The following is a 144,179-nucleotide window of genomic DNA, read 5'->3' on the forward strand; positions in this document are numbered from 1 at the left end:
AAAAAACACAGCTTTCAGGGACGTTATAGATAGGAATTCACATTTAAAAAAACTTAGATATTCACAAAAGAAAACTCTCAGGTTTCAGGGTCATTATAGTTAGGCTGATATTTCACTCATACAAAAGCAGAGAAATTGACCCCTTATAGTTTGCTCAGCTAACTATAACGCTCACCCCTGCAATGCACTGCTGATGGTGTCACATATTAAATCACTCATGACATGGTCAATGACATCACTGATGACATCTCAAATGACTTATAGATAGATAGATAGATAGATAGATAGATAGATAGATAGATAGATAGATAGATAGATAGATAGATAGATAATCTTGATGATGGAGAAGACTCACTTTTGCATTTGGAACATTACCTGCCAACGAGCCTTATAGATAGCATGCAGAAAGGAGTGGCTAGGCTTGTTTTGACCAAGGTCCAGTACTGGATTGATGATATTGATGCTCTCGCCCCTCTACAGGCAGGTTTTAGGGCCCACATTATCACCATAGATCAGGTGTTCCACTTTGTTTTTATTAACTGGCGTACAGTCATCGTCGGCAAGGGCAGCATGTAAGCTTCCTTTGTCGATCTCAAATCTGCCTTCGACATGGTATCTAGGAACAAACTGTGGGAGGCCCTAAAGGAGATGCGGCTGCCTATAGATCTGCTCTCCCTAATTGTCCATCTTCGTGAGAACAATTATGCGCAAATACGGTGGAGGGCAACAGGAAATATGACTGATCCTTTCCCTGTGCACAAGGGCGTTCATCAGGGATGAGTGATATCACTTACTCTGTTTTCTCTTTTTATAATTGGTGTTGCAAATTTCCTTGATGCCATTCACACAGATGCCCCTGTTTTAGCTGAAACGAAAATTCCCATTCTCATGTTTGTGTATGACACAATGATAATCTCTAAAACACCAACTGGATTGCAGCGTGCCTTTAACCGCAACAAAGAATTTTGGGGCATATTATCAAGGGGGTTTATCTCCGCTTTTTTGGCTTTAAAAGCCAAGAAAGCGGAGATAAAATTATCTCCCTATTACCAAGCTGTCGCTAACACCAGTTAGTGACAGCTAATAGGAGATAGCGACCATCTTGGGCCCCGCTTTGCATGTCAGTGATATTTATCACTAATGACATGCAAAGTGGGCGTGCCAAGATGTTAGCGACTGGAAACAGTCCCTAACATCGCTATCTCCTATTACCAACTTTTGGAGATATTCGCACTAAGCGCGAATATCTCCAAAAGCTAACAACTGCCCAGAGCAGTTCTTAGCCATGTTATCCAATGGGAGGTGGATAACATGGCTAAGAGCATTTGCTCGATAATGCATGAATATCGCTGACTTTTCAGCGATATTCATGCATTGCGGCCGTTTTTTATCGCATTTGCGATAAACCTTGCTAATAGCAAGGTTTATCTGCGATAAAAATCGCCGATGTGCGGCGATAAGTTTTGTCTCTAAACAAGTTAGAGACAAAAATTATCGCTAGTTGTTGGTAATATGCCCCTTTGTCTTTTGAGAGGCCTTAAGATCAACGCTGCAAAGACAAAACTTATGGAATTTAACCAGCACAGATCTTTAGGGGGGAAAAATATGATGGATAAGCTCCCCCTGGAGCAGATGGATGCGTTTGTCTATCTGGGCATCAAACTTCATCAGGACATGAGGTGGAAGCCTCACATTGAAGTCACGGCATTAAAGCACCAACAGCTAGCTGGCACCCTTAGAAAGGAAGTTCAAACCTCTATGACGAAGTCCATTATCCCGGCTTTCCGAATTTATGATGGTAAAGTGGTGTGCTCAATCCTTTATGGGGCAGAGCTGTGGGGCCTATGAAACCTGAATCAGCTCTCACTAGCAGAGAACGAGTTCTTACGTGCAATCACTAGCCTCCCACAGAGCACATCCACCGTCGCTTTAAGGAACAACCTAGGTAGGAAAGGTCAAAAGGACCGTTCAAGGCTACGTCCGATTCCATTCGGGCGCCGACTATGGGTCACGCAGGAATTATCAGAATATACCGTGGGTTTAGGGGATGTTATTAATTTGGATCATTTTCATAAAATAAGCCAGCTGCAAGATTTGAGAGACACGTTTTATAAAATGGGTCTATCACACTTGTGTGATCTCCCCTTCACCTTGACATTCCCCCTAAAAACATTCTTAAAGAGATTTACAGGGAAACGATTGCATTAGAAAAATTAAGATCTTATGAACCATCTTCACTCATGGGGCTCTTCTTACAAGTCAAGCCATGCTGAGCCAAGAACTACACTGGGATAAAATCCCAAAGACTTTTGATACGAATCTTTACTTCCAATTTAGATCTGGCACATTTCTGCTGTAGTCCTTCTCATTCAAATGGTCTTGTATCAGGGACAATAAATACCATGTCTGCGTTAAACAAGTAAAATCATATTCCCATGTGCTCTTTACCTGCCCTGCTTATGCATACCAGCGGAAAGTATGGCTGGCCCAGCTCTGTAAGAATCTGGGCACACGATTACATAAAGTGGCCTTGCAAATTTTACACTCTGATTCATCTCCCAGATATGCTATCCCTGTGGCCAAGTTTTTGAGGTGGATGTGGCAGATCAGCTGTAAATTAGCTAGGGCTAGCAATGAAACTACCTACTACCCAACATGAATACGGGGGTAAATTGGGCTAAATGGGTCCATTTAAGCCCAAACCTGGTACACAATGTTGATTCTAATCAATGTGTTATTTCTTAACCTTATTCTAGTATGTAATTCCCAAAAATATGTCACTGTTTGCTTTTTTGCACAAATGTATTGATTTTAGATTTCAACTTAGATCATAACTTTTGTATTGCGGACTGATTTTTTATCTATTTGTTTTACTTGTATTTGCTTTTATGACTTGCTCAGTCGAATAAAGCTATCTTGATGATGATGATGCTATCCTAATCTGATCTGAGGGTCACACACTTAGCATTCATCCCCTGTGCTATTTTGCTGGTATTGAAACACTGGCATGTTTGCAAGTAGGCAATTGGTTTTGTTATAGCAATTTATTTAATAATAGCTTTTCTCAAAACATTTTTAATATACAATTTAGAGATGTCAATGCTAAAAAGTATTTTATGACATTCACAAATGTTTTTTAGTTTGAAAAATACCACCATTGCACTAATAGCCATATCAGTCACCAATGTTCTGCCCTCCTGATGCCCTACTTCCCCCACAAGATGTACCATCTGTTTTTTGTTAAGTACCCCACATTATGTGTTTGGAAAATTCCTGACTCACTCCCCTCAAACCATACTAAGATACACCCCTGCTTCTTGACCTTATGCTAAATTTTATCTGGAGTGTTTGTGTGATTTGCTCGGGAGCCTATAAACCCTTTGACTTTGCAGAGTACTTCATGTGTTGGAGAACCGGGCCTTAGGGCCTGGCGGCGCAGGGCACGCCTTATTCCCGGAGTTCACCTGCCTTGTAAAAAACAGAGACACGAGACACTCTGTTGAGCGTGGAAGCCAGGGTTATTAGCTGCAGCTTAGCACAGTTATCCCAGAGGTTACACACAAGGTGGGTTCTAAGGAGACTGCCACTTCAATCTGTGGCGCACAATCTTTTAAAGCAACATATTTACAGCATCTCACTCCTTACACATACAAAGCGAACCAATGAGAAAAGTTGGAAAACAAGCTATCAGGTGTATCAAATACGCCCCTCTCTCAGACCCCGTTTGTTACCCCTCCCAACAAATTAATCAGTGATGCCGTCAACAATCCCTTCTTGCAGGTGGCAGGACGTATTTGTGTGCCTCAAAGGATAGTTGTGAAATAGGAGAATACAAGGAGAGAATAGCGAAGGCCAGTCGGATAAGATAGTAAAAGAAAAGAATAAAAGAAGGCAAATCTTCGGTCGAGACAGGGATTAATCAAGCCAGACATGGATTAACGAACTCAGCCAGACCCTGACATCGGGTTTCATAAACAAGGGCAATGGAGTTACTTATTAACTGAAAAGCAATAACACATCGTTCGCCGTGCTGCCTGAATGAGGGCAACACAAAATGGCGGCAAGACACAAAATGGCGGCTAGATACGGGACGAAGTCAGAAATCGAAGAACCTCAGGCCCTCCTTTTGCCATTACTCAGGCAAAACACCAGGGACTCAAGTTAATCTGAGTCGATATTAATGGCCAGGAGGTCATCGAGCTGTTGCTGTAGCATCATTCTAATATTCTCTGTTTCCTGTGACACAGGCTTCGGGACACACAAAGTAGCACAAAGACCACAGATGGCAGGTCCACACTGTACACAGAGACAACAGGAGAAAATAACAGCCAACATCATTCCAAGGAAAGTTAGAATCTTCCATCCCCATGTGGACAGTAGTCCCCAAAACCATCCCATCACAGACCAATCTCCCGTGTCCTGATGTATAGACTCTAAGATGATATGTAACTTGGAGATAGCTTGGTATACTATAGGTGCATTATCAGGAATGTAAACACAACAACTAGACCCGATCAATTTACAGACTCCTCTACGATCTGCAAGGATAATATCTAGAACTATCCGATTTTGCAACGTCATAAGACGATCCGCCTGAAGTTCGGCTGTCAGATTACTCAGTGCTCCAGAAGTTACATTTATGGTAGCCTCAACAACGCAAACTAATTGTCTGATGTCTCTGCTATTGGCCATTGGGCCCCAGAAAGTAAGCAACCCTTTAATAAAGTCACCTCCCTATTGTCCTGCTGTGTCTTTTAAATCAATAACTCCCCTGCTATATCTTTTCCTAAAATGACCTGAATGGACAGTATATGTTGGAGGAAGAAGAAAAGCCACATAACAGGTTCCTGAGAAATAAGTAGGAAGCCATGTATAGGCTCTATCATGACAGATAAAATATGTGCCTTGTGATGGCACTAGTGGTTGAGGGTGAATCTGAGGTGTATAGACATAAGTATGGGAGCAGACACTCTTTTCCTGTTGATTTTTAACATTCTGGCCATTAATTTGTAAGCAGGAATGACCTCGAAGGGGATCTCCTTCGCCTAGCCTTATCTGTGAGGCTAGTAACATAATGGGTTATATTCCAGCCATCATATGCTCTTTTCTCATCTACAGGAATCTTATTAATCTCAGCAATTCTAGCTATAGCCACTATTCCCTTTATCAAGGAACTGTGACTGAAGTCTGCTCCATCACCATATGGACAACCAGGAGGATACCGTAGCTGATTCTGATAGACATTAGAGAACATAGCCAAATAGGCCTAAGCGGAACCTTCATAGGAGAATGGAAAGACTAAATATGCCATACCTCTCTCGGTATTATGAGGCATGAGCCCACAGACCCAACAATTAGTAGTATTCATCACCAGTTGGTGCTGATGCAATAACTGAATAAATGAATTATTGAAAAATTTGCTTCTCCGAATCTGTTCGTGTTCTGAGAGTGTATAAAACCGATGTGGAAGGGCGGTAGTAAGCAAAGATAAAGAGACAGAGGTTGGAAAGGTAGCGGCTGTATAGCATAAACAATCCAACTTACACACGCTAATAAAGTACATAAACATATCAGAATACATAGGATTATGCCATTTGCATTGCATTTACTTTTCATGTTTACAGTCTGATCATTAATTTCCACTTTAACATCCATACTCTAAAGCGTTGCTCACAGCAATCTTCCTAGATCACTTAGCTGTGGTTGTTAGCCGTCCTATGACACTGCAAGTCCTGCAGACCTATGTCACTACTCAGGTCACAGCTTAAGACTCCTACTGTGACCCTGCAACTTGATGGATATTGGAAGAAAAAACGTTAATGTCTTTCAAAAAGTATAATCAGAAAAATAGTAAAAGGAAAGTTCAATTGTCTTTAATTACTCTTGGTCGTAAATTATATCGAGTCTTATTAGGGATCGTTTGGTCCTTAAACAAAGCTTCTGGATTCTCCCTGTGTTCAAACGCAAATGTAATGGCACGGCTTCTTGTAACACGTCGTCGTCTTCTTTCTCAAAGTTCGTTTGGTCCAGGCGTGCACTACTGAATGGTACAAATCAAGGTACTCTTTCACCTTCGCTGTCACTCATACCCTTACGAATCCATTGATCAAAAGCTAAAGGCAAAGGTACCCTCTTACAGTGCACGCCATAGATCCAGTTTTTCTTCCCAACGACTTTTACTGCAGTACGTGTTGTCAACAAAACTTGTCGCAGCGGGCCCCAACGATGTTCCAGATTTTTTTTCCGCTGGAAATTCTTCACGCAGACCCAGTCTCCAGGTTGGATGGAGTGATCTGGATCTGCTGAGGCCTCCGGCAAAGCGTTTTGAACCTGTTGATGAAGAACTCGTAATTTAGTGGTGAGGTCATGCAAATAGTCAATCAGCATTGGGTATGGAATGTCAGAATACTTCTTAGGTCGAGGGACTCCCCAGACATTAGCTGAGCACCCAAAAACGACCTCATACGGACTAAGACCTAAACGAGAATGCACAGTAGTTCTCATGGACAGGAGTGCCAATGGCAAGGCATCAGGCTAAGCGAGAACTGTGCTCGCCTGAATCTTTGCCAATTTAAGCTTGAGAGTGCCATTATAGCACTCTACCAAACCTGCTGACTGAGGGTGGTTTGCCGCATGGAATTTCTGCCTAATACCAAGACCTGTACACACTTTCTGCATAATTTGGCCTACGAATTCACTCCCATTGTCAGACCAGACAATGCGCAGCAAACAAAACCTTGGGAAAAACTCCTTCAAAAGAACTTTAGCAGTAGATAAAGCAGTATTGTCCTTTAGGGGGTAGGCCTCTATCCATCTAGAAAAGGCACACACCACCACCAGAACATACTTGAGGTTATTACAACGATCCATATGAATATAATCGATTTGTAATACCTCGAAAGGGTATGTAGGGGGAGCAAAATGACCTGCTGGAATTGGGGTTCCCTTTCCTGGATTATGCATTAAACAAACAATGCAATGCTTCACCACATTTTTTGCACATTTAGGAATTCCTTAATTCAGCCATACTGGAGCCAAAAACTTACATATGCCTTTTGCAGGGATGTGGGCTGGACCATGCGCCATAGTAACTACAGGTAGTACATAGGCGTCTGGTAACAGCCATCGCTGATGTTCTGACAATTCCGTCAAACCCCCAGTCGCGTCCCCGTACTTTCTCTCCACTTACTCAGTTCTTTCTCAGTAGCCTCTTCTTGAATCATTCTCACACTTTCTATTGTGTCCTCACACATTCCTCCTTCTCTGACCCACCTTGCCGGGCCGGCAACACACATGCGACTTGTAACATCTCTCGCTGTCTCCTTCGCTACTTCATCTGCAAAAGCATTCCCACAACCCACGTCATCAGTAATCTTCTTATGAGCTCTACACTTGATTATTGCTATTTGTGTAGGCAAAGCAAGTGATTCGAGAAGGTCAGTCACCAGCTGACCATGCTGTATTTTAATCCCATGGGAATGCATATTGGCTATCAGTGTAAACGTGCACTCTCTTTCCCCTTTGCCACCACACATGCTCTCGTCAAGGCAATTAATTCAGCTGCTTGGGCTGAATTCTGTGCAATGCGTGCTGTCTCTACTACCCTATGCAAGGTAGTACCAGCATAAGCTGCAGTCGTCTCGCCATTTGGAAGCTTGAAGCAAGACCCATCCACCCATAGGATCCCAACCGGATCCACAAGTGGTGTGTCTTTTAAATCTATTCTACCTTTCGTTTCCTCCTCTGTTCGGAGAAAACAATCATGCTGTTCTTGAATGCCTTTCTCATCCAGGATGGGCAATAATGTTGCTGGGTTCAAAGTATTACACCGCTTGATGTGTGTATGACTAGCCAAGAGCGTCAGCTCATATCCAGACAAGCCAGCACTCGTGAGGTGTTATGTTTTTGTCCTATTCAAAAGAGTATCTACTGCATGTGGTACCATAACAACAAGAGTGTTATCCAATACCAATCCAGCAGATTGGCGAATGGAAATTGCTGCCACTGCTGTAGCTCTGAGACAACTAGGCAATGCCTTGGCTACTGGATCCAACGTAGCCGAAAAATAGGCACATGGCCATTGTTTGTCTCCAAATTGCTGTGTTAAAACTGACAACGCGCAACCTTCTCTTGCATGAACGTAAATTTTGAAAGGATTACTGTAATCTGGAGTACCTAACACAGGTGCAGAACACAAAGCAATACGTAAATCAGAAAAACTCTTTTGGCATTCGTCAGTCCAAGGGAGAGGTTGTAGTGTATCTTTCAACGTAAGTGCCAACAAAGGTTTAGTCAGCAAAGAAAAATTCGGAATCCATTGTCTACAATAAGAGGTAATGCCCAGAAAGGCACGTACCTCCCTTTGTGTGGATGGCTCAGACATTTGTGAAATCGCTTTAATTTGTTCTGGGGTCAACCGTATTCCCTCCTTCGACAAGAGATTACCTAAATAGGTAACCTCTTGGTGGCAATATTGCAACTTAGAGGGGGACACCTTATGATGCGGGTCAGACAAATGACGCAAAAAAGAAACAGTCACATCCTTACAGACATCCACCGAATCGGCAGCAACCAACAAATCATCAACGTATTGAATCAAAGTGGCACCCGGAGGTAAAATGAAAGCATCAAGCTGAGATTTCAAAGCCTGACAGTAAAAAGAGGGACTTTCGCAATAACCTTAAGGTGCACGCTTGAACCAAAAACTTCAGCCTCAGAGAGAGAAGCCAAAAATATCCCTACTATCCTCAGCTATAGGAATACTAAAGAAAGCATTCTTTAGATCGATAACAAAAAACCATGCCGCTGAGGCGGGTATCATAGTAAGCAAAGCAGTGATATCTGGGACAACATGAAACTGGGGGACAACAATCTTGCTGACCTCCCGAAGATCAATCACAAAGCGATACACAGGAGGCTGGGAAGGATCGCTGCGTTTAAGAACAGGTAGAACAGGACTGTTACAAACATTACCTCTTGTTTCTTTGACCACACCCTTCTGAACCCGATCATAGATAATAGCCAACAAAGCTTGTTCACCATCATTAGAAATCTTATACTGTGGAATACGTGGCAACTTAACATCAGGCTTAATGGTAACCACATAAGGAGAAATCTGCAGCAAACCAAAATCATTCGGACCATTAGCCCAAAGTGTAGCAGGAAGAGATTGCAAATCAGGCGGAAATCTATCTTTCGATAGGTATGTAGGAGAAACCAATTTCTCACACAAAGTAAGACGCACACCAGAGGGGGAACAATACAACGTTGCATGAAGACGTTTCAACAGATCCAAACCCAACAAGTTTTCTCCACAACCAGTCGTTAGAATAAGAGGAGCTTCCAAATTGTAAGGACCAATCGAAAGAGGCAAAGGACAAGAAACCGGGTTAGTAACGGGGGCGCCAGAAAATCCTACAGAAACGTTCCTTAAGCCAGACAAAGGTGCCCCAGAGAGTTTTTAATGAATGATAGAACTTCTCATTGCACCAGTATCCAAAAGAAATGGCTCTGCAACACCCAAAGCAACTACTTCAACATAAGGTCCATTCTGATCCACTGGAACTGGTACAACTCCCTTACTTTGTCCATGGCTGTCCTAACTAGAATGAAAATCCTGAACCTCACTCTCAACACAATAATCGTCATTGTAATATTGCGTAGACTGAGTATTCTGCTGATCAAAATAATTCAAAGAATTCTGAGGGGGAAAGGAACGCTGTCCTGAGGCAACGCACCTCGCCCTCTTCCCCTAGGTGCTGATTAAAAACCACCATGGCCTCGCGGCCCTTGAAATCCACCATTACGCTGCAATAAAACCGGACAGTTATTCTTAAAATGGCCTTCCTCTTTACAATAGGCACACTGATTAGGACCAAGCAAAGATTGTGGAACAAAGGCTCAGGTTTCTGTATAAACCTCTGAATCAGAGGAGGTTGCTGAAACTGACTCTGGCCAGTGCGAGGGGGATAAGCCTGCTGAAGAAGAACCTTCGTTTTTAATTCCTTAGTCTTCTTATCCATCTTATCTTTCTCCTCCTTATCCCTTTTCTCATAATACTGAGCAGTGGCCAATATTTGTGCAGACGAAGAAACAGCCCAGGAACTTTCAGCAATGATTGTACCAGGCAACTGCGTAATCAAATCATCTGACTTAGCACTACCCACTTGTGCTGCATCTGGGCAATTATAGCATCCCAATTACCCCCTAAAGCTTGGTCGTGGTCCTCTCTACGAATCCGAGCCCACAACGCTTGTGGAACTACATTTCCCATTAGCATATCGATATCGGGCAAATTCATAATACACGCATCAACAGTCTGGGACAGCTCTTTATAATATCCCGCTGGATTTTTACGAGGGTCCGGTAAAGACTGCTGAAGTGCTAAAACTTCAGCTCGTTTCCAAGGGACATGTACCCATATACGCTGGAAATGAGCAGGGACACCTGGACATTCCCTGCCTGTGGAATAGTTTCCCTCCACACTGGAGGAACTTCTCTCATGGGATAATTATTCGTCCTCTGTCAAAATGCAGGATCAGGTTCAGGATTAGTCTGCGAAGAATATAAGGACCTAAAAGTAACAAGTGTCTTTATAGCACCCTCAACTTCAGGACCCACAATGAGTCCTTTATCAAACCTATCCCGTATACCCAATAGACCCTGAGGAGATAAATCCAACTCCATATCCTCCCATCCTTTAACAAGTGTAGTTGTAGTTATGAACAAACTGGCTTTAACCTACCCTAACATACTTTTGCAATCCCACAGACACTAGGGGCCTCATTTATGAGAAATGCCGAATCGCTGCGTGAAAGCAGCGATGCGTCACTTCTCAGTGCGCACTCCTTCCGATATTCCTGATGCATCATATTTAATGTATGACGCATCATGTCGCAAGGAATTACAGATATGTCAGTATTTCTGACGTATCTGTAAGCGCAAAAGGGATGCATTGCTGGAGTGTGTCACAAAAGTGACACAGCTCCAGCAATGCGTCCTTTCACATGGTGCAAGCCCCATCTGAAAGGGCCTGCGTCAGTCTTACGCCTGCTGTGAGGCAGGCGCAAGATTTTGACGCAACGGGGTCCTAAAAGTGACGCAGTGAAATCTCATAGATTTCATTGCATCACTTCTATGACCCTTGCTTGCATCAATACGCCCCCCTTGCATACATTATACCTGGAGCAGGTATAATGTGGCGCAGGGGTTTACAAAGTGACGCATCTACCTAGATGCGTCACTTTGTAAATATGGCGCAACGAGGTGCATTTTTGACGCCACTGGTGCGTCACAAAACATGACGCACCGGCAGCGTAAAAGTGACGCACAGCCTCATAAATGAGGCCCTATGTGGCTAAGTCACCAGATCAGCCTACTGGATGCTGTGACAATCTATACCAGCACATTTATACACAGTCACATTCTCTCCATTCAAGCATTCAATTAAGCAAACACCAGCTTCCCTTAAACAATAAATTCTTAAGCAAATATCCGAAGCTTGGATTTGTGCTGTCACTATTGTATCACAAAAATAGGTAAATACATTAGATGCCTCTGTAAGAAGCTGTACATTAGGTATGTATTAAATTCAGTGTCAATCAATTACAAAAATAACAATCACTGTAATTCCACCAACATGTAAAATAAGGTAACCTATTATTTACACACAGGCAGTAATTATCTGAAAGGTAGTGATTATCCAGCTCCTAGGAAATTAATTAGACAATGTGGCAGATAGTTTCTTTCAGTTTAAGTATCTACACTGTTTCTGTGGCTCCCCAGTGGCTATAACAAGCTATAAAAACTGGAACCAGAAAGAATTTAGCTGAAACAAAAGAAAATCTCTTTGAAGAGTCTTTGTCAGTTCCTACAGTATTATTGACGTGGAGCTTTGTCCAACTGGGAGATATTCAGAGTACTGGGGTGCTTTCTTTTCTGTCACAGCATCTTGACCCACAAAACCCCTAATACCTTACAAGATCTTCTTTCTTATGAACTGCATCTACCTGTGAGATACTCAACTGTTTCCTGCTGAATCTACAGTATAATGGATCCCTTTACCTACGTGGCATGCATTCTGATAACTTTAGCTGATGTAGAGTCCAGGACGCCCAGCTGTAGCCTACAAGGTGCCATTCAGGAATCATTGTCCAGCCAAGGAGACATTCTACTTGGTGGAGTGGTTGTTGTGCATTCGGGATTCATTCCACCTGAAACTGATCTAAAAGAAGTGCCAAAGCAGGTGTCCTGCCAGGGGTAAGAATACCTGTATATAGTTTATTCTGAAGTGTGATAAGATATACAGTGCAGTATTGGAGATGTTTCAATTAATCATTACTGAGATGGTGTCTGATAAGTGGAGAAGTGTAAATGCTGTATGCCTCATGTAGAGAAGTATCAACAGTGATATTGTACAAGCAATTAAAGATGAACATTACATCATGTATTGAAGTTTCATGCTAGCCAGGAACTATTCATAAAAAGATGGGCCACAGTGTAAAGTCTGAGGCACTGATCACTAAGAACAGTTTATTGCAGATTCATATACATGTCACATCTGAAATCCTGTAAAGGTAACAAGGTAACAAATACAGAAATATCACAGTTGGCATCCTATACAAGTAAGATCAGTCTACTGCTGCTTTCTAGGAAGGATATGGATGTGGCAAGGATGATATGATGTTTATTACAGTGTGTATCAAAGTGTCACAGCTGGTATCCTGTGAATAATAACAGTTCATTAGAGACAATATGGAAGTGTCACACCTGATATCCTTTAAGGGGTTAGAACAGTTTATTTCTGTAGCTATAAAAGTGTCCCAGCTTATATCCTGTGAGGGGTAAAAACTGTTTTTCCTTATGTATACAAGTGCAGCAGATGACATCTTGTGAGTGGTTACAACAGTTTATTACAGCATGTAGAGAAGTGTCACAGCTGATGTCCTGTGAGGGGTGAGAACAGTTTATAGCAGTTTGTAATCAAAAGATGCCCATCAAAACATGCTTATGATGCATAACTGCTCAGGGTGGTCAGATGTCCTGGCTGCAAGGAGTGTGGGAGTGATTTGGTCATATATCCTAAAGTCTTTGAGGACTGCTGCAGCATTTAGGAGCTTTTAGGATGGTCCCATTTTGACTTATGATGCCCATGATGTAGGACACTGACATCATCCATTGCGGGAGGTACAAGGGCTTTAACAGCAGTTCTGAAGTTGACATCCTTATTAGAAACAGCTGGTTTCAAGCCCATTTGTTTTTTTTGATAATGTGTTAGATTGGATGCTCTTAACCCACCATCACCTTTAGCCAGATGCAGCACCTCTAGACTAATTCTACTTTGGTTATTTTTCCATATGAACCTGGTTAAAAGACCACCAACTACCTTGAAAAAATGTTCCTGCAGATTACATGGAAGGGTCATAAAGAAACACAGGAAGAATGGATCAGGAGGAGGAGAAGTACAATTACTAATTAAAGAACCTCTTTTCAAAACTGAAAGTAGTAACACCTTCCAACTTTCGAGCATGAACTTCACCTTTTTCAATAAGGTTGCATAATTGAGATAATCTAAACATGAATATTTCTTGCCCACCCTCGTCCTCAGGGATGGAGCAACAATGTGGACCAATCATAAAATAATAGAATGTGTCTGTTTGTCATGTTTGATTTGTAAGCTCTCTACAACACATATTCTTCTAGTTCCTTTCCATTTTTGAAGAAATAGGCTTTATTATTTGGAAAGAGTTTAAAGTTGGAGACAAAGGACATTCATGGTGGGGATTCCAGGATCTTGATGTAATTCGGAGATAAGCCACATGAGCCAGAAATGAATCCCATCAAAACAGAAAAATCTAGTTACTTGTCAGGAGGATGCAGGCATTATCTCTGCATCAAAATTATAGGAGCTGGCACCCCTTATCCGTAGAATGTGGCAATTGCTTTACCAACAAGTGGGAAGATGAAGTTATTGACAAGAGAGAATTAATCATTGTACATCTTGCTGTATTATGTTGGTGACAAAAGCTATATTAACATTTGCTATTACTTTGGCAAGAATGTAGTCATAACTTCAAATGTTTATTCATAAGTATTCATAAAAGAAAATGACTACAATGCCAGAGTATAAGTTTTGTGGAATATGTTCACATATTACTGAAGAGATTAGTTAAGGTCGTTTTTAGTTCCTGAGAGAGAAGTCTTAATCCATTGTGAAGGAAAACCTTCATCTCACAAAGTTTTCTAAAATGGAATAGGTTTTTATAACTTCTTGAATCTCTGCCTACAAAAAAGGCAAAGAGTTAATGGTGGCTGCCTATTTGGTGTTTAAGAATATTGACTTGCAAAGAAATTCCTTATTAATGAAAGTCACAAACCTGGAATAGCATACTAGATATTTTTATAGTGTGATACCCTGTCCATATCTTTAATGTCTAACACAATTACTTCACTCTAGGATTTCTAATATAGTTATATCTAAATCTCTTTTTCTATTCTAATCAATGTCTTGCTAGATCACCCCTCTGCTTCAAGACAGTGAGATCCTTATATGGCTCTGATGATAGATAAGGATAAAACATTGAGGATACTGGTAAGGTCCGTGAAAGACAGGAGTTTGAGTAACATAGGAGGAGGTGTGGCCAGGTGTTAATCCGAAGTCCTCCGTTTGTTCACAGGTCACTAATTAAAGAAAACAGACAATAGGTGATACAACGCGCCTGAGTCGCCCATCAAGAATCGGCGAGCCAGGCTGACACTAAATAATTAGAGGAATTCACAAATGTGAGTTTTAAGAACAACACAACCAGGCTTTGATGAGTGCGAGGCAGATATTGGTCCTGATGAGAACTCCCAAATCACAAGAGTTCGAAACGCGTAGACCTGTTTAAATTCTCAAGCCAAATTTAATGATTCAACAACTAAGAGAAACATAAACTGTATATATATTTCTGCTTAAAAATATTGGCTTGTTGTTATGAATATTGAAATTCCAGCCTTTTGTGATTTATATATATTTCTTTGTGGTTGTTTGTATTGGTCTGAGTGAGAATGAATGTGGATTGAATGGTGAATCAAAATGTCTTTTTTGTAAATACAAGTTGTGAGTTTTGAGAAGTAATCTAATTGTGTTGTGTACACCAGATTTTTTAAATTTGTATAAATAATTCAAAAGTAATCACTAAAATAGAAGTGATCAACTGAAACCCAAAAAGAATAAAAAAGAATAAAAAGTCAGATTAATAAACATATAGTCTTATCCGTATGTTTTGATCAAATAATTGTCTTATTTAGAAATAGCGACATTGGCATTTTTTCTGTTCATTATTAGCTTGTGGCAAGCTGTGTCGTTGGGAGCCCTGACCCAGTGGTATTGCACAATAAACTGGGCATTCTGATAACTGGAACATGAATGGCATATTGCGTCATATGTCTGTTTGTCTGTAGGGCATGCTTGTAGCGTCAGCATGTACCCTCATGCTAATGTACAACAGTTCAGTGGCGCCTCCGGGTATTTGCCCTTGACCTCCTCTCAACGTCCTCCTCCTGATTCTGCCATGAGGCAGCAGAGGGCCTGCTGCTGCGGCGGGGTGCTACAACCGGTGGAAGGGACTGGCTCCTATGGCTTGATGTAGCCTCACTGGTGTCGTCTGCCCCCCGCCTGGCCATGGCCGGTAGCCTGCATGCCCTGTATGGCTGTTGAAATCTGCTCCAGGGCTCTCGTAACGTCCTGGCAGCACTGGACCATTTGGACCTGCATGGCCAGGGAGCGTCGCGAGAGCTGGGAGGTGGCATTCCCCATTATATGGTTGGACCGTGTGTACGCCGACAGGCGGGTCAACAGTTGGCGGTGTCTGCGGCGATTGAGATCCCGCTGGCTGGACATGACCTGTGTGTTGGCCTCCAGAGCTGCTGTCATCCTGTCCATACAGTCAGACATATGTGCCACATTAGGAACGGTCTTGTCCAGTTGGAGGTGGATGGCGGCTAGATGACGGGCCTGGGTTTGCACATGTAGCATCCTGCGCTCAATGGAGAGCCCACCTGCACGCACGTTTCGGCCCCTGCCAGCGCGGGATGTGTTGTTGCGCGGCTCCCTCACCAGTCCGCATGTCTGGCTCCTCACAGCCGCAGGGCAGGGGGTTGGTTGGCGACCTGCCAGGCCCGGACTGGCCGTTGCAGGCACCGGGCAATCCCCCGGTGGGCCGCATGGTTGGGGGCCGGTTTTGGGCCCCTGGGGAACGTTTTTGTTACAGGGCCGTTATGCTTTAAAAACAGCTCTGTAACAAAAACGGCAGAAAACCGGCCCTGGCACAGAGCGCGGTCGCACCACCCCCACCCCCCTCCTCACGGAGGGGGGCAGGGTGGCTGGCTGAGCACTTTGCCAGGGCCGGTTCTGGTTCCCAGTCCGGCTTGGCGACCTGCCGCTGGTGTTGCAGACCCGACTGGTGGTTGTGTGCTGCGTGGTGGTACAGCAGTGCCTGTTGTCACAGGGGTGGCACGGGCCACAGGGGCAGAGGGTGGGATGACCGCTGGTGTGGCAGCTTGCCCTGATGGTCCGGGTTTTGGGGTATGATGTGTGTCTCCCTCTGTGTCCTCTGTGATGTCCTCAATCACAGGGCCTCGCTGTATGTGCTGGGGACATCAGCGCCACCTGTGATGTAAAGTGGACATTGATTAGTGGAGAAGTGTGGCTCACGGTGTAGAGCAGGCAGACCCGGAAGCCGAGGTCAGACCCGGGACCAGGGTTCAATTCCCGACGCGGCAGGGTCTTGAGCTCAAATGTCTACGGACTCGATAATTCTCGCTTCGGTGCCTGCTCTAATCATGGGTTCTCACTCTGCAACTCTGGGCATTAAGCTTGCTTAATCTCCACAATGGCCCCCCTGCGGCGGGATGCCTGTCTTTCACCTTGGGGATGCCCTGTAGGGGCTATCTCGCAGGGAAAAAGCCAGGACGGGTTCCCAAGGCAAGGGCCGGGAAACCTCCGGGTAGCTGTGCGCTCAATAAATGCAATAATAATAATAATAATAATAGTGACATGTTCCGTACACAGTTAAGCTTGATACATGCATGCAGACTACCATTCCCTGACTCGCTGCAGGATTGACTCTCACTGGACATGTCAGGCTTAATGGTACAGGATGGTAATTGTGGTCAGACTACATGTCCCACAATGCAATAGCGCTATAGTGGTGTGCTTTGAATGCATGATTGGGGTTTGACATGGGATGCACTGGAGTCATGGAATTGTTAGGGGACAGGGGGTCACAATCACATGGCACTTACCTAGTGTGTCTTGGGTGGGTCGGGAGGAGTCAAGCTGAGTCACACCCACGCAGACCTGTGGATTGATGGTCTCCTCCACTCGGTCCTCCAGTGGTGTGTTTGGTGGGACAGTGGGCTCCCCTTCACCTGTCGCCACATGCTCCCCGAGCCTCTCAGCAATCTTTTCCTTTGCCCTCCCTCTTAGGTCATACCAACGCTTTTTAAGCTCGTCCACTGAGCGCTGGATCACCCCACGGAGTTCACTTTGGCGTGGATGCGCAGCCATATGCGCCTTTTGTCGGCCTCAGGCACCCTTCGGGAGTCTTTGCCGGTTGTGGTCCTTTGATACTCCTTCTATGAGGTGTTCGAGCTCCTGCTCAGAAAATTTGATTTTACGCTTTCTCCCACTGGTAGAACCTCCTGCTGCATCCTCTGCCATGCCTGCCACTGTGGTGTCTCCTGCTGTACTCCTGTAGGAACACTGGAGGGGAGCTATGGCACTGCTGCCTGTACTTCAGCCTCTCACTGCTGAATGAGGGTGGAACCTGCCTACTTCCTGGTTGTGATGTCATCACTGTGCTCAGGATGCAACTACCCATTTTTGCGATCTCACAGTTAGCGAGATCGCAATTTGCGAATTCGGTACTTGCGAGATCGCTATTTCAACATGGGTATCGGCGGATTCTGCGATTATTTACCGATTTCTGGGGGCTCGCAATTGCCGATTGCGGCAAGGTTGTGAATCGCATTTTTCTTTTGCAAATATTCATGAATGCCGTTCTGCGATTTCTAAATTGCGATTCGCTTTTTCTCGCAATTTAGAAATCACAGAATTTGACATTGATGAATCTGGCTATCTGTTCCTAATCAAATGTGTTATATATTCTGGTTGGCATGTAAAGTGCTATAATAACCTTGGACCAAGTTTATACTATATATTAAACTCCTAAAATGTATAACCATTGCAGCAGTCAGTATGGAGAGAAGGTTGTAGGAGGAGAAGGAGGCTTGGAATTGTTTATATGCCTTCACATCTGCTGTATTTTTCACTCAAGAAATGAATAATGACTTCTCTTATGGAGTATGGGGATGAAGAGTCAGGTAGGGTGTAGACACAATATTTGATAGTCTTGAAAAGTATTATGCCACTACTATCAAAACTGATCATTTTGGGAAACAAGTCTAATATTTTGGAGCCAGATTTCTAATTCTTGGCGTGATCAGAATGGATCTTAGACATTGTTGCAGAGGAGCTTAATACACCTTTGCACTTGGTTCCCCAATACTTTATTGAGTTATCCAGGATGGACACCACCTTAATGGGCCTGCCCCAATGGATTTTGATTGAAAGTGAGGAACACTGCCAGCGAAAAGGAATGAACTACATGCTTAGAAAACTCAGAACTTACAATGAGTGACAATAATTTTCCCAGACTTTCCCCATTTATAAACATTGGAAACAATGGTGTTTCTAATTGAACATGAATGCATGGGCATGTTTGTCTTACTGAATATAGTATCATTGTTAATCTTGCTATGGATCTATCAGCCTAATTCATCATTCTCCCGTTTTGCAAGCCCCTAATAGCGATTCATAGCGAATCGCTATTAAGGACTCGCAAAACGGGATTCATGTAGTAATTGCATAAAGAAATGCGATTCCTACATAATCCTTATTTGCGATTAGCAAATTGCTAATCGCAAATAAGGAATAACTCGCCATTCATTCCTATGGGCCAAAAGGCCCATAGGAATGAATGGGGAGTATTCCTTATTTGCGATTAGCAATTAGCTAATCGCAAATACGATAGCGATTTAAAGGGTGCCAGGGGTGTCCAAAGGACACCCTGCAGCACCCCTTAAATGTAAATTGAAACAGGTGTTGCGCACACACATGTCCACAGGACATGTGTGTGTGCAACATGCAACTTAGAAAAATGGTTTTAAAAGCATTTTTCTAAGTTTTCGCTATTTACCACAAGGTTTGACCTCGCGGTAAATAGCGGCCGAAATTTGCGAATTCGTATTTTTAAATTGTTTCAAGAATAGCATTTAAGGAATCTCTAATAGAGATTCCTTAAATGCTATTCCTCGCAAATTTGCGCGTTTCTAAATAGCGATTTTTGCATTTGGGATGATGAATCCCAAATGCAAAAATTCCACTCGCAAAGGGCCAGATTCTCAGAATCTGGCCCTTTGCGAGCGCAAATATGTTTGATGAATAAGGCTGTATATGTTCTTTATTTCCCTGTATTTCTCAAATGTTTGGGTGCTTGGATATGCTGTTATTGAAAACACCTCTCCGATTTTCTCTGAAGACTGCCTGACTGACATAGTGGCTTAATATGGGCATGGGAACTCTCAGAGAAACAGCCAATTTATATGAATTAGTGTACTTGGCATTTCTACATAGGCCATTTTCTCACAGGTAGTTAGAAAATTGAAAGCAAACATAGGGGGTCGTTACGATGGCGGGTGCTTGGGACCGCCTGCCTGTATGGCGGCCGTCACACACATAAAATCACGATGTGAAAGCCATGTTAGCGGTCGCATCTCGCATCTTTATCATGCCTGCAGCACCCGCCGCAATGTGAAAAATGCATGTAGTGCATTTCCCTCCACTATGTGACAGGTACCACGCGGTACCTGCCACTTTGTGCAAGGAAGTGTACCTCCCCAGTGTACAACCACCTCCCCCTAAATCAAGGGGGGCCTGATAAGGGCCCCCAAATGCATTCTCGGCCAGCATTTCAATGGTGGTTTACCCGCCAGGGAAAGGCTGGTGGTGGCCAGCATTGTAATATGGCCGACGCTGCTAGGCTACACCACCATTTTACACATGCTGATTGCTCCGCCATGCAATCGAAGTGATTACCTGTGGCGGAACAGTGTGGGGCAGTCTTTACGGCCGCCGCAGTACAGGAACGATTCCTCCCGCCGTCGTAATGGCGGGGGAACATTGCTGTCTGGTGGCCTGCCACCGCATGGCTGGTGGCGGCGGGCCCTCCGCCATTGTGATCAAGTCCATAGTCTTTATTGTAAGGGACGGTATTAAAATATCATATAGACTGTTTTTTTGCCTACACGTTTTCAGATGCTGATTCAAGAATCATGCAGACTGCACAGTACATAAAGCCAGATATATTTTTCAAATAATACAGAATAAACAGAATACAAAGAGGTTGTGATTCAATGCACATACAAAGGAAGAGGAAATCAGTGCAAAAACACATAAACAATGTCACCTTGTACAGGTGTGTCATTGCAACACTGTTTCCCATTTATCATCTACTATATTATGACCATCGTTCTGGTCCCATTTCATATGTTATCCAAAGTATCAAAGATGGCCACACATGCCACATCATACACTCTGGTCTCTTTATTGTGCCCTTCCTTATGTACCAGTTGCTTCTTTTTATTTATACATGTTTTCATGATACTAAACAGGGACAGAGCAAGTATATTTCCCTTTGATGTTTTCAGAAGACACTAATAAAAAATATTCTTCAAACAATGTATTGTTTCCAAAAAATGATTTCAATCATTTTAATAGCATGTCTGCTTGTTCTAATATTAACAATGTTTTATAGCTGTCGCTCTCTCTCTGCAAATGAGATTTAGGGGTTTCAACTTTTTTTTATAAAGTGAGTTAGGTTATTCAAAAATTGATAGAGGTTTGGAATGTTCAAGCTGATTATCAATTAAATCAATCTTCTTAAATTATCCTATAACCTCCACAGTTTTCAATGTTGTGGCTTAAGTTCATTACATTTCCTGAATTCCTAAATTTGAAATTCGATTGTATGTTTATATCATTAGTATGCATTGACCATTAACATTATTTTCCTTCAGATATGTAAACTTCATGCTGAAGAACTGTAATTATTATTTACAAATGTAACACTGGTCATCATTTTCATTTTGTAACAGGTTCAGTATTCGGTACTACAGAGGTGTTCTGGCAATGGTTTTTGCCATAGAAGAAATAAATCAAAACCCTAATCTCTTGCCAAACATCACCCTTGGCTACTGGATTTTTGATTGCTGCATGTCTGAGAGCAGGGCCCTCGCAGGGGTTTTAGAACTTCTTTCGGGAAAGGAGAAACTTGTTCCTGGATATCGGTGTCCAAGACACCCGCTACTGGCTGGGGTTATTGAGGGAACAGTGTCTTCAATAAGTGTCCCCTTGGCCAGGATTATGGGACTCTACCATTACCCACAGGTAAGGGGTATAATTTGCTAAGATATACAGGAGAGAGAAAGAGGATGAAAAGTCTGGTACTGGCCAACTAACCCTAAATGTTAAGCCTGTTGCTAATTACAGAGATGTTTATTTTAACAGAATTACCTCTTGAGTACCTTTCTGGATTTTGTGAATACTCACTAAATATGTAAGTGAGTATCATAAAGATCAAATGATTGTAAGTAGATCATACTTCAGTAGCCTGAGACTTACAGTAAGCATTAGGGTACCAGAGCCACTTGCTTCCATAAGTGGTTCAGTGGAAGACTGCAGCGACATCCAACCATACAAGTTAGAAAGTCTTTAATTTCCTGAATATATTTGTTATAGAGGATTTCTTATACAGCTCTGCCCTAACCTAAAGATCACTCACATATGAAACCTATCACTCACAATCAAATGACATGAAGAACCAAACAAAGAACATAGTTTCACCTTCTCAGATATTGATCAACTAGCACGGTTTAATGTGGTCCAATGCTTCAGACAATGCAAGGACCACTATCATTGATGGAACCCTATCTAAAACTGTCACAGCATTCACCAGCAGCTTTCTATAATCAGGAGATGTTCTCAAGAACACAACAAACTACCGGCATCCAGCAAAACCCATTACACCCCTCTCATCGACTTCTGCCATGATATCAGTTCAGATCTGGGATATCACGTGACATCAGGGGCAGTAATACATAACGTGCCCCAGGGGCGCAATGGGTGGTTGCAACCGCTTTGTGCATCCCTGGGGTATTTAGGTATTACAGAAGGGGTACAGACGCTTAGGCGGGCCCTTCAGATAAACCAATAGCGCTTGCACACATAAAATGCCAGCGCTATCTTAAAAGGGGTATTCCCTCATTTGCATGGTGTGCCCCATTCAAATGAGGGAATCCCCATTCCTCTGTGCCCTTGCCGTATTACCGACGTAGGCGCAGAGGTAAAGAAGCCCTCAGGAGGTGCACTGTCAGTGCGCCTCCTGAGGGCAGTCCTCTGCAGGGAATACAGGGGGTCCTATCGACTGCATCAGCCTGCAGGGGGATCTGAATTCCCCTTAAAAGTGCAGGCGGGTCGACGCCTGCACAGTGAAACACTGAGCAGCTTTAAAGCAGCTTCTCATTATTTCACATGAAAGAGCGGCCCCCAGGGCAGCACAAGTTTGCAGCTGCCTTTGTGGAAGCACAATCCTCCTAATGTGCCATTTTCCTTTATTGAACAGGGAACACCTTTAACCCCTTCGATGCTTATGACGGAACGGTTCCGTCATCAGCGTCGGTTGGGGTGTGCTGATGAAGGAACCGTTCCGTCACGACCACGCCCGTTTTTCGAACCTTCAGCACAGCGCGAAAATTCGCGCCGCGCTGAAGGTGTTAAAAAGGTGCACCCAACTCAATGAAAGAAAAAGTGCTGCATGTGTAATGCCTCAGGTGTATCCCATAATAAGACATACAGGTCATGTAGTTTAGTATTATGGGTGTATTTCTTAGGTTTGGGATTTTGCTCTAATCCAACAACATTAACTCATGCTAAGACTTATGACAATGAACCTTCAAATATTTTTGGGTGACACAATGCAATTTTCTTGCTTTGTAATTAGGTGAGTGAGAGAGAGAGCAGCAAGTTCCACTTTCCACCAATGAAGCTTAGCCTTACAAAGCCTTACATTACTGTCCTATTACAACACAATAAGCAATGTACTATGCAAAACTTGGCTCCAACATTCTTCCAGAAAAAAGTGAACAAGACTAAGTAAGACTGGATCGTTAAGCACAGTAGAGGAATGGAAAGCAATTCATGATCTGCTCATATATTGTATAGCTTGTTCTTTTCCCAAGTAAAACTGTGCGTTTGTTGGACAACATTAACATCAGGATTTTGCCAGACTGATTCCGTGCATATCCTCAGGGTATGTTGACCTATATTTTGCTATCTCACAGTGCACCATCTGTGCCCCTAAACCTAATCAGGTTACAGAGAGATTATGCAGCCTCAGACCATGACAATCCTTAAAGTTATAGTGCTAACAGATCTAGATGCTTGCGGCTTGGAATTTCATGCATAGCCAAAGAAATACACAAGAAATAAACAACCTGCAGTTTCAATATTTATTGAAACATTGTGATTCATGAGTAAAATATGTGCATTGCAATGATTGAAATTAAAACTGAATAATGTAATTAGCCTAACTTGAATAGTGAAAAAGATAAACAATTTCACCATTGTGGAACAGTGTACATAAGTTGGCTCCTAACCTAGTCTTGCCTAGGGTGGGTGCTCTGCCAAATCCCTGTTGTTTGGTTGAAATGCCCATTACCTGCGGATAATTGTCATCAGGATGTTCGTCTTGGTGTAGAGCTGGACATCCCTTGTGTCGGTAAATGGGAATGAATTGAGCTGGAATACCAGCTTGTAGTGACCTTGTAGTTTTAGTGGAGTGCTCCTCTGTCTGAGCAAGGAAGTGGTTCTGTATATATCATAAACAGTACACATGCCGCTGTGATTGTTGATCTTGTGTGATAACTTTGTTGCCACTGGACGATAACAACAATGACACTTGTACAGTGACCCTTATACCTTGTACTAAATGTTCAAGGTGTTGAGATAGGGTGACTACAAAGTGAGAATGTTATCCTGAATGGACATGTACACTATGAATGCCAAAAGTCACTGTGTGTTAGAAAAGAAGGTAACGTAAGAACTTTAAGGATGCAAAATTAAGATGTTTTTATTGGGCCTAACCTGACCACATGACACCCACTCTTTGGACATGAGACATGAAAGGCTATCACTGAACAATGCTAAAACATGAAGTCCCATTTGTATAAAATCCCCTAGAATCTTAACAGTATTATTGATACCTTAAAGGCAAAGATCATAAAGTAATTCCTTTAAAATGCTAGAAGCTGAATAAAACCATGTATTAAAAATTAATTTAAAAATCAATCTGACATATGAAAACAAGGCCAAATTAAAAAGTCCCATGACTCGAAACTTCCAGATTGTTTATGTGTTCTGAGAGGTAGACAAAAAATTGCTGTTCTCAGCAACCGAAGACCATGATCCAGAGGAATCCATTGGATCAGATCCATAGAGCAAATATGTTCCCATCCTTCCCCCTCAGCAGCGCCGAAGACAGCAACAGACAGTGCTGAAACTGCAGGAGCCCAACAAGATCCAGATCACTAGGAGTAGAATCATCCCAAGAGGGCTCTTAAAATGCACTCAGGAGCAACAGTAAGCACAAGGCACAACAGTACAAATGGCCAGTAGGTCAATGTCCAGAGACTAAACCAGGAGCATGCATAAGCATATTTGCAAGACACTCAAATGTGTACAGAAGACAATGAAAAATTGGCTGCATGCATTGTAGACTCACAGGACGAAAGGACAAGAACCACTGTTCATTTAATTCCTGAAGCAGAGGCGCGTCAAAAGATCATGCTTTTCATGAGGAGAGGAGTAGGCATGGAAGCTTCAATTCCAAGTGACCTCTTAATAGGACTGTAGGAAACCCACCTCTCTATCTAGTGTCCCACAATGGGGTACACTGTGCAGATAGTTCAGAGAGACCCTTACTGGCATACAGAGGCAAAAGAAGAATACTAGTGCCCTCTTTTGCGGTAGTGTGGGCAAGCAGTTAGGCTTGTCAGAGGGTAGTTATAAGCATTTGTTGCACACATCAAGGCAATAAATGATACTCACACTCAATGAATGATGTTGAGACCAAATTTGAAAATAGTACTGATTTTTATATAAATATTAGACCAAGAACTTCAGGTACAAGGCAAATACTTTTCAGAATATGATAGAATCACAGTAAATGCAATAATACAGTTGTCCACAACTATACACAATACATTTCCTGTTGGAGGACATAGATATTGCAGGGCCATATCTGCTCATGAAAATATGTCCCCTTGGGAGATATAGTGCACATTGCCTTCGGGTTTTAAGGCCTGCTAGAGGGGTGTCTTTTCTATACCTCATGCAGTAACTGTGGGCATGGCACACAAAGATGCCATGTTAACTCTTTAGTTTTGTCTTTATGAAGGCACACAGTCTGTGATGGCAGAGTGCATGGCCTTGGTGAGGGGACCTTAGGTACAATTTGTGCTGCTGCCCTTGTGGTCCCTCCTCAGTGCCAATGCCTTAGGGACTTACAAGGGGTACTGAAATCATGCCAATTGGGAAACAAAAGGTACAGTTTAGCAAATTAAATGGGTACTGGGAACCTAGATAGCATGAATCCAGCACTTTTCAGTCAAAGCGGCAACAAAAACCCAGTTTTCTAGGGACATCCATTGCAGAGCAGAAAAACATAAAAGCACCATCCTGATAACTAGGTGCAAGACAAGCAGAGAACTCCAAAAACACTTCCAAGCACAGAGTATATAAACGATGGAGACATTCTGGAAGGTGCTACCCAAACCCAAAGCCTATACTCTTGAAAAAGTGTGCTATTACTGCGATACTAGATATGTTAAAAATGCGGTGCACAAGTTCTCCGAAATGTAGTGGGAAGCTAATCCAGAGTAGCAACTGTACCACAGAAAAATACCTTGCAACTTAGAGATCAAATGCCTCCCTTTCAGATTGAAAGACTGCGTTCCTCTGGAACAATAAGATTTTCAGTCTTCTTAAACCATCAAAGTTAACATTTGAAAGCTGAATAGAAAGCCACAGTGTTGTCTCCCAAACTGTGCTAGCAGGCGGAAACAGTACTTGTGAACAACAAGTGACGACTGCAGAAACTGTTACCAGATAGGCGATGCCCAGTTTCATGCTAGAGAAGTCCTAATCATTCACTATCAAATAACTCTCATTCGAGAGCAATCTAAAATCCAGATGGATAGCAGCAACAGGGAACCTTTCAGATAGCAGGACAAATTTGTTACTGATGCATTACATGCTCCATGAATCAAAACCTCCCTACACACTAAGGAATGCCCTAAAGGACACTCACAGCCAGGTAAGATGAATGACTCATGTACATATCCTTCTACTAGTGCTTCATGTTTGTCCACTTGATGGTGTATAATAGAGTATTGGACATGGAATGTCAAAAAATGGTAGAGAAATAAACCAGTGGATTATCTGATACAGGGGAGCTGTTTCCGCAACAGTTAAAGGTTAACTTCTCCAGCTTCTCAATGTGTAACATGGTGTATATCACGTCTTTATATGCCATGATGGTTTGCTGTTTTGTAACACTGTAACGAGAAAACACGCCAATGGCATTAAGGTGTTGTCATGGTATGCAACGCACATGAAGTGCCTGAAGAGTCCAGCTTAATAACATGATAGATACAGGCTGTGACTGCTCATGTTGTAAAGAAGACATGTCGCTCTGTACGATTTCTATAGCAGATGACACAAAGGTACCTAGAGAATAAATCATGGAGGAAAAGGTAGTCATACAATTATTCAATACTGTCAATTTTGTTCAGTCTCTCAGCAACCTCCTGCTGGTAAACCTTCCATAGCTCATAATATATTGAAAACAAGAAGAGCTTTAGATGTGGTTTTTGCTTACCTAGTAAAAAGTCCTAAAGTCCCATGTCATCATAAAGAAGAGACGTTGCTTCATCTGGGATAATGTTGACATCAATCAAGGCACAACTTCCCAACACGCTACGTTGTTAGCACTCCCGAGTGTTGTATTTGCATGTCACATTGGTTGGACCTGCTGACCATCAACCCTTTTTTTCACCTAGGAAAAGTGACTCAAATTGGTTAGTGTGCAATAGCCACACTAACCATCCCTCCCAATTGGTCCCCGATGAATTGTATGATCCATTGTGAAGCATGATGTCTAGTGTTTCCTCTGAATAAATCGAGAACCGTAGCCATTTCATAAACCATGCAAATTTAGGAATGCTTGATGTGTTTAAATCTTTTATCTTACCCAGGATAAGACATGATGTTTGCTGCACAGTTTTGATTAGGAAAATCTGTCAACGTGGTGTAAGGCATGATTAAAGTAAAGTCTGCCAATACTTAGTCCCCCAAATTGAGTTTAGATCTACAGTGTCCCTCCAAAGTTCAAACCCTTGTGTGGAAAGCTTGGAAAGAAAAGGTGCAGAATAAATCAGCTTGGTATCAGAGAGCATATTCTTCTTTGCTCATGATGGTATGAGCTTATAAAAATAGGACCTTGGTTCAATATTGTGCGTACGGTAGTCATAGCGTGCACTCATTTTGTCTTTACAGATTTCGACATTCTTAAGTGATCTTGATCATGGCGTACAGCGACATCATTTCCACAGATATCAACATTGTTATGAGGTCATAGAATATGACATATATTGACACCTGTGGCCTGGAACAAGATTTTCTCTAATTGGGTTGACCTGTTAAGTTTTGCCCTTTTTCTGGAAGGGTTGAGAATACTGGGTTGGTTATAGGCTTTCTTGTATGGGTTACTGTAGGCGTTTAGCTATGATTTGGGCTTTGCTAATTTTAAACAAGGTAAACCGAAGGTGGCTGGAGGGTTTTTCGTGGACTCCCATTGTGCTCTGCAAGGAAATAGCTGAAATGGTGTTTATTTCCTGTGCTTTTCGACGAAGGTTGTGGTTCTTGTGTTCTTTGTGTGTTTGGCCTTATGCGGGCAGTGCTAATGACATCAATGGATTTTGCCTATAGACTGGGGTTGGGTGAATTGTTTTTTGTTTTTTTTTGTAATTTTGAGGACATTGTTGCCCTTGGCATGTTTGAGGAAACCAGATCTGATACAGAACCTTTGCCTCATTTTGAAATTAATGTGGGAGAATGGGGTCCTTTTAATCTGGGGCATGCCCTAGTGACTTAGGCAAGGGGACCTGGGTCCTGTTTTTATATACCAGCTGGGGGCCACCCTGCTCCCTTGTCAGACTGTCCTCCCCCGGGTCCTGTTTGGCTAATCTCCCTTGGGTGCCTTGATCCCCTGAACCAGCAGCATGAAGGGGATAGTTTGTTCTGGGGGATGGGTTTGGACTTATGGTGTACTTGATTATGCTAGGGCATTGCCACCCCAGATTGTCATCCCACCCTGCTACGGCTGTGATCCCGGTCCCTGCTGGACTGAGGTCCCTGTGTGTTGCAGCAGTTGCCCTGTATTCAGCTAACCTGTGGTGGTGTGGTGTGGTGTGGTGGCCTCAGGCTGATTACATTTTATCTTTATGATGCATTTGTATTGTTATGAGCTCGGTTTTGGGATGGATGCTCTGTGGGGTTGTCTCTGTATTATTCCATTCTGATTGTGGTACATTTTTAGACGGCACCGGTTAGCCATGTGGCTCATTCTGTGACTATGAGACTGGTTTGGACCCAGTCTCTCTGACCCGAGTCACTAGGACTGGGTGGATACCCTTTGTGGACCGGAGGCAGAGGTCTCCCTGAGACTGGTGCCATCTGGATGTTGACTGACAATGCTGCCTCCTCTAGGGTGGTTTTTTCAACTTTTGTTGGACTTGTTTGGTGGTGTCTCTCTGGGCCTACTCCTGCTTTTCCGTGCCCTTCTTCTGTTTTTGCCAGTAATATTGTGGTATGTGGGTCTGTATTTTCCACCAAGGTTTGGTGTCTAGCCCTACTACACCATCTAACAGTATATGGTTCACAGTGGGTAGTTCCCTTTTGAGGATGTTGTAGAAGAATGCAACCTGAAGACCTGTGTCCGTCAAGGGCTGTCCTGTCTCTTGAACCAATTGTTTTTTCATTCTATCTAGAAACTCAGTCAGGTTCTCTCCAGGCTTCATTCTCTCTGCCAGTAATCGTCTGGGCGGTCATGGAATATATCCCTCAAGGCCATCCATATCTGTTGTTTGAATGAGTTAAATGCAGTCCCATCATGCTTGGTGATTATAAGTATGACCGTGGGTTGTGACCTCAAGAGAATATCATGTTGGTCTGCTACCCAATGAAGCTGCTGAGCAGACCTTTGATGTCACCTGTAGCTAACTTTATGCCCCTGTCTTCTTCTTAAAGCATGACATTCATTTTCCTGGTCTCTGGGGCAGTTTTTTCCTGAGCCCTTTTTTGTTCATCTGTGCACATCTGTGACTACAGAACATAGATGATACCTGCTCCAACAACAGAAGCATAAAAATGTTGGCTCTGACAGCTTCTCCCCAACATAGCACTCCCATCATCTCAGGCATTCCTGGAGTGTAGGGTTAATTCCATCTTTGATCAGGAGATCCAAGAGACCCCCTCCATACCCTCCATGCCAAATGCCAAATGCAGTACTCCGCAACAGCCATGTCCTCAGGTTCGAAGGATCCCTCCTCTGGCCTTTGCTTGGGGTCCAGTTGGCAGTAGATGGCCTATCTCTATCGGGGTCTGTTTGCCTGACTTGCGCATTCAGGGGAAGCATTACTCTCCTAGTGCACAAATAAAGGTGCCATGCTGCTTCTTCTGTGTCATAACTGAGTTCCAATCAGGCTTTCTTCACTACGTATCTCCTGGTCAGCCCCTCTCCTGCGCCAATTATGAGTTGGTGTACGCTTTCCTTTTAGGGGCCTTCCTTCTGACTCTTCCTTGATGCCTTCCTTGTGTAGGGCTAAGGGGCTAGCATCTGTTCCCTCCAGGGGAGTGGGGGTTGGTCCCTCTCTTGGTTGGGTTTCCCAGGTGAGTGTTATCTCTCTCTATAGCCCTTACTCACACATTTCCTCTAACTTCCATCTGGGTTGCCTCTTTCACTCAGTGCTGTGTGATGTTGTTCTAGGCAATGTCTTAGCCTCCAACTCACTCACTGATGCTTCCTCTATACCATAGACATGCCTCGGGGGAGTATAGCCTACAGCTTCCCCTTCAGAGTCGGGATCTTTCCCTTCATTGATGGAATCCTCCCCTCTGATCCTAGGGCACCCTGTGGGGTGGTCAGGAGCATGTACTCCCAATTTGCCTCAGATCTGATGGGTCATGACGGAGGGATGGGGGTTTGAACCCTGAGGGAGCTTGGCGAAAGGACTGAGCTGATACTGCCTGCATCTGGGCTGGTTGGGCCTGTGATCTCCCCCTCCTTCGTCTAGTGGCGTACTGCCGGAGGGAGGTCAACCAGCCTCTTCGACCAGTGGGTTGGTGTATCCCAGTGCAAGGATGACTTGGATGGCAGGAATCATCGATAGCATGCCCCTGCCAGTGTATGATGTGGGAGATGCAGATGCATTCACTTACAGACTTAGGGATAGCCTTGTTGGCCAGGTCCTCCTTGAAGAGGGCCCATAGTTCCATTAGGGCTTCTGGTTAAGCCGTTATATGGCCTGCATACCAGGTCTGTATTTGAGTCTTTGTATGCTCTATGATGTTGGTATTGAGTGTTCCCTACTCAGGCCAGGGAAATTGGTGTGCTAAGGTGTTGGAATGCCACTTACAACAGTGTTTCCCTAGTTTTCTAGCCAGGGTGGGGTGCCTTGCTTGTATGTGGCCTTGTGGAGTCTCCATGAAGGACTGGGCAACCTTTTTTCACAGGTTTTGCAAGATAGTTGTCTCGAGATTGTCTAAATAATTTTAAATTCTACTTGAAACCTGGCAAACGGTGTACATGGGTTAGTACCAAAAACAATCTACTGATTATAAGCTCTTCAAATTTGATGCATCGGGGAAAGGAAAAATTTAACTATCAATAAACAAAGACAAGTGCAAAGACATATTAACCACCTGTAAAAAGTGCAATTGTTAGTTAACAACAGTACAAGTTGATTTGTAGTATTGAACTACAAATTCTGAAGAAATGGTCATTTCATAAAGCATAAACTCACTAACATGATATAACATTTAAACATAAAGCAATATTGCAAAACATTTTACAGCACCACAATATCAAACACATGCATACATTTAAAAATGTAAAAGAGACCAAAAGAGAAAAGGTTGAGAAAAAAATTAATATTTTGTCCAAAAACGTAGTCCCCTCCTAGATCTTACGTGCAGAGCTAAGTGAACCTGATAGTCTGCCTCTATTGGCTTGGTAGACAAAACTTGCAAGGAATTGTACAGAGAAAAAGGAATAACCTGACAGTTATTGGCCCTCTGTGGCCAGACCCAAGCTACACCCTATTCACCAAATGTTTCCCTAATGTTTGAATTACACTGTGTATCACACACAGGGATTGTTTGTGAGTACCAACTGCTTGACTACCTGCGGTCCAATGAAATGAAAAAAAGCCCACCTCTTTTAGACACTGCCATTGCAGATAAACAGGCAGTCCATAAGAAAACCAATTTGACAAAAAAATAAGATCAAGGTGGTAGCCCTATATGATATCCAGGCCCTGCTCGTACCTCTGTACCCCTCCCAGTGGTCCATGCGATCCCTAACTGACACCCTGAGATGGAGCGTACCTCTGTACCATTCCCAAAGGTCCGGGTGGTCCCTAACTGACACCCACAGACTAAGCTTATTCTGTGTCTCCCACAGTGGTCCCAAAATAGTAGTAGCCACCATTGCCCTATCTAGTGTGCTGACTAGGGATAAAAGGCAAAAGTGATCCACACTTGTCCTGGTTTGCCAGCCTCTTCCTAATGGAACTAAGGATCAGATGTACTCTCTTACCCTGTGACGGCACACACCTCCTCCCTATGGATTCAGTATAACTTTTCTTTAATTATGGTATCTGCTCACCAATCTAATTGAGCAGATGTGAATCCGTTTTTGCCAGGGACCTTCCAGAGATGTTGAGCTTTGCCAAATAGCAGGACCTCCGTCTTCTCACTATTTAGTTGAAGACAGTTCCTTCCCATCCAAGTAGCAATGTCGTTCATGCATTTCTTGAAGCTCTGGCTAGAATCCTCAATGTTTTTCTCCATAGCGATGATGGACTGCATATAATCAGCTTATGAGATTATTTCAAAGCCATAAGTTATTACAATGTGTACCAAAGGAGGAACATGAACATTAAACAATGTAGGGCTCAGGGATGAGCCCTCAGGGAGCTCCTTTGGTGAGGAGAGCTTGTTGATAATTGAAGGAAACCAAAAAGATAATTTGGGTGTGATCTTTTAAAATGTCAGGTAGGCACTGCAAAGTGGACCCACTGACACAGGTCTCAAAGCTCCAGCATTGAAAGAGAGGTGAATCGAGTCAGTTTCTGCCATTAATGCAGTCTCCGTACTATCGGCTGCACGGAATCCCGATTGGGAGCGGTCCCAGATCATATGATCATACAGAAATGTCATGAGCTGCTTGTTCACATGGGTCTCAAAAATATTTTTACTAATAGAGGAAGCAAAGAAATTGAGAGATAGTTGTTCGGGTTTGAGGGATCGATATTGGGTATTTTTTTAAGGGGAAAGATCAGCGCTGTTTTCCAGGCTGACAGTTCCATGGTAGATTCCAGACATAAATTAAGTATATTAAGTATTTTATTTATAATGTATTTACTTATCAAGTTTTGCATAGCACAAACTGGACCCGAAGGTATCAGAGCACTTTACAGGTTTACAGCAGTTACACTAGTTTCATAATACAAGGAGTAAATACAAATACATGGTAACAGTATAAACAAGAAGTATACGATAGGCAGTAAATAAGTGAATGTTATAGTTCTGAGGTAATGCAGTAGGATGTTGCAAAGTGCAGCAGTTATGTGAATTACATATGGAGTAAATACATGAGTTGCATATGGAGTAAATACAAATACATGGACTACTTACAAATATGCAGAACCAGTAACACAAGAAGTATACAATAGATAGTAGGATATGTGGGCAATATAGTTCTCAGGCCAGTCAGATAGCTTGAGAGAGGTTAGGCAATTATTGAGAAGAAGAAGGTTATGTTTTGTTCTTGAAATAATAGAATAATTGATTGTCATGGAAGTCCTGAGGCAGCGAGTTCCAGTTTCTGGGAGCATTCCCGGAGAAGTAGAGCCTGAACCTCCAGAGCAAGTTGAGCTGGCAATGTAGCAGCCATTCCGGAGGGACAGACATCCATCGGGGAACCAGGTTTGGCTGTCCTCAAAGTTGTTAAGGCTTGCTCTGCAGTCATAGAACAAAATCTGTATTACAAGGTGGCGATGGAGAAATGAACTTGGACTACTCTGCTCCATAGGAAATTTCCTATAGATCGCTTCCACATTTCCTCAAAGAAATCTGCAAGAGAGTTGCAGAGATATTGTGAGGTGGGTATGGATGAACCACATCACATGCCTGAGGGTGTGTAAAGTACTTAAGTACCTTGAAATGTTCTTTAGCGGACTTAGCCACACGAGCGGGATGGCTTACCCAGATCTTAACCTCCAGGAGAAAGATTCTCCATTTTGGAAGAATATTTCTTTCTAGGAAAAGAATATGCCATACTTTGGAGAAAGTGGTCGTGTATCTGGGAGGCATCCTGCATCCCATTGGTCTGGGGTGCCCCCCTACTTGATGCCTAGGAACACTGAATAAATACAGAAGAGATGCATGGCAACTCAGAACCCTGCCTGCAACTACAAGGAGAAGAAGGACCGCCCTGCTGGGATCCCCTGCCTGTACCCAAGTATTACATTCATAAGGATTGTACTTGCTACACTACAGCTCTAAGGACTTTGCTTTGCTTCAGAAAATGGAAGGAGTGGACTCCCCCGCCAAGCTCACATTTCCGGTCACCTGAGAGACCTCCACTGGCTCCCCGTCAACAAGAGAATTACTTTTCGACTCCTCACCCACGCACACAAAGCCCTCTACGACCTAGGACCCGAATACCTCAACACGCGCCTGTCCTTCTACACTCCCACCCGCCAACTCCAATCATCCAATCAAGCCCTCGCCGCAATTCCACGCATCCAAAGATCCACCATGGGAGGAAGATCCTTCTCCTACTTAGTGGCCAAGACCTGGAATTCCCTCCCCACCCACCTCCACCTCACACAGAACCACCTCTCCTTCAGGAAACAACTTACAACTTGGATATTTGACATGTAAATCTCCCCCCCCCCCCCTCCCTCAAGCGCCTTGAGACCCTCTGGGTGAGTAGTGCGCTATATAATTCAAACTTGAACTTGAACTTGACTCCCTGAAAGAAACAGGTTAAAATAGTTTCACCTGCATTATCTCCACCAAGAGGAATGCAGCTGGAGTGTGCCCAGTGGACCTTTTATTGTGATTGTGGCCTTATTGTTAGTACTAAGTCGTAAGTCCCTACTTATCAAAAATAATAAACCAGGTTCTAGCATCCTTGATAACAGTTCGGGCATATGCTGATCATTGGAACCAAATCAACAGGAATGGAGAATGGGAATCCATTGCAACCAATATGTATTTTTAATCCCCATCTTATTGTAAGGGGTAGCAGTGGTCCAGTGGCTTGTCTTCTGCATTATGAGTCCCTGCAAATTGTCCCTGTAAATAGCTTAAGCATACATACACTGATCGAGAATTACAGTGTGTAATCACTGACTTAGGGCCTTATAGTCAAGTGGACTAATGCCGTTTTTGATACGAAAACTAAACCATTGCAACTTAGACCTTTCCATCTGGACCAGAGGATGCCTACCTATAGAGGTCTCATCTTAAACACTGGACTATCTATTAATAATTGAACTTGTCAGCCAATCTGAGACCTCACACTCATCCCAGCGATTTACCTATTAAATCCAAATAAAGGTGGCAGTTTTTTGTACGTGGCTTCCCGATGAAGGCACAAAGCCAAAACACGCGTAGGATACTGAGGGCACGATTCACAGAACTAACTTAAGATAAAATCCTAAACTTACTACTTTTGGTATTCACAGAAGTTAGGATTTGTCTTAAGACAGACTTAAGACAGACTTAAGACAGACTTAAGTTAGGATTCTGTCTTAAGTCTGTCTTAAGTCTATCTTAAGATAAAATCCTATCCTCTGTGATTACCAAAAGTAGTAAGTTTAGGATGTTGTATTAAATTAGTTCTGTGAATCAGCCCCCTAATTACTAGAGCCATGCCAGAAATGACTGTCCTCTGAAATGTAGTAAAATGATCATCTTTTAATGTATGTTGTTAGGATTTATAGCATTCTGCCAATAATCTCTCATATATCCATGAATGATATTGTAACCATTATATATGTTATTCAATCAATGTAAGAAATTCTGTATTTTGATTGTTTAAACTCAGCGCAAACATGCATACAGATGATGATATGTTACAAGTGTGTTTATGTACTTAATTCAACCTATTTATATTTAACTTAAAAAAATAACAATAAATAAAAAACATTTTTAACACCACTGAACAGAGGTTGCAAGTATATGTCTTTTAACACTGTTTAGGTCCATATTTATTTTCATCGCTCCTGAAATTGTGATATTTACACCCTAGTTATTTTCCCTGATTCAGGAACTGTTGTCAGGGGTACAGTTGTTCTTACACACTTTATTTTACATTATTATCATCAGGCTGCAGATGTCAGGGCCTTATAGTAAGCAGTGCAAAATCGGTGTTATGACCCGGGCTGGGGCACAGATGTGAAAGACTGACACCATGAGGTACTTAACACTTAAATAAAAGTACTTGTCAACTCAGTATTGGAGCGTGAAAACAAAATGATGTTTCTGGCATCTTGCTCCAAGAGGCTGGTAGATACATTGTCATATTTATAACTGAAAAATACAGCCAATATTTAACTGTGCCACATATGGTGCAAGGACATAGGACACAGGTTCTCAGACACCCAAACACACATATCACATTCACACACACGCACATGTTCATGCATTATCCAAAGACCACGCACTCACTGACGCACATGGCATCATTTTATAGTGCCCCTAGTCAAAGTGTTTTGTTCAAACCATAGTATGTGGCTCTATGGACATTAGGGTTAAAGTCAATGAAGGGTGGGAGTGTCTGGAAACAATGCTTGAGTTGATTAGCCTACAGTAGCTCACAATGATTTTCACTGATCAGAAGTAGCTCTCACTACAGAAAGGGTTGGAGATGCCTGTATCAAAAGCCTCATAGGCTGTCTAGTTATCTCGATCATCATCTGCAGTGTAACTGTGAAACAGCTTTTTTCTGTTGTCTGCTTCTGGGAGTTCATTCCATGAATAGAATACCTCTGTTCTAAATGTTTCATGAGCTTCCAACACAAAGTTAACTTCCCCACACGTAAGTGTAAAATCTAGTTGTAGCATCTTCTGAGTAACTGCATGTCTGCAGTTTTCACGAATGTTACATACTGCTGGGTTAACCATAGGAAAATGTGGAATTCAGAGCGGGAATCACTATGGGATAATCCTTTGAAAGCCAATACATAGCAATTCCCTACTCAGCTGAGGGAGATTTTATCTAAAACCTCAGACATCTCCGGTTAAGAGGTGAGTAGAGGTCTTTAGGTATACAAAGAAACTACTCAGGCAATCCATGCAATCCAAGTTAAAACGTTGGTGGCGACATGTTCTACTCCTTGCACTTTTTATCAAGTAAAACAGTGCATTTGTGCCAGACTGATTCCTTGCAAACCTTCAGGAAATGTTGGCCTACGTCCTGCGAGCTTACAGTGCGCTATCTGTACCCCTAAACCTTTATCAGGTGACTGACAGTTTATGCAACCTCAGAACATGACAACCCTGATCCCCAAGTACATTGTGGTAACAGGGCTGCAACCTTTTCGTTTGGATTCTCATGCATACCCAAAAAAATGCACTACCTGCGGTTTCAATATTTATTGAAACATTGTGATTCCTGAGTCAAATAAGTGCTGTGTAATGATCAATGGAAGGAATCAGAATAATGGAATTAGCATTATGAGAATAATTAAAAAGAGGAACAACTCCACCATTGTGCTAGAATGGTATATTTATACTGGCATGTAAGCACTGTGTATTGCATACTCCTATCTAGCCAATCCAATCCAAAACGCTTAATTCAACGTGTTAAGTCATAAAAGCACATACAAAATGCATCCAAAACAATTCCATAAAACATCAGATAAAATATGATACATGCCAAGAGGGATGGGTAAATGGGATCGCCATAGAAACACTATATACAATGTAAAAATACAATACAAATTATATGGTAAAATACTTTGTTATTATAAAATAATGCAAACTACAAAATTACAAGGCATACTTGATTTGGGAAAAGCAATTGATTTAGCATGATATCTACTAAAGCAGAACACTATGGGCCCGATGTAGGTAAATCTACATTTACCACTTCATAAATACCGAATCATACCGAATCGGTATTTATGAAGTGGTAAATTAGAGGGGGGGGAGATGTAGGTATTTCAGATTCGGTAAATACAGAATCTGTAAGATTCGGTATTTACCGAATCTGTAAATACCGATTCAGTATCCCCCATTGCTTCCTATGGGCCTTGAAGCCCATAGGAATCAATGGGCATTACCGAATCGGTAATTACCGATTTGTGCAAGGGTGCAGGGGGTGTCACTTTGACACCCTCTAGCACCCCCAAAACAGGCATGTGAGCCATGTGGCACACAGACATGCCCTAAGGGCATGTCTGTCTGTCACCTGGCATAGGTGTGCATGCACACATGTGCATGCACACCTGGATTCGGTATTTTAACACCCAATTGGATTGGGTGTTAAAATACCGAATCTGAAGGGCCTGTGGGACTGAAAGTAGTCCCACCTACATCACAAATTTAAAAAAGTCGGTAAAATTACCGATTCGGTATTTTTGCGATTCGGTAATTTTACCGAATCGGTAAAATACCGAATCGGACAAAAAAAGGTCCCCTACATCTCAGTTTGCCAAATACCGGTCGGAAACGGCCGAAATCGGCCGTTTCCGACCGGTATTTGGTACCTACATCGGGCCCTATATCTTTTGATCTGACCCTTAATCGAGGAAACATGATCTTATTGCCCACACCCACCCCAGGTATTTTGCCATTGCTATGAAAATCACCACTGTTGTGTTTAGTCATCAATGGAGCGCACACCGCTAGCCCCTCCTCCGGATCGCCCCTCGGGACTCTGGTACTTGTAGTTCTTTAGTGGATCACCCAGGTGGGTGCAAGTCGGTACTTGTAGGACTGATGAATCTCTAGACCCGATACATGTCCCGGGTTTTAGGATATCGCCCGAGACATGTCTCGGGTTTCGGGATAACTTCCCTCATCAGTAGAGAAAGATTGTTAGGGGTGGAAGAGAAGGCCGCCACACAACAGTCAAAGGCCTCGATGCCAGAACCGGCACGCAGGTGCTTCGTCCAAGAGCCCGTCGGCCCAAAGCTCAAGGGAGCCATATTGTGTTTAGTCATCAATGGAGCGCACACCGCTAGCCCCTCCTCATGATCGCCCCTCGGGACCCTGGTACTTGTAGTCTTTAGTGGATCACCCAGGTGGGTGCAAGTCGGTACTTGTAGGACTGATGAATCTCTAGACCCGATACATGTCCCGGGTTTTAGGATATCGTTGTGTCAGATCTTAGGATTCTCTCAGCTCTGCTTGACCTTCTTGTTCCTAAGAGTTTACAAATTGGTGTCAGCCAGACATGGCGTGGGGCATTGTATCCAGTACAGACAAACAGTAAATGGGCCATTGTTTCTTTGCTGTGCTGGCATACACGACACAAGTCATCACTAAATTTGACCCATCTTATAGTAAAAACTCTTAGTGGCAGTGTACCCACCCTAAACTGGAAATATAATTTTCGCTCATGGGGCTTTGTAATAATATCCCAGTATTGTTCCAGCCTGGGAGTAGGTTTACAGTCCAGGAATAACCCTGTTAGAGAGGAAGACTCACAGCTTCTCAGTGTATTATTCTGGACTATTTACCAATACTTGGCTGTTAAAATCTTTTGAGGGGAAAAATAGAATTTGTTGGGTTCACCCAGACCGTGTTCATGCCAATACTTGATAAAATAGCTCTAAGCTCCCTCAGCCATTTTATTCAATGTTATGCAGCTGCCCTTATTATGTCTAGAAAACCAGCTGTATACACTGCAAGCTCTGGGGTAGTTCAGAGTCTACGTCAGTACAAAAGGGGACGCAGTTTAGCTGTGTCTGCAAATGTTTTCCTCCCAAGATCATTCAGTAACAGGCGTATTGGGGTCCTCTGTTTTAACTTGGTAATTTTCCTAAAGAACTTATTTTCTGAAACTGTAAGTTTAGATAAGTTCTCGTACCCCCAAAGCTCTGCACCATATAGGGCTGAGCTAATTACTTTCATGTTGTAGATCTCCATTGCCGGGCTGATTGGCTTACCTACCACTCCCTAGACATATCTGGCCTAGGGAGGGTGATCTGCCAAATCCCTGCTAAGTGGTATAACTCCTCATTGCCGGCGGGTAAGTGTTATCAGGCTGTCTGTCTTTCTGAAGAGCTTGACATCCCTCATGTCTGTAAATGAGAATTAACTGAGCTGGAATCCTGGCTTGCAGTGACATCGCAGTGTGAGCTATCTAAACAAGGAAGTTGTTCAATATATATAATAAACAGTAACCATGCTGCCGTGATCATTGATCCTAGTGTGATAACTTTGTTACCACTGGCCAATAAGAACAGTGATATTCTGCGCAGTGATCCTTATCCCTTGTACTAAATGTTCACAGTAGTGTGATAGAGTACTTATGAAGTCAGAATGCAAGCAATGCATTTTTTGAGAATATTACCATGAACAGACATGCATGCAAATGTATGTCAAAAGTCACTGGACTTATTTATGAGGCCTTGCGTCAATTTTGCGCCACCGGTGCGTCACTTTTTAAAAAAGTGACACATCTAGTTAGATGTGTCACTTTTTAAACCCCTGCGCCATATTATACCTGCGTCAGGTATAATGTATGCAGAGGGGGCGTTCCCCCACAAAAAGCCTCGTAATAGTGACGCAGTGAAATCTATGAGATTTCACTGCGTCACTTTTAGGACGCTGTTGCGTCAAAATCTTGCGCCTGCCTCACAGCAGGCGTAAGACTGACGCAAGCCCTTTCACATGGGGCTTGCCCCATGTGAAAGGACGCATTGCTGGAGTTGCGTCACTTTTGTGACACACTCCAGCAATGCGTAACTTTTGCGCTTGCAGATGCGTCAGAAATACTGACGTATCTGTAAGTCCTTGCAACATGATGCGTCATGCATTAAATATGACGCATCATTGGTGTCGCAAGGAGTGCGCAGTGAAAAGTGACGCATCGCTGTTGTCACGCAGCGATGCGTCACTTTTCATAAATAAGGCCCACTGTATGTTAGAAAAGAAACACCTTAAGAAACATGAGCATGTAAAATAGTGTTTTTTTAACCAGGCCTATCCTCATCACTTAATACATGTTCATACAATTTGTTGTGAAACCTCAAAACATGTATTTAAATACAAATATATATCTTCATTGATGATCATGTTAGTGCGATCTCGCTATGGATCTCTTCTATAATAACATTGGTTCTGTGGTAATATGTATGACATCATGAGCAGTGCTGGCCTGGGTCAAAATGATGGTGTCACAGCTTACCCAAAAATCGAGAATTTCAATTTAACATTCCTCAAATGGAGTTTTAATAGAATTTACCTGTATGTTTTTTAATAACAGGGAACATTTTTGAAAGAGAACTTCTCAATATAAAGAATTTGTTAGTGTTTTGCCATTACTTCTATTTTTTTAATACTAGCCAAAGAAGGCGCCTCAAGGAGGGAGAGTATGTACCAGGCTGTCTTTCTATTCTTGGCATTGATTCTATTTTTTGAAGGAGAGTTCTGACTTTGTACTCAAGGTGAATCCATGTGATTTTCCATTGGCAATTAGCAGAGGGTGAAGATGTCCATGTTAATTTCGGAGATACAGGCTTGACTCTGTGGTTGCTTGCTGCTGTTGGCAAGGAGCAGGAAGGTTGAATTTCAGGTTAAGCTCTGGATAGTTACTTGTCATATGCAATGTCAGGCCAAATGCATGTGCTGTGTACTCGGATGATTTATGTTTATGTGAATCACAATAATTGGTGGATGTGAGTCATTTCATTCATTTTAAACCATTTACCATACTGTCCTGTCAATTGATCATTTTAATTTAGCTTAATATTGTTAATGTAGTCTTCTCATGATATTATTTAGTAAATGTACAAAGTTAACATTATTTTTTTTGTGCTAATAGAGGGCAGCAGTTATTTAAAAGAAAATTTGTCCTGGGCTAGGGGTCAAATTTCCCATGAGTACCAGAGCAGCAAGCGATGTTTGGTTTACTGAGGTTAAGTGGTTTAAAATCCCTTTTTGTGGCATAAGACCAAACTACCATTGAAACGCTTAGGGTTGGATTTGCAAACTTAATTTTGTAGTATGTAAAATAGTACTATAGTCATCCTACTTACTACAAAATGCCATTCACAAACCTACGGGTAGAAATCGCCACCTCTCTTATATTTTCTACGGTGAGAACCTCGCACATGAAAGTTTACTAAAAGTAGTAAATGTGGGAGGGACTGGGGAAGTGGTGGAAACATGGGGAATATCGACTACTAAATGGTAGGGGTTTAGCGAGAGATGAGGATGTTTTTTGGGAAGGTTAAGGAGGTGGCATGCTAATATGAATAGCAACGCACAAAAATAGTAAGCCCCTTGCTATTCACAAACTGCCTGTGCAGTTACAACAGCCAAAACAGATACAAAGCAGTTGTAAATGTACTCTAGCTCAGACCTGGAGTAAGTCAAACACCCTGCATGATCAATTACTGGTACTGCAACTGCAGTGCCCTGGCATAGAAATTATTGGTCTTAAAATACCACAACTAAGGAAACAACAAACAAATGTATTTCTACTTTTTAAAAGTGTGTATACATTTATTTTAATGTGAACAAATATTTATAAATAAAAATACAATTTAGTTTGAAATACTTTATTAATCTTTTACAATTTAAACTTAAATGCAATTGTTTAAAAAAAGAATTAACATATACAGTTACTACAGTTATCTACATTGACATGTAACATTTTTTTAAAAACATTTAACAAATCTTTTACACTATAGAATAGGAATAGCTCTTGCCCTTGGCAGAGACCTCCACCTACATGCAAACAGCCCCTTACATTTATGTATAGATTTACTCATGTGTAATTTTAGCTGCGTAAATGGGTCTCAATATTTCCATTCATGAGTCTGCAAAACTCTTATTAGGCTGAATGGATTAATTCAACATTGTATTCATTTTGGTCAATTCTTATCTATTCCTTTAAAAAAACATTAAATGCACACAATAAAAATAATGACAATACAAATACACATATTAACATTAAATGTAATAAACTAACCTAATCCCAAAATTAAGTCAGTGTTTATTCAAAATGTAGTCTCGCCTATGCTGCCTATTTACCCACATTAAAAGTTCTAGTTATGGCACGCCGCAGTAATAGCGTCAAAGCAATGATATAGATAAAGTAATGGGCACAGGGCAATGGAAAGTTAAAGTAATGATGTCAAAGTAATAGTGGGTCATTCCTAAAAGAATGTTTTATCCTAAATGCTTGGGGTGTACTTAGAAGAGTCAGTAGACACTTTGAGGAGTAAAGGCTGTTTAGGTCAATGTTTTCTTTAAGTTACAGTATGTGTTAAATTAAAGTCTTACCTGATATTTTGTTTTCAACAGATAAGTCATGCTTCTGTGCTCTCCACTCTCAGTGATAAGCTTCAGTTCCCATCCTTTCTTCGCACTGTGCCTAATTACTCATTCCAGAACATTGCCCTCATCAGGCTGGTTGGACACTTCCAATGGAGATGGGTAGGAATGATAATATCCGATGACGAGGTGGGCTTGCAAGGAGGCCAGGAAATTCGTGAAGGAATTGAGGACAACGGTGGTTGCGTGGCATTCATGGAACAAATTAATCTTCACTTTTCCAAACAGAAGATCCAGCAAATAGCTAAAATGATGAAGAAACATTCAGTGAAAGTAATAATTGTTCATGGCGCTGAGATGCATATGAAGGTGTTGCTGGAAACAATCTATGAACAAAACATAACCAGCAAAATATGGATATTTACATCAGCCTTTATCATAACTCCTGGACTTCTAGAAGGCCAGGCACGGAAAATATTTAACGGGTCATTAGGAATTGCACCTTATACGGACCACATTCTGGGTTTTGAAGAGTTTGTGTCTCAACTTCATCCGTCTAAATATCCTGAAGACATACTAATGAAAGTTTTCTGGTATCATGTATTTCATTGCACAGTCCTAGAGGAAAATGAGACTAGAAGTTATGACACCAGGGAGCTAGCCAGAAATCCAAAACTCTGTTCCGGGTACGAGGCACTGAATAATGTGTCCCAATCCTTATTTGAGTTGAGTGATCTAAGCTACACATACCAGAGCTACACTGCAGTCTATGCCTTTGCTCATGCATTAAACACCCTATTATCCTGCAAACCAGGGCATGGACCCTTCAGAAATGAATCGTGTGCCGACATCCAAGAAATTAGCCCTTGGCAGGTAATAGTAAATTTTTATGTTTATTTATTTACATATATCTTGGTAATCCTAGGTCAATGCATGGAGTTTTTTCAGATCTACATTCGGGCACTTTACTTCACCCTGGGCTAAAATGATTTGGTTCCGACTTATAGGGCCAGATTTATGAAGGGCTTGCGCCACGTTTACGCCGCCGTTGCGTGACGCAACGGCACGGAAACGTGGCGCATCCCTGCGCCCTATTTACAACGTGACGCATCTAGGAGATGCGTCACGTTGTACAGCACTGCGCCATGAGGAGGCGTTCCTGCGCAGGGGGGGCGTTCCTGCGCAGGAACGCCTCCTGAAAGTGGCTGAGTGAAATCTATGAGATTTCACTCAGTCACTTTCAGGGCAATGCTGCGTCAAAACCCTGCGCCTGCTTGAAGCAGGCGTAAGGCTTGAGGCAGCATTGAAAGAATAGGCCCCCCCAGAGCATTGCTGGAGCTGCGTCGCGCTTGCGACGCAACTCCAGCAATGCGCCACATTTCCGGCACAGATGCGTCACGCATCTGTGCCGTTTTTGCCCCATGGTGCGCCGCATCATAAATGCGGCGCACCATGGGTGGCGTAGCTGTGGCGCACTGTGGCGCATGTTAACTGGCGCATCCCTCGGGATGCGCCAGTTAACATAAATCTGCCCCATAGTTTGGTGTCAATATATCTGGCAACAATCTCTTTGCATTTCTGCAAGGATAAACGCTCATTAATTGATGTACTGTTAATTTAGAACCACCTCTTGCAAATAATACCTTTAACAAATTAACCATACTGTTAATAAAAGGTTTGGGAAACGTGAAGACATGATCAGGGTGGGAAAGAGGGGGTAAGGAGCTGCTGAATCAAAGGAAACAGAAACAGAAACCAGAGAAAGATTTAATTACCTGAAAGTTTGGAAGGTACCAATGGATCCCTTTGAGTCTTTTTTACTATAGGAGCTAACCCTGCGTCTTCTCTGATGAATCAAGAGAGGGTGATAGTACAAATCAAGCTAAGAATGTTTTATCTATCCAGTGAGGGAAGCACTGTGGTCATCTTTCAAGGATGTCTAGATGGAAGATGCCTGAAGGATGACAGGTCCAGCTGTGTGGAGAGTCCAGTGACTTATGAACACGGTTTGGATTCTGATGCTGGTTGAACATGGAGACAAAGTGACATGAGTTGAATAAGAATGAGCTTTCTTTTTCATTGATTTTCTTTTAAGATTGGGTGCTTACCTTGAGGTTAGTTTTGTTTTCAGTAGTAAGACTGTGGCTAGGGCAGTTCATCAAGCATTACATTGCTGAAGTTTCTCGCTAGATTAAAATGTGTTGAGAATTATACACATTTGCTCATATGCTGACCCCAAAATTAGTAAGCTGAAATCTCCTATTATTGAGTTGCCTCCTTTATGATCACTGACTCTGTATTCTGCAAGAAGAAATACTAAAGATCACGGGTGCCGCCTGTGATTGTCATCAAAGGGGTGCCTAAGAATCAATAACGCTTCTATTACACTTAAACAGAGATGCATGGGTCTCAAAGGCACACACCAAATGTAGGAGATACTCAATAGCAATATAAATGAGAGATACATAAAATAAACAGACATTGGCAAATGCAATAGGTCTAGTTGTTTAATAATAGAAACCATATGTTGACATTTATAAAGACTGACTCACTGTCGGATGCTTAGCATGTGCAAGAATCTCCCCAGTGGCAGAGGTATATGAAGGTTGCATCAAGAGATGTGACACATGAGAGGAGGCTGTTGTTGTATTAGAAGTTGGGTTTTTGTTTGACTGGGGTGTGTGCCCTGGTAGCCAACAACCACAGTCCCTTGCAGATTGAACCACAAAAGTACATTAAATTAACCTTTGCTTAACCCTGGTTAGCTTGGCACACAAAATGCAGCCAGGCTTAACTTAAAGGCAATGCGTAAATTATTTATACACCACACAAACGGTAATAAAGTGAAAACACAACACAGGAAAAAGCCCAAACCAATTTAGAAAAACAATCTTTTGACACCAAATAACAAAAATCCAATCTGTAAAACCGGAGTTAAGAATTATTTTATTTTTTAGTAAAAACTAGCACCTAAGAGATCATAGTGCCAACCCTGGATATCTAGTAGTGCGAGACCAAGTCAAAGTCGAAAAATATAGCTGACCCCAATGGAGTGCGGTTTGGAAACAAAAAGTGGATATGGCCCGTCAGCTCTTACTTTAAGACGTAGAAAAAGTATTGAATTTTTTTTCTGAGAAGGTAAAGTTCAGTGAGGCAAGGCTGCATGAGGTGTGCGATGAGAGAGTGTGGTCTCCAGATAGCCTTGGGTCGAAGCTTCAGTAAAGATTTCTACACTCAGATTTAGCCTCTGAAATGGAAGGTGAAAATCTCCAGCGAGACAAGGCAGAAGGCATTAGCCGATGAAAGTTCCAAATGGTTTGCTGATGCAGAGACAAATGCAGTGGGCGAAGCTGCAAAGTCAATCCAACCAGTGATGCACTTTGGGCAGAAAGCTGGGAAGGTTGGTCCCAGTCTCCTCCTTTTTCTCAGAGCAGTTTTTAACCAAAACATTTCTAATTCTCCACCTTTGGATGTTGGCTATCTGGGCAACCTTAGCACCACTTCCAGGGGTCCAAGGCTGGAGGGGCACCACTTGGAGGGTCAGGACTCACTCGGGTTGGGTTCAGGTATGGGTTTAAGATGGAGGAAGCCTTTTGCCACTCTGAACAGGAGGCCAGCAAACTACATCCTATGAGTCACTCAAGAGGTCCTGGGACAGTTGAAGATCCAATCTGTGTCCCAACATAAGTTAGCGGAGCAGCAGGACAAAAAGGGTAGCAATCCAGCAGGTTGGCAGTCTTTTAGAGCAGCAGTCATGCAAAGTGGCTATTAATGCATCACCACAGCAGTCCATCTTTCTGGTAGAGTATCCACAGATCCAGAAGTGTACTGAAGAGTTAATGTCTGACTTCCTGCTTTTCTACCCGGGTGCCCTGGTTCAGGAAGGTGGGAGACGATTTTAGACACTGGCTTTGAAGTGCATGAAATTTCCTGCCTCCCCTGCCCTGGCTCGAAGCTGGTTGAAATGACAATGTAGGTTTGTTTGGCCCTTTGTGTGAAGGTAGAGCACAGACTAAGCAGTTGTAACTGGAACTGTGCTCAGCTTGGCCCCCACCTGCCAAAAGAAGGACCATTTAGGCACACCTAACAACTCTATTTGTGACCGTCTGGAATGAAGTAGCACAGTCTAACTGTCTGTTCACCCAGTCATGTGACCCAGGACAGACTAGAAGCAAAAAAGCCCATGACTGGTTGAAGAGCTTCTTATCCGATCGCACCCAGAGAGTCACCATGGATGCGTATCGTTCAGCGGAAGTAGAGATCTCAAAAGGGGTGCCACAGGGCTCCTGTTTAAGCCCTACCCTTATCAACATCTATGTGGCACCCCTGGCAAGAGTGATGCACAGGTATGGTTTCATCCCAGTATCATACGCGGATGATACGCAGCTCCTCTTCCCCTTTAAGACTCTCTCCGCTGATGTAAGAAGCTCTTTCTCATCAGGCATGAAGGCAGTGGCAAACTGGATGTCTTCCAATTACCTTCAGTGCAACGTCAGTAAAACTGAGGTAATGCTGTTTTAAGAAGCTAAAATGCTATGGACCCCAGATTGGTGGCCGCACGACCTGGGAGCAGTTCCCGAACCCAAACAGGTCATGAAGAATCTAGGGATCCGATTGGATCAAGATTTGTCACTTAAACAACATATTAACTATATTTCAGGAATATGCTTCCATACCATTAGCCTGTTACGTAAAGTTTTCCCTCTACTACCAGACTCCTTTAGGAAAACTCTTGTTCAGGCATTGGTTTTAAGTCGGATTGACTATTGTAATGGCCTGGTGCTTTCTGCCAACGAAGGCATGTTGGCCAAGCTTCAGGTCATTCAGAACACGGCAGCTCGCCTTGTCCTCAATGTCCCCCCGAGAACTGCATCTAAGCCCCTCCTTGAGCAACTGCATTGGCTCTCAATCCGGCAGAGAACTAAATTTAAAATATGTTGTCAAATTCATAAATGTCTAAATGGACAAGGGCCCGCCTACCTTGAAAACAAATTTGTTCCCTATATCCCAACTTGATCGCTCAGGTCCAGCAACAATCTTCTTTTAGTGGTCCCCCGTGCAAAAAAAGCCAGACATGGGAGCAAAGCACTGTCAATCACAGGACCCACTTTATGGAACAAACTCCCTCTGTCTCTGAGACAATGTAAAGAACATCTCACATTCAGGAGACACCTGAAAACTGTACTGTTCAGAAATGAGATCTAGCTTCCATTCATTCACACCTCTGTTTCGACCGGCTCCAAAAGCGCAGAGATACTCCACTAGGAGTCAATTCAAACGCTATACAAACCAGCAAATAAATAAATAAATAAATAAATAAATAAAAGGGCTAGAGGTAGAACAATGCAAAATGTCTACATGTGGTATTTCTATAATTGTAATAAAACAACCTGACTTTACTATTAAATTGAACTCTTATCCATAATTCCAAACACCAACGATGATATAGCCACCAGCTCCTAATTGGTAATTACAGCTTTTTAAATGTTATAATGAATCCTCAATATTATCCTTGGTGTTTTTATTTTATTTTAAGAACAAGTAAAACTTAAAAGTACAGGTCCAACCTTTCATTTACACAGCACCTTGCACTATGGGCTACCTCTGGCCTACCTTAGGGGTGACATATGTAATAAAAGGGGAGGTTAAGGCTTGGCAGTGGGGTTTAAATGCCATTTCGATATGGCAGCTTAAAGATGCATTCAGGCTGCAATGGCAGTCCAGGAACATGTGTTAATGTGCTACTTAATTGGGTTGCACTATAAGTGCTGCAGACCCTCTGGTTGCATTTAATTTACAGGCCCTGGGTATATGGTACCACTCTATGAGGGACTTATAAGTACATTACATATGCCATTTGAGTTTAAGTGAATGAAATATGCCAATTATTTATAAGGCTATGTAACAATGTTTTCGGGGAGGAGCGCCTGCACCTTAGTACTGGTCATCAATGCCAAGGTGCCAAAGGACAGCAAAAATAAGTGCAGCAAAAATGGAAGAAGTTAGGCAGAACATTTGGGAAGACCACCCTGAGGCTGACTGGGCTAACAGGGTGCTCTTATTTTCCTATTGGTGTGGGTGTTCTATATGTGAAAGGAGCAGGCTAATGGTATCATCATGTGATGCTGAGGAGGCTAGGCCTGGGGGAGGAGCATCAGGGTAGGAAATGGGAATCTACATGGCTTGAACCTGGGTGTTCCACATATGAAAGTAGAAGTCAAGTGGCAGCTTCATGCATGGAGAGAGAGTAGAGCACAAGGGGAGGTGAGCGGTGTTCCAACTTTCTCACCCTTAGCAGTCCTACCTTTGAAAAGAGCAGGCCTGAAGGCAGCATTATGCGATGCAGGGAGAGCTGTGAATGGAGCAGCAAAGTATCAGAAGAGGCAATGGGGGCTCTGGATTTCTCACCACTGGTTATTCTGCACGTTAAAAAAGGCCAGAATCAGCATCTTGTTGGGCAGTGGAAAAGTGGACAGAGAATCAGACATCAGCAGCTGGGGTTCAGCTTGTGAAAGGAGCAGACCTCTGATAGTACCATTTATGGTTGGCTACAGGAGATGGAGTGGAATATTATGAGAGGTGGTGGTGGCTCTGAGTTGCTTGCTATTAGCTGCACTGTGTCATGTGTTATGTACAAGGCCCATTATGGTTTTCCCCATGTTAGCCAAATTGTGCATGACAGGCCACATTAGCTTTGCACATGCCACTATATAAACATGTTTGCTTCCGTGCCTTATTATATTATAACAAAGAACCTGCAGTTGTTTTCTCGTTCTGTTCTTTCCTGGGATTTAGTCTGTACAGCATACATAGTCAAACAACAATGTCCCCTGCTATTTTGCTCTGGTCAGGCACTCCCATGTAGACACAACACAGAAATGCAGCTGTTGTTTATACACATGTAATCCTTGTCATATAAGTGTTCACAGCAATGTAACAGAGAGAGATAGAGAGGGAGATATTTTCTGAGAGAAGATCATGGCTGTATCTGAGATGTAGAACGTCCATTTGTGTATGCTAAGCTTCAGAGTCTCCTGCTAAACATAAAGATCTTAACTGTATAATCAGTTTCCCTCTGTAGAAGGGGAGGGGGTTAGGCTATTCTGTCCAGTAATATGACAGGGCTTTTCATAATATATGAATTATTGACAATGCTGATTGTATTTTTGCTAGGCAAGTGGTTTTCAGATTGTGGCACGTAGACTGCATTCGAGAGCACAATGGTTTAAATAAACATTTGAAACTTCCTTTGTGTCTCTGTCATTTTTATTGTAGGGAAGTACGAGTGTGTGAGCAAAAGGTGGCATCCTGTTACTGCAATCCCCAAGAGGGTCAGGAGTGTTGTGTTCAAGGGTATGAATTCAATAGAATAGAAGGGTTTTTTGTATAGCGCATGGCTACCTGGAAGCATCCCAGCACTGTGTGATCACTAGAGTAGGGCCTCCCTTCAAAGGAAAGAGCCAGGTTTTAAGTTGTTTACGGAAAGCTAAGTGGTTAGGGTGTCTGTGCAGCTGCAGCGGCAGGCTGTTCCACAGCCTGGAGGCATACGAGAAGAGCCTGCCTCCGCTTCTGGCCTTCCTGACCCTAGGTACTGCTGCAAGGTACAACTCATCCGAGTAAAGGCTTTTGTTGGCCTTACAAGGGTGGATCAAAGACTTGATAATGGGAGGCCCATTTCCACTTAGGGATTTATGTGCGATACACAGGGCCGTAAACTTGATTCTTTCCTGCACCGGTAGTGCTGGTTTTACAGAAATTCACTTCTGGGTTCCTGTAAGCAGTAATAAAGGGCATTACCATAGTCTATTCTGGATAGGATGAGCGCTTGAATCAAGATTTTTTTCGCCTGATCTGGTAGAACTTTGCAAATAATTCTTAGCAAGCCAAAACAAAGCACAGTGTTTTTTTTTGGCTTGCACTTTGAATGAAAGATCGTGGTCCAACCAGACACCAAACTAGGAGAGGAAATAAGACACTATAGCTAGTCAGATTTGGGCTCATATTACTGAGGTGGCCCAGTGACTCAGTCCCAATCTACTAATGTTCTACGGTCCTAAGCATAGTTCTGTTCCTGAGCGGAATCCCTACAACAACTGCATGTGAAAGGCGTGACCAGGTGGCATGGTCATGCGACATTTGTGGGAGTGACTTTAGGGGTAATAAATATTGTGTGCTTAGTTAACATGAATGTGTAGTAAATGATATAATTGGCTTTATTTGGCATGAAAAAGCTTTTCAAATTGACACAAGGCCTGAAATATACTTGCTTGTTGCTGTTTTAGATGACATATTTTAAAATTATTATACAGAACAAGGGAATCCAAAGGAAATTTAGACAGGGACCTAAGGCAATTTCATGTTATAGAGAACAGTGGTCCCTATTCAGGGAGAATACAGTGTGATAGATAACCATACACTAGAATAGAAGGTATGTCTTTTGTCCAGCCGGACAGGAATTTATTTTCATAATATTTTCAAAAGTAGTATCAAATAAAACATTCAGATGACAAGTGGGCACAGCCGGGACCCACAGAACACAAGACAGAACAACGAACACAGAATTGGCCAAAAGGCAAGCCAAAATGGGTCTGTACACTTGTACTCAGTATAGACAGACACAAATTAATCATTTAAAACTGTTGCACAATCTGTTATAGCTTGAGTCTGGTGCATAGGGTCTTTGGGTGTCGACGACGTTTCGATGCCAACATTAAATATAGGGCATCATCTTCAGGACAAACAAATAATGCATTGCTGTCTTGATAATAATGTATCACACCTTTTTTACAATTCTAAGGTAGCAGAGAATCAACGGTTCACTATAGGCGCGACAGCGCTCAGCATCTGGACTTTGGGGGTTACTGGCTCCAGCAGGATCAATTCTGTTTGCTTAATGGCAGAAAGTCCTGTTGGGTGCTGTGTGCCAGCTGTAGGAAAATGCACGATCGCATTACTTCAGTGAGTGTGGGGAGTATCGCAGCATCTGCTTTGGAGTTTCAATGGAGACTGCGGACGGTGTGATACATTATTATCAAGACAGCAATGCATTATTTGTTTGTCCTGAAGATGATGCCCTATATTTAATGTTTTACAAAAGGGGGTGGTGATGAACAGAGTGTCTGAGTTAAACAGACCACTCTTACCCAGTCCAAAGATCAGGGCTTGATCCATCACCGTTATTTATCTCACTGCCCCATCCCAGCTCAGAACCTGGCTATATGCAAATCAGTCTGTCCCTGGCCCAGTGCATCATGGGAACAGGGCAGACTAAACTACCAAGCCAATTCTTCACCAGAAAGGAGACAAGCTACCGGGGACCGGTTTCTGGCATTTCAGCCTTCTTCGGCCCGGCTTGCTTGAATCCTGATGGAGCAGTGAGAAAGGGACTCATGTCTGAGTATACCCTGCCACACCTATAGTGGCCAAAAACGATTTACAAAAGGGGGTGGTGATGAACAGAGTGTCTGAGTTAAACAGACCACTCTTACCCAGTCCAAAGATCAGGGCTTGATCCATCACCGTTATTTATCTCACTGCCCCATCCCAGCTCAGAACCTGGCTATATGCAAATCAGTCTGTCCCTGGCCCAGTGCATCATGGGAACAGGGCAGACTAAACTACCAAGCCAATTCTTCACCAGAAAGGAGACAAGCTACCGGGGACCGGTTTCTGGCATTTCAGCCTTCTTCGGCCCGGCTTGCTTGAATCCTGATGGAGCAGTGAGAAAGGGACTCATGTCTGAGTATACCCTGCCACACCTATAGTGGCCAAAAACGATTTACAAAAGGGGGTGGTGATGAACAGAGTGTCTGAGTTAAACAGACCACTCTTACCCAGTCCAAAGATCAGGGCTTGATCCATCACCGTTATTTATCTCACTGCCCCATCCCAGCTCAGAACCTGGCTATATGCAAATCAGTCTGTCCCTGGCCCAGTGCATCATGGGAACAGGGCAGACTAAACTACAGCCAGGTTCTGAAACTGGGATGGTGCAGTGAGCTAAAAAACGGTGTTGGATCTAGCCCTGATCTCTTGACTGGGTGAGAGTATTCTGTTTAATTCAGAGACTCTGTTCCTCACCACCCCTTGTTGTAAATATTTTTGTCCACCCTAAGCGTGGAAGGGTATACTCAGATGTGAGTCCCTTGCTCATTGCACCATCAGGATTCAAGCAAGCCGGGCCGAAGAGGCTGAAATGCCAGAAACCGGTCCCCGGTAGCTTGTTTCCTTCCCAGTGTAAGAATTGGCTTTGGTAGTTTGGTTTGCCTTGTTCCCATCATGCACTGGGACAGGAACAGACTAATTTGCATACAGCCAGGTTCTGAAACTGGGATGGTGCAGTGAGCTAAAAAACGGTGTTGGATCTATCCCTGATCTCTTGACTGGGTGAGAGTATTCTGTTTAATTCAGAGACTCTGTCCCTCACCACCCCTTGTTGTCTATATTTAATGTTGGCATCGAAACGTCGTCGACAACCAAACACCCTATGCACCAGACTCAAGCTATAACACATTGTGCAACGGTGTTAAATGAATAATTTGTGTCTGTCTATACTGAGTACAAGTGTACAGACCCATTTTGTCTTGCCTTTTGGCCAATTCTGTGTTCGTTGTTCTGTCTTGTGTTCTGTGGGTCACGGCTGTGCCCACTTGTCATCTGAATGTTTTATTTGAAACTACTTTTGAAAAATATTATGAAAATAAATTCTTGTCCGGCTGGACAAAAGACATACATTCTATTCTAGTGTATGTTATCTATCACACTGTATTCTCCCTGAATAGGGACCACTGTTCTCTATAACATATTTTAAAATTAAACATTATTTTGTTTCTTTCTCTATGAAGTTTGAATCAAAAATGTGTCCTACAACATTTCATAAAATACTCTTAATTCATTCATTTTTTCAGTCCTGTTTCCCCTTGTTCTTCCTGTTCCTGATCCCCTTCATGAAGGACCCTAGCACAGCTGTATCTTTAGGATAGCAGAGGCTGTTTTAAATGAGCCTTTGTTTCCTATTTTAGTGCATAATACAGGATCATTTATTAGCGTTAGAGCAAAAGTTATTTTTCATGCAATGTGTTTTCTGTTTTATCATTGGATATTGTGTTGCATGATTTGTTTCTGACCATGCTGAAAGTGTGAGTGTGAAAGACTATAAAACGTGTTTTGTAATGTTTCCCAAGAGCTTTTCCTTTTACTTAAATAGTGTTGTCTAGTGTCATTTTGTTTCCAGCCTAGAGAAGGAACTGCACGATTGTGGACGGCATAACTGTGGGGATGGTGCCAGACTGATTCTATGCACCCCCTCAGGATACGTTTTTCTATAGGTCAGCTCGCTTGCAGTGCCACCATAAGTACCCTAAATCTAGGTGGGTAGCAAACAATGTTCCCTCTAATTTTTTTCCTCTGTGTGCAGCAGTGGAAGGCCGCTGTGCGCTGCAACCATGGCTATGTGCGCCAGGAACCAAACTGCGCATGTCTGCGGCGTCAAATGGCACTCAAAACTTTTACTTTAAAAAAAGAAAAGATGGGGCATTTTCACACATACAGCGCCACAATAAGGGTCTTAAGGGCAGTTTGCAAATTGGATAAGCACGCCATGACAAGTTGTGCAGGAAGCCATTACAGAAAAAAGTGCAAAGTTAAAGCAAAGTAGGTTGCTTTATTTTAATGTTAACATCACGGACTTCCCCGACGTATCATAGCGCCTGATTTTAGGAGAGGCTGACCAGCGCAGTGTGCGTTTACTGGAATGCTATGCATGCATTAAAGAATCCGGAAATGCCTCATCCATTCCTGTTTGGAAGCCGGGAACCCCCAAGCAATTTATAGAACTTACATTTCTTTTAAAAAACTTCTTTTGAAGCAGAGGAAATTTCAAGAGAGAGGCAGCCTGAATTACGTCTATTGGTATGGACATGTATGCATACAGCAGTGTATTATTTATTGGTACGCAAGGGCTTGTGGAAAGTGAGCAATCAGACAGCACAAAAATCTGTGCCCTTTTTCTTCCCTCTGGTCCCCTCATTGTCCCCATACTCTCTCTGCCAGGTCTTTCCTTCTGTACCCCTCGCTGTTCGTGTCTCTGCCCAGTTTTCCCTTCTGTTCCCCACGCTGCCCTCGTGCCTCTCTGCCCGTTCTGCCTTCTGTTCTTAGTTGCCCCTATATTTCTGTATTCTGCCTCCTTGTCAATAGTTTTTGTGCCCGTCTGACCTCTGTGCCACTTGTTTTTCTGCTCCTTTTGCCTTCTGTTCCACTCGTTTTTCTCCTCGCTTTTTGTGCCCTTTTGCCTTCTGTTCCAATCGTTTTTCCCCTCACTTTTTGTGCCTTTTTGCCTTCTTTTCCACTCGTTTTTTGTGCCTTCATGCCCTCTGTTCCACTCGTTTTTAGTGCCCACATGCCCTCTGTCCCACTCGTTTTTTGTGCCTTTCTGCCCTCTGTCCCTCTGGTTTTTTGTGCCTTTCTGTCCTGTGTTCCACTCGTTTTTGTGCCTTTCTGTCCTCTGTCCCACTCGTTTTTGTGCCTTTCTGTCCTGCGTTCCACTCGTTTTTGTGCCTTTATGCCCTCTGTCCTACTCTTTCTGCCCTCTGTCCCACTCATTTTTTGTGCCTTTCTGCCTTCTGTCCGACTCGTTTTTTGTGCCTTTCTGTCCTGTGTTCCACTCGTTTTTGTCCCTTTCTGCCCTCTGTCCCACTCTTTCTGCCCTCTGTCCCACTCGTTTTTGTGCCTTTCTGCCCTTTGCCCCACTCGATTTGTGTGCCTTTCTGTCCTCTGTCCCACTCGTTTTTGTGCCTTTCTGTCCAGTGTTCCACTCGTTTTTGTGCCTTTATGCCCTCTGTCCCACTCTTTCTGCCCTCTGTCCCACTCTTTCTGCCCTCTGTCCCACTCGTTTTTTGTGCCTTTCTGCCCTCTGTCCCACTCGTTTTTGTGCCTTTCCGCCCTTTGTGCCACTCGTTTTTGTGCCTTTATGCCCTCTGTCCCACTCTTTCTCCCCTCTGTCCCACTCGTTTTTTGTGCCTTTCTGCCCTCTGTTTCCCTCGTTTTTTGTGCCTTTATGCCCTCTGTCTCACTCATTTTTGTGCCTTTATGCCCTCTGTCCCACTCTTTCTGCCCTCTGTCCCACTCGTTTTTTGTGCCTTTCTGCCCTCTGTCCCACTCGTTTTTTGTGCCTTTCTGTCCTGTGTTCCACTAGTTTTTTGAGTCTTTATGCCCTCTGTTCCACTCGTTTTTGTGCCTTTATGCCCTCTGTCCCACTCGTTTTTGTGACTTTATTGTGAGAAGTTGGCTTGATATATAGTGCTAACTATTCTAGTGATCACTGTGTATCATACCAAATGTCCCTTATTGATGATTGGTTGTAAGTCAACCTTATAGACCAGCTATCCTAGTAGCGTGGACAAAAGCAGTGTTTAGGCTAAACTATAGAGGGCATGTTAAGCCAGCTGTTTTACCATCACATATACCTCTTGAACACCAAAAGAAAGGACACCACACAAGTTATTATGAAAATAAAGGATATTTATTTACAACAAGTCTACCCTGAACTCTTTATGAGTCAGGGAGCTAAGCACAATACAAAACTCTCCCGAAAATATTTCAAGTTGCACAATTTACACAAATGCCCGAGGGGCACGAAAAACCATATACACTAAAAGTGGAATGCGAAATACTAGCAGGTAAGTAACAAGATCCAGAGGCTTCAGGATCGCTAGGACTACACTACTGGACCCTAAGGTTAAGAGCAGGAGGTCTAGGGAGATCGGGTGCAGAGTGTGCACTCTCACGCGGGATGCGGGACAAAGTCTATGGAGGCTAGTATTTCTAAAGTCACTGTTATCGAACGAATCCGACTAGGTAGACTCAAAACGAAAAAGAATCTGGACACTTAGATAGTGAACCTGCGTTGGAGCACCGAAATGCTCGGGTTACCTAGCCCAGGGGCTGCAGCTGCATAGGGTTCAAAAGACGTCAGGAATCCTCATTGTAGTCTACAGAGCCTGAAAGAAGAAGTTGCTGACAGGCGACCAATGAAGATGTTCGATGTGATCCAAGACTGGATCGGTGATGGAGACGACCTGAAAGCAGAGGGGACTCAGATCTTAATCACTAGCCAGTGATTGAGTGGGCACCAGGATGGCACCGGATGAAGTCACCTCGACCAGGTGAGTGGGCCACGCTGAACTCTGCAGTCACACGGGCTAGGAGGCGTTGTCGGCGACCAGGCTGGAGGTGCGAGCTGTCCCACGCAGGTCTCTGCTGTCGGCGATGCTGGACCCAAGATGGGGGCAACAAACCTTGGCAAAGGCAAGCCCACGCGGTGGTGTCAAGATGGCGTCTGGAGTGGACCAGGAGGGTCCGGGTGCTCCTCTTTTGGAAGGGAGCAAGGGCCAGTCTGGAGCAACCAGACCAGCGGTGAAATCGTCGTGGTTTGTCGTCAGGAGGGCCACTAGCCAACGGGCAAGTGACCGGACAACGCGGTGAGCAGCAAAGAGCAGAAGGGCCCCACGTAGATCTCATGGATGCTAGGGGGCTGAACTTCGGTGCTCGAGCTGCTCAGGGTTGGGGCTTCTCAAACCCCAGTGCACTCACTCGAGGGTCCCTCGGAGGTTGTGCTGGTTAAGCATCGTGCAGGTTTAGAAGATGGCCGGTCCCTCAGGTCTCGTCACACCCACGAATCTCAGCTGGGCTGATGATGCAGGTAGAGGTCAGAGATGCCAGGGAATCCGGGTCTCGACGAGCTGGTCAGTCTTGATCCGGAGGATGGACGTGCAGCAAACCGCGATGCTTAGGTGGTGCCTGCGGGTGCAGGGTGGCTACTCCTTAGCCACAATGGAGAGTCTTCAGTAATTATCAAGAGTTCCTTTCGTGGAAAGTAGTTCAAGATTCAGAATTATCTAATTTGGGAAGGGGGCCCGCTCCTACCTTTATTCTAAGAAAAGGGGCTGGCACGCGACTAGGTCCTGCCCATGGGTGGGACCAGGAGGGGGGTGGTTACACCCCTCTCCCTTGTCCGGACTTTCCCCAGCTCAGGGGCTGGTGTGCCCCTGGAACTGGTTTGAGCCGGCATATGCACAGTGAGCATCGGGGTGCCACTTGCAGTCACCTTCCTCTCAGCCGTGGATACCTGGGATGCACAACACCCTGTCTGGGATGGTGCTAGCACCGCCCCTGACAGGAAACCCTTTGTCCAAGCTCTCCTCGCTGGAAGGACTCCCAGCAGCAGGAGGTCAGCCTTGTGTCTGTGGTGGCAGCATCCATTTTGTGATGCTGAGGCTCGAGTTAACTTTAACCGGGGTTCACAGTTACATACATGTCGTGTCCCTCTAGAAGGGTGGAATGCTAACCCCGTCGCCAGAATTGGCGAGGGGTTAGTATTCCAATTCGTATGACACCTTACTCGACATGTTTTGATAAAGCGATACCAAAGTTGGCAAATAACCGCGAGGATTTTAATGCACTTAAGAGTATATGGTACGCGTTATCATGGAACAGCTATTAGGACTTTGTTCCCCAAGCTGCAAACGGGCTCAGCTCATGCCAGAGCACCATCTCACATAATTCCAAGCACTCTGCCTTCAGGATTGATAAGGCCTGCCATAGGAGTGACTGATAGGAATACATGTGTCCATTTTAGGGTTAGATATAGGAATACTATATCTAAAGCAAAGGGTGTTTACACCACCTTGCGCTAGCTGTCGTGCAGCCAGTTGTGTCAGATTTAGATGGCCAGCCAGGGATGGCATAATACATGCTGCAGCCCCTGGTAGGCCCTGGGTACACCTATGCACTGGATACCTAAGGTACTCTGTACAGGGACTGATAAGGTGGCCCAGTACCAATTGGTAAATGCACCTAAGGTACATGTGTGTCAATTTAGAGAGAGATCAGCTAGGCTTTGGTCTGATTAGCAGGCCCACAGCCAGGGAAAGTCGTAAACCAGTGAAGCAAAAAGCAAAAAATCGGGGGTGACCATAGGATTGCAGACCCCACTCTCCTACATTTATGTCCTGTGTTCCACTCGTTTTTGTGCCTTTCTGCCCTCTTGCCTTCTGTTCCGCTCGTTTCCCCAACCTCTGTGGCCTTTTGTTTAAATATTGCTGATAATCAGAGCCCCTTCACAGGCTACGATTAACAGCAATAGACATTTTCCAAAAACAGCGTGTGCTAAAGTAAACGCTGTGTTTGGAAAGTGTCTGCGCTTTTGTTAGTAAAGCGCGGGGCAGACTGTGGCATTTTGTTTAAGTATTGCTGTTAATCGGAGCCCGTGAAGGGGCTCTGATTATCAGCAATATTTAAACGAAAGGCCACAGTCTGCTGTGCTCCCACACAGCCACAAGCGGCATAATCCCCACAATCCCCACCAGCCCCCCGCCTCCTTACCTGCACTCCTCACGCCCGCTCCTCCGCCACCACTGGAAAAGTGCCTCATGTTCGCGCCGCTTGCTTTTTAAAAGCGGCGGATGGCGCGACTCTCTAGCGACGTCCTGTGTGCGCGCTCCACGCTAGGTGGTGCACGCTGACGTCAGGGAAGGTGCGCGCACGCAACCTTGAGGGAACGGTGGCAGCAAATGATTCTGGCAACCACTGAACATCACAATCCTGATCCCCCACGGAAATAATGATAACAGATCTAGAACCCTTTTGCTCAGTCACTCATGCTCTCCTATTATCAGAGAAATATACAAGGAATACACAATGGGACATTTTCAATGTTTATTGATCCAACTTGATTCTTGTGCAGAATATATGTTGTGCAATGACCTCTTGACAGAAGCGGATTAAAGATGTTGGGTGTATACCTGAAGGGAAAGAAAGTAAGTCCCAGTCTTGGTCACAAGCTGGACACCCTTGTGAAGATATCAGCAAGCTGCAGGCCAGAAGGTTCAGTGTGTAGAGACCTCGTCAATGACATCAAAGTGCTCCTCTAACTAAACCCAGAAATGATTGTTTAATCGTAATGAAAAGCATCCTCGCTAATCCTGTGCAAGCCAGCATTGTTATGATCTATAGATAGCAGTGTCGCCTCATGGATGAAAAATAGAACAATATTTGCACAATGTGCATTGAGGCCTTGTCCATGATGTTCAGCGAGTCGTGATAATGGCCTTGTGAAGTGGAATCTGTAAGTGAAGAAGTTTCAAAGAAACTAATCCCACATTGCCACACACACAAATGTGTGTAAAATGGTATTGTGTCTTATGGAAGTCAAGAGGAGAAGGTGTGGCTTGACAGTTAGAGAGGCTCACTTTGAAGTCGGAGAGCCAGGTTGGAGTCTGTCAGGAGGTTCAAACAGCCAGTGATTCTGGGCAAATAAATTCCCATGCCTAAAAATGAATGCAATGCAACTGGTGCTCATGTAAAGCACTCTGACACCTTGGGTCAAGTTTGCGCTATATAAAACTAAAAAAGAAATGGAAGAAACGTGTTCATAGTAAAGTACAGAAGGATTTTTACATGGGCCTAACTAAGACATATAACACCACCATGGTGTGCAGTGGATGATTCCTTAGAGAATTTTCTTGCCTTTTAAATTGAGGAGCCCCTAATTGAGGTCTGGTAGCTAAAAAAGGGCTCAACCTATGTAACCCTTCGCTAATTCCTATTTATTTGGAATCTGATAACATAATGGCATTTTGATAGATCTGAATTCCTATTTTTGCATTCTGTAATGATTTTAAAATTTAAATAAACCTTAATGGGTTTTACTTTGAACCCTGTCTGGTGTAAGTTTGATTTTATTTGGTTTATCTTAATTCCAAGGTCATCATCCCTTGGAACTCACACAAGACCCAAATCCTGAAAATGAGTGCATAAGAATGATAGTTTAGTGTCAGCAGTATTAGGAGAGGGTGCACAGACATGACATCGAGTCCAAAATATTGTTTGGACATAATATCGTGTATTTAATATCGAGTGGACAAAATATCGACAGGACAGAATATCGACTACAAAAATATCGTTATTAAGGTAAGTGAAGTAATATCGACTGTAAAAAATGTAGATAGTTAAAATATCGAAGTATATAATATAGATAGTAAAATATATCGAATTTTTAATAATATATAATTTTTATAGTGTATTTTTATGTTATCATATGTGTGAACATTGTGTATTTATGTTATAACTAATTATATTTACCGAATTTTGTTTTAATAATTTTTGCGTAATTTTTATCTGTAGCGGGTTGTGGGTTTATAGGGGAATAGGGTGGGAAGTAATTTAATTATAATTAATTAAATATGTAAATTTATTTATTGATAGTAATTAGTAATTAATTGCTAATTATTTATATTTGTTAATTAATTTAAATAAAATTGTTAATTAATTTAGAGTAATAGATTAATTGTTAATTATGTAAATTAAACTAATTTAATTCTGTAGCGGGTTGTGGGTTTATAGGGGAATAGGGTGGGAAGTAATTTATTTATAATTAATTAAATATGTACATTTATTTATTGATAGTAAATAGTAATTACTTGTTAATTAATTTATATTTGTTAACTAATTGGTAATTATGTAGATGTAACTAATTTAATTTATGTAGCGGGTAGTGGGTTTATAGGGGCATAGGGTGGAAATTAAATTATTAATTATTAATTAAATAATAAAACTAATTACAATTTATTTATTTGGAAATAATTGTAATATTTGTTTAAGTTATAAAATATTTATTTGTTAATGTTTAATTAATTAGTATTAATAGGTGATCAATTTAAATGATTACTGATAATTATTTTTTTTATTAATTATTATTAGATATTTTTTTGTAGATTTTTGAATAATATATGAATTATTTACTTTCCCTAATGTTGTATTCTCTGGAGTGGGAATAGTAATGTTAACCCCTACGCTATCCAATGCTTTCCCTACTGTTGCACCTACTGGAGTGGGAATAGTAATTTTAACCCCTACGCTATCCAACGCTTTCCCTACTGTTGCACTCTTTGGAGTGGGAATAGTCATTTTTACCCTTACGCTATCCAAAGCTTTCCCTACTGTTGCACCCACTGGAGTGGGAATAGTAATTTTAACCCCTACATTTTCCAACGCTTTCTCTACTGTTGCACCCACTGGAGTGGGAATAGTAATTTTTACCCCTACGCTATCCAACGCTTTCCCTACTGTTGCACCCAATGGAGTGGGAATAGTAATTTTAACCCCTACGCTATCCAACACTTTCCTTACTGTTGCACCCACTGGAGTGAGAATAGTAATTTTTACCCCTACGCTGTCCAACGCTTTCCCTACTGTTGCACCCACTGGAGTGGGAATAGTAATTTTAACCCCTACGCTATCCAACACTTTCCCTACTGTAGCATCCACTGGAGTGGGAATAGTAATTTTTACCCCTACGCTATCCGACGCTTTCCCTACTATTGCACCCACTGGAGTTGGAATAGTAATTTTAACCCCTACGCTATCCAACGCTTTCCCTACTGTTGCACCCACTGGAGTGGGAATAGTAATTTTAACCCCTACGCTATCCAAGTCTTTCCCTACTGTTCCACCCACTGGAGTGGGAAAAGTAATTTTAACCCCTACGCTATCCAACACTTTCCCTACTGTTGCACCCACTGGTGTGAGAATAGTAATTTTAACCCCTACGCTATCCAACGCTTTCCCTACTGTTGCACTCTTTGGAGTGGGAATAGTAATTTTAACCCCTACGCTATCCAACGCTTTCCCTACTGTTGCACCCACTGGAGTGGGAATAGTAATCTTTACCCCTACGCTATCCAACACTTTCCCTACTGTTGCACCCACTGGTGTGAGAATAGTAATTTTAACCCCTACGCTATCCAACGCTTTCCCTACTGTTGCACCCACTGGAGTGGGAATAGTAATTTTTACTCTATTGTTATTGTACGTTATTAATATTGGCTATTATTTAATTATATTTTGTTACTATATATATATGTTTTAAGAAATATGATTACATATTTTTTATTTTTTTACTTTCATTAATTATTTAATTATCATTAGTTAATTTAAGTATTCTTAAGTATATTTTAGTACTTAGTTTTTAATATTAATTTAATTTAATAGTGTTTTTAGTAAAGTCGATTTATTTTTTAAACTATATTTTTGTAAACGATATTTTAAACTTGATATTTTTGTACTTACCTGTTTGTAGATAGAAACTCGATATTTTGTCAGTCGATATTTTTTACACGATATTCTTGCAGGTCGATATTTTGGAATTCGATATTATTTCAGTGATCCTTAGGAGAGCAAATTAAGGCCATTGCAGTGTGGTGGAGGGAGCAGTTCAAAGCAGTGGTTTGAGGTTTGCAGGACAGATAGTGGATCCCACATATGACTCTAGCAGAGGCGGGGACAGTAGAATTTGTTTTCAAATTTTTTGCTCAACATGTCAACAATGGAAACTGTATTGGAATAATAAATGCTGCTGTAAGATCCAGCACTTGACAGACAGCAAACCCAAGCTTACCCAAAGCTGTATTTGTACATTATGGTCCTGGTTTATCAAGGTTTTGTGTCGACCTTCCACCACCCAAGACATTGCAAGGGAGATGTAAAACCTAATTGAGATTTATCTAGCCGCAGAAGGCTATCTTGCATGCCCTGCATGGCCTGATATAATGCTGCCTTGCCTTACTCTTCCCAGGGAGGCATACCATGGCTAAATCGTAAGGGATCCCTCTCATTTATCCATGGTGTTTTGTGCATTCCCACATTGACCATTAGGGGTAGACCTGGTAATATGTGAAAATGCTATGTCTTCCCAGAGGAGGCATAACTGGGAGAAATATCTTTAAAAGATGAGAGGAAAGAGGAAAAAGCCTCTGAGGGTTGCATTCCTACATACAAACCATCCTGCCTCCAATGCAGGCGTCATTCCATCATGGCCCGCCCCTCGGCACTCATAAGAGTATAAACTTAAACACCACTGCGGCTGGGCAGAATAGTGATCCTTTGAACTGCTTGCTGTTTCAGTGACTAACAGTCCAGCCGCAACCATGGGCAAGCACAACGCTTGCCAATCTAAACTTACTTTTGAGGGCAGGTCCCTTACGTGACAGGAGGAGCAGGGGGCTCGCTCAGAGTCATCTTCAAAACACCTGGGGGGAGCACTACTCAGGACATAGATCTCAAGAAGTTACTGGAAGATGTCAAGACTAGGCTCAAGTCCATTCACGGGAAACTGGACAACCTTACCAACCGTCTAGACCACATGAAGCAAAGGGTAGACAAACATGAAACAAGACTGGACCATCTTTGAACCGTGTCTCTGATGCTGAAGATGCCCAATCAGACTCTAAGGAATGAGCTGCCTATGGGCAAACAATTCTAGAACTGATTAAAGATAAAAATGAGAATATCAAAGAGAGATCAAGGAGCAACATTCTATGAACCACAGGGATTACAGAGTTTACTGCGATCACCAATATAGTAGACTTTGCGGAGACCATGCTCGCGGGTGAGTAGTGCGCTATACAAGTATCAATGTTTCTGTGAGCTTTTCGATAGTGCTTGTCTCCTGTCTGTAATGTAGAGAGGTTACTTCGTTCTTTGGGGCCATGTCCTCCCCTGGCGCTCAGCATGCCCCATTGTTGTGTGCCTCTTAAACTACAAGGACAGAGACACTGTTCTATGCCTGACCCGGGAAGGGCAATCTATATGCCACCAGGCAAATGACTTATATTTCAAGCCAGACTTCACCATGTCAGTGCAGGCTGCCAGGCTTGATTTTCTGCCTGCCAAGAAGCTGCTTCAGAAGGCTGAAATCTCATACACCCTCCTACAGCTAGGCAAATTGTGCATCTCCCACAAGGGTAAACCACATTTCTTTACTGACGCTAACTCAGCCCTTAAATTTTCAAAGCACTTCGCCCTGCTGCAACACACTCCTGTAACTTTGCTATATAATTCTGAAGGCAATGATTAAGGTGGAGTGACAAAGGAGGTGCAGCATCAGTTGCCTTGTTTATTCAATTCCCTCACCACTGTCAGGCCTTGTTAGTTTGCACACTTCTCCTTGAGTCTTTCCATGGAGTCTTGCAGGATGGAGACTTCAACACAACATTGAATGACCATCTGTATCATTCTGGGGCTCTCTGCATCTACACCGTAGTGCAGCATAGGCACTGAATACACTCATACATGTCAATCACTTGCAGGATGTCTGAAGAAAGATACACATGGGGACATTGGAGGGCACCTGCTTCATGGCATACCACAATACCTGGTCCAGAATTGATTTCTGGCTTGTATCTAAGGATGTGTAGGCGTGGGGCTTGAAGGTAATGCAATTGCCAGTCACACTATCTAAACATGCCCAGTACTTTTAGAACTGACCGTGCTCCAGGCTCCCGTCACATCTTCTCCTGGTGTCTTTCCCCTGGAGCACTGCATGACACATTATTCCATGAGGAGGTTCACACAGAGTTAGCTGCAAACTTTGCACAAAATGAGAGCTCGGTGAGCTCCCCATCTATGTTATTGGAGGCATTTACGATGGTGATACGCAGTGTGTGCATCGCTAAATATTCAGGCACCCTGAGGGCCATATGTGGACAGTTCGCCTGGTTGGAGAATTATATACGAAGCCTGGACATGGACTACTTTCAGACCAAAGACATGGCCAAGCTTGCAGTGATTCAAAAATATATCAGAGTGTTCTGAAGAGGCGGTGCTTGAAACTACCTACCTTGATTGTGACGCTCAGGCCCATCGCTAAGGGGAAGGAGACTTCTCAGGCACAATACTGGCAGGCTTGCTCCACCAGCCCCAGGCCTCCACCTGTGTGGTAGAACTGCTTGATGGAAATTTTACAATCCAGGATACTTCCAAAGGACTCCTGTATACAATCTTCACCTTTTACGTCCAGTTATATACTACCACTCCAGTACACAACCAGACCGAGCTAATAAATGACTTAGACACAATCCTTTTGCTCTGGCTGGATGGGAATCTCAGGGAATACTTCAACTGTCCCATCACCACAGATGAAATAGTGCAGACAATTAACTCACTTCCTCGAGACAAGGCACAGGGCTTGACAGCTTGACTACTACCTTTAGAAAGAGTCTGCATTCCTGCTGGCTCCCCACCTCTTGGCTATGTTTGAGGACTCCCTGGCTGCTGGGAGTCTGCCCCCCACATTCAGAGAGGCTGTCACTGTCTCTTTTCTTAACCAGACAAGCCGGTGTCCCAGAGTGACTCCTACAGGTCATGATCAGCGTTCAACATAGACAACAACATTCTGGAAAACTGTCTCTTGCCCCAAAGTGCGACCAGACCAGTCTGTGTTAATTCCTCTCCGCTCTACTTCACACAACCTCCGAACCATCTTCGCGGTCATGCTTCACCTCGATCCTCCGGTCTCTGCGTCGCTGCTCTGCTTGACACCAGTAAGGCGTTCAATTCATTAGAATGGGCCCATTTCTCTGCACCTCTCCAACGGTTTGCACTCAGTGCCACCTTCAGCTGATACATTTGCTTCCTATAAGCACTCCCAACAGCACATGTCTGACTCAATGGTCTAATCTCAGACCCGTTTCTGATCATCTGAGCCACAAGACAGGGTTACCCGCTATCGGCACTACTATTTGCAGTAACAATAGAACCCCTAGCTGCCAGACTCCAGCAACACCATGTAAAGTGGGGAATAGGCTTTACATCATGGGGTTTGATAGTCTCAGTGTATGCAGATGATATTACATTATGCATCTGCAGTCCTTGCTAGAACGCAGCACCAGTTATATGCAAGGTTGCTTGCTTTAGAAGATTCTCTGGCATACAAATAAACTGGGCTAGATCCATACTTTTCCCCCTCACTGATAACACGTACCCTTTATAACACAGACTATCCCCTGAGGTGGGCCTCTGATCCAGTCTGTTACCTGTGTGTCTGGCTGTGTCGGGAACAGGTGGAGGCCTTTTACAGGTGGGATTGTGTGGCTAGAAGTCACAATTCCTATACTGCCCAAATTTCTCTATCTTTTTCTCAATGTTCCCCTCCCACTTACAGTTTAATTACTGCAGCACTAGCAGTCTGATTTAATCACATTGGCTTGGGATTGTGGGAAACCTAGCATCTACTTGGATATACTCAACTGCTCTATGGGGGACTAGGAGAGTTGGACATGGCTATTTATACATTATGCGCCCAGGCACAGTTTTTAAAATATTGGATACACCTGACATCCTACCAGCCATAAACTGCTTTGCAAAAGATCACACGTCAACATGTCCTTTATCCACAGCATTATACAGTCCTTACAAAGCACCACGGGCAGAGGTTGATACCGTGGCATGTGTACGCTGGTATTGGATGGCCATAGAAAGCGGGCATGACTAGCCTGTATATATGCACGCTCCATCCCTATTTGTCATAACCCTCTGATGCTACCATTGCTAGACAAAGGCGCTAGACTTTGGGCACATTGCCATAACATCACCACATTCTCAGATCTGTTTCTAGAACGTACATATTTACAACCCTTTGCTGCTCCTGCTTCGTCAGCACCCGCCAAATTGGGCCTTCTCTTGTACTAGAGGGCCACTTGCCTCACTATTCATAATAATTTCCCAGCCCAGCCACCAGTACTCCAGGTATTAGAACACATGATCACCACATCTCCTCTTGTAATTTGATCACCTGCCTCTATAGCACTATGCAATCCTCTTCTCCAGTCATCACTCTGAGAGCCCACACATCTCGGGAAACCGACACAGGTTCTCCAGGGAAAGACTCTCATATGTCATATAAACCCTAGGCAGCTGGGATTACTCTCACCAAACTACAGATTGTGTTTAAGGGGCTGATTCACAGAACTAACTTAAGACAAAATCCTAAACTTACTACTTTTGGTATTCACAGAAGTTAGGATTTTGTCTTAAGACAGACTTAAGACAGACTTAAGACAGAATCCTAACTTATGTCTGTCTTAAGACAAAGTCCTAACTTCTGTGAATACCAAAAGTAGTAAGTTTAGGATTTTGTCTTAAGTTAGTTCTGTGAATCGGGCCCAATTACTTTTGATATTTTTTCACCACCCATGTCGAACCCAACTACAGATTTTTAAGATGAGTGTATTCCACAATTCCCATGGCTTCCTATGCCCTGAGTCCCAAGCCTCTTTCCTTCAACTGGAGTGGATGTGCCCTGGAGTGGCAACATTTTGAAAGAAGACTTTTCGGTTGTGCACGTAATAACTGGGCACCGCAATCCATGTATTCCCCTGATTGGTCTGCTGGGTTACGTTAAGGATATCCCAGCTGCCGTAGGATCACATCTGTGCTACTTTTCTGTGTAAAATGCAGGGTTACCATGTACTTAGATAGATGTCCAGCCTACAATAAATGCCTGGCTGCAGTATGTGATGGGACATACTGTTCTTAACAATTATTCCATTTTTTTTAACTGATGCCACCTTGGTCCCGGCCCAAAGGTATTTGGAACTTTGTTAGCATATTCATGCACTAACAACACACTAGCGCAATCGCCTTCTGCGACAACCCCCCATGTGATCGGAGATCCACTTGACACCTATCACCTTATCTTTTAAGAATCATGTTAATCATTAATTCATGGCTGCCTCGCAGTTCAGTGGTCAGAACACATTGTTAATCCAATTCAATTGCCTTTACAGGTTGTGTAATGATACACTTTGTACCACTTTTTTGCTGTCATGAAATTATCCTTATCGCTGACCTCTCGCCACCATTACTTTCTCCCTACCCACCCTGAATCTATCCCGATTTTTGTACTTTTGTGTTCATTCCATGTATTATTGCTTTTCATTTTGTGAAATCTGCTGCAATGCTGTAACATTATAACAAATGGCAATTAAAAACAAGTTAAAACAAATATTTCAGTATTAAAATCATAATTGTAAGAAAAATATCAGAATCACAATTAATGGCAACAAAAGTTGTTCAATCTGCTTAAAAACATAATTTAATAAAATACGCATGGTGGCATTGCAGCATTACCACAAACCAGACAGGTCACACCTTAATAAAGAAACTTTAAAACATGTTTTAACCATGTGGTAATTCCTCAACAAAGGAGTTGGGATAATCAATTAATCGGGTTTCTTCTAAAGCGTGACTACTCACCCAATAGTGTCTGAAGGCACTGAGTGAGGGAGGTGGATCTGCAGTACAGTCAAAGAGCCAGGTCTTGATGTCCTTCCTGAATTGAGGCAGTGACTGTGGCTGACTGATATTTAAAGGCAGGGAGCTCCAGCCAGAAGGATCTTCCTCCAGCCATGGTCTTGTGGATCTGTGAGATGATAGCCAGGGCCAGTTGGGCAGAAATGTCTGGTAGGAGTGTAGAAGGAAAGGCACTGGTTGAGGCATGCAGGTCTGGCATTGTGAAAATGTTGTAGGTTTGTGTGAGGAGCTTAAAGGTAATTCTTTTGTTGATAGGTAGCCAGTGAATGTCTCACAGGTGGCAGGTGATGTGGCTGCAGCAGGGGATGTTCGGAATGAGTCTTGCAGAGGCGTTCTAGATGTTCTGAATTTTCTTAAGGAGTTTGTGGTGGTGCCGGCATAGAGTGTGTTGCCATAGTTGATTCTGCTGCTTGGGTGATCTGGAATCGGTGGGGATCCACTTAAAGATTTTCTGAAGCAGGTGGAGTGTGTGGAAGTAGGAGGACAAGACTGGGTTTATTTGGTGGTTTATTGAGAGAGAGGAGTCCAGGATGATGCAGAGGTTTCGTTTATGGTCCGTGGGTGTGGGGCGTTCTGAGCGCTGCGGGCCACCAGGAGTCATCCCACAGGGAGGGGTCCAGGCCCAGGATGAAGCCTTCGGTCTTGTCTGAGTTGAGCTTGAGGCAGTTGACCTCCATCTAGGTGGCATCACCCTTCATCCCGTTGTGGTAGTTGCCTTGGCAGCTACGGGTTTGTCTGAGAGGGAGAGAATCATCTGGGTGTCATCAGTATAGGAGGTGATTTTGAGTTAATGGCTTTTGACGATGGCTGCAAGCGGGGTCATGTAGATGTTGAAAAGGGTGGGGTTCAGGGAGGATCCATGAGGCAGTCTGCAGCTGATTTCTGTGCTTCGGTGTAAAAGGAAGGAAGTCTGACTCTCTGTGTTCAGCTGGTGGGGAAGGAGCAGATCCATTATAGGGCTTTGTTGTGGATGCCGGTTTTGTGGATTCTTGCACAGAGGTGGTGGGAGACGGTGTCGAAGGTGGACAAGAGGTCCAGGAAGATGAGGGCATCAGTTTCACCTTGGTGGAGGAGGGTGTGGATTTCATCGGTAGCAGCAAGGAGAGTGGTCTCAGGGCTGTGGTTGCTTCTGAGGCCCGATTGGGAGTGGTCCAGGATTTGTTTTATTTCAGGGAACTCAAAGAGTTGGGCGTTGATGTATTTCTCTATGACTTTGGCTGGGAAGGGAAGCAGAGAGAAGAGTCTGTAGTTCTTAATGCTTAGTCTGTCGGCAGAGGCTTTCTTCAGCAGGGGTTTGATCTCTGTGAGTTTCCAATCTTCAGTGAAGGCGGAGGACTCAATAGAACAGTTGCTGTTGGGGCACATTTTTGGGTGCAATGGAGGTGCTAGCTCTGTTTAAGATGTTGTGAGAGCAGGGATCCAAGGGGGTTCCTGGGTGGATGCTCTTCATGATCCTGAGGGTGTTGCCAGAGGTGAGGGTGGTCCAGTTGGACAGGGTCTGGAGCCATTGTTTGCAATGGTTGCAGGCGTGGTGTGGTAATGTCTGCTGTCTCTGTGTTTGGTTTGGCTAATTCTTTGACCACCGTAAAGAGTTCTTTGCTGTTGTGTGTGCTGGTGTTAATGCATTCCTGTATGGCTCCCTTCCTTGTTGTCCTGTTGAGGTGGTGGTGTGGGGTGACAGATGTTTTGAAGGCTGCGTAGTCTGTCACATTCTTGCTTCACTTTTCTTGAGCTGTCTGCAAGGGCTCCTGGACTCTTAGAGGGTGGGAGAAAACCAGCTGCCTTTCTTGGAGGGCTGATTGCTTGAGGGTTGCCTGAGGGTAGTCAAAGTGTTGTCGCCTTGTGATGGAGGTTGGGTACTGAGACATTGATGTTGGTGGATGTTAGTGGTGGGGTTTTGCTGAGGTAGGTGGTGAGCAGGCCTTCATTGACCCTGTTCCAGTTTCCATGAGGATAGCAGTGGGCATGGTGGCATTTGGTGGGTTTGGTGAAGGAGAAGTGGATGAAGTGGCTCAGAGGTGCGACTGACTCAGATGTTGTTGCTTTGGGAGATGATGGGGTTGAGCTTGAGTTCTGAAGAGTGGGTTGGAGAGGTGACTAGTTGTTTGAGTCTAATGGTAGCATTGGTATGCAGTAGGGATGATGTGTTGTGATCATCGAGGTTGTCCATGTGAAAATTGAGGTCACCAAGGAAGATGTAGTATGTTGAGGCAAGAGCGTGGTGAGACATGAAGTCAGCTATGGCTTCTCTTAAGGGAGAACGTGGTTCAAGAGGTCTGTAGATGAGGGTCAAAAGGTTGGCGTTAGGTTTGGTCTGGATCTGGGACTAGAGGTGCTCCATGTTGGGTGAGTGGTCATTGGACCTGGTTGTGAAGCAGAGGGTGTTTTGGTGTGCAATGGCCATGCCTCCTCTCAGCCAGTAAAACACACAAGATGATGGACGGAATGTTGCACAATGGCAAAACATTCACCCCCAGTCACAGATCTGGGTTTAATCCATCGTTATTTTGCTCACCAAGCCACACCAGTTCAGACATGGCCATATGCAAATCAGTCTTGACCTTGTGCCTCATGGGAACAGTCCAGTCCGAACTCCCAAGCCATGTCTTCCCTGGACTGGAATTAAGCATCCTAGGACCGGTTTCTGGCTATCAGCCGTCTTCAGCCAGGACAGCTTGACTCCAGTGGCTAAGTAAGCATGGGACCCAGGCCTGGACATACCCTTCCCACATAGAGTGAACAGCAAAACACACAAGATGATGGACGGAATGTTGCACAATGGCAAAACATTCACCCCCCAGTCACAGATCTGGGTTTAATCATCGTTATTTTGCTCACCAAGCCAGCCCAGTTCAGACATGGCCATATGCAAATCAGTCTTGGCCCTGTGCCTCATGGGAACAGTCCAGCCCAAGTAGACACAGTCCTTGTGGATGATTTTCTAGGCTTCGGGGACAGGTGGTTGAGATGTCTCTGGCTGAGGTGGGGTTCACTCATGTTCCATGAAGAAGGTGACGTATGGGGAGATGGAGTTGAGCAGGTTCCATATCTCCACAGTGTTTCTTTTAACCCTTTGTGTGTGCGTTACGGCCAGGAGCCGTCACGCGTCATGGTGGGCGTGGGGTTAATTCTCCAGCACCGAAGCAGAATTAGCGCCGCAGTCAAGGGTTTAAGTGAGCACGGGTGCTGAGTAGGATGCAGCTGAGGTGGTCTGGTCAACTCCTTGAGGGTCATGCAGTTGGTGTGTCTGGATCACCTGATTTACAGAATCGATATGATTTCTAAACACCTTTTGATTTAATCTTCTCCCCCTAATACATGAGCATCAGCAACAAACAACATGTGTTAAAGTTATTTTTTTACGATTACAGAACATGCAGCAAGTTCTCCACCAATAGCTGGGACTTCAGTTTTTGACATTAGCACATGGGGCCCTGAGCCATCTGTGAGAGATCTAGGGTATTGATAGACTCATTCCTAGACTCAGGCCTTTCATAGACCCAAGAGAAGTGTGGCTCAATGGTTAGAGCAGCAGACCCTGATGCAGAGGTCTAGCTCGGGACCAGGGTTCAATTCCCCGCCTCGGTGGGTCTCGGGCTCAAAAATTCCACGGACCTGATAATTCTCGCCTCGGTGCCTATTCCAATCATGGAGTCCCACTCTGCAACTAGCTTGCTTATTCTCCACATCGGCCCCCACAATGCTAAGGATGCCTGGCTTTCACCCTGGGGGTTCCCAGGAGTGGACGCCTCACAGGGAAAGCCAGGACGGGTTCCACAGCGGTATTCGTACAAGCGCCTTGAGACCCTTGCGGGTGAGTAATGCCCTATACAAGTATCAATTTTTACAATTTACAAGAAGCAGAATGAGTGACAAAGGCTTGTTTCTTTTACCAAGGTGCGCTTAGAAGGATTTTACTTTCATAGGCTTTTCACAATGCATCATGATGGTACATACATTTCAAGATTAGACTACTGTAGCATGTTTTGTTAATGGATATCATCAAAGTAACCTTTGATATTATAGAATATGAACACTGCTGCACTGGTCTCTTTCATCTGAGAAAGAATGACTTTACCTCCCCCAAGCTTAAATGACTCTTGTACAGAGCCATTAGGTATTCTCAAACTCTTAAACTTGCTAGGTCACAGGGTTTGTGTCTGCTAAATGGCTTTTTAATATGTTTGTGATTTGGTAAGTGCTTACCGAATTGAAAAGTGGTTTTAGAAACGCATAATGATTCAGAGTTTGTAAGGGTTGTGCTTAGGGCATCCCTGCTAAATTGTGCTTCAGAATGCTATGTATCAATGGTATGTGACTGCAATGTCAGTTGCAAACAAGTGACAGGTTACTGACTCCTCAAACAAGGTTGTAATCTATTCAAAAAGGTGAAGGGAACCCCTTCTCCTTTGTGAATGTAATAAAATATCTGTTTGGGATTGGAAGGTTGTTGAAAAGGGCTGCATTTAACAAACAAAGCCAACTTTATTTAAATGCAATCGCAAGCATGATCGTCTGCTGACCCCAGCAGGTCATAACACTGTAAAGGCAGCCAATCAAAATGAGTCTCAATTTGCGACTTACCTTATGAGGAGTAATAAGTTACATCAAATTGTGACCTATTCCAGACGATGATTTTGGAAACATGGACTTGGCCCTCTCCACAGGGACACCCCCAGACAGTTTGCTTTCACCTCTCCTATTTAACTGAATACATTTTTGCTATCCATAGGGCTCTGTGCACTTTACCCCTGCTAACCAGTGCTAAAGTGCTTGCACTCACTCCGCGAAGCATGGTTAAATTGGCTTACACCTGAATAGCACATTTAATTCACTTAGGGGTCTCTATTAAAGTGGTATATACCAAATATGCAGAGCCTGTAAAACGTAGGGCTAACAAAGCAAACACAAGGAGATGATGGACAGCTTATCTTACAAGTGAGATATGTCTACTGAAACATGGATTTGACTCTTGAAAAAGACCTAGTACATGGCAAATACATCTGGCAGTAAGAGTGAACGAAAAGAGTCTGCATTACTAACTCAGACCCATGTTTAAAGGACTATTTTCCTGGATGAATGACAAGAATGTGTCACTACTTGCCTACAAATGTGAGTTGCTTTAGGGGGGCATAGTCTTTATAGTACTTGGCATAGAGGCCTGGAATGCATGAGTAACTTATCGAGCTCAAAACAACATTTCTCTATGTTTTATGCACAAAGCACTGTGCTTTATAGCATACCTATATATGAAAACAACAGTGGTCCCTGGCAAGGAGACAAATAGTTGAGAAATAAATATAGACTCAATCAGTTCTATATTACTGAAAACATGCCCAGCCGGGCAGAGGTTCTCAAAGTTTATATTTTGAATCAAAATTGTGAAACATAATAACACCTTCAGCAATTCACGTTCGTGGGGCACAAGCCTGTACCCATCCACGACAATACACAAACAAAGACATACACAAAGGGCTTGTAAGGCAAAATCAACAGTCTCTGCAAAGTTCCAATTTAAGGCAGAGAATTTCTTACATGTACCATTACACAATTTTGTATAGCGAGTTATTCCACAAGTATATGGTACACATTTGGTCGACGACGTTTCGGACCCCCTTACTAAGTGCTGGGGTCCATCATCAGGACAAAACAATGGTTGCCTTTTTAAATTTTAAGCCTCTTTTGCCAGGGGGGCAGTTGGTAAAAACGCTCATATGAGAGCAGGCGGGCAGGTGGTAGGATCAAGGACAATGTAGAATATGTGTCCACTCAATTCGATTTTAACCGTAATAATGGTGGAGTCGAGTGTTAAGTTCCAGGGTGCAGGGCTATAAGTTTGTGAGCTCAAAATACGAGCGCTCAAATAAGGAAATAAAGCGGATTCAGAACTTGCCGATTATTCCTCTGTATCCGTTTATCCGTAATTATCTTCAGACTTCTTGCGAGGATGCGGCGGCGGGGGAGACTAATATCTCGTTTTCGCTGTACCTCGTGTGCCGGGTGGTGCCGGGCGCGCCGAGTCGAACCAGGAAATCGAGCCTTGCCGACTGACCCGGCCCTCCTGGTTCCAGGACTCCAGCGCGACTCGGCGCGCCCGGCACCACCCGGCACACGAGGTACAGCGAAAACGAGATATTAGTCTCCCCCGCCGCCGCATCCTCGCAAGAAGTCTGAAGATAATTACGGATAAACGGATACAGAGGAATAATCGGCAAGTTCTGAATCCGCTTTATTTCCTTATTTGAGCGCTCGTATTTTGAGCTCACAAACTTATAGCCCTGCACCCTGGAACTTAACACTCGACTCCACCATTATTACGGTTAAAATCGAATTGAGTGGACACATATTCTACATTGTCCTTGATCCTACCACCTGCCCGCCTGCTCTCATATGAGCGTTTTTACCAACTGCCCCCCTGGCAAAAGAGGCTTAAAATTTAAAAAGGCAACCATTGTTTTGTCCTGATGATGGACCCCAGCACTTAGTAAGGGGGTCCGAAACGTCGTCGACCAAATGTGTACCATATACTTGTGGAATAACTCGCTATACAAAATTGTGTAATGGTACATGTAAGAAATTCTCTGCCTTAAATTGGAACTTTGCAGAGACTGTTGATTTTGCCTTACAAGCCCTTTGTGTATGTCTTTGTTTGTGTATTGTCGTGGATGGGTACAGGCTTGTGCCCCACGAACGTGAATTGCTGAAGGTGTTATTATGTTTCACAATTTTGATTCAAAATATAAACTTTGAGAACCTCTGCCCGGCTGGGCATGTTTTCAGTAATATAGAACTGATTGAGTCTATATTTATTTCTCAACTATTTGTCTCCTTGCCAGGGACCACTGTTGTTTTCATATGACTAAGCTCCCCGAGGTCCCCCGCTGATACTAATTGGGGTCCCCTTGTTGCTTAAAATAGGTTATAGCATACCTATAGCATACCTACAAAATTGCTCAAACTTGAGTTATATGTACTGAAATATAGATTTGACAGTCGAGAAAGAGCAGTGCACAAACAGAGAAGCAAGCTCTTCACAAACAGAGAAGCAAGCTTTGCACAAACAGAGAAGCAAGCTCCGCACAAACAGAGAAGCAAGCTCTGCACAGACATAGAAGCAAGCTCTGCACAAACAGAGAAGCAAGCTCTGCACAGACATAGAAGCAAGCTCTGCACAAACAGAGAATCAAGCTCTGCACAAACAGAGAAGCAAGCTCCGCACAAACAGAGAAGCAAGCTCCGCAGAAAAAGAAAAGCAAGCTTTGCACACACAGAGAAGCAAGCTCCGCACAAACAGAGAAGCAAGCTCTGCACAGACATAGAAGCAAGATCTGCACAAGCAGAGAAGCAAGCTCTGGACAAACAGAGAAGCAAGCTCTGCACAAACAGAGAAGCAAGCTCTGCACAGACATAGAAGCAAGCTCTGCACAAGCAGAGAAGCAAGCTCTGCACAAACAGGGAAGCAAGCTCTGCACAGACATAGAAGCAAGCTCTGCACAAGCAGAGAAGCAAGCTCTGCACAAACAGGAAAGCAAGCTCTGCACAAACAGAGAAGCAAGCTCCGCACAAACAGTGAAGCAAGCTCTGCACAAACAGAGAAGCAAGCTCTGGACAAACAGAGAAGCAAGCTCTGCACAAACAGAGAAACAAGCTCTGCAGAAACAGAGAAGCAAGCTCTGCACAAACAGAGAAGCAAGCTCTGCACAGACATAGAAGCAAGCTCTGCACAAGCAGAGAAGCAAGCTCTGGACAAACAGAGAAGCAAGCTCTGCACAAACAGAGAAGCAAGCTCTGCACAAACAGAGAAGCAAGCTCTGCACAGACATAGAAGCAAGCTCCGCACAAGCAGAGAAGCAAGCTCTGGACAAACAGAGAAGCAAGCTCTGCACAAACAGAGAAGCAAGCTCTGCACAAACAGAGAAGCAAGCTCTGCACAGACATAGAAGCAAGCTCTGCACAAGCAGAGAAGCAAGCTCTGGACAAACAGAGAAGCAAGCTCTGCACAAACAGAGAAGCAAGCTCTGCACAGACATAGAAGCAAGCTCTGCACAAGCAGAGAAGCAAGCTCTGCACAAACAGAGAAGCAAGCTCTGGACAAACAGAGAAGCAAGCTCTGCACAAACAGAGAAGCAAGCTTTGCACAAACAGAGAAGCAAGCTCCGCACAAACAGAGAAGCAAGCTCTGCACAGACATAGAAGCAAGCTCTGCACAAACAGAGAAGCAAGCTCTGCACAGACATAGAAGCAAGCTCTGCACAAACAGAGAATCAAGCTCTGCACAAACAGAGAAGCAAGCTCCGCACAAACAGAGAAGCAAGCTCCGCAGAAAAAGAAAAGCAAGCTTTGCACACACAGAGAAGCAAGCTCCGCACAAACAGAGAAGCAAGCTCTGCACAGACATAGAAGCAAGCTCTGCACAAGCAGAGAAGCAAGCTCTGGACAAACAGAGAAGCAAGCTCTGCACAAACAGAGAAGCAAGCTCTGCACAGACATAGAAGCAAGCTCTGCACAAGCAGAGAAGCAAGCTCTGCACAAACAGGGAAGCAAGCTCTGCACAGACATAGAAGCAAGCTCTGCACAAGCAGAGAAGCAAGCTCTGCACAAACAGGGAAGCAAGCTCTGCACAAACAGAGAAGCAAGCTCCGCACAAACAGTGAAGCAAGCTCTGCACAAACAGAGAAGCAAGCTCTGGACAAACAGAGAAGCAAGCTCTGCACAAACAGAGAAACAAGCTCTGCACAAACAGAGAAGCAAGCTCTGCACAAACAGAGAAGCAAGCTCTGCACAAACAGAGAAGCAAGCTCTGCACAAACAGAGAAGCAAGCTCTGCACAGACATAGAAGCAAGCTCTGCACAAGCAGAGAAGCAAGCTCTGGACAAACAGAGAAGCAAGCTCTGCACAAACAGAGAAGCAAGCTCTGCACAAACAGAGAAGCAAGCTCTGCACAGACATAGAAGCAAGCTCCGCACAAGCAGAGAAGCAAGCTCTGGACAAACAGAGAAGCAAGCTCTGCACAAACAGAGAAGCAAGCTCTGCACAAACAGAGAAGCAAGCTCTGCACAGACATAGAAGCAAGCTCTGCACAAGCAGAGAAGCAAGCTCTGGACAAACAGAGAAGCAAGCTCTGCACAAACAGAGAAGTAAGCTCTGCACAGACATAGAAGCAAGCTCTGCACAAGCAGAGAAGCAAGCTCTGCACAAACAGAGAAGCAAGCTCTGGACAAACAGAGAAGCAAGCTCTGCACAAACAGAGAAGCAAGCTCTGCACAAACAGAGAAGCAAGCTCTGCACAAACAGAGAAGCAAGCTCTGCACAAACACAGAAGCAAGCTCTGCACAAACAGAGAAGCAAGCTCTGCACAAACAGAGAAGCAAGCTCTGCACAGACATAGAAGCAAGCTCTGCACAGACATAGAAGCAAGCTCTGCACAAACAGAGAAGCAAGCTCTGCGCAAACAGAGAATGAAGCTCTGCACAGACATAGAAGCAAGCTCTGCACAAACAGGGAAGCAAGCTCTGCACAGACATAGAAGCAAGCTCTGGACAAACAGAGAAGCAAGCTCTGCACAAACAGAGAAGCAAGCTCTGCACAGACATAGAAGCAAGCTCTGCACAAGCAGAGAAGCAAGCTCTGCACAAACAGGGAAGCAAGCTCTGCACAGACATAGAAGCAAGCTCTGCACAAACAGAGAAGCAAGCTCCGCACAAACAGTGAAGCAAGCTCTGCACAAACAGAGAAGCAAGCTCTGGACAAACAGAGAAGCAAGCTCTGCACAAACAGAGAAGCAAGCTCTGGACAAACAGAGAAGCAAGCTCTGCACAAACAGGGAAGCAAGCTCTGCACAAACAGAGAAGCAAGCTCCGCACAAACAGTGAAGCAAGCTCTGCACAAACAGAGAAGCAAGCTCTGGACAAACAGAGAAGCAAGCTCTGCACAAACAGAGAAACAAGCTCTGCACAAACAGAGAAGCAAGCTCTGCACAAACAGAGAAGCAAGCTCTGCACAGACATAGAAGCAAGCTCTGCACAAGCAGAGAAGCAAGCTCTGGACAAACAGAGAAGCAAGCTCTGCACAAACAGAGAAGCAAGCTCTGCACAGACATAGAAGCAAGCTCTGCACAAGCAGAGAAGCAAGCTCTGCACAAACAGGGAAGCAAGCTCTGCACAAGCAGAGAAGCAAGCTCTGCACAAACAGGGAAGCAAGCTCTGCAGAAACAGAGAAGCAAGCTCTGGACAAACAGAGAAGCAAGCTCTGCACAAACAGAGAAGCAAGCTCTGCACAAACAGAGAAGCAAGCTCTGGACAAACAGAGAAGCAAGCTCTGCACAAACAGAGAAGCAAGCTCTGCACAAACAGAGAAGCAAGCTCTGCACAGACATAGAAGCAAGCTCCGCACAAGCAGAGAAGCAAGCTCTGGACAAACAGAGAAGCAAGCTCTGCACAAACAGAGAAGCAAGCTCTGCACAAACAGAGAAGCAAGCTCTGCACATACATAGAAGCAAGCTCTGCACAAGCAGAGAAGCAAGCTCTGGACAAACAGAGAAGCAAGCTCTGCACAAACAGAGAAGCAAGCTCTGCACAGACATAGAAGCAAGCTCTGCACAAGCAGAGAAGCAAGCTCTGCACAAACAGAGAAGCAAGCTCTGGACAAACAGAGAAGCAAGCTCTGCACAAACAGAGAAGCAAGCTTTGCACAAACAGAGAAGCAAGCTCCGCACAAACAGAGAAGCAAGCTCTGCACAGACATAGAAGCAAGCTCTGCACAAACAGAGAAGCAAGCTCTGCACAGACATAGAAGCAAGCTCTGCACAAACAGAGAATCAAGCTCTGCACAAACAGAGAAGCAAGCTCCGCACAAACAGAGAAGCAAGCTCCGCAGAAAAAGAAAAGCAAGCTTTGCACACACAGAGAAGCAAGCTCCGCACAAACAGAGAAGCAAGCTCTGCACAGACATAGAAGCAAGCTCTGCACAAGCAGAGAAGCAAGCTCTGGACAAACAGAGAAGCAAGCTCTGCACAAACAGAGAAGCAAGCTCTGCACAGACATAGAAGCAAGCTCTGCACAAGCAGAGAAGCAAGCTCTGCACAAACAGGGAAGCAAGCTCTGCACAGACATAGAAGCAAGCTCTGCACAAGCAGAGAAGCAAGCTCTGCACAAACAGGGAAGCAAGCTCTGCACAAACAGAGAAGCAAGCTCCGCACAAACAGTGAAGCAAGCTCTGCACAAACAGAGAAGCAAGCTCTGGACAAACAGAGAAGCAAGCTCTGCACAAACAGAGAAACAAGCTCTGCACAAACAGAGAAGCAAGCTCTGCACAAACAGAGAAGCAAGCTCTGCACAGACATAGAAGCAAGCTCTGCACAAGCAGAGAAGCAAGCTCTGGACAAACAGAGAAGCAAGCTCTGCACAAACAGAGAAGCAAGCTCTGCACAAACAGAGAAGCAAGCTCTGCACAGACATAGAAGCAAGCTCCGCACAAGCAGAGAAGCAAGCTCTGGACAAACAGAGAAGCAATCTCTGCACAAACAGAGAAGCAAGCTCTGCACAAACAGAGAAGCAAGCTCTGCACAGACATAGAAGCAAGCTCTGCACAAGCAGAGAAGCAAGCTCTGGACAAACAGAGAAGCAAGCTCTGCACAAACAGAGAAGCAAGCTCTGCACAGACATAGAAGCAAGCTCTGCACAAGCAGAGAAGCAAGCTCTGCACAATCAGAGAAGCAAGCTCTGGACAAACAGAGAAGCAAGCTCTGCACAAACAGAGAAGCAAGCTCTGCACAAACAGAGAAGCAAGCTCTGCACAAACAGAGAAGCAAGCTCTGCACAAACACAGAAGCAAGCTCTGCACAAACAGAGAAGCAAGCTCTGCACAAACAGAGAAGCAAGCTCTGCACAGACATAGAAGCAAGCTCTGCACAGACATAGAAGCAAGCTCTGCACAAACAGAGAAGCAAGCTCTGCGCAAACAGAGAATGAAGCTCTGCACAGACATAGAAGCAAGCTCTGCACAAACAGGGAAGCAAGCTCTGCACAGACATAGAAGCAAGCTCTGGACAAACAGAGAAGCAAGCTCTGCACAAACAGAGAAGCAAGCTCTGCACAGACATAGAAGCAAGCTCTGCACAAGCAGAGAAGCAAGCTCTGCACAAACAGGGAAGCAAGCTCTGCACAGACATAGAAGCAAGCTCTGCACAAACAGAGAAGCAAGCTCCGCACAAACAGTGAAGCAAGCTCTGCACAAACAGAGAAGCAAGCTCTGGACAAACAGAGAAGCAAGCTCTGCACAAACAGAGAAGCAAGCTCTGGACAAACAGAGAAGCAAGCTCTGCACAAACAGGGAAGCAAGCTCTGCACAAACAGAGAAGCAAGCTCCGCACAAACAGTGAAGCAAGCTCTGCACAAACAGAGAAGCAAGCTCTGGACAAACAGAGAAGCAAGCTCTGCACAAACAGAGAAACAAGCTCTGCACAAAGAGAGAAGCAAGCTCTGCACAAACAGAGAAGCAAGCTCTGCACAGACATAGAAGCAAGCTCTGCACAAGCAGAGAAGCAAGCTCTGGACAAACAGAGAAGCAAGCTCTGCACAAACAGAGAAGCAAGCTCTGCACAGACATAGAAGCAAGCTCTGCACAAGCAGAGAAGCAAGCTCTGCACAAACAGGGAAGCAAGCTCTGCACAAGCAGAGAAGCAAGCTCTGCACAAACAGGGAAGCAAGCTCTGCAGAAACAGAGAAGCAAGCTCTGGACAAACAGAGAAGCAAGCTCTGCACAAACAGAGAAGCAAGCTCTGCACAAACAGAGAAGCAAGCTCTGCACAAACAGAGAAGCAAGCTCTGCACAAACAGAGAAGCAAGCTCTGCACAGACATAGAAGCAAGCTCTGCACAAACAGAGAAGCAAGCTCTGCACAGACATAGAAGCAAGCTCCGCACAAACTGAGAAGCAAGCTCTGCACAGACATAGAAGCAAGCTCTGCACAAGCAGAGAAGCAAGCTCTGCACAAACAGGGAAGCAAGCTCTGCAGAAACAGAGAAGCAAGCTCTGGACAAACAGAGAAGCAAGCCCTGCACACACAGAGAAGCAAGCTCTGGACAAACAGAGAAGCAAGCTCTGGACAAACTGAGAAGCAAGCTCTGCACAGACATAGAAGCAAGCTCTGCACAAGCAGAGAAGCAAGCTCTGGACAAACAGAGAAGCAAGCTCTGCACAAACAGAGAAGCAAGCTCTGCACAAACAGAGAAGCAAGCTCTGCACAGACATAGAAGCAAGCTCTGCACAAACAGAGAAGCAAGCTCTGCACAGACATAGAAGCAAGCTCTGCACAAGCAGAGAAGCAAGCTCTGCACAAACAGGGAAGCAAGCTCTGCAGAAACAGAGAAGCAAGCTCTGGACAAACAGAGAAGCAAGCTCTGCACAAACAGAGAAGCAAGCTCTGCACAAACAGAGAAGCAAGCTCTGCACAAACAGAGAAGCAAGCTCTGCACAAACAGAGAAGCAAGCTCTGCACAAACAGAGACGCAAGCTCTGAACAAACAGAGAAGCAAGCTCTGCACAAACAGAGAAGCAAGCTCTGCACAGACATAGAAGAAAGCTCTGCACAGACATAGAAGCAAGCTCTGCACAAACAGAGACGCAAGCTCTGCACAAACCGAGAAGCAAGCTCTGCACAGACATAGAAGCAAGCTCTGCACAGACATAGAAGCAAGCTCTGCACAAACAGAGACGCAAGCTCTGCACAGACATAGAAGCAAGCTCTGCACAAACAGAGAAGCAAGCTCTGCACAGAGAAGCAAGCTCTGCACAGAGAAGCAAGCTCTGGACAAACAGAGAAGCAAGCTCTGCACAGACATAGAAGCAAGCTCTGCACAGACATGGAAGCAAGCTCTGCACAAACAGAGAAGCAAGCTCTGCGCAAACAGAGAAGCAAGCTCTGCGCAAACAGAGAAGCAAGCTCTGCACAGACATAGAAGCAAGCTCTGCACAAACAGAGAAGCAAGCTCTGCACAGACATAGAAGCAAGCTCTGCACAAGCAGAGAAGCAAGCTCTGCACAAACAGAGAAGCAAGCTCTGCACAGAGAAGCAAGCTCTGCACAGAGAAGCAAGCTCTGGACAAACAGAGAAGCAAGCTCTGCACAAACAGAGAAGCAAGCTCTGCACAAACAGAGAAGCAAGCTCTGCGCAAACAGAGAAGCAAGCCCTGCACACACAGAGAAGCAAGCTCTGGACAAACAGAGAAGCAAGCTCTGCACAAACACAGAAGCAAGCTCTGCACAAACAGAGAAGCAAACTCTGCACAAACAGAGAAGCAAGCTCTGCACAGACATAGAAGCAAGCTCTGCACAAACAGAGAAACAAGCTCTGCACAAACAGAGAAGCAAGCTCTGCACAAACAGAGAAGCAAGCTCTGCACAGACATAGAAGCAAGCTCTGCACACACAGAGAAACAAGCTCTGCACAAACTGAGAAGCAAGCTCTGCACAGACATAGAAGCAAGCTCTGCACAAACAGAGAAACGAGCTCTGCACAGACATAGAAGCAAGCTCTGCAAAAACAGAGAAACAAGCTCTGCACAAACAGAGAAGCAAGCTCTGCACAGACATAGAAGCAAGCTCTGCACAAACAGAGAAACAAGCTCTGCACAAACAGAGAAGCAAGCTCTGCAGAAACAGAGAAGCAAGCTCTGCAGAAACAGAGAAGCAAGCTCTGCACAAACATAGAAGCAAGCTCTGCACAAACAGCGAAGCAAGATCTGCTAAACAGAGAGGCAAGCTCTGCACAAACAGAAAAGCAAGCTCTGCACAAACAGAGAAGCAAGCTCCGCACAAACAGTGAAGCAAGCTCTGCACAAACAGAGAAGCAAGCTCTGCACAAACAGAGAAGCAAGCTCTGCACAAACAGGGAAGCAAGCTCTGCACAAACAGAGAAGCAAGCTCTGCACAAACAGAGAAGCAAGCTCTGCAGAAACAGAGAAGCAAGCTCTGCACAAACATATAAGCAAGCTCTGCACAAACAGCGAAGCAAGCTCTGCACAGACATGGAAGCAAGCTCAGCACAAACAGAGAAGCAAGCTCTGCACAAACAGAGAAGCAAGCTCTGCACAAACAGAGAAGCAAGCTCTGCACAAACAGAGAAGCAAGCTATGTACAAACAGAGAAGCAAGCTCTGCACAGACATGGAAGCAAGCTCCGCACAAACAGAGTAGCAAGCTCTGCACAGACATAGAAGCAAGCTCCGCACAAACTGAGAAGCAAGCTCTGCACAGACATAGAAGCAAGCTCTGCACAAACAGAGAAGAAAGTTCTGTACAGACATAGAAGCAAGCTCCGCACAAACAGAGAAGCAAGCTCTGCACAAACAGAGGAGCAAGCTCTGCACAAACAGAGAAGCAAGCTCTGCACAAACAGAGAAGCAAGCTCCGCACAAACAGAGAAGCAAGCTCTGCACAAACAGAGAAGCAGGCTCTGCACAAACAGAGAAGCAAGCTCTGCACAAACAGAGGAGCAAGTTCTGCACAAACAGAGAAGAAAGCTCTGCACAAACAGAGAAGCAAGGTCTGCACTCTCTGACACACCATAGAAGCGGCATTAGGCCGGATACCCATTTTCAGGTGAGGCTGCATCTCGTCGGGGAGTTGGGGTGGTGGGGGCTTTTTCCGGCATGAGAGGTCATTTGGCCAGGAAGTCAATGCCCTCAGGTACAGCGGCATGCAGGGAGACATAAGCATACTCCTCTCTTCCTGCTTTAACCACTTGAACTGTCTACAATCCTAAACTTTGACGTTGCCCTGTAGTCACAGTCACAGGCACTGGCACAGTCACAGTGAGATCTGGATTGTGCCAGACTTGCCTACATTTCCCTACTTTGAATATATCAGCACTAAAGCGGACTTCTTCCTCCAACCAGTAGTGCACCAGGAGGCTCGGTTGTAGCGTGGTAGAGAAAGGGGGCATGGACTCTGACAACCTCTTAGCAATCCAACTGTGTGGTACTTATTTGAGGTAACAGGAGGAGTAGTTGACCCCCAAGAACCCTCAAGAGCAAAGTGGACTTCATTCCCTAAAAAGGAGCACGCTAGGAGGCGCGTTTGCAGAGTGGTGGAGAAAGGGGACGTAGTCACTGAAAACCTCCCAGCAAACCCACTGTTTTGGCGTTACTGGGGGTAACTAAAGAGGTAGTTAGACCACAAGGGCATCCTTGGGGGCCTACGGTATTAGGCCCTCAAGGAGGCCCTCCTTTCTTCCCTGTAAATTATGGTTTGTTTATAAACATTGGTCTGGTAATTTGGCAAGATGGTCCTATTTGCCGGCACGACATACATTTGGTTTTGAATAATCTTCAAATAATTTGATTCTATAAAATATATTAAAACGTTTTTTACTCTTGTGTTACATCAATTAAGCAATACATCTATATTTGCGCTAAAGGTGTTTGTTTAAATTTTTGGAAGGATATTTTTAGATTATATAATTATATAGATTGCTTTGTTATAATGTTCTTCATCACCAGATCCTTCACTATCTGAAAAATCTGCACTTTAAGACCAACACTGGAACTGAAATTTTCTTTGATGCCAATGGAGATGCCCCTGCAACCAGCGACATACTGAATGTGCAGATATCTCAAGAAGAGGGATTCAAGCTTGTGAAAGTAGGAAAGTTGGACCCAACTGCACGAGAAGGTGAAGACATCATCGTAAACTCTACCGCCATCCTGTGGAGCGATGGGTCTTCTCAGGTGAGATCATTGGTTTATGTACAGACATGTATAAAAGCAGTAGCACCACAAATCTAAATAATCTTTCGAAAGAAATGTCTTATTGCTGTGTTCCGAAGTGCCATAGCAGTAGTTGTAATAGATGATGCGTTGCTAACCAGTTTACAGATTTTCTGACACTCACCTTGGGGGGACCCCATCCAAAAAGAATCCAAATGTAAGAAACAAAAGTAACTTTTTGAATGTGTAGTGCAGTTTGAGAAGACTTGACGTTTTTTGTTTTCGTTAATGAATCCAGGTATTCAAAGCAATCAACACAATCCATTAAAGATATTTTAGCTTTCTTGTATCCGGACGTGCAACAACAAGATTCCATACTGTGCTTGGATGCATTTCAGGCTGTTCAAAATGAATAATGTGACATTTATCAAGGAAACACTGAAAGAATATATAGTGTCTGTCATGTTCTGTCTACTCAGCAATATCTATAAAACTCTTGCCTTAAGTGAAAGGTATTATAACAACAAAATGACCCTCTATGACAACCAAAAAACACTGTTTCTGGGAGCTCACTTCTGTTACCAAATATGTCTAACACCAACTCACACCCAAAACCACAGAAAAATACAATCACTAAAACCCAGCTACATTACACTATTTAATCTTAAATATTGTGCTAAAAAAGACCATTCATGCTGTTGTGGTGCCTGAAAGTGAAACATGAACCACTAACAAACCCAATTGTGAATGAATGAGCACTGTTGTATGCCTGGGGAATTACAGCCTGTGTGTTAAATCATGTGATTCGTGCTGCCAGAAATGTGCTAAAATAAAACCAAAGGTGAAAGGTGCACAAAATCAAGTGGGTGACCATCGTCTGACAATCACTTATGTTACCCCTTAAGATGGTGCGTGTCTGTAAACTGGCTAAATGTTGGTAAGCACTGGGGGGCATATTCACAGAACTAACCTGAGATAAAATCCTCAACTTACTACTTTTGGTATTCACAGAAGGCATTTAGTAATAGTAAAGTTAGGACTTCTAACTTTACTACTACTAACTGCCTTCTGTGAATACCAAAAGTAGTACGTTTAGGATTTTATCTCAGATTAGTTCTGTGAATCTGCCCCTGGGTGCCAATCACAAAAGATGTCCTTATGGCATGGCTTCTTTTATGCCATTTGTATACTCCATTCTCTATGCCCATGTGATGCCATGCTTTTGTTTCATTTGAATATAAATTGTAAATGTAAATGTGTAAATGTGAGAAAGAAATAAGGTGAATTGTCGAACTAGACTACACTTGTCCTATGTGCCACTCCTGTAAGAGACGGTGTCTCATAAATGTTCAGCTTTTATGTGATTCCAATATAAACAACAACAAATGTTCTTCAAAATTCAACAGAAGGTTTATTTGATTAGTCTCAAATTTCAGTCATCAAGACTTAATCCATTAAAGATATGTTTTCATTAATACAAATTCCAATTCATCCGAGTGGGTCCTTTTTTTTTTCTTTTTTTCGGGACTGGTGCCCTTCGCTAGGACACTTTTTTGCAATCTGGAAACAAAGACATATGCGTTCAGGAAGGGGGCTCAACCACACAAACATGTAATAAGGTTCTTGGGGAAATATGCATCTAAGGATGTGGATTAAATGGTGCTTGCTTCACCGAGATGGTTTACAGATGGGATGTGTACCCTGGTGCAACCTTGGATGAAAAAGTGCAAATACGTTGTGGAGTGGCCGGGACTAACGATGTTAACAAAGTAGATGGGTCGAGTGAACTCAATCAAAAGAAATGTGCCCAGAAAAGTACTTATGGTCGAGTCCAATTTGTGAAAGAGGAAAATGGTGAACATGATTAAAAATGTGGGTGGAGGGTGCAGGAGCATACCGTAATTCGCCCGCTAACAAGAGTGCTAACATGGCAACGTGTAAACGAGCCTATCTTCAAAGTGACAGTTTCTAAAACTACGTTCGGGTCATGCGCGAGTTAATCAGTAAGTTTTGACCGCGTATATAGGTAAACAGCTGACATAAACGAAAAGGTGAAATGGCTCCGCAGGGGTGAGCGGCGCGAGGCGTCTCCCCCTGCAGATTTCGCGCATAATGGTAGGGCCCAGGAGCGTGATATAGAGGGAGCGTCAGGGCAGGTGTCAGTGCGTAGTTTCTGAGGAGAATAGGCGCAGGTAGTTAGAGAAGGGGTTTATTCTTTCTTTAGCGAAATCCTGAGATTCAGGCTGTTAATCACTTTAGTGATATACGAGCGAAGGATAGTTTAGTCAGAGAAAGTTTCCTTTCTCAACATGGAGATGAGTGAACAGCTGGTGGCGGCGTTGAGGTTGATACAACAAGAAGGCAGAGAAGACATGCTGACACAAGCAGCGCTCGACGAAATGCTTCCTCCGAGGCGTCCACCACAGAGACAAGCGGCGAAAGGAGTGAAGTATGCCATTGAAGCCTGTCAACCGGCTTCTGTCAGAAAACGAAACAGGCGCGCCCTTTCATTGAGTGCGGGTTTGGAGGCGTCTTTGCATCCTGGTGAGATGAGTAAGGTCGTGACAGTCCGAAGAGCATCTTCCCTCACACGTCAGAAGCCAGTGAGCGATTTCGACAACGGACCGAAAGCCGCTGAGGTAAATATGCTAGTGGCGGGAAATCCTCCGGGAGTCGCAAAGAAGGGTACACAGGCGGCCCTGAAGAGAAAAGGGAAAGAAAAGACAGTGAAGAAGGTGGCCCTTACTCAGGACAGTTTGGGTGGGCAGGGATTTCCATTACCTCATCATCAAGTAAATTGTATTCCTGTCGGTGATGCAACGTGTGGGGAAAATAGACAAACCATTGCCAGTCAGCAGTTCATCATGAGATGGGGGACGGGTTCGTTGGTGGCTTATTCTAGTGACAGCGATGACGAAGTTGTTTATGATACGCAGCACACACATGCCCCCCCTCCCGCAGGGTTCCTTTACAATTACCTCAGAATAGTTCTATGCTGACTGGAACTATTGATTCTGGCGCACGAGAGCTGCCCTCGGCTTTAGATGTGGGTCCTCAGGTACTTCAGTCAGTCGTAGCGTTTCAAGAGACACAGGATGTGAGCGATTCTGAGGGAGGGGATGAGTCTTATGGGGGTACTGACAAGGAAGAAGATTTTGAAAAGGAACAAGGACATGAAACATTGCTCGCAGAGCGGAGGGCCAGGCGGTGGGACACACAATACTTGTTTCCACGGGCCCGCCCTTCACCATATGAAGCACCTCACAAAGAGTGTGCACAGGTTGGAAGAGGAGACGGTCAGTCGCATTGGGTCGAGCGCCCCGTGTTCACTGACAATCCAGTTCTGCGTCATACGTCCGTGGAGGTTGTTAATACCTCACGAGTACCACGCGACATGGCTGAGGCGCAGTTGGTTAGTTTTCGGAACGCGCCAGCTGTTCAGGCGGCTGCCCCTACCGTGTCACGGTATACTGCCGAGCTTGGTAACGTATACTCCAGCGAATCCAGAGTTGATTTTTTTGCGATCAGACAGGTCTCAGGAGCGGAGTTCTGATCTGCTTTGGTCGAATTTGGATGGGGGAGTGGGGGATGGAGTTTGCCCAGGGACTAGTGGTGGAGTTCACGTGAGGGGTGATTTTAGTCAGACGGCAGGGGGTCAGGTTAGAACGTCAAAGAAAGGCAAAAAGGGTGTCCATTCCAAACAGAGTGTAGTGGGTAAGGTGGGGACAGGGGGCAAGGTTGGGGGGGCAACAAATTCTTCTTTGTTGTTTCAGAGGTCAAGTGCGGACTCTTCTGTGGTGAATGTGACCCCACGAGACTATCAAGAGCGGATGTCTCCGACCGAATTGCAGCAGCAATGGTGGGCGGTGTGGGATGACAGAAGAGATGACAGGGCGAATATTAGAGAGCTACCTGTGGTGAAAGTTGTTGGGGGAGGGGAAAGCGGGAGAAAGGTTGCGCCAGGTACTTCGATGGTTTCTGGTACGCTGTTTCCGATTAATGCATTAAATACAAGAGTTTTACCTCAGGAGTTACAGGTTATAACGGGAGGGAAGGCTTTAGAGGCGGCATCGGAGCAGAGGGTAGCTGTTAATGTTAGGCAGCGGCTTCCTTATATGGGTTTAGCGATGCCGTTGGGGTCCCACTTGTCGGACAAGACTAAGCAGCGGATATGGATTCACGAGTTCGTGAACATATTTAAGTTGCTGCACAGAGATGTCAGGCCAAAGAGGGTTCGAAAGAGGAGGAATGGGAGTTAGTGCGACGTCCCAGGTTGCCTCGTACGATTGAGAACTAGACTTCGGCCTTTCTGATTTACGCAAGCATTTATTGCGAAAAGTATCCGGAAAGGTCGGTCGCTCTGTACAAATACATGGACATAGTTAGGAAGGCACAGTTACATTTCGGGGGATACACCTGGCTTAACTATGACGAGGAGTTTCGAGCCCGTATTAGTCTTTGTGTGGAGAAGTCTTGGGGTGACGTAGATTCGGAGCTTTGGCTTCAATGGATGTCCACATCGCATCCAGCGGCTACGACAAACATGGCTAGTGGCTTGCCAGTACCCTACCGGCCCTTTTTATGGCATCCCGCTCACTCTGGAGCGGGTACATGGGGAAGAAGTTTTTCGTCAGGTACAGGAGCCTGTTGGAATTACAACAGCGGAATGTGCAACAGACCATTGTGCCGTTTCAAGCACGACTGCTCACATTGTGGGGGGCGTCATCCGCTCACGCACTGTAATTCCTCAGCGGGGGGTTTCAGTGGGCACAGAGTCGGTGATCACCAGAGATTTCCAGAGCAGGTTGGGTGGGCAGCGAGAGGTAGAGACGCACCTTTCCCTACTTTACCAAAAGGCGCCTACTCCAATTAAACTTAATAGTTTGGTGCCTTGGTTGAATAAATATCACGATACTGAGTCAGCATCTCGTTTGTTCTGGGGGTTTCGGGAAGGTTTCAAACTGGGATATCAGGGGCCACGACATCAGAGGTGGGCTGACCACCTGCGTTCGGCTAGGGAAATGCCGGAGGTGGATGCTGAAATTGAAGCAGGTAGAATAGTGGGCCCTTTCAAACATTGTCCTTTACCGAATTTGATTGTGCCCCCTATTGGAGTCATTCCCAAGAAAGCTGTTGGCGAATATCGTATGATTCAGCATCTATCCTGGCCGGAAGGGGGATCTATAAATGATTTTATATCTGAGTTAGACACGTCGGTCTCTTACACAACAGTGGATGAAGCTATGGAACTAGTGATAAAGGTGGGGACAGGAGCTGAAAAGGCGAAATGTGATATTCAATCTGCTTTCCGTTTGATGCCAATTTACCCTACTGATTTTGAATTATTGGGGATGTTCTTCCAAGGACATTATTTTGTTGACAGGGTGTTGCCAATGGGCTGTGCGACCTCTTGTGCGCCCTTTGAAATGTTCAGCACATTCATACGATGGATCTTTTCTCAGATGTGTACAGAGGGTGTTAGTTGTCATTACTTGGATGACTTCCTGTTCATAGGAAAGGCGAACACAGGACAATGTAGAAAAGCACTGACGTAATTCCAGAGGCTTGCTGAGGTTCTGGGGGTCCCTTTAGCGCCAGACAAGACTGAAGGCCCTGGTACGGTCATCACTTTTCTGGGCATTGAATTAGATACTTCACAAATGACAGCACGCCTTCCACAGAGTAAAAATTGCGAGATTAAGGCTTTTCTCCTCACAGTTCTGAGCTCAAATAACATAGAGGTGAGGCAGGTGCAGCGATTGTTGGGTTATTTGAACTTCGCATGTCGAGTAGTGAGGGCGGGCAGGACGTTTTGCAGATGTCTAGGCATGGCTTTATCTGGTGCATATCTCCCGCATCACAGAGTTCGAGTGACAAAGAGTATCAAAGAAGATTTGCGAGTGTGGTTGTGTTTTCTGGATGATTTCAATGGCATTCCTTTACGATTTGTGGATGACAAGTTTGTTTGGCAAGTGCAAATATATTCTGATGCTGCGGGATCCAGTGGTTTTGGTATCTTTTGGGAAGGGAGGTGGTGCGCGGAGATTTGGCCAGACCATTGGAAGAAGCATGGAAGAAGCATTGCTTTTCTAGAGCTGTTTCCCCTGATTGTGGCATTACTAGTGTGGGGCCAAGAATTTTAGAACAGGTCGGTGTTATTTAATGTCGATAACATGACAGTGGTGAACTTGATCAATCACCAGAAGGCGAAAGATGTTAGAGTTTTACAATTGCTGAGAATTTTCATGCTGTTAAGTTTATGATTCAACATGATGTTCAGAGCTAGACATGTCCCAGGGGTTAATTATTGCATTGCTGATGCTCTTTCCCGATTTCAGTGGCAGAAGTTCCGCGAATTGGCGCCTGGGGCGGATCTCCACAAAACAGAAGTGCCACAAGACCTTTGGGCCCTGGGGGAATGAGGATTGTTCAGCTAGTCGAGCAGTCCATTGCCCCTTCGACTAGGAAAAGTTATGTGCAAGCATGGCAGGAGTTTTTACATTACAAACAGAGTGTGGGTGGATCAGAGTCAGTTGGGATGGTCAAAGGTAGTATTTGCGATTTTGTTTTGACTCTCATTGATAAAGGTTTGTCTCACACCACAATTGCAGGTAAATTGGCTGGTTTATCTTTCTATGGTCAATTGTTGTGGGGTTTTGACCCGGTCGATGACCAGCTAGTGAAGAAAATGTTGAGGGGTTTGCAAAGGGGGTCACTTGGTTTACAGCGGCCACAAGCTCCTTTCAAATTTGATTTGTTGCAGAAGTTATTAGAACAGTTGCGTTCGTTTTGTTATGATCTTTGGGAGGTTGGGCCTTTTAGGTTAGCTATGATTTGGATGTTCTTTGGGGCTTTCAGGGTCTCTGAGGTGTTGGGTGTGGGAAGTGACAGAGGTTTATCTAGTGCAGAAATTTCCTTAAGAGACAATAGATTGGGGATATGGGTGAGGAAGTCTAAAACCGATCAGCTAGGCTGAGGTACGTGGGTCTTTCTGAATAGTAGTGGGAAGGCAGACTGTTGCCCTGTGCAGGAGTGGGTGCGTTTTATATCCAGGGAATCGTTTACAACAGGACATATTTTCATTCATGCATCTGGGGAAAAGATTACTAGTTCACAATTTTTTGCGGTTTTGCGAAGGGCTCTGACATGCTTGGGGGAAAATCCGAACCTTTTTGCCACACACTCTTTTCGTATAGGGGCGGCAACGGAGGCCGGCAGGTTGGGTTTGGGTCTGGATGTACTAAAACACATTGGCAGATGGAAGTCTAACTGTTACAAACGTTATGTGCGCAAATGACTTTGCTGTTTGGCTACCTCGTTGGGGTGTGTTGGTCTAATTCTCGTTTCATTTCAGGTACTGTGCGGGGTGCAAATTTGAAGTTTAAACGGCAGACCTGGATAGTAGGCCATTCGTTTGTAAAGTGGGCAGCCCTGTTTGCAGAGAAGCAGATCTATGGACGATCACTGGGTATCCCTAGTGCGCAGCACTAAGTAGTATGGAAGGGTAAAGGAGGCATGAAGTAGAATTATCTATTTCCAACATTAACTCAGATGTTTCACATGCGAGGTTGTCCGGACCAACTTATCATTCATGTAGGTGAGAATGATTTGGTTAAGATGTCAGGACTGGCGCTCATCAAACAGATGCAACTTGATTTGACGGTGGTGAGAATGAATTGGCCGACCACTCGCTTGTTTTGGACAGAGTTCATATACAGACAATCTTGGCGACAGGCCAGGTCTCATACAGCAGTTGAGAAGGCCAGACGGAAACTAAACAAGGCTATGAGGGTATTTTGTAAAGTGATGAAGATTGGGGTTTTGCAACATGAGAACATCTCGAGTAGCGAGAGTCATCTTTTTCGGGATGACGGAGTCCATTTGTCTCAATTAGGCATGGCATACTATTTGGTGGAACTCGGAGACATGCTAGCACAAGAACTACAGGTAAATCTATGGTGCAATTCGAGACTATGAAGGAAGTCGGTTTTTGTTTGGGTGGGGGCCAGGAAAACTCCTTGGTTTTCCTGGGTGGCATAAAATTCCCAGGGAGGAGGAGTCTAGAGCGGGCTCCTCCAGTTATTAGTTAGATAGGGGGAATGATACAGAAAAATGGAGGGAAAAAATGGAAAGAAAATGTTGGGGAAGTTATGATGAGTTCAATACAAGAAAAGAGATTATTGATGGTTTCGGTATAAAGTATACATTTATAATGAAATGAAATAAATAAATAAAGAAATGGTTTCGGTTTAACTGCCAAATTTACATGTTTGATGATCTGTTGGGAAATTTATGAATATACATATCCTGAATAAAGTGGCCTTTTCTGCTATGAGAAAGCGAGTGGTCTTAATTTGTGGGCAATAAGTCTTACCGGAGGATCACAATGTAACGGGAGGCTCATGGCCGCAGCCGTGCTCAGGTAGTTAACCGTAAATGCGTAAGTGTGTGGTAAATAAAGGGGGGGCGTGTTGGTATTGTGATAACAAATTTCGAAGACGGACTGTCAAACACTAGATGAAGTTCTTAGTGTGATCACGCTGGTGATTTACGTGCAAGTCTGCTTGAATGAAACTGAATGTAGGACGGTGTGAATTAAAATATGAAAAAATACAATTGAATGGCATAATCGGGGATGTCCATAAAGGTGACAATGTGGTAAAAATAAAAGACGGACTCACTATGGCAGCCATCTTGAAGTGAGTGTGAGAAAGCCCAGAGAAAAGATCAAAAAAGGTAAATAATAAACATGAAGAATAAACATAGCAGATGTGAGTGAATTTGTGAATCAAACGTGACCTTGAGTTAACACTCAAGTGCAATTGAGTCACCCTTAAGGTAGGCCCGAGGCCCCCCTATGTGCAGGGTGTAGTGTATGTGAAAGGTAGGACATGTCCTGATAGTGAACTACAGTGTAATTCATTTACATAGAATAGGGAATACTATGCAACATTTGTAGAATATATCTTCTCATTGGGACAAGATATAGAAATGGAGTTTAGCATGCCTGAACTCAGAATGTAGAAATGCATCTTTTAGTAAAGATGATTTCTATGTTCTATGTTCACTCTTAGAGAGTAGGTATTTTCTTGCTTAGCCATTCTGTGGGCCTCTGCTGGGTTGTAGATTGACTGTTTGACTTTGGAGTGAAAGGCTCTTGGACACTGAACTGCATAACTTAGCTGTAAAAACAAAAATAATGCCTTTAGTGTTCCAGTAGTAAATGCAGTGATAAGTCTCCAGATGGGATTGCAGGTGAGCCAGTGGTGGGGTTTCCTCTGAAAGGGTATGCATTGACATTGCCAGTCCCTTTGACCCTCAAACAGCCTCAGAAAACAGATTTATACTGGTAGTAGTGGATCATGCTACCAGGTATCCTGAAGCAATTCCCCTAACAAATGCACCTGCAGTGGTTAGGGCCCTGTTGGCATCTTTAGCAGAGTGGGCTTTCCCAAAGAGATGGTATCAGAAAGAGGGACAAACTTCATGTCTTGTTACCTGAAACAAATGTGAGCTGAAAACGGAGTGACCTGCAAGTTCACTACCCCACATCATCCACAGACAAATGGGCTTGTTGAAAGGTATGATTGCTGTACTCCCCGAAAAACACAGAAGGAGATTAGATACCTTACTGCCATGCATGCTTTTCTCTTACCGAGAGGTGTCACAAAGAGGAGTATGTTTGTCCCCCCTTTTAACATCTGTTTGGTCATCCTGAAACTTATGTTTGTTTTGTAAGACAACCATTGTGTCTTGTGAAAGAAGGATGGGAGAGGACTCTCAAATAGCCTAAACAGGACATTGTGGAGTATGTGCTTGGCCTTTGATCCAGAATGGCCGAATACATGAAAAAAAACAAGAACATTGAGGCCAGCCAATTGCTCCAGAAGCTTTGGTATGACCAAAGGGCTGCCATGGTGGAGTTCCAACCAGGTCAGAAGGCGTGGGTTTTTGAGCTTGTGAAACTTAGGGCTCTCCAGAGCAAATGTACTGAACCCTACCCTATCCTAGAAAGAAAAGTGAAGGTCACCTATCTTGCAAAAACCCCAAGAGGGTCATCCATTTCAACTGCCTTAAACCCTACCATGACAGGGCCGAAGTGACTATGCTGATAGTCACAGATGAGGATCAGAAAGCAGAGAGTGAACATATACCTGACATCCTCTCACACAAACCTAAAGCATGGTCAGTGGAAGGAGTGGTCTTATCAAACACACTCACTACCCAACAGCAGACTGATTGCAGGAAAGTATAAAATCGGATTGCTCAGCTCTTCTCCTTGACTCCTTGTCAAATTAACTGGTATGCACATGATGTGGACACTGGTTACAGCCTACCTTTCAAAAACAAAACCTACAGGCAGTGTGATCATGTTAAGGAGAGCATCAAAGCTGAAGTAAGCATGATGCTGGAATTGGGAGCCATTGAAGCTTCTGGGAGCCCCTGAACAATCCCAGTTGTCTTAGTCCCCAAACCTTGCACCCAGGGTTGACATAAATAGATGAGGTTTGGTGTGGACTGTAGGGGCCTCAATGCTGTATCCAAAACTTATGCACATCCAATTCCTAGGGCTGATGAGCTAATTGACAGGTTAGGGTAGCCAAATATCTTAGATCGCATATCAGATAACTGGCAGCGAGCTAAGACCTGTGAAGCAAAAGAGGAATCAGCATTTGCAGCCCCAGATGGGCCTTACCAGTTTACTCCGATGCCATTTGGATTAAACAATACATAAAGATAAAATACTTTTAACACCCTGAAAAAAGCAATGTACTTAAGACCCATTCTGGAAGCTCCAGATTACACCAGGCAGTTCATAGTGCAGACAGATGCCTCTGAACATGAGATAGGAGTGGTCCTATCCCAGAACAATGATGAAGGCCATAACCACCCAGTTGCTTTCATTAGCAGGAAGTTAGCCCTCAGAGAGCAGCATTGAAGTGCCTTTGAGAGGGATGCCTTTGCTTTGTTTGGTCCCTGAAGAAACTGAGGCAATTGTTTTTTCTCTTTCTTCCCTGTTCAAACAGACTACAGGCCTCCCGGATGGTGGATGCAAATGGAAGGAGGAACCTCCAACCTGTTAAGATGGTCGATATCTCTACATGGAATGGACATTATAGTGGAATACAGCCTGGTGCTGACCATTCCAATGCAGATGGTCTTTCCTTGTTCTTCCACTAAAAAGATTAAAACTCTCTAGGGAAAGGTTAATTTCATCCTCTTTTGTTTGTGGGATTCGTGTAGGAAAGTGCCTATTTTTGACATGGTTAGTCCCCGCTTTTGCGAGGAATGTTATGTGATTTTGACTGAAAGAACATTGGGTCCCTGCTAACCAGGTCTCCAGTGCCAGAGCTCTTTCCCAAAACTCTACCGTTGTTCCCCAATTGGCACAATTTAAGCCCCCATGTTAGTCCCTAGTAAGTGGTACCCCTGATACCTAGGGTATTAGGACTGGAGAGGGTCCTCTAGGGCTGCAGTGCAAATTGTGCCACTCTAGGGACCCCTCACCAAGACCATGCAAACTGCCAATCCAGGCTGTGTGTCTTGGTGCAGACAAAAGTGAAGAGTCGACATGGCACACATTCCTATGCGCCATGCCTATGGACACTGCATGAGGGAAAGGTAAATCTGCCATACTGCAGGCGTTCCAGCCCTAAGGCAGGGTACACTGTATCGTGTGTGGTCATCATATCTGCCTGAGAAGATTGACCCTGCAAAACCCATTCTTAGATATTGTAAGTGCAAAGAGAAGCCATAGGGGGTAGACTGGCTTTAAACCTGTCATTATGAGTTCCCAGCTTCACTGTACCCAGAGATAATATGCTTTCAAACCTCTCATCTTTAAAAAAACAAAACACTGATGCCAGTGTTGGATTTTTAATAAATGCGCACAGAGGGTACCTTAGAGGTGTCCCATGAATTCTTACCAACTACTAGTGGGGTCAACAACTGGTTTGAGCCAGGCTACCACCACTAGACATGTTTCTGACCTCATGGGGTGAGAACCTTCACTCTCAGGGGCCGATAACATTGCCTGCTCCGGGCAGAGATGCTTCACATCTCCTCCATGCTGGAATGGCATTCCAGGGCAGGAATCTTCAAAGGCGGTGCACCCTTTGAAGTGTAACGCAGGCCTCTCCAGCTAGTGGAAGATGCAAACCCCTATGTCCAGACCCCAATTTTGGTAGGAGGACAGTGGGGACAATTAGTTAGATTAGGAGGTGCGCCCACATTCAGGCAGCATCACCCCAATGGTGGAAAAGGTGATGCGAACCCCACATTTTATTTTCTTCCATCCTGTGTTAGAGAGAATTAGCCAACAAGGGTCAGGGTTGTGCCCATTTCCCACAGGAAATCGTCATAGACAGTGTTGTCACCCTAAAGGTAGGTAGCCCATTGGCTACTACCTTCCACTCCCTTTAATGCCCCTACATTTAGAATTAAGGTGGCATCCCTCAAACCAGCACTTCAGAACCAACTGACCTAAAGAAGATACAGACAAAAGAGGGCTGCAGGGGAACTTTGGCATGAAACACTGCCTGCAGCTTCAAGACTTGACAATCATGGTGAACTATCTCATTCTGCTGCACCGTGGACTCTAAGAACCCGAGAAGATAGTCAGATATTTGCTAATTGCCTATGAACTACCTTTGGAGTAGAGGGGCTACTCCCCTGCAGACCCCAGGCATTAAAGTCACAGAGTCTAAATTACTGAATTGCAATTTCCTAACCAGATAAGCACTGCAACTACCCAGGAATATACTCATGCTCTGGAGGGTCAGATCTGTGTCGCCACCAAGACCCACTGGAACGATGCCACACCAATCCCCAGGGTACCGGATCCCCTGCACCCAGATCGACTGTCTGAGCTCCTGAGGAGCTTGTGACCTGAACCCTCAAACTTGCCTGAAAATCCCCCTGTGCATCCTGTTTTTAGGTGGCCACCCTGCTTTGTAGTATATCAGGTATCAATGCCTTCCGCACCTTGCTCTTGGTCAAATTCTGGGACTTTGAGCCTCGGCCTGCAATGACATGAAGGTGAACCCCTAGAACCAACAGAATGATTTTCCATGCATTTCTGCTTTTTCCTTCCACAGGAATACATTGTGCATAATTGATACAATTTTGAACTACTTCCAAACTTTAATAATTTTTAAGAAAAGCAGTACTTAAATTTGAACAACGTTCTTGGTTTAAAAATATACATACAATCATTTATTGCCTCTCTGGGATTTGGATTTTAATAAAAGTCATGGAAATTATATTCTTAAAGTACATTCTTGAGTGTGTCTATTCATTGCAAATGATTAGCACTACCCTCTGATAAGCCTAGCTTCTCACCCACACTACCACGAAATAGAGTGTTAGCATTAGCTACTTTTACCTCTGTAAGCCCACTGGACTTGCTGCACAGTGTACTTCCTACAAGCAACAATTGAGCTGATCCTGTGCCATAGAACACGTCCCAAATGTCTCCTATCAAGGAAAGGCACACATAGGTTGTGGCTGTAGGTGGTGGTAGTGCTGGGTAATGTTGGATCACCAATGGAGGTGAAATGACCTGGTCTATGACTCAAGAAAGAGTCAATAGGGAATAAGTTTCTCAAGAAGGAGAAATAGGAGCTGAGTATGGATAATAATATTGTATAAAATTATGCTGCATGATTGTGTCCTTTCTTCCATTGACCATAATCACTAAATTTACATTCGCCTCTTTCAGTTGAAGTTGAATTTGTTGAACAGTTAATTAAAACCTTTACAATCATGCAATGAGAATTAGTTTTTTTAACAATTTAAAATAGATCATTGTAAAAACACAATAAAAAATGGTTAAACAGCAAAAAAAGAAGTATCGAGCAGGCTAGGGATGTAGAGTAAAGTGCAGGATGCAGGGCATAAAGTGAAGCGATGTGCGCAAAGCCATGGAATGCTGGGGGCAGCTGAGGCTAGGTAACTGTGGCTATAGCTCGCTATAGCATATAACTGTGGAGCAGTGCGTGCCCTGAGAGGTACCATAAGGTGCCCGGCAGCGTTGGGGCAGAGCTAGAAAGAATGCTTCTTGCAGATAAAGGGTACAGCTTGCTGGCAGCAGGGGCTACTTCTTCTAGATATTGACGACAAGCGTCAGTATTCGGTCTAACTTGCAACAGGGTAAAGTGCTGCGTGCTGAAAGTACTGTTTTTTTAGCATCTTACTGTAGGGAATGGTATAGTGCTGTGTGCTAAAAGTACAGTTTTTCTGAGACTCTTAATTAAGTGATGGTCTTCGTTGGAGATTGTTGGATGCTGAGTATAGTGGTATATGCAGGGACTTGCAGTAAAGTTATGCATTGGATGTTATGGGTGGATTGGTCATCTTAGAGAAAAATGTTGGAGAGGGCTTTTTCTACCTAGTGAAAAACATTTAGGGTGCATTATATACATCCTTGACATTACTAAAGATCCCATTTGCGGCAGCAACACAGTCAATAAAGTGCATGAAATGCCAATCTTGATGGTTCTTAAGTTCCTGTTTAGGGCAGCAGAGCAGGCACCGTGGTACATTCAGTTGTAGTACAGTCCACAGCCTGGGTAGCCTGCCTTTTTATGATCGTTTCTGCAGACTGATTGTACCAGACAACAGTTTAGAATTCCTCACCAGAGAAGGATGCTAACACTGCTTGTCTGCAGGTTCAGATGTATTTGTTATTGAAGACAGGCCTTAGCAAGGTTCATTGTTCCTGTTTGAGGGCCTTGCATATGGTCAGTAAGTGCACTATAGCCTCTTCCTCTCCCCACAGAGTCGGCAAATTGGTGGCTTCGAGGGATGAAGCCAAGGTGGCATGTGATAGGCAGATGGTTGTATGCCTAGGCGAGATTTCCAAAATTTCTCTTTTGTTACTCTGGAGAAGCTGGTGAGGAGGAAGGCTTGTGGAATTGCCTTGCTGTAAGACTGCAAGGTAAACCAGCCATGAGCACGCTCTGTCAGGGCGGCTTTGTCCTGTATGAGTGATTCTTTTTTGATCACGTTATTTACCATTTTTTAAAGCTGGCAATGGTCGCTGGTGCCTCCCCAAGTTACTGCAGACCCAGCGGGTTAAATGCAACCAAGATGGATCGCACACCACTAGCCTCTCTTCCGGGTCGCCCCTTGGCACTCTGGTACATGTAGTGCATGTAGATGGACGAGTAAAAAGTAGTTCACCACAGTTGGTGCGAGTAGTTACTCATAATCCCCAAGTTCTCTGGACCCGAGACATGGCCCGGGTTTCGGGACAGTTTCCCTCGTCAGCAGAGCAGTGTTTGGGGTGGATGAGAAGGCCGCCAAGTAACCAGCTGGTTAAATGAATTGTCCAGATACATTTGGACTGGGCATGCCCCCTTGGTGTTCAGTTCTTTTCACAGAAGCATGTTTAGGGAGTCCGGCGGTCCGCCTTCAATTTTGAACCAGCTCTGGGTGAAGGCTCCTCTGCGGACCAGCTCTTGCCTTTGCATCCCAAACTCCAGCCTTAATTGTGCAGGAGAAGTATATCCTGGTAGCCCAAACATTTCTCCTGTTATTGTGTGGTCCAGAGTTTTATCATCTCTCCCTCTCATAGTTTCACTTTCAAAGCTGATCAATGGTATAAGCTTCGCCTGGATCACTCTGAATAAGCGAAATAGATTTGGGCCAGAGATTTTGTTCTTTAGGTTTCTTAGTGCCACAGCGGTCATTAATCCCCTTCTTTTAATGGCCTCAAGTTGAGCTGTGTACTTCCCTCTATCATCGACAATGATTCCAAGGTACTTGTAGTTTTGTACGGCTTCCAGTTTACATGACGCTATGTGACAACGAGGTTGAGACTATTTTTTGCATCAATTCAAGTAGAGAGTTTTTTCTCTATTAATGCTAAGTTTGTTCTCCTCCGAGTACTGCAATGTAGTGTCAAGCAGGTGCTGTAAACCCACTGGTGTCCGGCTTATGAGGACCAGGTTGTCTGCGTAGGAAAGGTTAGACAGCTCGAGGCCACTTATTTTGGGGGTGTGCGAGTTGTTGCCATTAAGGAAGATTGTAAGCTCTGCCATAAAAAAATTAAAGAGTAGCAGAGCAAGCATGCAGCCTTGCTTTAGTCCGTTGTTGGTTGGGATCTTTCTTGTTAGCTGGTCTCCTTTGCCCTGTTTTACTTGTACCCAGGTGTTGCTGTGCAAGAGGACTTACTGTTTTAGAATAGTGGTGGAATATTCAGCTTTTTTAGTTTTTGCCACAATAAATTCCTGTTTATATGGTTGAACGCTGAGCTATAGTTGATGGCCATTTTATGGCAAGTGTAGCATCTATCATTAGTTAGAGATTCATGATGTTGGTTGTAGTACCCATGTTCTTACAAAAACCTGTTTGATTTATCGGGATTGCAGAAATTCCCGTCGCCCATGATGTTAATTCTTGTAAAAGCAATCCTGCATGATATTTGGATTCGTTGTCAAGAAGAGCTACCAACCTGTAGTTTTTTGGATTATCCCTTTTGTCTTTTTTATAGATGGGGAGATGGGTAAACAGTCAAAATATCGATTTTTTAATTTCGACTTACACTTATATCGAGTTGCTAATATCGATGGGACAGAATATCGATGTCCAGAATATCGATGGCCAGAATATCGACCCTAAGGTAAGTAATATCGAAATTACTTATATCGATAGCATATATATCGATGTAAGTAATTTCGATTTACTAATGTGTTAGAAATTTTAGTTAAGTATTTAAATTAATTGTTATAATATGTGTTTAATATGTTTTTATAAATAAAAAATATATAAAAGTAAATAATATGTTTTACTACCAGAGCGGGTTGTGGGTTTTTAGGGGAATAGGGTGGGAAGTAATTTATTTGTAATTAAATAATTATTTTGTAATGATTAATTTATTTTGCAATTAAATATTAATTGGCAATGAATTAATTTAATTGATTAATTGATTAATTAATTAATAATTTATGTATATTTTTAAGTAAATTATATGTTTTACTACTGGAGCGGGTTGTGGGTTTGTAGGGGAATAGGGTGGGAAGTAATTTATTTGTAATTAAATAATTATTTTTCAATGATTAATTTATTTTTCAATTCAATATTAATTGGCAATGAATTATTTTAATTGATTAATTGATTAATTAATTGATAATTTATGTATTTTTTTAATTAAATTATATGTTTTACTACTGGAGCGGGTTGTGGGTTTATAGGGGAATAGGGTGTGAAGTAATTTATTTGTAATTAAATAATTATTTTTTAATGATTTATTTTTTTGCTATTAAATATTAATTGGCAATGAATTATTTTAATTGATTAATAGAATAATTAATTGATAATTTATGTTTATTTTTAACTAAATTATATGTTTTACTACTGGAGCGGGTTGTGGGTTTATAGGGGAATAGGGTGGGAAGTAATTTAATTGTAATATTAATTAATTTTGGGTAAAGAGGTATTTTTGGGGTTCAGGGTCAGTTTTCAGTTTTTGGGTAAAGGGTTATTTTTAGGGTTCAGGGTCAGTTTTTAGTTTTTGGGTAAAGGGGTATTTTTAGGGTTCAGGGTCAGTTTTCAGTTTTTGGGTAAAGGGGTATTTTTAGGGTTCAGGGTCAGTTTTCAGTTTTTGGGTAAAGGGGTATTTTTAGGGTTCAGGGTCAGTTTTCAGTTTTTGGGTAAAGGGGTATTTTTTGGGTTCAGGGTCAGTTTTCAGTTGTTTGGTAAAGGGGTATTTTTAGGGTTCAGGGTCAGTTTTTAGTTTTTGGGTAAAGGGGTATTTTTAGGGTTCAGGGTCAGTTTTCAGTTTTTGGGTAAAGGGGTATTTTTGAGTTCAGGGTCAGTTTTCAGTTTTTGGGTAAAGGGGTATTTTTAGGGTTCAGGGTCAGTTTTAGGTTTTTGGGTAAAGGGGTATTTTTAGGGTTTAGGGTCAGTTTTCCCTACTGTTGCACCCACTGGAGTGGGAATAGTAATTATTGTTAAGTAAGTATATATTATATATGATTTTTAATTATTATTTTTAAATTAAATATGTATTATTAATTTTTTTACCATTATTACATATATTTAAATATGTTTAAGTAATTAATAAGTATTATTTACAGTATTTTTTATGTTATTTTAAATTTGAAAAAAATCGATATATTTAACAACGATATTTTTAACATCGATATTATTTTTTCGATATTTTGGTACTTACCATGTTGTACATAGGGCGTCGATATTTTTGCTATCGATATAATTACGCCGATATTTGTGTAGGTCGAAATTCTGTCTGTCGAAATTCTGTCATAGATCCGGGGAGATGATCAAACCCCTCCATGAGGATGGTATTGTTGATGTACGCAGGATTGATTCAAAGGTCGGTTTTAATACGGATGCCCTGTATTCTGGGTCTTGTTTGAATAATGTGGGTGGGATCCCATTTGGTCCTGGTGTTCCCTAGTCTCCCCTGTGAAATTCTTTTGCAGATTTGTTCGCTTGTGATGATGAGAGGCTGTTCTAAAATTGTGTTTGATGGTGATTAAGATGTTAGAGCATCGCTGTCAAGCGGGAGAGTTACGGTGTGCGGTTTGAGCTCATAGTCTTTATTAAAGTTCGTTTGTAGTCTGTTGTCCAAGCCTCTTCTGTTACATGAGATTTGATGTCTTGATTTAACGGGTTGGGCGAAAGTGTTGACAAAAAACGGGCACTGTTGTTGTTTTTTATGTTGTGCAGAATTTTAGCCCAGAAAGCCTCCTTCGTGTCTTTTTTGAGGCGCCAGATTAGTTTCTTGTGCTTAGCTTTCAGGACTCTCAGTTCGTGTAAGGTAATAGGATCAGAGTTGCCTTTCTTCAGTCTCCAGAGTACATTGTTTATCAACTTTTTCCGAGCGGTCTATTATGTCAGAATAGAAAAACTCAGTGTGAGCAAATTTTATGTCCAGCATACTCAAACATATGACTCTGAGCATTCCGCAAGGAATGCAAGCATTTCCCTACCTTGAAACTGCATACAAATGTATTCTTGCACAAGGAAAGGGTAGCTAGATTTTCAGGATGGGACTGGGACAAAAACATTTCAAAATTGAGTAGGGTGTAAAAGAAACACTTATATATATAGAGAAAATATTTGCCACTGGAGAAATTAGGAATCATTTTGTTAAGGATAAAATGCACTTTTAAAAATTCACCTTTACATTTCAGTGTGATGAAATATTTACATAAGGGAGTACTGCTAGGAAAATGTGCCCTAGAATCACTCTTCAATCATTTGAGAAACAAGTTGCAATTCAACCCTAATCCCATACAATCTAAAAACTACATTTCTGACAGTCTTGCTGCGGCTTTGGGAAGAATGTAGGAAACTCCGCCTTTTCTATTCTAATATTTTTTAAGTTCGATAAACAATCACCAGCCCTTCCTTTTGGGTGAGACCTTCTTGGCCTTAGCTCAGTGTTGCCTTGCTAGATATTTCTCATGGTTTCAGGGTTTCTCATATTGTGAGGATCGGAATTGATCACACTGTAAAGAAGTTACTCTGTATGTAACTTTGCTAGTTACAATTGTATTATGGAAAATTAAGCAAGGGTTTATTTGCATTTTTTACACCTCAATCCACTTTTAAGTTAATTTCTAAGTGGTGAGTAATTCATCCAAGTCCTACACTGAGTAGGGATCACTCCTCTCTCCCTCACAGGTATTTTAATTTATACTTTCAAGGTGTTTGACTTTAAGTTTCCATGTTCTGATGTTTCCTCTCTCTCATCCTCAGGTCTCAGTGTCTGACCGGTCACTGCTCTCTTTTCTTCCCCTCCCCAGGTCCCACGCTCTGTCTGCAGTGAGAGTTGTCCTCCTGGGTACAGGAAGGCGTCGCGAGAGGGGGAGCCCTCGTGCTGCTATGACTGTGTCCCCTGCTCCCAGGGAGAGATCAGCAATGGCTCAGGTGGGTTAACCTTCCTCTGCACTCACTGCTTCCTCAGCTTCAGACAGCAGCTCACAGTCACACAGATCTTGTGAAAAAGATGTGTTGTTAATCATTATTCAGGTTGTATTAAGTATGATTGATAAGTTTAATATCAGAATACAAGGGTTGATGATCCAAAGATTGTCACCTTTTCTAGGTGTCCCATTTTACTGCCAATCAGGAGAGGATGAAGTAGAATGAATACTAAGGTGGGCTGATCATTTGGCCAGTATATAGCTTGCAGGTCTATTTGCGTGAGACAATATTGTCCAAGTAATTCCTCACTGGAAGTTTACCTCATTGAAAAACTGTAATCATTTCCACAAGTCTGTTCAGGCTTCAAAGTCAGAGACCTACAATTCATAGTTCCCAATAATGAATCACAAACTCTGGAACATATTTATAATGAAGTGGCGGAGCATTTAAGAAATGCAGGGTTGCATCATATTTACAACAATAAGGTGCAGCCCTGTGTTTCCCCCTGCGCTGGCGCTAAACTTAGCAGCCTAGTGCCAACGAAGGCACCCGTGGACCATAATTCAAGGGTGTCTACGTTGAGGGAAGATGGTTTATGTGCACGAAGGTCTCCCTCCCTGCACATAAACTACTTTTGTGTGTGCTGCTTAGTTGCATAATTTCATTTTCTTTTTGATTGTTTCAGTGCAGAAAGGGAGAAACACATTTTCACCTGCGCGCACACACACACACACACACACAACATACATTTGAAATTATTTTATTTATAAAAGCTGCCACCAAAGGTCCAGTTACAGAAAAGTGTGCTCTATTTTTAGTACACTAATAGAGAATGCTAGAATATTGTAGACTATTAGCATATGAAAAATGAGCTGAAAATGTAATAAGGAGCTATCCCTGTGATCTTGGCACAAATACCCCTAACGGATCTCCATGCCAGACACCAATCATTGATGAGGTTACCTTGGCGAGGAAGCAATGAACTCAGTGATCATTCAAGACTTTGGTGTGAACTCTTTGCTATATGTGTCAAGAGGTGTGCTAAAATGCAATCACTCATTGAATTAGGGATGTACTGTTTGTGTTTTAGGAACTTGCCAATAACTCAGCTGTCTAGATTTCAGGGCATAAGAAAGCCCATGCTGTCATTATCAGTCTCATGTTGTTTGAAATTTGCCTCTATTGTTGTCTCACCTACACATGTTTAATGATTCTTTTAGGCTGAACCCGAAGGACCTATTTTAAGTGAGAGACTTCTTCGTGATATGGAATGAAAATAGATTTTATGCAAACATCTGTTTTTCATTTACAGATGCTGTGACATGCTTTAAATGTGTTGAAACCCAGTGGTCCAATAAGAGACATGATCGATGCGTTCAAAAGCAGGTTGAATTTCTAACAGTGGGTGATCCCCTGGGTCTAACACTGGCCATCTGTGCATCAGGGATGACCCTTATCACTGCTTCTCTTCTGCTTCTCTTCAACAAGTACAAAGACACTCCCATCGTCAAAGCCAACAACCGGGGTCTCAGTTACCTGCTCCTCATCACCCTCATGTTCTGCTTCCTTTGCTCCTTCATGCTCATTGTCCGGCCTACGAAGCTCACCTGCATGCTGCGACAGACTATATTTGGGGTAATTTTTTCCATCAGTGTGGCCTCTGTTCTGGCAAAAACAATTCTTGTTGTTCTTGCTTTTAAGGCCACTAATCCCAACAGCTCATCAAGGAGGTGGCTGGGATCAAAAACACCATTTAGTATAGTTTTCTTCTGTTCGTTGATCCAAATTGTAATCTGTGTTTTATGGCTAGCAAAGTCTCCTCCATTCCCAGAACTGAACATGAAGTCTTACAATGAGAAGATAATCCTTGAGTGTAATGAAGGAGACACCATCTTCTTCTACTGCATGCTAGGATACATGGGCCTCCTGGCCACAGTCAGCTTTATGGTGGCCTTTCTCTCAAGGAACCTGCCCGGAAGCTTCAACGAGGCCAAGCTGATCACCTTCAGTATGCTGGTATTTGTCAGTGTGTGGATCTCTTTCATCCCGGCGTACCTGAGCACACGAGGGAAGTACATGGTGGCCGTGGAGGTGTTTGCCATCTTGTGCTCCAGTGCTGGACTGCTCAGCTGTATATTCTTTCCCAAGAGTTACACCATTCTTGTAAGGCCTGAAAGAAACTCCAGGACTTACTTAGTAAGAAAACACGTAGATAATAGAGTCAAAGATGGATAATGGCCATTTACCTGATAATTATCAGGATGATTGACAACTCATGTTGACCATTAAAAGTGACATTACCAAAACATGTAAAAATGTTCAAACACTATAAATAAACACTTAGGTAAGTGGTGGGGCTATTATCTTTCACATGTTTAACACTATTACATTTTTCCATGGATATGGAGTCACAGAAACTACTGCCCTTTATCAAAAGTGGGAGGGCTGTCATTTTTCACTAAGGACCTCATAACAGAGTCCCCATTAATCCTGATTTATCTGGTAACTGGTAACTCTGCTGATCTGTGATGTTTTACTCTGAGGCTTCTCCTGCTAGCACGGACTGGAATTTTTCACTTATAGCTGGCTTCTCAGGGTCCCACTGGTACTCCCTGGTAACAGCACATCCTCTCTTTGAGAGCCTTGAGAGCCGTGATGCTCCTGATATCAGTAAAAACAGGGGGTGAAGTTACATTCTGAGATACTGTTGACCTACGTATATACTCAGGGCCTCGTTTATAAAGAAGGCAGCGCCAAAAGTCATTTTGTCATGCTGCCCTGCACCAATTGAAAAGGGCAGGAATGCAAGATGCAGCGCATTCCTGTCCTTTCAGCCAGTGCTGGCACACAATTTGAAGCCAAGCACCAATACAGGCATCCTTGCACCAAGGTGCAAGCGTGTTTATGTTGTTGGAATTTATGCACCTTCCTGCATAAATACCTCATCCCTCATCACATGTTGAAACAGGAAAAAACAAGGGGACATATATATATTTATCCTTGTTGCGCCTGCTATGGGGAGGACTACGTTTTTAGTGCTGCCCGAGGTTTATATGATGTTGTTAATCTGGAGAAGTGTCAAAATCTAATGGTGTTGAATGGGAACACCCACAGCTATTCCCATGGAATGCCTCCTTGACATAGAGTAAGCGCTTTGCACTGCGTTGCCTTACTGCATATATACAACAGCATGCAAAGCCACGCAGGCTGGCTTTGCTTCACCTCAAAGACAGAGAGGTCTGCGCCACTGGATCATCGTAAAATTAACCTCTGGTGGTGCAGGCCTATTGTGAAGGAGGACCTCAGTTTGCAGGAAAGGCTGTCCGCTCTAAGCCTCATTGACTCCTCTAGTTGATGTAGATGAGCATTTAAAGCTCAAGGAGGCCATGCAGGGTGAGTGGAGATACAACACAAACAATTAAAGTTGCGCAAAAGATGTGCGTTTCCAGCTAGAGTTGTGAGTACACAATATTTCAATATTATTTCAAAAATTTAAATATATTCCCCGTATAAATGACAATCAAATACTAGAAAGGTCACACTCAGTGAACAATATGTGACATAATGCAGCGGTAAAACCATCTCTCTTGATTCTCAATAATTTACCTGTTTACAATCACTAAATGATCTCACACACTAAGAAGTACCGTCTTGTACATTGAATGATTGCAGTCATCCGGCCAACCCTGAGAAAATTTGCATTGAAGTTGCCAACACTTGCTTCTCAATACCTTAATCTTGGGGAGCAAAAGAAACTCAGTAAAAACAAAGCAACATAGTGGCAATGACCAGTAGAGGGTACTAGCAGCCAGAAAACTATAAGCAAAATGTCTTGGAGCTCTGAAAATCGTTGTTTTTGGTAAAACAAAAAAAAAATGGGGATTTTGAATGAACGGTGCAACCCTTTGGACTCTGTACCAGTGGCCCTTCATTTGGACAGAAGAAACATGGTGCTAGTGGAAACAATGCATCTGTTCTACAGCATAGAAGTCCTCCTTGATCCAACTGTCTTGGAGGCCAACAGGCTGCTAGACCACTGGAAGCAGTTCAAGCAAATAAAAAAATGCCAAAGGATGGACAAGGATGGAGATAGTATGCTCTTCAGTTAATGACCTCCTCACCTGCATTTTTAGCAGTAGTGCTTGGGATGCTGGGAGGGTTAGAGGCAATAGGTCTGCTTTTATATGGAAAGCTAATTATGTTTATGTGGTTATGCTGATTGTTGCACAAGTACAACAAGTACTTGAATTGGCATGCAACTAAAAGGTAGATATAAAATTACAAATATACCAATGAAAACAAGACGTATATAGTATCTCTTGAACTAGAAATACAAGAAAAGACTCCACTTCCTGTTGTATCCGTACTTTAGTCTACTCCTCAGGGTGCCCAGCCGCACAAGCATCCCCAGCAAAGGGCAAAGACAGACAACGGCATGGCCTGTTTTGATCTCTTATGGTCAGGAAGGGTCTTAGGCCATATCTCCTATTCCACTGAAACCTGCAAGCTAATATATATTAATGTGCTCTCCCAGCAACCCATACTGCCAATCTTCACAATCACACCCATAGGAAGACAATGCAAACACTCCTCAAAAAATATAGACCCACTTTTCTTCATATACCATAAACTACCACACACTCTCAATCTACAGAACACACATGCAGGCATCCTTGCACCATGGTGTGTGATTGTCTGCATAAGTGCTAGGCAGACCAGTGTATGCTAGCACAGGGGGTGGGGACACCAATGCGCTGTATCTTGTAGATACGGTTCATGTCTGTCCTTTCTCTGTGGAGCAAGTCAACATAGCATGGTCACTTCCTGTACTGCCCTGCGCCACGAGGCTTGTAAATAAGCCCCATAGTATATTGAGGCACAGTATTCTGAGGCTGCCATAGAGAGGTGAGGTTGACTAGGAAACCCAAGCTTTGAACCCACACAAATAATAATAAAATGATGCTGTCAGTCAGTACGGTAATTAACACACAGCACTCCATTGAACACACAACGTAATACTAGGCCACTAAAGTAGAGTGGAATTTCAAATGGATTCCCCTCCAGTTACGTCTTTGGAAAATTTTAGTGTGCAAATCATGCACCTGACAGAAATATTACAGGGAAACCAGCCTGGTACCTCTAATATGCGTTCAATGTCTGAATGGTGCCAGGTGTGTTGATGTGCACACTCACAGACTAAACCTAAAAACAACAGTGCCTCTAAAAAGCCCTATTGTGACACAACCAGTTTTTTATGACCATCAGGTTAGGCCTAAAGGCTTTATCAATTCATTCACAAACACTGTCTGCCACCACATGTAATGTCAATTGATGAGGCCTATTGCTTTTGCCATGAATATAAACATGACCATCTCGTCTCTCTCCAAGGAGCCCCATCAAACATTTAAAGCAGGTCCAACGAATGCATCGACATGAGCATAAAGTCTCCCTCTGAAGGGGTGCATGTACTAAACTTCTTCCTGTTCCATTTGTTAACTAGTTCACAATGTAAAACCTATTACCTATATTTTTGTCACGCGGTTCATACTGTTAAGCTCTTTTTTTAATTTCAAAATAGGTTTATTGAAATAATGGAATATGTTAATACAGAGAATACAATAGCAATAAAGTTTATGTATTACACACAATAACGTCATTCAAGTTTTGAGGAGTACAAAGGGTGTTAAAGAAAAGTCAATCACTTTATTTCAACTGTAAAAGAGTAACAAAGTCATAGAAGAAAAGAGTCGGTAGAAAAAGGAACCTACTTTCTTGTCTAACATACACTTTACATGTTAGTATATGATTAAGCTATACAATAGCAACATAAAGGAAGTCATGGAGGTTTAGTCAGCTCAGTTCAGTTCAAAATGTAAGTTTATTTGGACCATTGTCCTTAAACAGATAAAAACATCATAAAAAGAATAATTTTTCCATAAAAAGTTTAAAACAATGTATAACTTATATCTCGGTAAAATAGATCATGCGCGACATAGTCAACTCACCTTTCAAATTTTGTTTAACTTTTCGCATAAATCTCCCCAAGGCACAAGCAATATCTAAACTCATCATTTCTGTTAGGAGAGCACTTGCAGAAAGTCTATTGTGTATACTGTAGTTTTCAAAAAATGGGACGTAAAATCTCTTTCTGTTGTTCTAAAAACTTTGGACAATCCAATAAATGATGCATCTTATCACATCAAGTTCCCAATGTACATTTACAATTCCCAATGCTATTTTCGTATCTTTTGTTACTCTTGTGTTACAATAGCAAGGATTAAATCCAATTCTTAACCTTAGGACTTCTCTTCTCAGCCATCTATTTGGTAGTCTATCGATGTAAGGAAAATGTACATATTTTTCCCAGGATTGGGTCAAAAACTTTACCGACTTTTTCGTCGCCAGGTAATCTTGGTCCTCGGCTCGGGATACTTCATTTCCAACTTCCCTAGGAGCCCTCCTTGCAATCTCCATTTGTAGGGTTACGGTTCTTACCTCCGGTCTCAGCAATTTACCAACTAGCCTAAGGGAATTTCTTATCCCTTTAGGCGCTGCCAGAATTTAACTAAGGCCATACAAACTGTTATCTTCCATGAGGTTACACCTGTTTCTAATCTAACAGCTTGCACTATTGAGCATTTAGGGAGTGAAAATAGATTTTTAAAAACGTTTCCCTCCTCGGCGTCCCAACTATGTTTACTGCCCAAAAACAATAACTCGGCCCCATATAAGCATTGCGAAGGGACCAAAGCTAAATATGCTTTTAAAACCGGCCTTTCAGATTTTTCTCCATAGATTCCGTTAAATTTCTTTAGGCCGTTTATTGAGGCAGCTGACCTTATTTTTAATCCGTCAAGGTGGGTGGTCCATTTCAGATTTTTCTGAAACCACATGCCCAGATACCTATATTCGTCTACTATTTCCAGCTTCACCGAACCTAAAAAACAGCTATACCTCATTTCCCTTCACCCAAAACATAAAATCTTTGTTTTATTCATGTTTACTACTAACTTTTTATAGCTACAGTACTCATAACAATTATTCAAATTTCTCTGTAACCCAATCTCTGTTTGGTCGGAAATCACCAAATTGTCAGCGTATAACAGACATGCTATATGTTTCCCATTTATCTTAGGACTTGCCCCCCTTGCTCCATCTAAAATTGAGGGTAAGTCTGCTATATAAAGTGAAAAAAGGTGGGGGCCAAGACACACCCTTGTCTCTGCCCATTTCCGATACTCCCATCTGTGTCTAAAATAATCTGTGCCCAGTTTGCAGAGTGTAAGAGTTGTATTAGGCTCAACAGATCTCTAGGGATATCGTAACCATTCAATGTCTCCCACAACTTCCCACGATCGACCAAATCAAAAGCAGCACAGAAGTCCACGAAGCAACAGCACAACATACCATTCTGCTCCATGGACTTCCCCGCAATGGACTATAGTGCGAAACACTGGTCGAGCGTTGAATGGCCTTCCTTAAACCACCCCTGTTCTGGAGGTACAACCTGTTTCTTCTCTGACCATTCCTTTAGTCTTTCCAGGATCAATTTGGCAAAGACTTTTTTGCCTATATCCAATACATTAATTAATCTATCATTTTTGGGGAAATTAAGGTCACCTTTTTTATGTATAGGCCTTATAATTGCGCCTCTCCAGGTTTCTGGAATTTGGCCTGAGGTAAATATCCCCTGGAACATTTTTAGGTCTCGCCTGTCGATGCGCATGCGCATCGAGCAAGCGAGAGTATTGGGACTTATCCACTCTTTCCCCAACTTGCAAGGAATCGTGGCGATTCCTTGCAGTGCCCGTGACTTTTAAGCTCAATGCGCATGCGCATTGAGCTTAAAAGCGCGTGCACATGGCCCCAGCCGCCTGCCTTGCCTACTCTCCCGCCCCTCACTTCTTGATTGCACGGCCGCTAGGCCGTGCCTCCCCTACTCCTCCTCCTACTCTCCTCCCCTCCCGTCTGTTCCCGCACTCCTCCCACACCCCCGCTCCGCCCCCTCACTCTCTCTGCCCGCCCGCTCTCCACTCTATCAGGCAGCCAGCCGCACTCCTCCCACACCCCCGCTCCGCCCCCTCACTCTCTCTGCCCGCCCGCTCTCCACTCCATCAGGCAGCCAGCTTCAGGAGAGCAATCTGCAGGGTGCCGCCATTTTGTATAGGGTAAAGGCTCAGGCAGCCAGCTTCAGGAGAGCAATCTGCTGATGCATGCAATGTGTAGATCTGGCGCTCGAGGCAGCGCGGTCCGCCAGCCCCAGTCTGCAGTGATTTGTCGTGCGGGCAGCATTGGGCTTCCCCCTGCTCGCCAGACTGACTCTCCGCCCCCTCCGTGAATGCTCTGATCACAGCTCAGCCACGACTCTCACTTCGCACATGCCACCCTGTGTGTTTGCTGGAGGCTATGGTCGCGCGCATGCTGTCCAGAGAAATCGACGACTATTGGCACCAGGGGGAGGAGGGGCAGGCGTAACCCGCAGTTCTCATTTGTACTTGGAGACCCCACGCAGCCTAAAAGCGAACAGGAAGGCTTGGTGCATGGGTAGGTACCTTGCACCCAAAGACACAGAACAAGACAGAATGGATCAAAAATCGCCCCCTCCCCTTCCCGCCGTGTCGCATTTCTCCTCCCCCCTCCCCTCTCCTCCGTCCGTCTTGTTTGTTTAATTTAACCCGCTCCGCCCCCTCCCCTTCCCGCCGTGTCGCATTTCTCCTCCCCCCTCCCCTCTCTTCCCTCTACAGTTCTGCTTTTGCTCTGCCGGTGTTTGAGCACACGCATTCTGGGATGAATGTATTACATACATGGGGGGCTTATGTGCAAGCCTCTTGCGCCGCCGGTTCGTCACCTTTTCCCACATTACAAGAGACCCACCGGCAGCGCAAGGGGCTTCTAAATAAGCCCCATAATACCTTGGCCTCGTGCGCTTGTAAACTCACTTCGCACCATTTAAGCTGCATGGGACGTCCGAGCGTTAGTGGCCTGGGGAGTTTGGTGGCAAACATACATCACCCTCAACCCCTCACCCTCGATCACTCACCCTCAACCCCTCACCCTCAACCCCTCACCCTCAACCCCTCAACCCCTCACCCTCAACCCCTCACCCTCACTCGCCCTCGCCCTCACCCTCATTCACCCTCAACCCCTCACCCTCAACCCCTCACCCACCCTCAACCCCTCCCCCTCAACCCCTCACCCTCACTCACCCTCAACCCCTCACCCTCACTCACCCTCAACCCCTCACCCTCACTCACTCACCCTCAACCCCTCACCCTCAACCCCTCACCCTCAACCCCTCACCCTCAACCCCTCACCCTCAACCTCAACCCCTCACCCTCACTCACTCACCCTCAACCCCTCACTCACCCTCACTCTCACTCACCCTCACTCACCCTCACTCACCCTCACTCACCCTCACTCACCCTCAACCCCTCACTCACCCTCACTCATCCTCACTCACCCTCAACCCCTCACCCTCACCCACCCTCAACCCCTCACCCTAACTCACACTCACCCTCACCCTCACTCACCCTCACTCACCCTCACTCTCACTCACCCTCAACCCCTCACTCACCCTCAATCCCTCACTCACCCTCACTCACCCTCACTCACCCTCACCCACCCTCACCCTCACTCACCCTCAACCCCTCACCCTCACACAGTGCAATAGGTCTCGGAGCATTTGAGTTAGAGCTTTTAGAATTGTTTATGGCTTTTTTTATTTGTAATTCTTTAGCATTGGCTACAGGAAACAAAAATGCTAAAGATTTACAAAAAAACCCATAAACAATTCTAAAAGCACTAACTCCAATGCTGCGAGACCTATTGCATTTCCAATGCTTGTTGAAAAGAGCCCACCACTCCAACCTCTTTTTTATCACCACTGCAGGGAGATTGTCTGGGCAAGGTGTACAAGTCAAATTTTGATTAGATATAATTTTTTGACATTAGCAACAGAACAATGATCCTCCAATTCTTTACTAACACCAGATCATACTATTGAATTTCGATCTTCAATTTCTTTCCAGTCCCCATATATTTCCCCCAAGTACATCGCCCATTCATTTTCAGGGATCACACATTTTAAAACTCCCCTTACTTTACTTGAACTTTCTTGTACCAACATTCAAAACCCTTTCAGACTCTTGGACTCTATTGCAGTCAGCAATTTATCCCAGCAACTCTCTCTATAGCATATTTTTTTATTACTCACCAACATTTTATAGAGTCTCCTTTGCTTCTGGAGATTATACAACAGTTCTACATTGTATTTTACCCTTAATCTTCTTTGCTGTTGCGTAATAAAGGTTTTGGCCTTCCTACATTCCTTGTCAAACCATCCCCTCCCTTTCTTATATACTGAGTTTTCCCTCTCACCTCTGGAGTAATTTTTACCTTCAAACAATCTACTAATACACTTATTGAGTTCTCAAACCAGGCACTTTCATATACACTCGGGATATCTTCTACCAGAAAAGTCTGTTGAACAGCTACTCATTTTTCCAAATATTCCTCCGTAATCCGAGTTGTTAGTCGTCTGGGGTAATCAACTTGGACCGACAACACTGTATCCCTTTCTTTTTTCTTTAGCTCACAGATTTCAAACCTCAACGGGAAGTGATCACTACCTTCTTCACATAGCACCTCAAACTTTTTGATCAGCTCAAAATTCCAGGCTTGTATATAAACATAATCAATTGGGCGTAGTTGCCGGCCAGTCGTAAAGGTTCGCTTTGCTGGTCTATCTACATCAAATCTACCATTTGCACAAATCAACCCCAAGGCCACCAACATTTGACCTAAAGTCGAATCATGTTCTGACATTACCACCCTTGGAAATATTGCATTCCTAATTTTGTAGAAGTGCAATATATCTGACACTAATCGTCAGTCCTCACAGGGTTTAACTTATGATTAAAATCACCCAGCACTAGCTGGTTGATTTTAATCATAAGTTAAACCCCTCAATCATTGTTGACAAATCTTCATTACATTTTTCCATGTCATCTTTGTATAGCCTCTCTTCCCTCTTCTGAATGTACAAATTTACGATAATAATACCATCAAACCGAGGGTCTGGGTTCAACAATAACACTCTACATCCTATCACCCATTTACATTTTACCTGCAACAGAACCACTTTCTTGGCGATTTTGGTCGATACCAATGTCGCTTGCCCTCCTGATGGTATACCAAAGCGTCTTCTTACCGCTATCTTTGTCTGCTGAACATACCCTATCCTTACTTGGGTATCGTCACACAGCCAGGTCTCTTGCAAACACACAATTTCACAGCTATCAATGATCGTTTTAAAATTTTGCATAATTTTCTATTCTTTTAAACCCATATATGTTCCAGGATAACACTATCAGGCTGTGTGACGACCCAGATACCTAGTCAATTTCATTTAGGCTCCTGTTTATATCATAATCATAATTGGGAAATACCAAGGCTCTATATCTATTTCCAGCTAATATTGCTTCTTCACCTACCTCCTGATCCCTATATCTTATCATAATTTCTTTATAATCTTTTTCTTCCCAGCAGACACCCATCATTCTGGCCTGCCTTTGTCCCAAACCAGCATGGTGTAATAGGAATGGTCTCTCCTGTGTAATTGGGCCTTGCATTTCCATTTTTTTAACCAATCTGATACCTTCTTTATGCAACTCTGGTTCCGCCCTAATTAATGCTGACTTTACTAATTCCAAATACAGGAGAACCTTAGTAACTTCAGTACCTTTATTGTTCACAAAGAACCCCACTTCTTTAAGATCGGCCGAGCCAATACTACGTAAACTTTTACAGTTTGCAAGAGAGAAAAGCAGATGGGATCTATTTATCGGGATTAATTTCCTCACCTTTTTCCCCACTTTTCCCTGGTCACTTGGCTCAAAATATAGCCATAAATCTGAACTACCTCTTACCTCTAATTGGCGGGGTGTCCTTTATGGGTCCCTTACGCTTATACTTCACTCATGGGGAATATTAGTCTCAACATGTCCTTTAGTAGAGCTAATACTTTCACCAACTTGCAATCTCACTCCATTCTTATTAGCTTTTAACCCCTCATCTGGTACCACACAATCCTGATCGGGACTATCTTTCTTATTCTTGTTCTTATCTTTCTTGTTCTTAGGGTTTCTGATGCCTCTTTTGCTTCTGCCTACCGTCTCCGGCTTATCATAAGTAGTTCCTATACCTTGCTTATTTTCCTTTGTCAGGGCAAACCTTACTGATTTTTTTTCCCCATCTTGTTCTTTCTCAGAAACTTCCTTTATTGATCTCTGGTGTGTAGGAGGTGGGGGTACATCTAATTTTTTTCTTACCTTCCCACACTCATGGACGTGGGATACGTAGTTTGAAACCCCTCATCTCACTCCTGTTTTATTATTATCATTGGATATCTTGAGATGTACACGCTAGGTTCGGCCTTCTCTATCGGTATCTTGGGCGGCTGTCTAACCTCCTCACGAAGTTCCTCCCCAACCGGTCTAACCATAGAAGGCATTAGATCTTTGATTTGTTTTAACTCCCCTATCATAGTATTAAACTGGGCCCTTTGAGCCATTAGGGCTTCATTATTTAATACTTCTACCTCTAGTAAACCTTGTAAAGTATTTTGCAGTATCATCATCGCTTCCAACATTGAAGCACTAGAAGACCCTGTGACCTCTAAATTGGACACAGATGGTCGAGTGGAATCAGTTTTTTTATCCTGATAGGTTTCCACTCCGTCCTTCCTCCTTTCATCCCGATGTTCTTTTAAAGAGTGATTATTGCTTAAATGCTCCTCTGCCTCTATCCCCCGTTCCTCCGCCTCCCTTCCTATCTCATGGACACTTGGCGAGACATTTGGTGAAGCATAAAGTCTAGAGAAAAGTCTTGGGGATGAGGACAGTCTTGGATCCAGCGATGCTCCAGAGAGGTTGAGTCGAACAGGACCTGTGAATCTTGTCCTGTAAAAACTGTATTGACTGAAGTTAAGTCTACCGTATTTGCTGAGGTTGGGAGATTTATATCCGCACTTAGTTCCCCATCCTTCAAGCACTTTCCTTTATAATATTTCCCCACAAAGTCTTTAATTGATTTAGTAGCAGAGGGACTGCCCTTTTCCCTCCTTGGGCAAGTCTGCTGCGGTATGGTATCCGGGAATTTTTGCTCCTTCAGTGGGGCTTTTTTACGTGCCGGTATCTTGCCATGTATACCTTTTATACCCTCCTTGGCCAATTCTTTGCTCCTTTCTTCCAAGTCCATAGCTTCTTCATCTGACATACTATGATCTGAGTTTAGTTTCTTCTTTTTTAGAATGCCCTTCCAGGCTCTTGTTCTCCCAAAGGCCATCACCTTCAATGTATCCAGCTTAATAAGACCTTGATAAGACCTTAGTGTTAGAACTCTGTTGTCTCTTTTTATACCCCCACAAAATTTAGTTGCCGGCATTTCCTTAATCCTCCCACTCCGTAATTACACTCACCTCTGTTCCACAGCTGCGAGCTGCTTGCTGCACGCTGGTCGACTGCTATTACCGAAGCAGAGTCCAGGGCTTTATGCCCCGCTCTGTGCACAACTGGTTCTTTGCGCCCTGCGTGGTACCTCCTCGAAAATCACGGCGTTTGGCGTTTTTTTTTTTTAAGCCTTCCACTCTCCTCCACCGTTCTCACTCTGCAACCCAATCTGGTACGAGAATGCCGGTCACATGGTCACATAGGTCACGTAGGTCAGCGTAAGCGTTAAGCGTCGTAGAGCAGCGCAGCTGGGAATCAGAGACTGAGTCCTGGAAGCGTTGGGTATTGGAGGTTTAGTCACTTCCTGTTGTGAAGGAATGAGAGACAGAGAACATTGAGCACTTATATCTATAAAAAGAGTAACAGGTGCCCATTAATCTAAACGTTTTGATGCCAAATGCAACTAGTATACAAATGTAGTATTGAATCTGTGATTGTAACAGGCAGCATACCACCATGCTCGATATGACAACTTGGTAAAGTCCTTCCAGTTATTGGTAATTTGTTGAAAGGCAACTGATGGACCCGCCCACTATTAGGATGGCAATATACTGAATATCCGTAGGGGTTGATGTGCTAGTGATGTTTTTATTTGATGCTTTTATACGTTTTTTTCATTATTGTATTTTAATATTTAGATGTTAAGATATATGTTTTAGATTTCCCAACCTGCCTTTTTCTAATGGTCAAACTCCCTAAATGAAATAACTGTATTTACTTAGTGTCTGTATGTCTCTGCATCCCTGGATTGGCTTGTTCAGTGTTTTCTTTTAACTGGCTGAATTGTGTTTCCTTTTGCATGCACTTTTATGGCCATTGTGGCCGAAATAAAGTTATTATGAATGAATGAAAGGCAACTGCTAACAACAAATCTATTATATTTACAATGGAATCACAATGTTCCCAAACTGGGGATAAACTACCTAAGAAAATATGTGAAACAGAGAAAGGATGGTTAGAATTCAAGATCAGATTAATTTGATGCCATAATCTTTTCCAAAAGTTATGAACAAAATTGCATGCAAAAAGCAGATGAAATAAATCAGTACGTGGTGAAGAGCAGGTCCAGCACGTGTCTGGGAGTGTAGTATGTCTTGTGTTGAGGATGAGTGGTGAGAGCAGGAGTCTATTGCATACAAAGAAGAGTGTCTGAGTGGTGTTCACAGCCCTGGAGGACTTCCTAAGTTTAAGCCAGATTTTATCCCATAGCTTCACAGACCAAGAGATCTCTAAATCCTTCTCCCAAGGTGTCTCTCTCTTAGTTTTATCCCTGGGATTAAATAGGCTGTGTAAAAATGTATATATGACAGAAGCCCTACAGTTGCTAAGTAAGAGCATCTGCAGTTTATCTACAGGGACAGATTCAGGAGGAGTAGGGTTTATGCATTGTGTACGGGTAGTGTCAATAGCTTGTGTTAAAAGGAGATATTTGGAGCAAAAAGCTGGAGGCAGGTTAAAAGAGCTACTGGCATGTTCAAAAGTCAAAAGCTTGTCTTGGTCATATAATTGATGCACCTAAATCAGGCCTCGTTGTCTCCATGTTTTCCACAAGACAGGTTTATTATTTATCAAAATAGAAGCATTGTGCCATATTTTAGAATTCAAAACTGAAACCCAATCACTGGAATTCGCAGAGGAGACATTCGGTAAAATCTTAGAAGTATGATTAGGTATGGGGGTAGAATTTGACTGTGGTTTACGTGTAAAAGACAAATATTCTTGAAATGAAAATGGGAGGATGAAGGATTTTTCAAGCGTTCCCCAAAGGGGTATGTTTGCAGAAGACTCAGAGAGCCACCTCGAAGGTTGATGTAATAGGAAGGACTTATGGTAAATAGGAAAACCAGGAACATTTGTTCTCTTTCCGATTTTGGGTGAATCAATTTTGATATAGACATATGTGATTTCTTGTTACTCCATAAATAGGAGGATAAGATTTAAAAAAAAATATTTTAAGGGTTTAGACAACGGAATGTTAGAGGTTGTGTATCAAACTATAGGCGAAAGCATCATCTTTATGGTGTCTAGGCGTCCCTACCAGGAAAGATAGAGAGGGTGCCATTTCATTGTTAAAGAGGATAGTCGTTGTACACAGTTGTCCATGCAACGTGATATTGTTCCTGAAATGGAGGAGGTGGAGTGCAAACCTAAATATTTAATGTATTGGGGACTCCATGCAAAACCTGCAGTGATAAACTCAGCCCTAAAAGTATATTTTGTTAGAAGTAGAATTTTGCATTTATCTTTGTTCAATTTATATCCAGAGACATATACAAAGAAATCAACTTCTTCTAAAAAGGCTGAAAGAGAAGATTGAGGTTGTGAAATAAATAGGACATTATCAGCATATGCTGCCAATTTGACATTGTCTCCTTAAAAGTAAAACCATGAATATTAATATTTTGACAATTTTTTGAAAAAACGGTTCTAAAGCAAGATTAAAAAGAAAAAGCGAAAGTGGGCACCCCTGTCTGACACCTCTACCGAGTTGAAAATATGAAGATATACCACCATTCGCACATACAGCCGTTCTCCGATCAGAATACAAAATAGATATTGGAGAGATCATTTTTGGACCAAAGCCAAACCACTTAAGGGTACGAAAAAGGTAAGGCCATTCCACTCTGTCGAACGCTTTTTCCGCCAAGGAGTGAGGAATGTGCGAGGCTTTGGATAGGATATCAAAAAATAAGCAGGTGTTATCCGTGATAAGCCGTCCCTTCACAAAAGCAGATTGTTCTGCACCTAGTAAGGTGGGCAGCTGAGATTCCATGCGTGATGCTAGACCTTTTGAAAAGATTTTATAATCTATATTAACCAAAGAAATGGGTCGACAGTTTTTTAAGTGTTGCGGGTCTTTACCATCTTTAGTTATAAGACATATAAGGGCGTCTGAGAAAGAGCCATAGGATTCACCCGATTGTAAGAAAGCATTTATGAGAGTTTGTAATATGGGAATAAATAAATGTGCAAAGTGGGTAAAGAATTCTACAGTAAAACCATCCGGGCCAGGAGCCTTGTCTTTTTTGAGTGTTTTTAAGGCAGCAAGAAGCTCTTTCTGCTTAAGGTCAGATTCTAAAAATGACAGGTCAGGGCGAATGTCAGGGGTGTATTGGATGTCGGACAAAAATTGAGAGATGAATTGATCAGAAGAGAGAGTTTCAGATGTATACAGTGTCTTATAAAACTGGAGAAATTAATTTAGGATATCTACATCCTTGAATGTCAATGTGTGGTTTTGATAATAAATAGATTCTATATGGAGTTTTTTGTGTTTCACTTTTAAATAATTAGCTAATAACTTCCCAGCCTTATTTTGGCCACCATAGAACTTTGCACTAGACTTCAGTAAACAATTAGACGCATTATTAGTTGTATCTTGATTGAATTGAAATGTTGCTTTTATAAGTTGAGAAAAACATGTTTTGGATTTGGAAGAATAATAAGAGTACTCCAATCTCTTTATTTTAGCTAAAAGATTATTGGTGACTTGCTGTGTCTTTCTACTTTTCCTTGAAACAAATCTAATAATAAAATCTCTAGCAGATGCCTTAAATGCATGCCAAATCACATGAAAAGGCATAGAGTCTGATTGGTTAAATAAGAAGTATTTGTTAAAAAAGGAAGCAAAGTATAATGTGAAAACAGGACCTACAAGCAGGGCATTTTTAAAGCACCATTTTCGAGACAAGTTAGGCTTCTGCAAAACATCAAGGTTAATACTGACGGGAGCATGGTCGGCTAATAAAAAAGATCCAATATCTGCTGATACTAGTGATTGAGAAATATTGTGAGATATAAATAAATAATCTAACCGTGATTGGGTGTTTTGTGTCGGGGAATAGTAGGAATACTCAGTCAACATGGGATTACAAAGTCTCCAAACATCTATAAGCTTGTTTTGTTTGATTGTTTGTGTAAAAAATGTATAAGATTTATGAGGGACAAAGGGAGTTAATGAATTCCGATCTAAAAAGGGATTGAGAATTGTGTTACAGTCTCCTGCAAAATATTGTGCATTTGTTGGGCTAAAGAAGTCCAAAAGGAGGAATCATCAACTGTGGGCGTATACATATTCAACAAAGAGATTGGAGCATCATCCACGATACATTTAACAAATATCTATCTGCATGCTTCATCTGCACATTGCGATAATACTTTAACAGGAAGGGATTTGCAAAAAAGAATAAGAACTCCATTGCGCTTACCATCATCTGGGTAGAAGAGGACCTCCCCCACCCATCCTCTTTTTATTTTAGCAGATTCTTCAGCTGTCAAATGAGATTCTTGTAAACATGCAATATCTGTTTTCAATTTAGTTAAATGAGTTAGGACTCTCTGTCGTTTAATAGGTGAATGTAAACCTCTGACATTCCATGAGACAAGTTTTAAAGGCATAAACTAAGATTGTAAATATATAGTAAGTTACGACTAAAGCAAAACTGTGAACAAGTTAAACTATACCAAGTACTTAACCAACAGTGTGCGAGATAAATGAACTGTAATGAAGAAGAGAATTGAAAAGAGAGAAAAGTATAGTGAATAAACAAAATTTGAAATGTGAGAGAAAATTTCAGGATAGCAAAAAATATTAAGAGGAAAAGAGGTCGAAAAAAGACAGCCCATGGGAGAAGAAAGTAGAGAAGAAAGAAAACAGTATAAGAGACAAGGGAAACAAGTGAGATCAAAGACTTACATATAATCTAAGACATACGAAGGGTGGGGGAATGTGAGGCCACACGGAACAATCTGAGACGCAAACGAGAAGGCGGAGAGGAAAATGGAACCAACGAACGCTGGAACATAGGGGGAAGGATGGCACACAGGGATAACCTGTAAGGAGAAAAAGGATGTTAAATATATAGTTGAGACAATATTTTCATAAATAAATTTTGTATACTAAGTATTAACTGTCAAGCATAATCAATAACAGAATTAAAGTTCATAAGAGGAGTATACGCATATCAGGAGTTAGAAATGTCTATTTAGAGCTTGATGAAGGAGTGGTTTCCATAGAGTCGGCGTTGTAAAAGAAGCTTTTAGTTTTATGGGATCTTCATAGGTATTGGTATTATTATTGATGGTCACTTTGAATAAGCATGGATGAAATAAGCCATTTCGTGCACCAATTGATCGAATTTGAGGTCGTAAAGCTAGGAACTACTTGCGTCGATCTGCAGTTGATTTGGCATAATCTTGAAAGAAGAATAAGGAGTTTCCTGACCAAGTAATACGATTCATTGCCTTTCCCGCAGATTAGATATGTAGCAAGTCAGTGTACTCTAAAAGGTATATGATTACATCTCTTGGTTATCTTGCTGTAGAGGAGGAAATCAAATGTAACGCTGGACCTGATCTATGTGCTCGCAAGAATGACAGAAGCATTCCCCAACCTAGTATACAAGGCACATGTAGAAATCCAGTCAGCGTTTTTACACAAATTCGTTTATGTAGTGCTGTTAAATGGCGGCCACTAAATGCACGAACTACTACATCCTATTTATGCAGCTGGCATAGTCACTAAGTGAAGTAATGCATTGGAGAAATATATGGGGCACTCATGCAGCAGTATTACCAGTAATTGGTGAGAGGAATTCGGCAATAAAAACAGCAGCACGATACATTGACAGCTCTGTCAGCGGTGATTTGGAAAATGGTGGGCGCAATCTCAGCAGCGCCGTGCTACAACTCACAAGTTCAATAAAGGTGCCTCCAGTGCTGCAGTCATGATAAAAAGCAAATTTCCAGGAAGCTCAAGGCTTCCGATGCATAATCCTCCAGTTTGAAGGCTGAGCCGAGTTCAGCCCGATTCTGCTCCCACCAACTAAAGAGAGCTACGTGCGAGCCGCCAACTTTATTGGGTGCTAGCCACGCCCCCCCCTACTGTTAAGCCCTTTGCTTTGGTGTTTGTGTTCACACTGAGAAACCCTTTACTATTGCATTTAAAAGAGAGTTCGCCATGTAAAGATCCTTGGTATTGTACTCATCAGAGCATTCCTTACCATGGTGTTTGGCAACAAGTTCACAATGTAAAATGCCTTCATAATATATGTGTCAGACCATTAATAATGTAAATCCCCTTCATATTGACTTTGCAAAATCCGGTTCAGAAGAACACTGCACCGTAGTAAGTTATTAGTAATGTGCCACTGGGGGGTCATGCAGCCCTGGCCTCCGTCCTCTAGGTCCTCAAACAGAGGTAGAAGTGCGCGTTTAAATATTTGCCTGTATTGGCACCTAGGCAGAGCAGCACAAGGCTGGCTCAAGGAGGTCCTGTGGGCCTGAACTCAGGACACAGCAAAGGACATCATTAACCCTCAATACATCAATGTCCAGCAAGTGCATCTTCTTAAAATCAGAGCCAACATACTGTCATCAAAATTACAAATATTTATAACATTTCCGGTGGAATCACAAATTGGAACTCCTCATTTATGGGCATGTAGATTAACATTGAAGCTGTTAAACTATCTCAGTAGAAATTAACACTATCAGTGCATCTGTGCATGTTTATTGAGAGATCACTTGCTCACCTGCCGTCTGTTATCGTAAAAAAGGACAATGGTTCAGTGTGAGAATGTTAAATCCACAAGCTTCCTCAAGTATGTACAATGTACAATGAGGGGCCTACTACCTCCGAAAGCCACATTTAAACATCAATAAAGTAAGCCTGATAACTTTTTTTTAAGTTTGGTATTTTTGTTGAAGAGATCAAAGATATACAAATAATCCAGTAAACCAATAAAAAGAGAACCATAAAATATAATATAAAAACTGGGTATGAAAGCTCAAATCAACAACAAAAAAGGGAAATTACATTGTTGTGTAGGTAACCAGATAAAATACAGTAATGTTATTTTTTAGTTGATGTATATCTTCATCTCTCTCATGCAGTATAGGTGGAACATTCTTCAGGACATTTACCAATAGAGTGGCTTACGGCAGCAACTGAAGGACTCTTTTAGAGCTGGGTCTCACTGCCTGTGGTTCATTTCTATTAATTCTGTCATCTTCTGATGTAATAGGTCCATGATCAATTCGAGCTTGAACCTTTCTTTGAGTCAGGCTCAAGTCCTTGGCCCCTCTATTTTGAGATCTTGAGTTAGGAAAAAAGGCAGGCAGGCTGTTATTCGGATGGCCATTCTCTAGCAATAGATTGATCCGATTAAAGACTGCTGCAGTATCAATACTGTTAAGAATAGCCAGTAGCTGAAAATAATGTTTTCAGAGGCTTTTCAAGAGTATCAGCAAGCAAGGTATGTCTTTAATAGCTCAAGGCACTTTCCAAAGAGTAGTTGATTTATTCCACCTTTATCCTTTTTTAGGGGGTGAGTAAGAGGTGTCCCTCTGGGTGCCATGTCCGTTTCATAAACAATCTCTACATCACCCTTAAACATGTAGAGATTTGAGCATTCCAAAGAATTGTAGACAAACAAGGGGATTGTAAATCTCCGGGTGCCCTGCCAGGAGGGATGGTTTGCAGGGCTTTCTTCATGGCCCCCAGCCTTTCCTCCACACACTCAATTTCACTGTTGATTACCCCCATAACTGTGATGAGGAAACTAGTAGAGTTGTAGTCAATGGACGCTCTTATGTGGCAGCCATTACAGATTTCCTCTTCCCCATTTTCCTTACCTTGAACAAAGGTGCAGTAGCAATATCTCCAGATGGAAGCAATGTTAGTATTATTAATGTACAATATACTTTGCCATATGGAATTAGGTTTGGTCCCTTAAACACACTGCATCAGTCATGTTACGGTGATCCATTTGGCCCAAAAGATAAACCTGCACTTAACCAAGCCTATTGCCCTACCAAATAGGATGCAGATGCAGTAATTGTTCGAAAAAAGAAAGATGAGTTGCCAAGTAAGGCTTAAGCCTGATAACTCTAACACGAACATAAACATGATTATGTGCAATTGGCAAGAGGGACCTGTCAAAACTTTTATGCTGACCATACATTGATATGAATATTACGTTTCCTATCAAAACACCAACCATTTATAATGGCGAAATCTAAACTAGCATTTGCAATGCAATCAGTCTCGCCTTTGGGACCTTTGAAGTATTTAGCATTAGCAATGCAGTCAGAACACTTCAGGGGGCTGTGGACAATAGGGATGCATGCTGTTGAATAAGAACGTTGAGGAAGGGCACCCCCCAGGGGCTGTAAAAAGTAGGGCACTATTGTCTGCCCACACATGACCACACGTGCCCGTAACAGCAGAGACGAAAAATGCCTCTTTGTCACAGGTCTATCACTACAACACCAAAGCCCATGTCGAGAATACCTGCTAGTAGGAAAGCCCCCTTCCTCCCCATAAGGCCTCTCATCTTGCAGCCAATACTGACCGAAGCAGCGTAGGAGATTGGTGCACATTTACAACCAGAGTGCATGGCAAGTGATATCAAGAGAGTTTTAACCATAGAGATAATTTAGACTGACTCCTTTAGAAGGACTCAAGCAATTTCTCCTGCAGACTTGTGTATAAAGAAATGTATCTCTGCAGCCATTTTTGGATGGGTGATGTGGGTGAATATACAAGGCGAAATATTATACAATTGCATTTTTGACAGTGGGAAAAAAGACAATATATTTGAAAGAATAGTTTTAAATCAATACAAAATACATACATTATGACAAAATGAGGAAAAAGAGAAGTTTGTTCCCATGGCTCCATTGTTGCCACGTCCCTGCACTGGACAGTGTACACCCCCCAAAATTGGACCCAAGCACTCTTGGCTCCTGCCATGCTAAAATGGCCAGAGCGGTTAACACCCTCCATTTTCCTGACTTGCCCCTGATGAGGGAGTGAAAAATATGTAGTCTACTTGTGTCTCCCCTCCCCATTGCTGCTCTCAGAGAGTGATGGGCAATCGGTGCTGGATTTCCAATATTGCTGACACATGCCTCAAGCCAAATTTGCATGTTCCCCATATTGATACGGGAGCCTACCAAGCCAAGACCCCCCACATGTAACCCAGGAGACCCCCACTTTGATCGCGAGGCAGGGAAGTTGTAGTAATCTAAAAGAATTGCGGCTGTTTAATGAGTAATGTAGTTAAGAGCAGAAAGGAGGGTGGTAGGATGGAACGGCTGGTGGTAAGTCGTGGCTCCTAAGGAGACATCAGGTGTGTTCCTGCAACACAAATTTCAAGAGTGGCAACATTGAAACATAACACAGTTTCCAAATGCATGCAGGCTTCCGTCTTCAGAGTAACGATAAAACCATATGACAGGCAGCACGTACGGTTCCAGTTAATGGCAGAGCTGTGGCATCCCCTCTTTCTCTTTGCTTACTTCTAAAAACAAGCGTTGACACACATGCTCTTATTGCCTGAGACACTGTCACACACACAAACTAAGTAACAAACAGCACTTACTGACCAAACACTGAACAACATTCGCAGAAGGTCGCGCTATATAAAACTTTGTAAATAAACACAACTGACACAGGCACTATCTGGTGCATATAAGAACATACACATTCACTGACGCAGCAATACAAACATTGCCTGAAACACACACACTTGAAAAACACTGTCTGACACTCACTCTCTCCTTCAAAAACCCTTCTTGGCACACACTTATTACACAGTCAGGAGAAAAGATGCAAGGGAGATTTAAAATAAGACAGCAGCATGCAACCCCGGGCATTTAGAAGAACCTGAATAACACTGTGGGCAGCTGATAACATGCTGCTGCTTACACTAAACAGGCCAGAATGACAATCAGTAAACAACCTGCGCTGAGCTGACACCCACTTTCTCCTTCAAAAACACTTCCTGGGATGCACTTCTTATACATTCTTGAGGACACAACCCAAACCCACAAAAACTGACTGCGAGTCAAGAGAAAAGACGCAAGGGAGATATGAAATAAGACAGCAGTATGCAACCCTGGGCATTTGGAAGAACTTTAACAACACTGCAGGCAGAGGATAATGCGCTGCCGCTTAACCCCTTGCATGCTCATGACAAGCTCAGCTCGTCATGTGGCTAGGTGCTCCCGTGCTCATGATGAGCTCAGCTCGTCATGAGCTGTGGAACACTCGCAGGCTGGGCTAATTCCCCTGCTGTGCTGAACGTTCTACGAAAACGGGTGTGGTCATGACGAGCTGAGCTCATTATGAGCACGGGGTGCTGTGCACACCCCCCTCCCAGCACAGCGGGGGAATAACTCCAACATGCATGTTGGGGTTAAACTAAAGAAGCCGGAATGACAATAAGTAAATAACGTGCGCCACGCTGAAGCCGGAAGTTACATCGCAAGTAAAGCATCCATTCCCAGTGGGTGGGGCTAAAAGCAGACAGAGTGGCAATAAGGAGGGATTAAAAAGCCTCCTTCACAATAGAAAGGCTGTGTTTAGCATAAGCTATGACTCAAGCCAATGAAAAGAAGGGGAAAGGCTTCAAGTCCCCTTTGGAATCTCTATTGATTCCAAGAGGCCCTCGCATGGCGAGGGCAGCACATGCGCGCTGCTAACTCCAGGCATGTCCTAAAAAGGAATGCTATGTCGATCTCTTTTTATTACATTTGTCAGAGTTCACAATGTAACAACCATTTCTATTGTATTCCCCAACTAGTTTAATAGTTCCTATGGTGTTTACCAAAGAGCTTATGAAGTAAAACCCAATCCTATTGTATTTAATTTGACAGTGTTCACAATGGAACACCTTCTGCTGCTGCATTTTTCACAATACACCATGCTTTCTTATTGCAATGATCAGAGGATACACAATTTAAAATGCGTGCCTGTGGTTTTTGACAAGGCATTCACAATGTATTTCTCAGAAAGTTCACAATATAATGACACTTTTTCCTAGAGCGTGGACACTCCATATTGGAGTAACCAGTCACTTTACAAATTTCTAACATAACATCACTTTTAAAGTGTTTTACAAGCAGTACAATATCAAATCTCTTCCTACAATATTTGTCAGTGAGTTCCCAATGTGAAACCTCTTCTTACAGTATTATACCTGTGGTCTTCATTAGTAATATCCCTATTGGTTATTGGCAATTGACTTCCTTGGTGGACTGACACAACAATGTTTGAATCAAATGTTTGTAGATAAGTAGATCAACAGGTAGGTACTGTCACAGCACCTCCCTTAGTACACATTCTCACAGCTCTTATTCTAGTGATCACCTATTTTCCTGCAGACAGCTGCACTGTGAAACCAGGCCTAGAAAACAATGAAAATGTATATTGATAAAGCCAGTAGATCTGGCCTATAACTTAAACAATTGGTGACGTGTGCCTCCAACTATGTTTAGGCTGATGTACGCTCCTCTCCTTTCAATGCCCGAACATTCTTTCCCTGTGTTAGCACTGGAATGCATCTAAGAGGCAATGTAATCACTGTACAAACCTACAAATAAAACATATTAGTACACAATTAATATGAACCATGAAGGGTGGCACAGGATTAGCAAACTGTTAATAGAAGTGAATGATGATCATAACTGTAAAAGGCATACTATTACATAGCAGCACCTCATCTATAAACTAGAGATGAATTCTGCAAGTGAACAAGCAGGGTCAAATAAGCACTCTACCTTTGCAAGTAATAGATTTTCACTGTTTTTATTATGCAGGTAATAAAGATTTCCTCTAGTGTAAATATTTTCACACCCTTCAAGTTCTTGCTGCTCAGATGGAAAATACCTTCTGCAGTTTATTATGTGTATACCAGGACAAATGATGTCATCACATTTTAACTCAATGAGGTGGTATGAAAGAGGCACATATATCTGACTATTCTAAAATCACTGAAAATGATTATGGTGAAGTTCTCTATTCTGGGCGAAACATTAGGAAACAATGTATTGAAAATTTTAAATTCTTAAACTTTCTGGCATTGGAATATCTTTTTAAAATAGTAGTGAGACCATTTGCCACTTAATCATTACTGGGATTTAGGGACCCCCATTAAATCACAGGAATCCGGGAGCACCCACTGAGTTATTACTGGAAGCCAGTAACCCCGGTTAAGGCAATTTTTACTTTATATTATCCTGTTAAATGCTGCTGCTAATTGTGTACAAATTGATTAAATTACTGCTGAATACTGTTGTTTGAAGTAGTGGGGCTGGTCACCACATTGAAGGTGGGACAAAAGCTCTCATTGGCTGTGTTCGAAGCCAGGAGCCATCATCTGGACAAGTGACGCCATTTTTGTTAGCGCTACATAGCGCTCCTTTATGGGAATTTGGCATAGGGCAGTGCAGAAAGTCAGCTTGCTGAGGGGCCTTACACCTAAGGAAATGGACTTTAATGCAAAGTATGTATGCAATATGATACCTTTTCCCCTGCACTGGCGCCTTTTCGGCAGCCTATTGCCTAAGCAGGCACCCTTGCACCTTGGTGCAAGGATGCCTGTGTTTTCGACAAAATAGTTGTTGTGCAGGGAAGGGCAAATCCATGCACATGAACAATCCTAAGAGGCATTTCCCTCTTTATATGAGTGCAACAGAATGCAGCACACACAGAAAGAGGAAAGATCAAGGAGGCATAAAGATATTTCTCTGTGTTATGTCTCACCTCGGGAGGCGTACAGATTTGTGCTTCTTTTTGTAAAATCCATGGGTGTTGTATGGGAAAACACACCACAATGCCCATGGAATATCTCCCAAGTGCAGAGTAAGGCAATGCACCGATTTCCGCTACCTTGCCTTTCTCCATATCTATGAGCCATTTAAAGATATGTACAGTGACTTTGCATTGCCTCATAGATATGATTTTGTGATTTGTGTCACTGTTCTCACAAAAAAGTGATGCTCTGGCAGCTACAGGGGCTCATTAAAGGCCCCTAGGCCCCGATTCATAAAGGTAAACTTACACTTTTGTGTAAGTTTACTACTTTTTAGTTTTCACAAAAGTAAACTTAGACCTTAGACCAAAAGTCTAACTTTACTACTTTTCAGTATTCACAAAGGTTACAACTAATAAAGTTAGACTTTTGGTCTAAGTTTACCTTTGTGAATACCAAAAAGTAGTACACTTAAACAAAAGCTTAAGTTTACATTTGTGACGTGTGCCGCTAGTTGTTCATGCTGGCCTCACTACTTCATGAATGCCAGGTTGTTCATGCGCTGCTGGAGCACTGAATATATGCACCAAAGGCCTGTGCCTGTATGCATCTGGCCAGAACCCTTGTCAATTCCCTGAATATTAGGTTCTCTTTCTCCTCAAATGAACTTGTGCAGTTAAATTGGCCAATAGGTAAGAACTGCTATCACAATATTGACCCTATAAACTCCCCTGCAGTATGCAGCTTCTGTCAGAAGAATTTTGTGCACATAGAGTTACTGAAAAAACAGGCACTGTCAATTGTCCTGACTCCAATAGAAGTAGCTGGTGCATTTCTTTGCATAATTGTGGATTTCTCCTCAATCATAAATTGGAGCTGAATGCCTTCCTTAAAGAAAATCAGGTGGAGCACTCAGTGTGCGATGTAGTGGCCTCCCGCCCTCAGGGCTGCACTTTATCAAGGTGTGATTGGAAAAAGAAAATAGGTGACAGATTTGTCATAATCTTTAAGTATCAGTACAAGGGAACTTCTCCCTCATCCATATCTCTGGGCGGGAGAGTCTTTCCTGTGCCACTGAACTATCCCTAACTTTTTACTTTCTTTGGCCTACTGGTTTATTGTGACTGTGTCATGGATTTACCCCATGATCTATCTGATATTCACCTCAATCAAATGGCAACAACTCCTACTCATAATAAAGGTCACCGTCTAGATCCCATTTTTACTAATATTTTAAATATGAGAGCAGATGATCCTCTCCCTGTCTGCCGGTCAGACCATCATATCATTCCTTTTTACTTCCCGGGAGTAGGAATGACAGCTTACCCACTGGTCAGTCTAGATTTAGGTGCTGCTGGACACCATCAAATGAAGCCAACTGGGAAACAATTGTAATTTATTCTAATCCAGATATGAATGCAGAGACATCAGAAATCAATGCCAACTTTAATGAAAGGACAAAGGATTCTTTGGACAAACTTATCCCGCTAAGACTTCACAAAAATTTGTATCCACAATGTCGTGCTCCCTGGTTTTCTGCAAAACCAATTGCATTACAAAATGAATGGAAAAGAATGGGAAGGAAGTGGAGGAAAAGCTAAAATGCTTAATTATCAAAATGGAACTAAAGAATATCAATATGCCATTAGAGTTGCACACATTTGCTATCTTAACTCCAGGATTAAAAATGCCTCTATCTCATCCAAGGAGCTTTATGATATATTTAGCTATTTTCTGAAATTGGCCAGTTTGCCCTTTAGTCCATTGCTCTCAGAATTTCTTTGTAATATGTTAGCCAACTATTTTCTTGAGAAGGTTCACAGTATTTGTTCTAAATTGACAGGGATTCCAGTAACATGTTTGTCGATAAGACCCCTGTGTGCTGCTATGGCAAAAAGCAAAATCCTCTTTCTTCCCACAGGTGTCTATGGGAAACATCAAAGAACTTATAAAAACAGTCAAATCTGACTCTCCGCTTGATCGGGATCCTCTTGACTTTGTCTCAAAAGGTCAAAATGCAATCTTCCCAGTAATGATGAACAATCTTAACCACTCACTGGAGAAGAGTTGCGTCCCAGACACCTGGAAACATCCAGTTTACTAAAGACTTTACTAAAGAAACCCTCCTTCGACACTATGCTGGCAGAAAGCCATAGGCCAATCTTCTTTTTCCTGAGTGTAAGTAAATTATTGGAAATATTTGTTAACAAACATATTTCTTCATTCCTGGAGTCTCATGGAATTTATTTTACATCCCACCCAAATAGGTTTCTGGCCAGGCAGCAGCACAGAAACAGCACTTCTTGTGATCACCGAAGAACCAAAACAAATTCTCCACCACGGCAATTCAGCAGAACTTATAGTGCTAGATTTAGGTGCAGCCTCCATCCAACTTTAATGCAGAGATTGAAAGATCTCGAAATTGCCGGATCTGCCCTAAAATGGTTTGCTGCCATCTCGGATAATTGAAGCTTCCAAGTGTGTGAGGGACCCTTCTTTTCTGCTTCCCACACTTTAAAACATGGGGTGTCGCAGGGCTCATCGTTAAGCCCCACTCTCTTTAATCTAAATGTCCGCCTGCTCTCAGAGATGAAATGCTCCCATAGATTCTCTATGGTGTCATTCACAAATGACAACTAGATTTGCATCTCACAGCCAGGTACAGCAGCTACATCTTGTCAACTCAGTTCATGCATAAGGCAAATCTCCGATTGGATGTCTGCCAGCAGTCTATTACTAAATGGTAACAAAATCAAGACACAAGCTGTTGGTAGCTACTCTTCTATGTGGAAGGATATTTGTTGGTCTTACTCCTTTGGGAAGCATCTGTCCCCAAATTGAACGTGGACAGTCTGGGTTATGGAATCCCAGGCCAGAAACACAGCCACTGTTGTGTCGGTCTGCTGAGATCCCTTAGAAAAGCACTGGGCTGGTTCACGTCTCCTACACGAAGATTAGTACTACAAGTTCTGATTATGTCACGCCTACACTACGGGAATTTCCTGTTTCTGCAAAGCCTACAATCAGTGATAAAACAACTTCAGATGATCCAAAACACAGCGGCCTAGACTCTTCTGGGATTACTGAACTGGTCCTCTGTCTCTACTTCTCTATCTGCATGTTCGGCTTCCAGTTCACAAAAGGATACAGTTTAAGGCACTATGTATAGCACATTGGGGGATGAGCAGGAAGGGACCACAATGTTTGCAACATATTATATATCCCTATTAACGTAGCAGACCATTCCATTGGTCAATTCAAGGGCTACTCACGGTCTTCAAGATTGATAAAGGCAGCTGTCGAGGAAGGGTGTCCTCAAATCTGGTTTATACACTATGGAACACCTTACCAGAAGCACTGAGGAAGAAGAAGGATGAACTGAGATTCTGGAAACAACTCGAGTCAAGTCAAAGGTATGTTTATTATGATCGTAATATTTAAACAAGAGCAAGAAGCAATACCACAAGTTTAAAGTATTCCTATAAAAGGTGATAAAACATAGAAACAACTCAATTTTCCGATTTTATTTCCTGATGGAGCATGTAACTTAACGCAGATGCATTCTTCTGGACCATTTCTCGCTAGCAACATGCTCTCCCTGAGGTCAGAAAGAACAAAGTGAGAATGCCAGTACTGATACCAAAGGATAGTTAACAAATGTTAAAACACAGAACCTGAAGAAGTAATTCAAGACTGGGAGCTGATTAGTAGCTTTTATTATTTTGTTCAATTTTGTCAAAGGGCATCTATATTTTTGGAAAACTTGTTAAAAAAAGTAAACAATAATACATGCTAGGTACAAAAATAGTAAATCAGGGAATCTTTCACCATATCAAACATGTCACAGGCATACAACATTCAACCATTCAGAAGCAAAAGGAAATTGAAACGTGTGCAATATATTACAGTGAACAGTATTTACAGTGAACAGACAAGCACAAGAATGCTGGGGAAAACCACGGTCTGCAAAGTATTTTGGAGGGTGTCACTAGAAAATTATTCATACAAAAAGTACATTCCTTAATCAAATCCGAATATTCTCAATATTTTTGTTAAAAAAAGAAGAAATGAACGAGGTAATGTACAAGGAGTAGTGATAAGCAACAGAGCGATTTAGATGAGCTTATCACCCATGCAGACTCGAGAGTGGCAGGGGCCTACGCGTTTCGAATCCTGCTGGTCTAGGAGGATTCTCTTGAGGGCCTTTAGTTTTATCTAGAAAAGGAAAAGATAGATTTAGGGGGAAAGTTTATAAGAGATGTACATTCAGTAAATCAACATCAGATTCTTCACTCAGGTAGCACCCCCTCCTCCACAGCTTACCAGATGGCGGAAATTCATCCTGGTAATAAAATTCACAGCATCTTGGCTGGGAGGAAAACAGTACCTACAAATGGTCAAGGCAGACATTGGTTACCTACGGGACCTAATCGGGGTGGCTGAAGAATTTTGGAAAAGTCTTAATCTTACCTGCCTTGGTACTAGACGGGAATGCTATGCTAGAGGCAAAGTCACTTGGGAGGACGATTGTTTGACCTGTAAATCAGTAAGCAAGTGTATAATCAGGGCGGGTTTCTTACTAATGAGAACATGGGACATTTCGCCTGCTAGCTGGTTTTGCCGCCAGCGTTTCTGCGGACCAGCGCTCACCTCTTCTGACCACATCAGCTGTTCGCCGCACCCGCTCCGCGGGTGCCGCTTCATCGAGGGTCTTGCTGACTCTGCCTGCTGTTTGTCGGCGCACTGCAGGGCGAACCTTGGGCATAGGAAGGCTTGAGGGCTGCGAGCGTGCAGGGACTACCAGATCCAGGTGTCCCTGCGAGACCGATTCCAGCTTCCGGTCCGCTCTCCCTCTAGCCCCGCCCCCCGCCCATCGGACGGCTGACAAAAACCACCTGTGCTGCCCTTGACCTTTGGGACATTTCGCCTGCTAGCTGGTTTTGCCACCAGCGTTTCTGCGGACCAGCGCTCACCTCTTCTGACCACATCAGCTGTTCGCCGCACCCGCTCCGCGGGTGCCGCTTCATCGAGGGTCTTGCTGACTCTGCCTGCTGTTTGTCGGCGCACTGCAGGGCGAACCTTGGGCATAGGAAGGCTTGAGGGCTGCGAGCGTGCAGGGACTACCAGATCCAGGTGTCCCTGCGAGACCGATTCCAGCTTCCGGTCCGCTCTCCCTCTAGCCCCGCCCCCCGCCCATCGGACGGCTGACAAAAACCACCTGTGCTGCCCTTGACCTTTGGGACATTTCGCCTGCTAGCTGGTTTTGCCGCCAGCGTTTCTGCGGACCAGCGCTCACCTCTTCTGACCACATCAGCTGTTCGCCGCACCCGCTCCGCGGGTGCCGCTTCATCGAGGGTCTTGCTGACTCTGCCTGCTGTTTGTCGGCACACTGCAGGGCGAACCTTGGGCATAGGAAGGCTTGAGGGCTGCGAGCGTGCAGGGACTACCAGATCCAGGTGTCCCTGCGAGACCGATTCCAGCTTCCGGTCCGCTCTCCCTCTAGCCCCGCCCCCCGCCCATCGGACGGCTGACAAAAACCACCTGTGCTGCCCTTGACCTTTGGGACATTTCGCCTGCTAGCTGGTTTTGCCGCCAGCGTTTCTGCGGACCAGCGCTCACCTCTTCTGACCACATCAGCTGTTCGCCGCACCCGCTCCGCGGGTGCCGCTTCATCGAGGGTCTTGCTGACTCTGCCTGCTGTTTGTCGGCGCACTGCAGGGCAAACCTTGGGCATAGGAAGGCTTGAGGGCTGCGAGCGTGCAGGGACTACCAGATCCAGGTGTCCCTGCGAGACCGATTCCAGCTTCCGGTCCGCTCTCCCTCTAGCCCCGCCCCCCGCCCATCGGACGGCTGACAAAAACCACCTGTGCTGCCCTTGACCTTTGGGACATTTCGCCTGCTAGCTGGTTTTGCCGCCAGCGTTTCTGCGGACCAGCGCTCACCTCTTCTGACCACATCAGCTGTTCGCCGCACCCGCTCCGCGGGTGCCGCTTCATCGAGGGTCTTGCTGACTCTGCCTGCTGTTTGTCGGCGCACTGCAGGGCGAACCTTGGGCATAGGAAGGCTTGAGGGCTGCGAGCGTGCAGGGACTACCAGATCCAGGTGTCCCTGCGAGACCGATTCCAGCTTCCGGTCCGCTCTCCCTCTAGCCCCGCCCCCTGCCCTTTCCAACCTACCATAAATAGGGTGTGTTCTCCCGCAGCGCGGGACGCAGCTCGGGGCAAAGACCGGGCAAAGAGCGGGCCGTTTGAGGCCGTTCGAGTACGAGAGAGTCCGGTCCGGCCCACCCCCCTAACTGCTTCATCACGGCCATCTCCATATAGGCACTCATTACACTCTGATCCTCTCTAATCCACCTATTGGAAAATGAATACGCGATCTAACAAACAGAAGAAAGCCAAAAAAAATGGGATAGGAGATAAATTGCTTGGTCCAATGGACGATTTCCTCGCCAAAGCTAATACATTTATTGATCAAAGTATAAGCCTAATTGAGGGAAGAGTTTCAACTGAACTCGCCATTGCACGCCGATCATCAATGGGACTACTAGCCTCCGCAAGAACCCCAGATCCCCAGGCAACCCCAACTCCAACAATTGTGTCTGCGAACAGACTCAGTCTGCCAAACAACGTAGATCTTTCTGCCACCCAACTCTCAGTAGCTTTCTCGGATAGTGACCTCGAAAAAACCCCAGACATTTTTCCCGACCCAACGCCTGAAGAAGTAAGGCAAACGAGAGGGAGGAGGGAGGGAGCTATCAAAAAAAGAAACGTTAGCAAAAAACAAGACCACACCGAAACCATGGGAGCGGCTGACCTTATAGTCTTGGTAGGCGACACAAATCCCGCAGTATTGCCCCTTCACTCTGTTCCCCCGCCCAATAACATTGCAATGATACATCATCTACCACACGATCCTCATGATTCTCCAACTCTGGAACCAAAAAGCCCACGACTACAAGGAAAAGAAAAAGAATCAGCTAGATTAATCAAGGAGATAGCTTCCCTGCTGAATTCTTATATTCGCCCTTTAGAAGCTAGACTTAGTAACATCGAGAGTCTAATTTTAAAAATCTCCAGTCCTCCCAAAACTACACCCTCGCATGTCCCCCAAAAGCCTTCTTCAGATTCCTCGACCATAACTCACCCAAACAAGAAATCGGTATTGTTGCCCCCTCCACAGACCAAAAAACAACTTACACTAAAGGTTTCAACAGTACCAAATCCTCCTACTGCCCAAAAAATCACTCCCAAGTCCTTGACCATTCCTCCACCATCTAATCCACTTCCTTTACCAATAGTAAACACTCCAAGCTTAAATACCCCTTCCTCTAAAACCCCTGTTACGACAAACCCCCCTGCCTCCACAACTCCTGCCATAACAAACACAAAACAAACAAAAACAAAAGGCACCCCGAGAGAGATTACTGACCAAAGACCCTCTGTAAATCTGCCCCCCGCAGCATGTCCATACGTAGTGGTCATGACAGGGGTCCCTGAACTTACTGGAGATGGGACCGAACCCAACTGGTCACTGAAGAATAAAGTACAGTTTTGGCTGAACACTAATCGCCCTGTTCCCCAACACTGGAAAAGCACCATAGCCTCAGTCTCCCGGACCTCGTGGGTGGGCCATAGAAAAAAAACTATCCGGGGCGATTGCATTGTAATAACGTTTGAGGATCCAATCATAGCAGAATATATCTGCTCCCGGGAGTTTAATACCTCTGGGGGAATTGCCACAAGACCCTTGTCATACTTCTACCCAAAACGATATCACAACAATAACTATTCCCGTGATATCGATAGCATCTGGAGGAAACCAATACTGCAGCCATGGGAGCTAGATATTGCGGGTCCAAAACTAATGCCGCGATACAATGAGCCCGACCACCCTTGGTGGCCATCAAACCAAAACCACCCGCAAAGAGAAGCACCATGGCAGATCATGGGCCCACACAATAGATCCAGAAATTGGGAGCAGTGGGAGAGACCACCGCAGAATCCATATGGCACCAGTTACAGAGAGCCCACAAATGGGCAAAACTGGCAAGGGATACCGCTAATGAATCGTTTTAGCGGCCTGGAAATGGTCGATTGACAAAGAAGCCATTCCACGGAGCCAGCACAAACAACTAAGGACCCGACTAATCCTATAAAAGAACTTCCTCAAATGGAAAAACCACCTTTAGATTTGGCACTCTCACCGTTATCCATTACCTTCTGGAATGTGGCAGGCCTCCGAAACAAAATAGAGGACGGCTCGGCCGTTGGTTTTCTGAAGGATTCACAAATCATTTGTCTACAAGAGACCTGGACAATGACCCCCTCACATCTTGTGGGCTACAGGACATTTTTCTCCCCCGCCCTTCCCAGCAGCGCAGGTAGACCGAAAGGGGGCCTGGTAACATACCTGGCTAACACAATTTCTGATTTGAAGATCACTAAGGTAGACCTAACTCCACACTTCCAGATCCTCACAATTACAATTGGGAAAAAATTTTGCTTTACAATTATAAACCTCTACAACAACTTAGAGGATGACTTCTTTTTGAACGTTCTTTCAGTAATCCAATTAAAAATAACCGATCACTGGCATGCCAAACAGAAAAAGGAAACACCGCAGATAATCTGGGGAGGTGACTTTAATATTCACCCCTGCTCCCTGAACGACACATGTGGGATAAAAGATGAGAATGACAACCCATTGGTACACTTCTCCCACTCAGGAGCGGGGACTGTCATGAATAGAACATTAGCCGATCTAGATTTACAAATTTTGAACCCTATACATCAGAGTCATAGCAAACTGGAACCCACCTACAGAGGAAGGGGCCACGCGACCACTGTAGACTTTGTACTTGTGACAGAAGGCTTAAAAGATCATACCAAAAATTTCAAAATTCTGGAAAACAATCTTAGTGATCACTCTGCCTTAAACCTGAGCTTCTATATACATCAACCAAGGCCACTGATGGCATTGATAGCAAACACGCTGACGCAGAATAGACTGGAGCTGGGGAAGAACAATGGTTATACCATAAAATGGGAAAAGGTGGACCCAAACACATTAACAAAACGGCTAGTAGAAACTTCCTACAATAGCTTCATGATCTGCCTTGACCCTTATGCAGAGCCAAAACAAATTTTGGAAAACTTCAGCATTATAATAGAGCAAGTCAAAAAACAGCTGACTAATACATCCAAGCAAACTAAAATAAACTCCACAGGCTGGTTTAATCGAGACTGCAGGAAAGCACAAACCAAATTAAGGAATGCTCTCGGAAAACCAAACAGAGATGTAACAGAGATCCAAGCTCTCCGACGAGAGTACATCTCCTCCAGAAAAGAGAGGAAAAAAGAACTGAAACAATCCCTGTGGAATGCCCTACATAAGAGCGCTCTCCTGAAAGACAGTAAGACCTTCTGGAAGATTGTTAAATCACCCATGCTAGCTGACTCTGCCGGTCCAAAAATAGATGTGGCCATCGATGAGGATGCGTGGGTGAATCATTTTTCAGAAATCTTCAAACTGACATTAACCAGCGAAGATAATCACTCCGACATCCCTTTAGTCACCTATCCAATAACCATGGACCTCGATATGCAGGACCTAGCACGGGCACTGTCTTCAAGTAAAAGCGGGAAAGCTCCTGGCCCTGACGGGGTTCCGGTTGACTTGTTCAAATATCTGCCGGACTTATGGATTCCAATATTGACAAGAGTATGTCTAGCCACAATGGAACTTGGCCTATTAGAGTCATGGTCCTCCTCAATAATGGTCCCAATTTTTAAGAAGGGGGACCGTCAGGACACAAAGTGCTACCGGCCGATATCGCTCCTAGATTCTCTGGGAAAAGTAGTTGGAAGAGTCCTCCTCGAAAAACTACAGCAATGGGCAGAAGATAAAACCATCCTCTCGGACTTACAGTTCGGATTTAGAGAGGGCTTTGGGACAGTTGAGCAGGCCCTAAATTTAAGTCTGTTAACTTCAAAGTATATCCATGCTAAACCTGGTTCCATCTACATGGTCTATGTGGACTTGTCCTCCGCATTCGACTGTGTTTCGCATGCGAAGCTTTGGTCACTGCTGAACGTAATGGGGGTCGATCCTCCCCTTCTGAACTTTTTGAGGGAATTGTACAGCGAAGCCACGGCGAGAGTAAGATACGGAATAAACGGAGAACTGACAACACCATTCAGGGTAGAGCGGGGAGTAAGGCAAGGGTGTGTCCTTGCTCCCTTTCTCTTTTCATTGTATACAAACGGCCTAGAAGAGTCCATGCTGAGAGGGGCGAGGGATCTCCCCAGCGCAAAAGGTCGCTTGATCCCCGCGCTCCTATATGCGGACGACGCAGTCATCCTAGCTCGCACCCCTAATGAACTGCAGAAATCCTTAACCAAATACGCAGACTTTATGGGGGCTTTGGATCTGCGTATCAACATCAAAAAAACGTTTGTTATGGTAGCTAGTGGATCAAGAAAATCAACCAAATCGATCTTTTTGAATGGTGAAAAAATTGAAAAGACCCCACAATACCCGTACCTAGGCATCATGATCGATGATGCCTTAAACTGGAAAGCGGCGGTTGAGTCCAGGAGGCTTCTCTTCAAAAGAGCAATCATGGCGCTGATAAAATTCTCTAACAAGCTGGGAAAAAGAGCACCAGTAGAACTGCTTCAGATCTACGCTGCAAAATGCCAATCTATTGCATTATATGGAGCAGGGACTTGGGGTCATGTTTCCTCCAGCTCAATACAAAAAGAAGAGAACATCTTCATCAGTTTCCTTCTCTCAATTCCGAGAGGTACTTCCACCTACGCCTCACATTTAGAGCTGGGAATTTCTCATAGTGAAGATTTAATAAAAATTCAACCTCTCCTGCTCTGGAGGAGAGCCTGGCTGTCGGTAGAAAACACTCTGACTAAAAGTATCCTACAGGACACCATGGATCTAGACCATGCTCATAAAATCGCATGGCTCTCGTATGTTAGACACTTTTTTACGGACCTGGGCCTACAAAAGTACTTTTACACCCCAGAAACCCTGAGAGAAATCTCCAAAAAGGAACTGAAACGACTCGCGTTGGGCCACTTGGAGTCACTGAGACTGACTACGCAGATCACAAAAAAATCTGTCACCCACGCAATTATGATCCAGCAGTCCCTGAGAATTCAGCTATATCTGACCATGGAGCTCACTGTCTACGAGAAAATGCTCTTAACAAGATTTAGAATGAACCTTTTTTTCAGGCTAGTGACCTTCCCTGATAAAAACAACTGGAACACACAGATAGACCCATGTCCATGTGACAACCTTTCTCAACAGTCCACCATACACACGGTACTGTTTTGTAAGTTTTATCATCCCCATCGGAAAATTTGGTTAATTCCTCTACTAAAAAAATGGGGCCATAGACAATGTCGCCCGGCCATGTTGGCCCTCCAAACCTTGGACTCTGAGTGTACTGTCTACCATGTTTTAAACTTCTTAAAGTGTATCATGAGGCATCGTAATAACTTGTAAGACAGTGGATTTGTATCAGTATTGGAAAATGTAACTTTTTTAAATGTCTAGTTTAAATTGTACTTTTTAATTGACTCTAAATATTAATTCTGTATTTTGTGATATCTTTTATGGTTTTGCAAATGCTAAAAAACCGAATAAAGATTATTATTATTATTATTATTATTATTATTACTAATGAGAAGCAAGAAGTTCTGAGATAACTGCAGCAGTCCTTACCTACTATTCTAGAGCCTTTATTTTAGAGTACAGCCGCCGTCGAAATGAAAATCAATACTGGCACGAAGTCTGTAAATGAGTAATGGAGCAAAAGCTTCAGTTAACAGAAACCGCCTAAGGATACTGAAGTATCGATGTGTAACTGCTGAAGTTTCTTACCGAAAACACTGAGCGTTCAGTGTAGGAGTTACTTTAGCCAACACTTTATCTAGAGTTGTTTAGGGAGCCTAGAAAGGAACCAACATTGGGCCCGTAAGTACAGTTGAAATGTTAACCGCCAGTGATATAATGAAACTTCAAGAAAGCAACGCGGCTTACCGTAATTAATTACGAAGGGCGTGGTCCGCCGAACGCGGCTCGCTGATTACAGGCAAATCACAGGCCCTGAAAAAATGTAACATACCGAATGTCAGGGGACCATTAATACGGATAGATGGAACTGAATTAGAAGAGGTTATAGGCGTATTATCCCTGAGGTCAGGCTTTGTTTGGAGCTAGTGACATTTCTGTAGCTTTCCTCTCTGGTACCATGTTTATTTTAAAAGTGCTTTGACATGAGGATTAGAAATAAAGTTATTCTTTTCTTCCTGCTAGAGCATGGCAGTAGCAGCTCATGTGCAGTGACGGTTTCTTGGATGCCATTTAAAGTACAGGCATCTGCAAGGGTAGCCATCAAA

The 144,179-nt window shown here is 43.5% G+C and overlaps 1 protein-coding gene across 1 annotated transcript; it reads left to right on the plus strand.

The window, feature by feature from the left end:
* Window positions 1-12,049: 12,049 nt before the first annotated feature.
* LOC147693313 (extracellular calcium-sensing receptor-like) lies at window positions 12,050-107,945 on the plus strand. The gene is made up of 6 exons (XM_086935924.1): window positions 12,050-12,258; window positions 21,199-21,490; window positions 42,995-43,837; window positions 85,608-85,835; window positions 105,590-105,713; window positions 107,023-107,945. Exons 1-6 carry the CDS (start codon window positions 12,050-12,052, stop codon window positions 107,943-107,945), a joined length of 2,619 nt encoding a protein of 872 aa, XP_086792050.1.
* Window positions 107,946-144,179: the final 36,234 nt, after the last annotated feature.

The sequence above is a fragment of the Lissotriton vulgaris genome, chromosome 8, assembly GCF_964263255.1.
Source record: "Lissotriton vulgaris chromosome 8, aLisVul1.2, whole genome shotgun sequence".
Classification (NCBI taxonomy): domain Eukaryota; kingdom Metazoa; phylum Chordata; class Amphibia; order Caudata; family Salamandridae; genus Lissotriton; species Lissotriton vulgaris.

Excerpts from the sequence above, each read along its gene's own strand:
- LOC147693313 (XM_086935924.1), top strand. The coding sequence starts at position 12,050 with ATGGATCCCTTTACCTACGTGGCATGCATTCTGATAACTTTAGCTGAT. Across the intron at positions 12,259-21,198 it reads AAGCAGGTGTCCTGCCAGGG|GTTCAGTATTCGGTACTACA; the intron begins GTAAGAATACCT and ends ATTTTGTAACAG. Across the intron at positions 85,836-105,589 it reads GGAGCGATGGGTCTTCTCAG|GTCCCACGCTCTGTCTGCAG; the intron begins GTGAGATCATTG and ends TCCCCTCCCCAG.